The sequence below is a fragment of the Pollicipes pollicipes genome, unplaced genomic scaffold (genome assembly GCF_011947565.3).
Source record: "Pollicipes pollicipes isolate AB1234 unplaced genomic scaffold, Ppol_2.1 Scaffold_5890;HRSCAF=6987_pilon_pilon_pilon, whole genome shotgun sequence".
Lineage (NCBI taxonomy): Eukaryota > Metazoa > Arthropoda > Thecostraca > Pollicipedomorpha > Pollicipedidae > Pollicipes > Pollicipes pollicipes.
The window spans coordinates 48554-162945 of NW_023596772.1; the positions used below are offsets into that span (position 1 = coordinate 48554).

The 114392-nt window shown below is 54.4% G+C and overlaps 6 protein-coding genes across 8 annotated transcripts; 4 read left to right on the top strand and 2 right to left on the bottom strand.

Moving 5' to 3' along the window:
- The first annotated feature begins 26999 nt into the window (after positions 1-26999).
- LOC119104123 (transmembrane protein 181) lies at positions 27000-36477 on the top strand. The gene is made up of 12 exons (XM_037227810.1): positions 27000-27220; positions 28274-28377; positions 28928-29092; positions 29986-30088; positions 30405-30558; positions 31016-31096; positions 31368-31467; positions 31861-31988; positions 32504-32650; positions 32965-33067; positions 33409-33636; positions 35177-36477. The coding sequence occupies exons 1-12, from the start codon at positions 27078-27080 to the stop codon at positions 35308-35310; spliced, it is 1590 nt and encodes a 529-aa protein (XP_037083705.1). The 5' UTR covers positions 27000-27077; the 3' UTR covers positions 35311-36477.
- Positions 36478-37613: 1136 nt separating this feature from the next.
- On the bottom strand, positions 37614-53397 carry Su(var)3-3 (lysine-specific histone demethylase Su(var)3-3). Its single transcript, XM_037227809.1, has 17 exons — positions 53256-53397; positions 49270-49404; positions 48290-48443; positions 47513-47655; positions 46983-47144; positions 46547-46663; positions 45958-46134; positions 45559-45704; positions 45197-45287; positions 44608-44742; positions 43412-43485; positions 42549-42697; positions 41595-41744; positions 40509-40739; positions 39817-39977; positions 39260-39403; positions 37614-38891 (listed from the first exon to the last, which is right to left on the bottom strand). The coding sequence occupies exons 2-17, from the start codon at positions 49384-49386 to the stop codon at positions 38748-38750; spliced, it is 2295 nt and encodes a 764-aa protein (XP_037083704.1). The 5' UTR covers positions 49387-49404; positions 53256-53397; the 3' UTR covers positions 37614-38747.
- A 685-nt stretch (positions 53398-54082) lies between these two features.
- On the top strand, positions 54083-62055 carry Ak6 (adenylate kinase isoenzyme 6). 3 transcript variants are annotated; one of them, XM_037227803.1, is made up of 6 exons: positions 54104-54165; positions 58664-58810; positions 59055-59099; positions 60062-60213; positions 60543-60688; positions 61217-62055. In XM_037227803.1, exons 3-6 carry the CDS (start codon positions 59063-59065, stop codon positions 61422-61424), a joined length of 543 nt encoding a protein of 180 aa, XP_037083698.1. In that variant the 5' UTR covers positions 54104-54165; positions 58664-58810; positions 59055-59062; the 3' UTR covers positions 61425-62055. The 3 variants fall into 3 exon arrangements, with proteins under 3 accessions (XP_037083697.1, XP_037083698.1, XP_037083699.1); XM_037227802.1 differs by lacking the exon at positions 58664-58810 and having other exon boundaries at positions 54083-54165; XM_037227804.1 differs by lacking the exons at positions 54104-54165; positions 58664-58810 and adding an exon at positions 57009-57028.
- On the bottom strand, positions 61873-109417 carry LOC119104121 (integrin alpha-PS3). The gene is made up of 19 exons (XM_037227808.1): positions 109335-109417; positions 108545-108669; positions 105156-105265; positions 94074-94200; positions 93616-93704; positions 92716-92920; positions 92212-92300; positions 91198-91546; positions 90340-90525; positions 89796-89969; positions 87714-87856; positions 86464-86620; positions 68238-68506; positions 65524-65613; positions 65327-65457; positions 64502-64781; positions 63738-63981; positions 63188-63414; positions 61873-62729 (listed from the first exon to the last, which is right to left on the bottom strand). Exons 1-19 carry the CDS (start codon positions 109415-109417, stop codon positions 62688-62690), a joined length of 3120 nt encoding a protein of 1039 aa, XP_037083703.1. The 3' UTR covers positions 61873-62687.
- LOC119104119 (larval cuticle protein 65Ag1) lies at positions 81066-82353 on the top strand. The gene is made up of 2 exons (XM_037227805.1): positions 81066-81674; positions 81842-82353. The coding sequence occupies exons 1-2, from the start codon at positions 81666-81668 to the stop codon at positions 82247-82249; spliced, it is 417 nt and encodes a 138-aa protein (XP_037083700.1). The 5' UTR covers positions 81066-81665; the 3' UTR covers positions 82250-82353.
- On the top strand, positions 85589-86469 carry LOC119104120 (larval cuticle protein 65Ag1-like). The gene is made up of 2 exons (XM_037227806.1): positions 85589-85621; positions 85789-86469. Exons 1-2 carry the CDS (start codon positions 85613-85615, stop codon positions 86194-86196), a joined length of 417 nt encoding a protein of 138 aa, XP_037083701.1. The 5' UTR covers positions 85589-85612; the 3' UTR covers positions 86197-86469.
- Positions 109418-114392: the final 4975 nt, after the last annotated feature.

Below are 114392 nucleotides of genomic sequence, written 5' to 3' on the forward strand. Positions count from 1 at the left end.
ATGGCTAATAAAATGAACATCGATCCAACTGGGCATTTTACCTTCAAACTTCGTCACCAGGTTTGACACAAGGGACAAGGGGCACACAGTACTGCCCATACGTCCAATGGTCCTCCCGCTGGCTCACCGCACGAAAAAACAATATTCATTTAACGCATGAAATAGCTACACATGCGTGAAATGAAAAGCATGCGTACCACATCCAGACATCCTACCAGGATTTGCACTTAACGCATTGTACCCCAGGTACACGTAGTTGAACTGACTGGGAATAAATGTCCGCTAGGGCTTATACCACCGTTACGCCTGCGGCGTGTCTCTGCTATTCATGCGCCACTGACTGCGCTCTTCCGTTCCGCCAGCGCACATGACTGATCCTGAGGGTGGCCTGCCGCGGGGGCGGGTTTTCTTTGTACTTCCGCTGGACGAAGCCTGTTGCACCAGCAAACACATCATTGGGATGCACCACAATCGCTGGTATTAATTGCATCTTACAAGCCCAGAATATACATGCATGCCTATGCTATGCATGCTATCAAGTTAAGAACGAATGTTTAGGGTGCTCCGGGGTCAGATCGACTGTTTTAGTACTTGCGCCATCAGATAATGTGTTTTTTAAGCAGCATGTCTTGTGCTCAAGAACACACAGGGCATGCATATGTGCCCAAAGGTTTTCAGCTCATTCTGAAACGGTTGTCAATGGCAGTTAGGTTTGTTGGACGAGTGCTCCATTCTTGCGTCATGAAATCCTTTTAAGGGAGGCACCGCCCAAGGCGTGTGAGTTCATTCATTGAGAAAGTAAACTTTGGCGGAGGCTTGGCGGAAAGGTATCTTGCTTGTCAAGCTAGTGCATTCCTTCGTCCGCTTAAGAGGAGTCCTGACATTATATCACGTATGTCATGATGATACTCTAACGCTTCAATCAATCGAACATATTTGGTGTGCCTTATGGTATCAATGAAATTTACCACCAGCTTGAATAATTTTCATGGACCTTCTTCTCATTATCTTTGGAAGCAGATCGCTTCAGTACATTCATGTAAATTTTACAGTTGGTTGCATGTATATCTGTTTGGGTTTCCACGACCTGAAATGAATCCCGGTTTCATACCTTGTGACAATAAATACATAAATAAATTTCTTGAACAGACAGACACAAGGCTGCTTCTTGGCCATGCATGGCACAGACTGGTACTATGCAATTTTCGGTTTCTTTTTAGTGTAATTGTGCTGGATGTGTGTCGCTGCTTCGCCGGTTGGCAAATATCTATGCCCGTCTTTGTCCTGTCCTCGATGGAATTTTTTCAGTTGGCTCTGTTGGTTCATTGTCATTTTCATTCAATCGAGCGGAGCACAAATGCGAGTGCCACTTGCGCTACACCTGTCGCAGAGGTCGTATGCAACTTTAAACCACCGATAGATGCACCATTCCGAAACATTAACCGTATCTCAGTGCCGCCGTAGCCGGTCGAATCAATGGAATCACATCAGCCGTTACAAACGATTGCACCATCCGCGACTGCGGCGGCAACGTATTCTCTGTAATTCATGATATACATGGCAAGGTACATGCCATGACAAAGGTATATGCATATGAAAAAGGAGTACTAGATCCCTGGAGCAGTCTCCACCATGATACTTTCGCGCAATAGGCGCTGAATACAAATATGGCAACTCTTAACTGAGCGTTGAGCGCCGTTCTTCTCACGCGGCGCGGAGAGAGCGGGCGAGTGTCTCGTGCTCCATGCTCTGCTGGGTGTCAGATGGCAAGTCAAATGGGACTCCCAAGTGTGTTATATTGAATGGGGAATACGACGGTAAACGAAGAAAATGTGCCGCATAAACCTCAAGTGTTGTTCAGATGGCGGAAGTATGAATGAGAAGTTAAACTCTGCCCCGCATATGTCAAAGGAGTAGGATCAACTGTAGTGCTGGAAAAGTGTCCAACGTGACACCATCGGGCTGTGGATACAAATCACGCATAACTAAGCGTCAAGAACTACTCCTCGCGGACGGCGCAGTGTGACCTGTTCGTCTGAGACGATGCCGTCGATGAGCTTGTGGAGGGCGTCCTTGTCCAGCTCTCGGTCACGGCTCACCAGACCCAGCTCCGAGAGAACGCAGCGGATCCGGGCGTCCACCTGACAGATCTCAGGCCATGGGTCAGGGGGGAGGGGACACGAGCAGACGCAGGCACTGGTCACGGCTCACCAGACCCAGCTCCGACAGAACGCAGCGGATCCGGGCGTCCACCTGACAGATCTCAGGCCATGGGTCAGTGGGGAGGGGACACGAGCAGACGCAGACACTGGTCACGGCTCACCAGACCCAGCTCCGACAGAACGCAGCGGATCCGGGCGTCCACCTGACAGATCTCAGGCCATGGGTCAGGGGGGAGGGGACACGAGCAGACGCAGACACTGGTCACGGCTCACCAGACCCAGCTCCGACAGAACGCAGCGGATCCGGGCGTCCACCTGACAGATCTCAGGTCATGGGTCAGGGGGGAGGGGGGGGGGGCACGAGCAGACGCAGACACTCTGGCGTTCGATGCAAGACAGCGGTCGGGGACTACGGCCGCGCGCGCGGAAGACATGGTGTCTGGTGCCAGACAGTGAGAGATACAATGTGATGCGGTAACCTGCACGTTTACCAAGCCAGGCGTTTGACAGGTTAATGTCAGCATCGGGAAATTTGACTCCAAATGACAACGACAGATGCCAGGCATTATTGCTCCGTACGGATAAGGTCCGTTCATGTCCTCACCACCTCAGGGCAGTCAATATATGCCGCCGTTATCTGTTACGGTTCTATAAAACGGACTACACACAGGCGATTGTTGGTGTAGCTGTATGCATATGAACCAAGCGATCGGTCTCAGACCAGGCAGTCGGTGCTCTCTAAGGCACATGACAGACCCTATCATCCAGAAATCATACTGATCCCATCCATCCGTCCACTCACACCTGGACGCTTGTCGGCAGCCATCCTCCATCTGTCTCAGCGACTCGAGGCGGGCTCAGCACCCACCTGATTGCTCGTGAGGGTGCCCTGGACGGGCGTCGGGAAGTTGACCAAGCCCATGGTCAGGGCGCTGCTTGTCGGCAGCCCGGGGCGCAGGTACGCGCTCGCGAGCTGGCTGAGCGGGTATCCGCCGGGCGCCTGTCCTGAGGAGAGCGTGCTGCACAGGTTACCCACTGCTGCAGTCGGGGGTGCCGAAGCTCCGATGGTCCGTCCGGTGGTGACGGGGCCTGCACGCTGGTCTGCCCATGGAGAGGGACCGATCATGCGTGGGGACAAACGTCTTCGGCAGATCTGAGGCTTCCTGGTAACCCTTGAACTCTGGTACAGATGAAGCACGATAGCCTTCCTTTGGTCTCACCGCGTTTTTAACACGCGCTCAGGTGGGTGTCAAGTTGACTGCCCAAAGGTTTTTCCAAAATGATTTCCGAACGGTGCGGCGTAGCTGCGCCAAATTTTGCATGGCTGTAGGCAAATGAATAGCGGAACGTGTGGTATTAAAGATTTAGATGTGCTTTGTAAGATCGCTGACCTACGGCAGGTTAAATTAGTTCATGGGTTCAGCCAAGTCAATTTCGGGGAAATCATCTAACCTGATGTAACAACGGAGCGTTAGACAATGTCATACATCTCTAAAATACTTCCTTAGAGAACACAATACTTGAATGTACAAATCCCACGGAACTAGGGCTGGTATGAAGGTCAGGCCAAGCTCAAAACCAACCTGTTTTATTACCCTTAGACGTGTTGTATGTAATAGTCCCCAGTGTTTATTTAGAATTCATTGATAGCAGGGACCGCTTCATACATCTTCGACAGATTTCCTTAATGTCAGAATATGTCACTGACCTAAAATGACACAGATCAACAATTGGCTTTTAGGAACATGCTGCCTAGCGCAATTTTTAGCGCTTATTCAGATGCATAACTCAAATCAGTCTCATATGATTTTGGTCATCATGACCTTTAAGGGGTCAAAAAAGGTCATTGACTGTAAATGAGCATACCAACTCTTGCTTAGAACAGGTGTCTAGGTTCCAGGGGCCCTTTGGAAACCAATCTGTAGTTTGACATTATTTGACCTTGTTAGACCCTGAGGTCATAACCTAGGAGCTTCAAACTTTGACCAAGTGAGCTCACGTACAGGCCAATACATCCTATGAATTTGGTGTCACTAGCTCTCTTAGTTCCTGAGATCTCAGGGAGGGGTCAAATTGACCTCCACCCGAGCGAAGGCTATGCAACCGGCCACCTGGGGGCGTATTAAAGAAGTCCTGTTGTGCTTGCAATAATACGACTTGTTTGCCTCTATTTTTAGACAGCTGCACCACCCGGGCAAGATACCAATGGATGACATTATCTGCAAGAGTAACGCCGCATGTCATTAAACGCCAATGTGCTTGATCGACAGGCGCCATAAACGAACGGTGGCGTTAATGTTCGTTGCGACTCGCACGACAGCCTAATGAACTATAGGACGGGTGTAAGCTTGGCCACGGCGCCTTCCTGCAGGGTGGTTCAGACGCGTGGCTTTTACATACACTGGTATGCTGGTCTAGTCTTACTTTTCCTACGACCCTTGGCTGGCTTCTTGGTACCGCCGGTAGCGGGTGCGGCCGTGCTGGCCTTGGTGCCTGTCTTGGCACCCCCAGGTGCCGTCGGAGGTGCAGCCGTGGCCATGCTGGCCACCCGCGCCGCCTGGAAGGCCTGGAGCCACACGGGACTGATACCTGACGGAGGGAGATCGAGTTCAGGCCTGGAGTGATCACTCCCGAGATGGCTGAACAGATCAGAGCGATGGAGGCACCTGTGGTGTCAGAGACACGCCAATCTACGCATGTTGAGAGCCAGCGTTCTTCAAGATACTGCAGACTGTCTACTAGGTCTGTACTTGTGTAACATTGTACCAGGAGCTAACTGTTCGCCAACAGCCAACAAAACACAGCAGTCAAAGCTGTTTATGCTTCTTGTACTTAGCAGGACATATGCGCACACAAACACGACCGTATGACAGTGGAGGACTCCGACCGCCGACGCGGCACGGGACAGTCTTGCCCTGCACCGTGCCACTGGTCTGTGGTGGCAGCCGGGGTCAGCATGGCCGGTGGAGCGGCAGCACTCACCCGGGCGGAAGTAGCCGGGGTACGGCACGAAGGGCGGGTACAAGGTCCCCCATCCGGGAGGGAAGGGCGGCGTCGGCGCCACGTTCATACACTTGGTGATCGTCGCCGACAGCTGACCACAGTGGGCGACAAATGATAACAGTGAGCGACAAATGATAACAGTGAGCGACATATGATAACAGTGGGCGACAAATGATGACAGTGAGCGACAAATGATAACAGTGGGCGACAAATGATAACAGTGGGCGACAAATGACAACAGTGGGCGACAAATGATAACAGTGAGCGACGAATGATAACAGTGGGCGACAAATGACAACAGTGGGCGACGAATGATAACAGTGGGCAACAAATGCCGCGTGTGCGTAGGTGAGTGCGCACGCACAACTTCGACAACGACTTTGAGCATGCATGTGAACTCGGCATCACATCCTTTGATTGGCACAGTAACATGTTAAAGTTTGTCGCATAAAAAACAACGATATCATGTTATCATTCTGAGCCTTAATAATCATTCCTCCTGTGCTCTCTTTACAGCTGTAAACATCAGCGAGGCATCACCATGAAGCATGTGTGGCAAAACGCATTTCACTCCTTCTTGTGTCAGCCGTTACCTTTCGCACTCGTCCGTTGTTGACAACATTTAGAACTGAACACTTGAAACACTTCTGCACACCGACCAGCTTGCCTGAAACAATCGGCGCGCTTTTACCAGAGGAACGATGGACGCGACCAATTTATTCAAGTCACATCGCGTCTCAGTACGGACAGAACGCTCCATGCACTTGATGACCTCTTAAAGTCGAAATGATTATAGTTGAGTGCATGACAAAATGCTAGAAGCGTTGCAACCATTTCGTGGCACCTGAGCGTGCTTGAAAACAGAGGCCCACATACAGATGGGCTTGCTGCCATCATTGCACGTCTTCATGCTGGAGCAGTGGCGTAGCTCTTTGTGCTGATCGGAGACTGTTGTAGATCATTTACTTAAATAACGTTAAAAAAGTTTGCTCACGTCAGATAATGCTCCGGATGGCTGAAATCAAGTGTTTATTATAGAAAAGGTCTCGGGACAGCGAGACGGAAAGTGTCTGCTGCAGGATGCCATGTAGCCGGTCGTAGTATGATCCAGTTCTGTTCAGAGTAACGGAACACGCCATTACGTAGTGACGAGTTCGGCTACAGCGTCACTGCCCCTCGCTAGTTGTCTGCCTGAACCTTCCTATGAAGTCACCATCGTCCTCTTACACGGGGCACTCGCGCGCTGTGCCGCGACCCTGCGACCCTTCTCCCGATCACTCCTGCCGTCCCTTGAACGCGTCAATTTTTCCACCACTAACGTCTCCAACTTCCAGGTGATAGCTGCCCGGTGCCTGATTTGGTCGCCGGTTGCCGACATCAGCACCGCCCCGCCTCGCTGCTGTCCGCACGCGTCCGACCGAGGCCACGCACCTAGGATGGAGTTGATGCTGTCGGTGGCCAGCAGCTTGACGTTCAGCTTGTTGAGCGACGACTGCGGAAGGCCGTCACCCGCGGCTGCCGAGCAAACGCAGTGCTCCTGTTACCAGACTCAGTCGGGCCAGAGGAGGTCAATGGGACGGGTCTGCGGTTGACTAGCCAGCGCCGCTGCTCGCGCATAACGATAATGACGCGAATGCAGCCCGCTACCTGGCGGATATGATACAGATTGTAACTTGCACGCCTTCCAGGGGCGGAATGAATGCCTTATGCGTAAGACAGGAGCGCGCAACAATGGTCATGCTGCAGAAGTCGGGCTGGCTCGGTAAATGTATGGTGTCCCAGCCATTTGTTACACCTTAGGTATCAATGCAGTCGGTTGACTGAGGTTCTTAGGTATTAATGGCCATACCGACAAAAACGGGCTAGCTTGGCAAATTATGGCGCCCTTGTCTTTTGCTACACCCGAGTATGAAGGCAGTCGGCGTACCCTTTGAGGTTTTTGGTAAGCAACATGTCTATTTTGCATCGGGTAGCCGTCATAACAATGCCATAGTGTATAGTACGCGCAAGTCTGTAGTGTATAGTACGCGCAAGTCTGTAGTGTATAGTACGCGCAAGTCTGTAGTGTATAGTACGCGCAAGTCTGTAGTGTATAGTACGCGCAAGTCTGTTACAGAGTTAGGTCTATGGAGGCCGGTTGGAGATAACCCCTGTGGTTGAGCTTATAGTTTACTTTATTTCTTCAAGTGTTACTTCAAATTTGAAACGCCCCGATTCTGGTTCTGAACGTTTCAATAATTCCAAACCTGCAGCATATCACTCGAAAACAGGCAAGACTTTCCCAGAACCACGATCACCCGTCACAGCGCGCTTGCACGGCATCCAGAGACTAGAAGTGGTCGGATGGCTTACCCACGAGCAGCGCGATGGCGGCCAGTTGGACGGCCGCAGACGTCACCATGGTCGTGCCGGAGCGCGGGGCACCAGCCGCACCATCTCCCGCGCCGGCAGCGGCCGGCACCAGTGCGGCGCGCGCCTGCCGGCCGCCGCTATATCCGCTCAGCTGGCGGCAAGATCACTCGCCAGTCCGGCAGACTCGGACCGACGCCTGGCAGGCAGATTGCACGGTGGCAGGCGCGGCGTGGTTTTTGAGTGCGCGGGCTGTCAGGGGTAAGTGGGCCACCGTATGCCGCTGGATAGCACGCTCTTTAGTCAGGTCAGAGCGAGCTGGATTTAGAGACGGGGTCTGGCATTCGGCACGGGCTTTCCGTGGCGAACGCACTTTATTCATGCAGCCCTGACTCTGCGTGGGAGAAGACGCGGATGACAGACAGTTAAAAAAGGTCAGACGCTGACCACGACAGCCGCGATGTAACGCGTTCAGGCACCCGACGAATTTGCCGTGTCTATAACGCGTTGCAGTTGCCCTTATCCTTCTATCTCTGTTATGCTAAGGAAGACTTGTGCAAGTTTGCCTGCCATCGGCGTATACCAAATGGCGGCGAGTTTCTGCGCGAAATTTGCACACGACCCCGGATCCACCGGCGACGCTTGGCGCAGTCACGTGATGACTGCATTTCGCAACAGCAGCGCGTGGCTAGCAAAATAAATTCGTAATATTCCATAGGTTTAATATGGAACATGCAACTTTGTCATTAATCGGCAGATGACCGGGGGGCGTTAACTCCCGTTCTCGACATTATCGGGTCGAAACGATGCAAAGTTTGCGCAGCAAGACAGGGCATCAAATGGGAACATGGGCATTGGCAAATTTGAGGTGCCACGTGGCACGTGGCACGTGCATATGAGCTTGAAAGATGAAATTGGTCGTTCTTGACGTTTTTACGTTTTGACTCAGTTCTTGGCACGGGTTACAGGTAGAGGCGTAAACGTAGTTTCACAACATTCACGAATTTATCGGCTACAATTTCATTGCTCACCACAAGCTTGTGCAAGGAGCGATTGCTCCGCAAACTACCAGACAATTTGCGAATGTTAGAATCTCCAAAAACATTGTCTTATACAAGACACTGGTATCACAATTGTGAGCATTTCGACCTCAGAAACACACCAACGGTGCACGTGCGTCTGTGGTAGGCCGCCGGCGTCAAGTCCAGTTTCGCAGCCGACAGGCCACGGCGGCGGCCGGTTACATCGCACAGCCTCTTTGCTCACCAGCCCGGGCTGATATATCGGCAACCACGGGTTGGAGCGACTTGGGAGTGGCACGCCTCGGTAGAGAATCGTACGAAAAATCACAAAGTGCTTGGTTTCTAGTCGCACGTGCCACATGTCACGCGCCCAAGGATGACAAGATAGATTTGGCTGTGTTCATTTGTTGTTTTTTTCACATGTACCACATCTCGGCATCCAGCACTGGTAGAGGCATGCCTCCGGTTACGGTTAGCAGTTTTAGTGTACTGTACCACTTTGAACGGCATATGGTTGCGATGCCAATTCTCGGGAAAGTAAAGAGTGTCGGCATTTCGGAGGCCGGCGACGGCCATAGACATCAGACGGGTGAAAGAAATGTGCAACTGATCGGCGGCCAGCCGACGGGGAGCGCCATCACAGACGCATAAGTCGACAACGACGGGTCGGAGCGGCTCGAAAGTGGCACAATTCAACAGAGAATTGAACTGGCCGTCGCGTGGTGTGAAAGGCTGGGTCGCACCTGCCACGGTTAAGCGGCCGCTGGGCTTACGATACGGATTTTGCCTCTCTCAGCAGTTTTCACGTTTTGCGCCATGTCCCGGCACTCAGTGCAGGAAACGACTCGACATTGTCATGCTTCGCTGGGAAATTCAACAGCGAATCGCATCGTCTCATGTGCTTGATTGCACGGGCCTGGAGTCACGCCAACACGATCTGGAAAGACGGATTTTGTTATCTTCAACGGGTTTACACGTTTTGTACCACACCTTGCCACCCAGGACAACGAGCCACTCGGTGGTGGCATGTTCTGATAGGGAATCGAACTGGCATTCATGTGGTGAAAAGTTTGCGGTCGCATGTGTCATGTGCGTAAGAGCCAGCAGGATGGAGTTTACCATCTCAGACCGCTTTTCATGCTTTTTGCCATATCTTGACGCTCAGAGCACCAAAAGACGGGAATCCAACTGCAAAACGTAAATAAATCAAATGCCTATCTTTAAAGGGAATGCTAAGCCTTTGATGATATTGAGGTAAACATCACGTATCATGAAAAAGGCTCACTTATAACTATTGGTACGCTTCCATGTGGAAAAGACTGCTGTTAACAGCACAATTTGCCTCCTCAGTGAATACACTCCTCAATACGTTATTGTTTGATGACTTCCTCGTAATTTGCGCAACATTGATTTAAAGCCAATTGACGGCCATTATATCTGGAAATCATTCTGACGAACCCCAGATGCGAACGACTGACAATTATATTTGTCTTGGCCATGAAGGACGCATTGCCCATGGAAAGGCGGGATTTGAATGACGTTAATATGACGTCATGGATGTCTGGGTGACCTTGAAACAGTCCTCCCGAAATAGCCTGCACATCTTCGCGGGCATGCAGCTCAGAAACTAGAGGGGTTGGGTCTTAAGAACGGGGGACTGTGAACTGCACCGAATAATCTCCAAGATGGCTATTTCATTTCAAGACCTCACGCAAAGGTAGAATACTCCCTTTAATAAAAGTAAGCGTGCAAGGGTCGTGTTTATATTACTCGGTGAACGGGCGAGTGTGTCCGCCATTCTTCCGTCTCATGCTCAGGCTCAACATTCGGGAATTTTGACGTGAAATTTTCACACAACCCTGGGCTGCTGGCGACGGTTGGCGGCGTCACGTGACGACTCTATGCATTGCACCATTAGTGCATAACACGGGACAAATGCATCGCAAAAATACCTCAGGCTATCGACAACGCAAATTAAAATTCGTACAGCAAGATAGGGGATCAAATGGGCAATTAGGTGCCGGCAAGCTTTTGGTGTCACATGGGACGTGGCACGTACACACGAACTGGAGATGTGAAAGTGACCGTTTTTGACGGTTGTACGTTTTGTGTCACATTTCGGCAACCAGTGCAGGCAGAAGCGCGAATCAAGTTTCCCAACGTTCACAAATGTACCGGCTGTAATTCCACCGCTCGTCACGAGTTTGTGCCACGCACGACTGCGATGCCGGAAAGTTGCGGATGATGGCATTTAAAAAAAGAACGGTGATAAATACGCCAGCGAAGAAAAATACGCCAACTGTGATGCGAAATTGGGATGTCGCACGTGCCATGTGCCACGGGCACACTAGCTGTAAAAATGTATTTTGCCGATTCCGACGGTTTTTGCGTCTTACGCTGCATCTCTGCACCCAGGATACGGAGCGACGTGGAACTAGCAGGTTATTACAAGGGTAGTCGCGCCATCTCAAGTGTGCGGTTTTCCGTGCCGCGTGCAATGCATACACTAACTATTGAAATGGATTGTGCTGTTTTTGACTTGTTAACGTCTTGTGACATATTTTGGCAACCAAGGCGGCTAGAGGTGGGAATTTAACGCAAAAGATGATCAACGGAGTGTTTCTGTTTTAAATTAGGGGCGCAAGACAAGCGTGCAAACGCTTGTCTGAATAACTATTTAAAGAAGGTCCCTCTGTTTGTCTGCCTGTTTGCGCGTCGTCTTCTGCTCTTGAGCCATGGGCAGGCTAAACGGCGGGTCGCTAAAAGGGCAAATTTGACACGATGCACGTGCGCACGAAATAACGTGTAATAGTGAGTTTCGTGCTGGTGCTGTCAACGCGTAGCGCGAGACGCGTGATGCGAAGTGAATATTGTTTTTGCATGGGCAGACTGAAATAGTGACTCGTGCCGAAGACGGCGAGCGTCCGTTCGAAGCCGGTGCCGCAACTCGGTAACCGTGACCCGGAGCGACACGAAATAAGCACGCTTAGATATAGTAATAAACCCGCGCGCCCGTGCACAAGAACATTTTACAAGGATTTGTCCGTTTCCGAACGTTTCTCATATATTGTGCCACATCTCGGCAGAGCCGTTGGAGACCTGGATCCATCTCAAAGCGTCAACCAAGGAAGCGCCTGCGAGTCCTGCAATCAACACGAGTTAGTGGGACACGTCGTTTCGCCGGTAGTCATTGCACAATACGGAAATGTTAAGATTTCGAAAAGCGGTGCCGAATACAACTGGCTATTGGCAAAACCGTCGCCGTGGTCGTGTCGAAATTTACATAACGAAATGCGCGGATCTATCGGCCGTATTTTCCACCCAGTTATAAATCATTCTATACACTATTCCGTTCAAGCATCAACTTCACCTTAATGGCTATAAATCATCCTTTTCACAACATCGAAATGCCAACGATCAATTGTCAGCCGCCGCCGCCAAGTAATTAAAGTAAAACGAGGGAAAGCACGTTAGCTTGTGCATTAGCAGCATGCTGTGATCACAGATGACCACCGGTATATCACTCGTCTCTCGTTCACTTGTTCGTTGCGCGCAGAAGAGGTGAGCCACGTTTACAATTAAAACGCATTAATGTGCCATTGACGGTGTCAATTTCCCTCGATTTCATTCTTCGCTCATTTTGAAATCGTGATGTTGCAGCAAGGTAATGCAAAAACAAGAAATTCAGCAAACATCAAGCTGAAGAAAGCTTGTAGAGGTGTGTCCAAATGTGTCAAAAAATGTGACGTAGACCAAGAAGATGACCTAGAAGTCATCTGAGGTCAACTTAAATCAAATTGATAAATCATCCAAATGAAAAAGGTAAGTGCTATCCAGATCTATGTTACCAGCACAATGCCTTTCCACGGTCAGAAATAGTGTATTATACATCTACAGGTATTCAAAAGCGCATAGCTGTTGTCTATATTATACATAGTCCCCTTGATGCTTGGCAATGCATTTGTGAAAAACTGAGAACAGGTACGTTGATACATGAAATCATATATCACCAGCTTCACAAATACGACAAGGAGGTGGTCACACGCGTTGCACTCGTTTATCTACCCTCTCCAACACTGGCAATATAGGACATTGACTTTGGCTGACCTCATATGACCTTGCATACCCTGACGTGATCTATCGTGACCTCATTGTGCGCATATTTTCATTTCACGATATTTTTTTCTGTCAATTATTCAAACGCTGCGTCCAAAACTACACCCATAGACTAGACAGGTAGGTCATGATCCAGGCCAAGGTCATGTGCCCTGTGATCAAGAATGGTTGTGCATGTAAGTTAGTACACTTTCCCTTATAGACGGACGCCAAAAACTATACAAAAATGCGCATAAATATTCCTTATTTAGAAAAAAAATACCTGACCTCGGGCCACTGAACTTGCTTTTTTCGAGAAATCTGAAAAATACACACTGCATGCACTATCATGCTACATTACTAATTCAAATGTGATTAATGGCAAATGACTCAAAAAATGCTACATGTGGTCAATTTTTTAGAGCTTGGCCTCTTTGACCCGACCTTGCGTATATTGCAACTGATCTTGGTAGATCAAAACTTCATATTTGCTTCAATGATGCCAACTTGATACCTAAATAGGTGCTGAAACTTTCGTGTTCTTGCGAGCGTTCGTTTTTGACCCGTGCTGGAAAGACCGGGGGGGGGGGGAAGCCAACTCCCCCCCCCCCCGGCCGGGAGCGGGCTAGTAGCGCCATTTCCGAGTATGTAAATACAACTTAACAGTTTAAGCTCATGGTTGAATGTACAGTAACATCGCGACACAAGGCGGAAACACGAGCACATAGTGATATTTGGTTCAGCACCGCCACGACCAGCTCCAGCACCGCCACGGCTATCTCTCGGTGATTGAAGAACTAGAAGTGAGTGCTATGGACGGAATTTCGCACGGCCAGTTTGGCTGCACCTCGATGCTGCAGAAACGCTCCATGACGCAATCAAACAATGACGTAATTGGGAATGTGTTTACTAAATAAATAAATTGTACTGGCTATAGAAGCCATTTCCAGTTAAAAATAGGCCATTGATCGTAAGTATAGATTTAAAAGATTAGATAAGACAACAGCTGTCCGCCAGCACGTGAAAGCTGCTGCCATCTTGGGACAGCCATCGAACAGTCTGTGCGGGTTACCTGGCACATTTCAGGGATTTGCATCTGATGTTGGTGGCAAATACTTCGTTGTTTTGTGGCCTTCGTAGAATATATTGAGTGGTGGCATGGCCTCTGCAAACTACAGATGTATCCAATTGACCACGGATTTGTGTTTTCCGTGCTGTTCTCGTTTTTTATGGTGGTGATGGTGCCAGTCGGAGGCGCCCGTCAGACCGCATGTATCTCATTTAAGGGAACATTTGTGGTCTAGTTGGGGTCAGTGCTCCTCAGGTTTTTTTATTTTTGGATGACCCTCTTCAACTCTGACTTATTGTATTTAGTGTTGTCGGGTGAGCGCCTCTGCATGGTTGCACATTAAGTATACTGTAATTAGATATTGTAATAAGGTATGCCGTATTAGGTAAATTGCATTGTGTTTTGGTGCAATAGCTTTATGCTTGCTTCCAAGATAGTATATTTATCTTAGTGGCGAATCATTTGTGATTTTGCTATCCTTTTGCTTTATCTCTGCAACCAGTTCGTTCAAGTTTGTGTCAACATTCCGGCACTGTTTCGTTTTCTGCTCCTAATGTAGGCACAGTGCTTTTGTTACAGAACAAAACTTGCAGTGGTTGTGCAGTACCGCTGCAGTAATGGGGTTGTGCATTTTGCTAATAAATATGGCCAGTAAACTGAAACTCTGGCCAAATGTGTTTACCAGAAGCTTATGGCAGGGGCCTATTTGGGCAAACGTCTTGTTATGGTGTGTGTTTGATTCTTGGTATGAAACATATCTACATGCGGATAAGCTATAGTGTCTGAAAAGTGAGTATTTTTTGGGTTGTCTTTGTACTTTAAGAGCATGAATGAAGGAAGGAAACTGTCAGCACGGAGTGAAATCTCGTCCACTGAGTACTGATTATTCCCTGGAATCAGCAGCTGATCTAGATGGCACAAAGAAGGGTGTATTTAGTTTGAACCATCCGCTCACACTGCTGCCTGTCGCCACCAAGATAGGCTAGCATTATGCATATTACACGGCCCACTCTCTTATCACTTGTCAAAACAGGCCTGCCAGCTCCCAATAAAGAGTTGAAGATTATCTTAATATCATGCCTATTGATTTGACTTAGGCCCTGAGAACAGTTTGCCTATTTCGCTCATTTGTCATTTTGGCAGTGCCTGCTTATTTCTGCATTCCTTTCTGCTTTTATTGTAAATTTAACGTTGCAGCTAACTGCTTAATGTTTCAGATGCCTGTTCAATTATTTAAACATTTAGTCAACTTAAATCTTTTGCGCATGAATGTTTTAATTATAGGCCCATACTTGCAAATGTGTTTTTATGGTGGATCCTCAATTACAAATGAGGCTGCTGGTAGGTGTGAAACCCTTTTTATCAGTAATCTGAACATGGTTTTATCAGTCTTGAATTCCCGTCAAAATTACTTGTGAGATGATTTGGCCAACCGGGTTGTAGCTCATTTCGCTAGACATGATACACATGACATGGAATAGAAGTAATAAGTAGCAAGAGATGGTCCTGAGCGCTGAGGAGAAGCTTCACCGCTACATTGTGCAGCTGGACACGACTTACCATGCAGCGCCCTGGCGGATGCTAGGGAGTGCGGTGGCGTGCCGCAGCGGTATCGATGACGTGTGAGATCCCGGCCGGCAGCTCCTGGAAACTCAGTACAGTTTGGAAAACCACCACACCAAGATGATCAAGATACTGGTGGCCACTTACCGACGGGCGTGTCGTTATCACTAGGCGAGTCTCCACAACGCAAGCCTGCAGAGAGACAGGATCCGCAAAAAATCAACTAAAGCGGTGCTGTTTGGATGCATTAGGCCAGCTGTAGACGATGATATTCTGTCTTCATTTGTCCGGTGGCAAAATCGGCAGATTCCCTTTCCTGCAATGCTCTCACCCCTCCGATCGTCGGGTTCGTCTGACCTATTCTCTGCCCCGTGTTTACGCTTCTGTTATTTGTGATGGGGGATTCGCAGGAAGAAATGGCTGTTTTGATGTGCGACGTTAGAGTGTATAAATTCGTGCGCGACTTTTTATAGATGTTATCTACCAGTTAGCTTTAAAACGGTAAGTAACTTAGTTACAGTTTCACTGTCAGTTCGCAGAAAAAGTGCGTGCAAATCCTAGACATTTTTCTTGGATGACATTTCTGACGCCCCGCGACGGCCCGGTCGGCGGCTCGGGCGTACCTGGAAGCTAGTCAGGCGTTGTGATGGGCTCGTGAAGACTACCTGACAAAGGACGGTAGTCCGCTACAGCTATGTGATTGGGTGATGGATGAACATGTTGAATCAAAGAGTGCTGCGGCATTATGCAATAGATAAAACACGGATCTCATGGATCTGTCGGGGGATTTACATGTGCGTTACACAAGGTATCATGACATTGTCAGATGGTTGAAAGGGGAGTTTGCGTTACTGGATTATTATTCCTGTTCTTGTGGTACTTATTATTGCTGTGTAAGTAACTAGGTGGTGTTGAGTGCTCATAAGTAGTCATTACATTGTCTCTAGAAAAAAGGCTAACCAGTCTCTGACCTGGCCGGGTGCCTGCTCGTGTATCCAATAAATGTGGGCGCGACAAGTTCTCGTGCCCTTAATCTCTCTGTGAAGGTCGTGGAACTGGCGAAGGCAGCGAAGGGCGACGCATCACGCCCTGCACGATGCAGATTCGGCAGCGACTCGTACGTCGGTGTCACACATGCGACTGCCGACCCGTGGAAACCGGCAGGATCACCGCGGCACTGGGTGTGCCGACGTACATCCCACCGAAGTATCAGATATCGCGCCCCTGGACGCCCGCCACAGAGTCTGGCACAACAGCGGGTGAACTATACGGCACTCATCCCCACGAATGCTTGGTAGAACAGCAGTCCCGCCGATGCTGAGCGGGAGGGCCGCGTTGCCATTCTGGCCAGCGGTGGCGTCGCGTCTGTCATCAGCGGTGGGCCCACGCTCCGCAGGTTTTCCGAACGGATGTCGCCCGTGCCCGTCGGGTGCGCCTACAACCGAACCCATCGGGGTTCTAGAGCGTCAGGGGGACAGGAAGATAGCGGCCTCTCCATCGCTCGGTGTGAGCACGGCAGGCTGTTCGCGTAGGCAGCGGTCGTAGAGATCGGCGGCAGGAATCGCTCCATGTAGGTAACTCATCGAACCGTGAAATGTAAGAAATAGATGTTGCAGGATCATTGACATATGACCTTGTCTCGTACAAGCCTTTAAAACCGGTCCCAGCTTTCATTTTTACTTCCGCGATCATCCACAGCAACCCGGCCATGTGCGCTGCGATGGCTCTTTCAGAAAGTCACGTTTATTGGCTATCCCACCATGGTGGCCAGATTTACGTACCAGCAAGCGGACCCCTCCATTCAGCTGCCCTAGCTAGTCCCGCACATCTATGGTTAAAAGTGAGCTTATTTCATCAAATCTGATGCTTGCTTCAAGTTCTCCAAATGTGGAACATCCCCTTTTATGATATTGCTATGATTTTACGGTTGCCAAGGGTTCATGCAAATGCAGGATATTTGAAGCGGAACAATCACCTGTGGGAAAAACATATCATTTTCATGGGATGTGTTCCGAAATGGCTGCAGTGTGCAACAGATACACCACAGAGCGCTGGTAAGTGAAAACAGACACATAACGAATTTGCCGCTGGCAGTGACGGCCGGGAAGGCTTTCTTCAAGCGCCAGGAATACGTAACAGAGCCCCAACCACTTTGGGCAGGTGAAGAGCACCATTTGAATGCTGCACATTCGGCTCGGAAAACAGACATGTCGTAATTACCGTCGTGAACCTTGGAAAAGTTGATACTGTTCCGCCATCACGGTGTCTCATCGGCTTGGCCACCTGACCATGCGGCAATGCACCAGCATATGCTATGAAACGTTGACTCAGGTTTTGATTAGCACAATTCCCATCCGTTTATGATGTCGTTTTTCAAAAATAGATGGCGTGGCTTCCTTAGATTGAGTGCTCACGTGACCCCAACACCAGATGTGGGCGATGCGCAGGGGTGGCCAGCGTCACCGCCCTACGTTGAACAAAGTGGTAAGTGATTCGCAAATGGAGTCAGATGGCATTTGACGGCATGCCGGCTTGGCCAAAGGTCTGAGTGGTAATCCACTTCCGTCAGCTATTTCAGCGTCTTATTCAGATTTGAATTACAAACTTCCCCATTCCTTCGTGCTTTCTCAGTCAGTTCCCAGTCAGGTCAGTTTTTAAACGGACAACGACATTTTTAGTTGTGATCTGCTTTCATATTTTTGTTTTGCCAAAGCCTACATCAGCTGGTGTGCAAAGGCCAGTTTCCTTTTCCACTTCTCCTGACAGAAACTGTCTGTTTAAGAAGCGTCAATGTAACGGCAAACATGCCTCTAAAACATCTCACCAGTCACCCAGCGAAGTGGGCGGGCGTCGCTTGCCTAATCATCTGAAAAGGGCGCGTCTGTCTGTTTGTCGTCTTTTGCCTTTTGAGCCATGTACAGGTCGAGCGACAGGCTGCTTAAAAGCGCAAATTTGACACAGTGCACGTGCGCACGAAATGACATGTCATAGTGAGTTTCGTGCCGGTGCGATCAACGGGTGGCACGTGGCGCGTGTTGCAAATGTTTTAATCGCATACATTTTGCATCAGCGGTCCGAAAAAGGGACGTGCACTAAAGCCAGTGAGCGGTCGTTCGAAACCAGAGCCGCATCTTGGCAATTTAATTTCATGCAAACGCAATGCGAAATTAGCACGATCTGAGGGAAACCTAAACGGGGAATTGAATGGTGCCACGTAGAGGCTGCACGTGCCACGTTTACGTGCACAGCTGCAGTGAAGACAGATTTTTCCGCGGCAGCTCGAGGCCGTAGATGCACAACTTGAAACTGTTGATCGACATACCGACTACAATTCATGTGTTACCACGAAACTGTGCGACACACCGTTGCGTTAACAACCATCGTGTAAGCCGGGAATGCCAAGATTTGGAAAATGGTGCTAAAGTCAACACGGTTTCGTCGAAACCACCGCCAGGACCGTGACGAATTTTACAGCACTGCATGAGTGGGTTCGTTGACTGTATTTACCACCTATTTCATAAAAACTCTGTGCACTCTTCCACTCAAACTTTAAATTTACCCAGAGGGTTACAAGCTCGTTTTTCGCGATGTCAAAATGCCACCGATCAATCGCGCCGTCCCCGCCGCCGATAAATTAAAGCAAGACGTGGGAAAGCGCACGTGCTTTGATCGCCTAGGGTCATCGGTGTTTTACTCATCTTGCTTTTATTTATTTGATGCGGGCGAAAGGGTTGAGCCACGGTAGCAACAGCATGCACCATAGCGACCCTTTGCAGGAGATGCCACAGATTAGGTAATGAGACGATCAGATGACAATGTGACATTAGAAGACAATGCCATGCTTTTATTTACACAGATAAGTTTAAAAGAACCTTCGTGGATAGAGTGAAGAGTAACTGACAAGGTTTGGGGCTATGAGGCTGATTGCGTTTAACGTTTAAGGAAGTTTGCTGCCACGGTTAAACGGCAAGAAAAGTCTTTTTATGGCTTGCATTTTAGAAAATCTGCAGAGTACGAAAGTGCGAAAGGCCACAGCAGCGTTCATAAATGGGAACTGAATTATAGCGAGTATAACGCTGACATCGGTGGCCAGACCGTTTTATTAAAGCGTCTGGACTCAAAACTAGGCCCAAAACGCAACAGGCGTCTGAAGAGCAGTGATCGGAAACTGAACATTTATTGACTTTGACTTGGAAAGCAGGCGCATGGTGGTTACAACTTCGCGCCTTTGCATAACATGTCACGGCTGCCGTCGAAATGTAAAACCCCATATGTTTATGTCTGGCTGCTTTGCGCTGTTTTGCGCTTCATCTGATTCGTCTACTCACGCTGAATTCGGACATCACGGAATTCGGACATCGGACACCAGTAGTTAAATTTTCCAAACTGCTTTGCTAGAGGAAAAGGCTAGCTTATCAAAATTTCAACTGATTGTTTGAATTACCCAATTCAGTATGAATAGACGAATCAGGTGACATAACTAACGCGAAATGGCCAAAAATTAACATATGGGGTTTTGCTTTTGGACGGCAGCTTTGTTTGGCGTTGGAGTTGGGTGCCTCCTCAGCTTGGGCGCAATATTATAGATTACGGCACCCGCGCGCGCTGTGCGAGCATTCGGACCAGGTTTTAATCAACGCTACCCCTCGACATGCTGCTACTTTTTAAACCAAATGGCAAGGCTTCCGTGTTCTGTGTAATGACCTGTTCCCAGGACACGGGTAGGAACGACACGGAAGCGTGGTCAGCGATTATCACTTGTTTCCTGACACTTCAGCTTAAGTTGTAGTGTTTACCGACATGGGCGTGGCAGAATGTGGCGCTGCACAGGTTCGGTCGTAGGAACACGTGCGTGACACTTAACTTTTGCACACTATGTGGGAGGTTGATACCAATTTTATTTAAGAATGGTAATAGATGTTTATGGTATATGTAAGGAACAGCAGAATGACTTGTTTAAAGTTACTGTAAAGCATGTTATATTCCCCAACTTGTTTGTATTGAACGAAAGCTTTCGGAACAGTCTTTATCCTTTTTTAGCCTTGGTCAGACAATGACGTTCATTGAATAGCCAAGGCTCCAGAAGGATAGAGATCAACCTGAAAGCTCCCGTTAAACAGAAGCAAACTGACGGGAATATTTTCTGTTTTACATTTACATTCTCCCAGCTCAATAATGTTTTCAAAGATACCTTTTTAGGTTGGTGTAATAACCTGCCCACGGCAGTCGAGTAAGAAAAGCGCTGGAAAGGTTACCAGCGTGTACAACCCACTTCTCGTCGAAGCCGTAACGGATCTATTCCACGATGCCACACGGAAAAGTTAGCTCCGAAGTCGGGTAGTAGCGAGGGCCTTCTGTGTCGCTGCGGTTTGGTTTCCCACTCACTTGGTTGCATGATGCTGCTGCGATTTATGCTACGCGAACGTTTGTGGCGCCTTTGAATTAGCGCTAAATCCGTTTGTTCATGTTACCACTTTTTAAAGATAGACAGCGTGACCTGCCTAGCCAGTGTGCTAACTCCTCTCAAGCACAAAGGTACAAGCGTGGCGGGACGGGTAGCCGGCATCACTGTATTATCTCAGTCGAAGCGGCGAGTGTCTCATGCATGGTGACAGGCGGCTTTCCGTGGCGTACCGGCTTAGTCAAAATAATATGTGTAACTCGACTTTCTCATGCTATGGGGCGCTTGTTCCAGGCTGTAATTGATTTACGGTGTGAATTATTTTTAAGCCAAAAGCGACCGGGCATTGAAGCTAGATACGCTAAACATCAAAGCATAGAAAACTTAGTCTCGAAAGGAAACACATTTTCAGGGCTGTGATGATACCTCTTCACATTTGTTTTCGGTTAAGTCTCGAAGTAAGAACTAATGTGCAAAGACCGGTTTCATTTGCCATATTTCCTGGTTCAACAAGTGATTAGATCAACGATGTGCCAAAAAATAGCCGGTACACCTCAAATTCATGTTCACAGCTATCCAGCGAACTAGGCGGGACACACTTGTGACTCAAGTATTTATATATATATATATTTTTTTAAAATATTTTTTTTAAATATCAAGCAAGTACTTGAGTATATGTATATATATATACATATATATATATATATACATATATACATATATATATATATATATATATATATATATATATTTACTCAAGTATTTGCTTTCGGCACGTCTGTCCGCCTATCCGAATTTGCGTGGCGCCGCGAACCGAAAATTTGACGTCCGACGAAGCCGAAGAGCAGCCATTTGAAACTGTGACCAAATATCGGCAATCAGGGATCGAGATGTTCAACTTCGTCCGAGTTTATTTGACGCACGGTTACGGCAGTAATTGTTAGGCAATCCGGAAACGCTGACATTTCAAAAAACTGGTGCTGAATACAACACCCTACCGTCAAAACTTTAGCCAGGGCCAGGACGACATTTACAAAGCTGCATGCATCGACTCATAACCTGTATTTACCATCCATTGATTGTCATTGTGTGCTCTCTCTTATCCATACATCAGCTTTATCTAAAGGGGTGCAATTACGCATTTTCGTGTGAAGGAGTATTTCAAGTAAAACGATGAAACCTGCATGCGCCGTTTGTTTCCGGCACTCGGCAGTCGACATTCCGTCATTCATTCGTTGCGACGAAAAAGTTGAGTCATGGTGACAATTAAACGCGGTACTTGAATCCCTTGCGTTCCGAAATGTTAGAGAAACCAAACGTATGGAGCGAAGAAGAACTTGCAAAAGATGCGACGAATAGACTCATGAATTGCAGCTATTGTAAAACGGAGCACGCTGCTCCGGCAGAATAGCACCCCCAGCGTTTCGCGGGCGTGGGCTTTGGGGTCAGTGCAATGTGCCAGCACATAAACATCGCAGCTACGTTGAGCAGTAGCTGGCAGCTGGTAGTGACGAAACTAGGGAGATCTGGTAGTTGCATTGGCAATAACTTGCAAGCGCAGCATTTTTTAAGCTTTTCGACTGTACAATAACATTTAAACCGAAGTGAAAATCTGGAAAGCAGTATTGGAAAGCTGGACAACCGCTGGACCGTTTTAGTAAGAAAACCTTTAGAAAATGATGTGTCCGGCTGATTTATTTCTCGCCATTTCTCGCCGTTTCTCGCCAGGTACAACGATGCTGAACAAAACACGAAAGTATTGCAAACACAAAAAGCCCATAGAACACCACATGTATTTCCATTCGTTTTCAAAGGGTCAGCTCCGTCCCATCCCTTAGCGATGCTTAGCTTCCCTTAGCAAAGAAAGCTCGCAAGCACTTACACGGTGCCAATTACCAAGTATACCAATGAACCAGGCCTCACATCACATTTGTGGGACAACAGCGGATGAGTTCAGCCTAGTCAGACATGTGGAAAAGCCCTTTTACGAGACTCGTGCAAAGCAATGCACGGCGAGCAGACTGATTTCATCACGCAAACAGCCCAGAAAGTGTCGAGCTGTCCGCGTACCATGGGGCAGTTTCGAACGCCCAGGCGTTGTCCGAGGCTAATGGCCCCGAGTGGCTCTTCGACACAGTCGAATTATCGCGTCTAATGGAAGGCACCAGCACGGCTGCAGGGGCGGGCGGGGGGAGGGGGGGGGGGGTAAAGTCGATGGATGGAATCAGTCGAGTGCTCGGCTGACCAAAGCACCCGACCGTGCCCTCTCAGCACAAGCTGCCATGACACATCCTGAGCCCAATGCGATGGTGTGCGCTCTTTGACAAGGCCCACAGGGCAGGAGAGCACGCCGGTCGTATGCTTGATGGTGGGAAAGGGCTTGGTGCTGACGGCATGCATTCGAATTACTATTCAGGTACGTGTTTGAAGACGTGCAACATATATATATATATATATATATATATATATATATATATATATATATATATGAGTGTGTACGTGTGTGTGTTTGCGTGAGTGTGCGTGTGCGTGTGCGCGTGCGTGAGTATGCCTAAGAAACCCCGTACCCCGCCCCCCGCCTGCAAGCAAATATGAAATGTAAAACGACCATCATACATTTACACCTAGACTGCACCAGATTTCAGATGTAGCGGCTGGTATGGAATCGTAGTCGATCGAATCAAGTTGTCACTTCCGTTTTCAAACATTATGCTTCCCAGCCGTTTCACCTTCTGGCTCTGACTCAGAATTATAATGGCAAGATACAGACCACTGGGCGTTCGGCGCTATCCAACCCACTGCCACCTCGAGAAAAACAAATACACGCACATACATTAATAAATACGTAAAACCGAGGTCAGTTGGTTACGACCAACCATCACAAAGCCATGTCTGGTGCCTAAGTTCTGGCGACTTTCTATTTCGATCAACAATCGGTCATTAGCCAACCGGAACTGCGCAAAACCACGGACACAGTCGCGTCCTGCAGCCCAATCACACGAGTAAATTTCGCCTTCATGAAAGCACAGTCAGTGTAGACGAAGTTTTCCGACTGAAGCGTAATAACGCGTTGGAGGAATTTCCGGACGTTTAGTTATGACACCGTCAGTATTTCAGAATAGGCGAGACACTTTTATTGCCATGTTCTAGCAGACGCGATTCTTTTTGCACTCTATTTCCAGTTGTGACGTCCACGGTCAAGATTCTGTTGTTGATATCAGGCTCGTTAAGTTATAGTACGACTTGCTTGCCATTGCTCGCTGCATTTATAATTTTATGCTGCGCCTTCCACTCGACTAATGACTTCAAAAGCATGTTCAATGCCAATCCCTCGACAAACGTCCTCCAAACCAGGCGCACATCAAGAATGCTCATGAGGAAGGAGAGGAGATATTGTCGAACGGGTATCTGACCTTTTAACAGGCACTATTCAAAATAATAATTTGTTTTCATTTAGTCCAGGGAGGGGCGGCATTGTCGACGAGTCAGGTAACCTTGCACGATGAAATGCAGTGCTACTTGCCCGCGTCAATTCCTGATCGAAAAGCCTTGCTAACCGCAGCGAGGGAAGGGAATTTGCTGAAACCATGGCAAGATGAGGTCGCAGTGTGTAATGTTGCGTCATAAAACTATCTTAAAAATGCGATCGATCAACACCCCAATTGCACTGAACGCGTGAAACAACGCATGCCATGGGAAGGCTATACCAAGTGGTGTAAGTATTTGGCGTGGTCATGGGATTATCATCGTGAAAGTGCGCTCAAGACAGGGCCATCGCTCTCCATGGGGAGCTTTCCATGGAGAGAATATTGGTCCCGATGATTCGCAATGAGCAATGTTGTGATAACCAGCTAATGTTAAGAAGGCAGTGGGTGCAATTTCGACTGCTCGGCTGCGGTAGGAAGCCGAAACGACTCAGCCAACGCTAAATTGATCAGACGTGCAGCATCCAATATAACTTAGCACGTAATCGCAGCCACTTAAGCGCTTCGTCCGGTCTTCTTGCAGGGTTGTCACTGAACTACAGTGTCCGGCGGTGTGTTGGGAAAAAATATCAAGCTTCTTCGAAGTGTAATCTGTATCTATGCAACAGTGGTATCTGGCAAAACTGGCCTCCAAAAGTGTACAAAGTAACACGGCTGCCCAGACATTCAGCTGAGTATCGCTGGTTGCCCAGACATTCAGCTGAATATCGCTGTGTCGCTTTCGCATGAAGCATTTATAAAAAGGAAGCCATCGCCTGTTGCCCCCCCCCCCCTCTTCATGTAAAATGTTGATGTCCGGCCTCGGCAGAATGCGGCGGGATGGCCCACCTCCTCCCACGCGCCGGCACCGAACTTGATTGGCAAGACCATTGTCCATGCATGTCCAACAGGCTACCCCAGGCTAGAACAAGCCGGAAACGCACTTATTATATAACGCCCAGTGAGGCTGTCCTTTAATCATGATACTGAGACCTTTAGGTCGTAAACCTATACACCAACTAAACCTCTACCAAGTAAAACAACCAAAATAACGAACCATAGTGCCTAATTTGAGTAGGGGTTTTAATTGTTATCTCCCGTGTGTTTCGTAGTGCGCACATGCAATCTTGTGACTTATTGTACGCTGTGGTCTTAATTTGTTCTGCGTGATGCCGGACGAGCGTGCGTCTTTTTGCCTGCGCACGCCCCGTGCCGTTTTTATTCACACGACGCACGACCTAATGACAGACTAGCTGTGTGCAGTCTCCGTAGAAGTAGGTACAAGGAAGACAAATAGCTGCTGCTGCTGAGCCAACAGCCGACCAATCTACTTGTAACACGAGACTCCCCAGTTCATTGCTTGATTGCACCATGGGCAAGTGGCTCTGCGGGGACATTCTGGCCGCGGTAGTGGTTTCATGCTTTTTTCCATCTTCGAATCTTAACACACGCTCGGATGGGGGCTAATTTGAGCCCCGAATGTTTTTCCCGAGTGATATGTGAACACCACAGCGTAGTCACGATAAACTTTGCCTAGCTATAGACAACTGAATAACATATCATTTGGCATAACAAAATCAGATGTGCCTTGCAAAGTCGCTGACCTATGTCAGCTCAACGTCGAGTCGTGGCTGCCAGCCAAGGTAATTTCTATGGAATCGTTCAATGTGATGCGACAACGGGGTGATGGACGAAGCCATACATCTCCGAGATAGTTCCTTAGGCGATAAGACAATTGAGTTCAGAATTGCAGCACATTCCATCAACCTAGGGTCAGGTATGAAGGCCAGACTGAGGGCAAACCTAACCTGATCTGTTGCTCGGCAACTTGCTTTATGAGGTAATTTTTGGTGCTCACTTCGAATTTATTAACAGCAGGAATCGCAACAGACATGTTTCATGGACTTCCAAAATGTAAGAGTAGGTCATTGACCTACAATGACCCAGGTCAACATTTGGTTTTAGGAACATATCACTCATTGTAGTGCCTGACTGTCATTCAAGTTGCGGAACAAAAGCAATCTCGTGGGTTTTTGGTCATATTGACGTCATCAAGGTCAAAAAGGGCACTGATCTTAAATGAAAACTAGTGAGCCTTTGCTAAAACAGCTATCTGGTGCCATGTCTAGAAATATCAAATTTCGACATTTCACAGGCAGGCTGACCGACCTTGTCAATGCCGTGCATCCAGCTTCCTCAGTTTTTGGGAACTCAATGGGTCAAATCGATTCCCACCCGAGCAAAGGGTATTCAATCGGCCATCTGGGCGCGTGATAAGTCACGACTGAACTGACTTAAGTCATCTTCGACCATCAATTGAGTTTTGTATTCCTTTGGAGGGATTCTTCCTTAAACTCCCTACACCCGTTCCCTTCTCTTAAAATTGGCCAAAACACCTAAAATCGCCGAAAAATAGTTAAAGTACCCCAAAATGTGGCATATTTGAGCCCGACCTCCTCACCGACTAATCCATACCTACGTTGTTTTGGATGTGCATCCGCGTTAAAGCCAATCAATAGGTCGCCGTAAGCCGACAGCGCGGTCTCCTGTACGGCGCAAAACAACGGAGACGATGTGGCGCGGGCGCGGCACTGCGCACGCGCCTGGACGGGGCTCTCAGCGGGCGATCGATGGGACGGGAGCGGCGGACCGGGCGGCGGCGGCGGCGGCGGCGGCGGCGGCGGGAGCCGGCCAGCGCCAGCGCCAGCGCCACCGCAGCCGGCCAGCGCCAGCGTCAGCGGCGCCGCAGCCGGCCAGCGTCAGTGCCAGCGGCACCGCAGCCGGTCAGTGCCAGCGCCAGCGGCGCCGCAGCCGGCCAGCGTCAGCGCCAACGGCACCGCAGCCGGCCAGCGCCAGCGCCAGCGGCACCGCAGCCTGCCAGCGCCAGCGTCAGCGGCACCGCAGCCGGTCAGCGTCAGCGCCAGCGGCACCGCAGCCGGCCCCGTCGACATGCAGCACGGCTATTCGTTCCATCCCTCGTCCGAGGGAGCCGGCGGCCGCGGTGTGCGCGGCCTGTTCGCCCATTTCAGCGACTTGTTCAGCCAGTTCAGCCGCCACCTGGCGCCAGCCTACCACCATGACCGGTGTGAGAGGTGAGAAGCGTCCCTGGTGACCGGTGTGAGAGGTGAGAAGCGTCCCTGGTGACCGGTAGGGGAGATGAGAGACGTTCCTGGTGACCGGTAGGAAAGTTGAGAGGCGTTCCTGGTGACCGGCGTGAAAGTTGAGAGGCGTCCCTAATGACCGCTGTGAAAGGTGAGAGGCGTCCCTGCTGACCTGTGTGAGAGGTGAAGAGCGTCTCTAGTGACCAATGTGGAAGCTGAGAGGTGTCTCTGGTGACCGGTCTGAGAGGTGAGAGATATCCCTGGTGACCGGTATGGGAGATGAGAGATGTCTCAGGTGACCGGTGTGGGAGATGAGAGATGTTCTTGGTGATCGGCATGAAAGGTGAGAGGTGCTTCTGGTAACCGGTGTGGGAAATAAGAGGCGTCCCTGGTGACCGGTGTGAGATGGGTGGTGTTCCTGGTAACTGGTGTGAGATGAGAGGTGTCCCTGGTGGCCGGGGTGAGGTGAGAGGTGTCGCTGGTGACCGGGGTGAGATGAGAGGTGGCCCTGGTGACCAGTGTGAACGATGAGAGGTGTCCCTGGTGACCGGTGTGAGAGGTGACACGCGTCGTTTGTTTGCTGCCGCTGCCCGTATAATTAGTGAAAACTGGCAATGCTTAAAGTTTGTCAAAACTATGATTCCGATGACGCCAAATCTCATCTCCACGATTGATACGGGATGAATTTGTCACGTCGTCACCACCTCGACAGGTTCCATCTTTGTCACTTCTGCGGCTGTGATTGTGGTGATAAGCTACAACATAGGTCTGACGCCGTCACTGGCATTACTCCAGCTCATGCATATTACAACTGGGCGCTTCTGAAGGCGTACTGTGGCTCAAGTTATGCAGATCTGACAGGTGGCATCATCCTGACTACTTACAATGGACAGTGGTCACTAAACGTACTCGCAAAGGCCGTTAGCACCCACGGAAAGTAATGACAAAGTAATCGGAACGACACTCGTGCTAGCCTTTCGAGGAAGGCCATCTGTGCATCAGCTTTCTCACAACCACCTGATGCAGCCATTGATTCGTCCCCAGATCTCTGCAGATGCGCTTGTACTCCTTGCACAAGAGGGACTTCGTCCTCATTTTCGTCGGCTTCTTCCTTTCATTTTTCATCGTCATTCTGATCGGAATGGCAGGTGAGTCTCTACACGTCATTACAACATACGTGCCCATCGTTGATTTCATTATTTGGGCCACTACCTTGCCGCCTACATAGATAAACATTTCCTTTAAGCGCTTAGGCCTTCGCTGTTAGGCCCGTCACAAGGCCGTTATATAAAATGCTAAATGAATACCAAGCATTGCCTTATATTGGGCGACATCGTCCATCGAAGGCATTCCCTAATGATTCTGAGGCCGTGCAGAATCGGTGTTGGCATGGCTGGATTGTGAACGAGCCCTTGCCCGAAGACAGAACACCCTTGCTTTTGTCTGTGCATACCCATCTGGACTTGTGGCTGTTACCATGGTCTCTCTCTCCAAGTTTCCAGAAACTCTCAATGGGTTTGGCAACGCTGTTAGGCTCCCGTAGCACTGTCCTTTGTGCTAATGACGCCGTTCATGTCATGTCCACCGGTTCCCCTGCATCTTTTCAAAAGCACCCGTGCCGTGACGTATCGCCTGCTGCAAGCCGTCACAACAGCGCGCGACCTCAGCCGTGCTCTTGACGTGACGTCCTCGCCGCAGGGCCTGCCGGCATGGTCTCCAGCACGGTCAAGGCGTCTGAGCTGCAGACGCGCACCAAGGGCTTCAGCATGGCGTCCGGGCCGTACGTCATCAAGTCGCCGGGCGTGACCACGTACTCGCAGGAACTGTGGCTCAGCGCCGGGGTCGTGGTCGGCGGCGGCACAGGTGGGTCCCGTGCTCCGGCAGGGAGAGGGCATGCCCTCCGGGGCTGCCTCCAGCGGCGGCACAGGTGGGCCCCGTGCTCCGACAGGGAGAGGGCATGCCCTCCGGGGCTGCCTCCAGCGGCGGCACAGGTGGGCCCCGTGCTCCGGCAGGGAGAGGGCATGCCCTCCGGGGCTGCCTCCAGCGGCGGTACAGGTGGGTCCCGTGCTCCGGCAGGGAGAGGGCATGCCCTCCGGGGCTGCCTCCAGCGGCGGTACAGGTGGGTCTCGTGCTCCGACAGGGAGAGGGCATGCCCTCCGGGGCTGCCTCCAGCGGCGGTACAGGTGGGCCCCGTGCTCCGGCAAGGAGAGGGCATGCCCTCCGGGGCTGCCTCCAGCGGCGGTACAGGTGGGCCCCGTGCTCCGGCAGGGAGAGGGCATGCCCTCCGGGGCTGCCTCCAGCGGCGGTACAGGTGGGTCTCGTGCTCCGGCAGGGAGAGGGCATGCCCTCCGGGGCTGCCTCCAGCGGCGGTACAGGTGGGCCCCGTGCTCCGGCAGGGAGAGGGCATGCCCTCCGGGGCTGCCTCCAGCGGCGGCACAGGTGGGTCTCGTGCTCCGGCAGGGAGAGGGCATGCCCTCCGGGGCTGCCTCCAGCGGCGGCACAGGTGGGCCCCGTGCTCCGGCAGGGAGAGAGCATGCCCTCCGGTGACTGCTTCCAGCGGCGGCTTCACTGGGCTGCTCTGTACAGATACATCACCGCCTGGTAATTCGCTTCGTACCGTAAAGCCCTCTCCTCTGTAAATTCTTTTCCGACCAAGAACCATTTGTCAAAGAAGCGGAGGGATGCATCACAATGGCCCTGTTCGACAACCATTGCATAATGCTCTGTTCCGTTAACTTTACTTCGCGCACCTGCAGATGAAACGTTTGACAAGCGCTTCACGATCGCCGTGGACGTGGAGGGTCTCTCTGAGGGACACGAAAAGCTGCAAGTGTTCAAAGAGGACCAGCTCTTCAATAGGTTTGTCATGCTTCCATGTCACCTGTTCTTATTCGTTATCTGTCCACGACGCCTGCGTAGTTCAATACACCGCACGGGCTATTTGGATTGGTGGTTTCCCTAATTAGACTGGGGCGTGTTTTTACGTTTACTTTCTAGCACCAGTGCATGGAATACCAGCGCATTCTCGGCGGCCTATACGAGAATACAGTAGTAGACCTGACTGACCTCTCAGCAGTGACCGGTGGCCATGGATGCTGACTTCTCAGCGGTGACCGGTGGCTATGGATGCGAAAGCCGGTATGGGGAAATCTTCAGTGTCCGCTGCATGTTGCAGGACGAGACACTTGCAGTGCTCCAACAAACGGTGTGACCCAGTCTCCCTTCTGCACCTGACGTACCTCGGGTTCACCAACTACCTCATCGTGCTGCGGTTCCACGGCCTAGAAGACATCAACAGACGATACACGGTTAAAGACATCGTGTTCCAGGTGACAACCACATCATGCGATATCCATCACAGAGGCACGCTGGTCACAAAACATCCGCCATTATACACATCCTTCGCATGTCGGAACAAAAAGGTCATGTGCTGTGTAAGTTTGGTTGTTGGAAATCCTTCCCATCCCTATATCACACGGTGGGTGACAAGAATAGGCATTTGGATTGGACCGTGCTGTTGCTTGTCTTACAGGCTGCAGGCCTGACGGGCAAAACGCTGTTTAGATGAGAAACACAAGCAAAGCAAAACACCTTTGGTGGACTAATTAAGTGTGAGGCTTGAAGCACGCAGCGAAACCAAATGCACTACGAGCAGTTTGATGGTACAGGTCATTTATTTCAGCTAACTAAAAACACGCATATCACTGCCCTGGAGGGATGATTCGTCTTGTTGCATTTGATTATCTATGCACCATGTAGCGTGAACTAATCTCCAACGTTCAACAGTTTCAGAGTTTTGAACCAACTTTCACACAGCTGCAGCTCTGGTTTCGGTTCATCTTCCTGTTTGCATCCTTCTCCGTTGCGGTAAGTGGCCCTGCGATGTTTTTACTTTCCCATCATTTCACAGCGTACTTAACTATCACACAGAACCTGGATATTAACATTTCTCATCTTGTCAATGTGCGCGATTACAAACGCTACATATATTAGACCTACAGCCGCTTTTTAGAGCCATTCCCACATCACTAATCTGCCTCCAAACCTCCGTGAAATGAAGTGTTCAATGCGCGGCGGTGGGGCTTCGATGACTCGGCGGCGAACACACCACTGACACCCATCTCACCGCTGCCGCCAGTGCTGGTTCGGCTTCTCTCTGCGCCGCTTCTCCGTTCAGGACTGGTCGCTGGAGCAGCGGTGGACGGCGCTCCTGTTGCCACTCCTGGTGGCGCACAACAGTATGTGGCGCGTGGCGCTCCTGCTCCTGGGCGGCCGAAACTGACGCTGGGAACTCTGATTGCTTTAGAGATAACCTAATCCCAAAGCAATGCCGAGCTTTTCCAAGGCGGTTCCGACAACTCTCCCGGTGCCAAATGCTCATTCAACTTAACTGAGGAAGCAGAAAACCTTGCGTGCTTTCTCAGCAACACGGAGCGTCACTGGATTTTGCTGTTTACCGCCGCAATCTCTCAACTCACTGCGACAGCGTCATGAGCTCCGGCTCAGGCGGTCTCCGTTCACTGCAATCATGACGTCATCCCCGGTTGAGTCGGCAATAGGGTCACCGCCACCATGTGGTCAGCCACGGCAGGCCGCCGAAACTGGCCACCACAGCGCCGCTGTGCCGCCAGACCCGCTGTTCCCGCTGCTGTTCCTGTGCGACTCGATCACCCCGCGGCTTCTGGACGCCATGCTCCAAGCGTCGCTGGTCTGCGCCCTGCTCCTCAGCTGGCTCTGCGTCCTCCACGGCCTCAGACAGGTCAGCCAGCGAGCGGAAGGGCCCGCCGTAACGGGTTGACAGGCGCCAGCGGAGATAATATGTGGGTAGGGGCGATCTATCAATGGGATATGAGGGACGTCCAATCAATGGAAGTGTCATAATTGCACGGAGCGAAACAGTGGCCGGGGTATGAAGCTAAGGGTTGCAGTCAAAGTCATATAGCAAGCATCAACATAATTTGCTCGCATGGAGGTTTGTTTCTTTATCAGTTTAAGGAACTGATCACTCACATAGAGATGGATAGCTGGTGGTCGCTTCTCGACATTGCATACTTTACGTCCAATGTTTGAGGTTCCACGCGAAGATGGAGGATAAGTAAGTAGGCTGCCACAAATCTCCAACTGCATGTAAAAAATTGCCTTCGTACCCGTGATTGGTTCTGTCTCGGTTCTGGCACCCATCCCAAGAAAAATAAAAAAGGCCACAGGCTCTTTGCTTCACTATATTGTCGTTCTCCTTCACTCCCAGCAAACGAGCGCTGCGTTCGTCCACAGACCAGCCGCACATGGCTGACGTTCTACGTGCCGAAGCTGGCGCTGGTCGGCCTGCTGTGGCTGCTCTGTACGGTGCTGATCACATGGCGCGGCCACCGCAGTCTGCGCGACCCGACCTTCACCGGCACCGAGCTGGGCCCTCTGCAGGTCAGTGGTGCCCGCTGACCTATGTGAGACTGTCGTAGGTCCGGTGTTATAGGTACAGGGTGTCGGCGCGTGCAGCTGAGGTCTGCCGTGTGGCGTCATGGCGGGCCCTGCCGCAGTGAGACAGCGGTGCCGCTGACCAGTACGCAGCGGCTCAGGAGGCTTCCCAGGGTCGATACACCGTGTGTTATCAGGCTTTCACTCCAGCCTGGCGGTGAGAGCGGTTCTGACCCGCAGTCGAAATGATACATATGCAGCACTTGCATTTACATTGAGGCTCTGCTGGTTCGTTGCCTTACAGCTCTCGTCTTTCGTAGGGAGTCAATACATTCTTCTACGTCCTTGGAGGCGTTTACCTGCTGTACGTTTTGATACTCATCCTCCGCGCCTGCAGCGACCTGCGCTCAATGCCCTACTTAGGTAAGTTTACGGCTGGTATGTTCGTTGTTTACCTTACTGTTATAATTCAGCATTCGAGCTATCACTTAAAATACCCGAGATTAGATCTTCATCCCGTTATCCTGTAGACCAAAAACATTACGCGGACGCATGTGTAAGTGGATGGCCGCAAAACAGACACTTTCCCTGAATTTTGCGATGTCCAAATATCGTGTGTTGGCAAATGATTGAGCTGAAGTAGACCAATTCATCCCTTAATGATTCTGAACATGGTATTTTGCCCGCTTGCAGGCTTCGGCCTGTGCGTTTCCAGCAATGATCTGGTTAACCGTTTGAAGTTATCGCGCTGATTCTGTTTGCAGGGGTGCGACTCAAGGTTACCTGTCTCTCCATGCTTATCATGACCGTGGTCAGCCTTAGTCTGACGTCACATCGGCTCAGCCAATCACATGTGGCTATGAGCTTCTCGACGGTGTTGGGCACCTCCTACACCTCGTCCACGCAGTTTCTGGCCATCTATGGCCTGATGAACCTGTTCGTCTTCTGCATGGCCTACGTGTACTCTCCACCATCGGCCGACCGCCCGGGAGGTAGGTCGCTTGATTCGTTGGGTCAGAACTCACCGGGGGCGGAGACAAGTCTTTCTCAGGGGATGGGGAGGGGAGCGCAGGAGAAACGCATCATTCTGTTTTTTTAACTTCCTTTCAGAAGCCAAACATAGTGAAAATTGAAAAAAACGTGGGTCTACATGACTTACGGAAAAGGGTAACCCCCCTCCCGCCCCCCGAAGATGACACTGTGGAATTCACGAGTTTACATATCCGTGGCGTAATATGTACAGGAAGCCGTGCCTGACAGGCGCTTGCTGCAGATGCGGAGCTGAACGCTTTGCGTGAGCTTGACAGAAGACCCGGTGACTGGTATTTTTGGCAGTGTGAAGGCTGGTTCAGTGGAGAAAAAAATTCGCCCGTGGAGCATGACGCGCTGTCGGATTAACCGATGCGCAAAATAGCGGCTATTGCATTTCCGTGAGCGGAAAATCCTCAAAGGCCGGTGACATTAGCCTTTCGCGCATTGCGGGGACCGACGCTGCGACCCCCGTCGGTGCTGAGCCAAAGTCGCCACCGGCGTCCGTCTGACTCGCATTGCGGGACGGGCGAACGCTCAGGCGCCGCACAGAGAACGCACCAACCTTTTGGATGCGATCGCTTGTTGGCATGCGGACGCGCACACCTTCTGAAAGACCCTTGCTAAGATTGTGTTGAAAGTCTTTACGATGGCAGCGCAGTGAGTGCCCCCAGCTGCCTTTTTGAAGCTTTTCTAAGATATTTAAATTTGATTGTAGGTAATCCCAGCCATTTCAAAACACGATGCGTTCGTCCTTCGTAAGAGCCCTGAGGAAAAGATAACGTATTGTTAGAACATCGCATAAGGTTATGGCTGTCGTGCATTGCCTTCGTCTCACAAGTCGGCGTAGCACAAACACCACTCTGACCAATATGGCTCTCCTGAGGGATAAACTTCGGGGGGGGGGGGGTAAAACTCACGCCCCTGGAAGATTGGAAGCACATTGGGTAATTTTGGTTCTTTTTCTTTTTTTCCTTTTCGACCAGGCAGACTGGACTTCGGTAGCCTTGTTAGTCACTTTACTCGTGGGCCGGGGACCCTGGCGGTCTGCGCTCGTGGGCCGGGGACCCTGGCGGTCTGTGCTTGTGGGCCGGGGACCCTGGCGGTCTGTGCTCGTGGGCCGGGGACCCTGGCGGTCTGCGCTCGTGGGCCGGGGACCCTGGCGGTCTGTGCTCGTGGGCCGGGGACCCTGGCGGTCTGTGCTTGTGGGCCGGGGACCCTGGCGGTCTGTGCTCGTGGGCCGGGGACCCTGGCGGTCTGTGCTCGTGGGCCGGGGACGCTGGCGGTCGGCGCTCGTGGGCTGGGGACCCTGGCGGTCTGTGCTCGTGGGCCGGGGACCCTGGCGGTCTGTGCTCGTGGGCCGGGGACCCTGGCGGTCTGTGCTCGTGGGCCGGGGACCCTGGCGGTCTGTGCTCATGGGCCAGGGACCCTGGCGGTCTGTGCTCGTGGGCCGGGGACGCTGGCGATCTATGCTCGGCGGCTGACGCGGCGCGTGGTTCGCAGCCGAGCCCAGGGTGGTGAAGGACAACCCGGCCTTCTCCATGATCAACGACTCGGACGAGGATGTGATCTACGGCTCGGACGAGGAGAGCCGGCGCCCGCTGCACCGCAACAACGACGACGACGACAGCGACTGAGTCCGGCCGATGACGCCGCGACGGTGGGAACGGCAAGCACCCGCGCTGTGGCAGCAGGCCGTGTACGGAAATGGCGCGGCCGGCGCGGACGGCGCGTCGGAAGAAACGCCGGCAGGGAGGCGTGTCAGGACAAGGCCCGGCCCATGGCGGCAGCTGCCGGCCCTCGCACATGAGTGGCGTGTCAGGACAAGGCCCGGCCCATGGCGGCAGCTGCCGGCCCTCGCACATGAGTGGCGTGTCAGGACAAGGCCCGGACTGTGGCGGCAGCTGCCGGCCCTCGCACATGAGTGGCGTGTCAGGACAAGGCCCGGACTGTGGCGGCAGCTGCCGGCCCAGAGTGGCACATGAGTGGCGTGTCCCGCCTGCCAGAGCAGCCGCTGCTGTGGCGGCAGCTGCCGGCCCAGAGTGGCACATGAGTGGCGTGTCCCGCCTGCCAGAGCAGCCGCTGCTGTGGCGGCAGCAGGCGATGCGCGGCGGGCCGGCGATGGACGCCGCCCTGAGCTGAGCACGGGGCTCTCCTGGGGAACGGCGCCATGTGAGAAGATGACAGCGGAGGAGAGCTGCATGGTGTGAGGAGACGATGGCACGGAGGGACGGGCTTATGCGAGGGGAGGACGTGCTGTAAGCACAAAACGAAATGAATCGAGGAGAGAGCGGCAAGCGGGAACGAAAACTATTCGTAGAACTGTCAATGTTGCGAGGGACAGGACGATACCAGACGACGGCATGGTTGAAGGGGGGGGGGGGGCACGTGAGGACGGCGTGAGAACCGCATGTTGTCAGAGAGGGGTGGATGGAAAGACAGCCTGGTGTAACGGCCCCTCACGGATCGGGTTCGATCTCCCCTCGTCATGTTGTGCACGAGTATAATGAGCGGTAAGTGGCGAGCACCCAGCAGGAATGGGGTGCTGCGGAGTCACATAAGCAGCTATTTTACTACATTCATGTGCGACACGATGTAACTTCCTCAGTAACTTGAAGGCTCCAAAAATCGTAGCGGTTGTGCCCACATCCTAGGCAGGTTCGCTTCGCTGTATGTAAGCGACCAGGAGCAGCGTTCTTCTTAACACGCCATGTGCAACTTTGCCTTTCTGTGGCGAAGAAGAGCCACCGTTCTTTTTCCAAGTGTACCTGTGCTACCAAATACATGTGATGCATGCGATGTGAGCAGGACTTTATAAACCTGCCTTCAACATGCCTTTGCGAATCAGGGTGCGAGTGCTGCTTCACATGTGTGACTCAAGTGATGCAAGTTTCGCTGCCCATGTATACCCAGCTGGATCGCTCGTCGCTGACCGATCTAGCGTCATGTACGACCGGTACGACGCATCATGCGTCGTACCGGCATGATTCATCTAAAAGCCAGGTATAATGCAATTATATGTCCACCAATCATGAAGCCATATGGTCACTGCATGAAAACAGGTGGGATGATTGATTTTGGAGCGGGCGGGATGGTTTTAACAACGCGCCTCATCGCTGTCCCGTTAAGAATTTAGTCGACTTTCCGCTGTGGTTACTGCGGTACAAGTTACGACACGCGTACTACTGCGACAATGCTGGCCTGCACCTTAAATTTCACGACTCGACATCATTTAGTTGGCTTTGTGTTCTTTCGAAAAACGAAGAACTCGCAACAGCGATGCGTGTGTCCGTCTATCCAGGAAAACTAGCTCAATATGACGAGCATTCCTCACCACCACGCCGCATTCTTGCATTCCACGCAGGAAGTTCCCTTGTCGCAGAGACCTAACGTGTGTCCGCACCAGCGCCACCCCGTTTATCTCGCGGCGGGCCCGAGCCATTTGATCTCGGCTGACGTCACGCACGTGGCTCGGCCGGTCCGTGTACGTGCCGGACTGTGAGGCGCCACGAGACCACCTGCCGTCGCGTGCCACCGGGCACTTTTTACCCCCGGGCGCCGCGGCGACTGCGGCCGCGTCACCCGTGAGGGAGTAACGGGGTGTGGGGGGGGGGGGGGGGGAGGAAGGGGCGGGGGCGGTGGAAACTTGTCCGGGGCACGGTCGCTCCTTCGTGGAACGACGTTACAGCGGGCGGGACCTGGCAGCGGTGGCGTTATTCAAAGGGCACGCCCGAGTCCGTTCGGTAGCCAGTAGATGCCAGCTGCAGCCGCACGCCGCGGGCTGCAGTGCCCCGGTACCGATTCATGGGCGCAAGTACCGCGGGAGTCTTTGGTGACACAATTTGGGGGGAGGGGGCACATGGCAGCCCCCGTACTGTGGGCCAGCACATGTGAGCCACAGATCACGACACGGCGGCCATAAATCACGCCATACCCCGAGTTACAAGACACCATGTGTATTAAAAATGAAGGTTGGGTGCGTATGGCAATAGCCAGTATCTTGACACATTTAGCGACACAAAGGGCGGCGAAGTCCGACTTTTCATTTGACTGACGCAGGCAAGCGCCCTTCATGTCATCTAAGCGCTGGCAACTGCAGACACTGAGACACATTGCAGGTTCAGCGTCACTGAAAGTACAAAGAATGCGAGCCCATCCTCTGCCACCGTTGCGCTCAACCAGCAAGACATGTTGGCGTAAGCACCCAGGAACCTGTGACCGAGTCTGGCGCTCGTGTGAGATCTCGACCGCTCAAACAGAAAATCGTAAGGACTAATTGAGCCCGCGTACACATCCTAGTGGTTGGAAGTCATAACGCGCAAGCAGAACGCGCCTCTCAGCACGTGCACGCGTCGCTGGGGGAGCCGCCGTCCCCTGTCGGCTTTGGGCGGCCGCTTCAGCGCACCAGACCGCCAGCGGGGTCGGTGGCGTAGGCTGCTGGCTGGGCCGTCGGCGTGCGCAGAGTAGAAGTCGGCGCCGACACAGCAGCCGACTGCTGGGCACACGGCATCCGTTACACAGCGCTCCGTCCCACCGACGGTGCCGTGGGAGGACGCATCGGGCTCCCCTCGCGAGGACAGAGCTGGAGCCGCACACCCGACATGCGGCTGGATGCCGGTACAGAGTGACGCCGAGATGCAGTCCGTCTGGCCCGGTGCAGGCGTACAGGAGCCGAGCAGCCGAGCGGCGGCCACCTCAGGGGCTTCCTTGTCTTTTCCGACCAAGCCCTGCTCAGGTCGTGACTCGTGTGAGGCTCGTATGCGGCCCTGAGGAGCTCCGGAGCTCCTCAGGGCCGCGGTCCGTGCGAGGCTTCTGCTCAGGGCCGCGGTCTGTGCGAGGCTCCTCATGGCGGCAGCCCGTACGAGGCTTCTGCTCTGGGCCGCGGTCCGTGCGAGGCTCCTCATGGCGGCAGCCCGTACGAGGCTTCTGCTCTGGGCCGCGGTCCGTACGAGGCTTCTGCTCAGGGCCGTGGTCCGTGCGAGGCTCCTCATGGCGGCAGCCCGTACGAGGCTTCTGCTCAGGGCCGTGGTCCGTGCGAGGCTCCTCATGGCGGCAGCCCGTACGAGGCTCCTGCTCAGGGCCGTGGTCCGTACGAAGGCCCGAGGAAGTTGTCGGCGACGCGGCCGGCCTCTCGCAGTCCGCTGAACATGGCGCCGTGCACGGTGGCCGGGTAGTTGCGCACCGTGTGCTCGCCGGCAAAGTAGAGACGCGGCTTCACCTGATGGGCGGCGGGCAGCTGTCAGGAGGCGCCGGGACGGGGACACGAGCAGCCGCCGCCACCAGTACGGCACGAGCGATGGTCCACGGCAGCGCATGGAATAGAAGAGTGTAATGTTACTGAAGCATGTACCGCTCAACTGAGCGAAGTGATCCAGCTTTCGCTTGTTCGCCAGTAGCGTAAAATCACCTGTCAGAGCCTAGCATGCAGCTGTGTAGGAAGACAAGACATCACTCACCTGAGCTTGGTCCCCTCGAAAGGACAACAGCGTGACGTCATTCATCGGAGCCTGGTGCCCGACCGTGCAGGGCACATGACGTCACCCGCCTGGGTTTGGTGCCCGTGAATAGACAACAGACGTCACCCACCTGAGCCTGGTCGCCCTGCGTGGGCAGCGAGACGGGCGCCGACATGACGTCATAGTCGTTGCCGGAGCTGCCGGTGGCCACGAACGAGTAGGAGCCACGTGACCACGGGTCGGCCCGCCACCGGGTCACCACCGTCTCCTTGGGCTGGCGGTGAGCGGCGCGCGCTCCGGTTAGCGACCGGCAGGGGAGGGGGAGGGGGGGGGGGGGGCGAAGGGCGGGACCGCGCCAGGGTCGACGACCTGGTCGACGACCGCCGACACGAACCGGCACATCACAGAACTAGCCGGACACATGCGCACGACACACCGGCGGGCTCGGAACCAGTGGCGTGACTTCATGACCACATGGCACATTAATGCTCTACATCGAGACACAGCTGGCCTGCACAGCTGACCCCACGACAGCGGCCAACACCCAGTGCGGCGCTGGTAATCGATTATGCCATGCACGCTGCAGTAACTTCGAAACTATTCTCGCCAGTAACTGTGGACAGGTATGAGCTGCAGTGATGCACGGTGGCGTGCCTTCAGACACTCTCCCGGACCATGCGGCCGCACCTGCGGCACGCCGCTGCTGCCGAAGATGCCCTTGAGCACGGCGATGCAGCGGCCGACGATGACGGCGTCGGTGACGGTCTCCATGATGGCCGCCGCCTCGCCGGCCACCAGAGCCAGCAGCACGGGCGCCTTGTACAGGCTCCAGAACAGGAACAGCTCGCCTGAGGGCGGCCATGCACGGGTCAGACTGCTGCGTAGGCTCCGGGACACGGGGTGGCACGCCCGAGGTACACACACACACACACACACACACACATCTGGGCGTGGGGGGGGGGAGCATACTGACGCTGTACGTAACCGATCCGGAACAGGAGTGCCAATAGCCCGGTGCTCTACACACGCACGCGGGTATTTCGTTGCTGCAATAAACGCAGTACCAAAATCCACTGAGCCCGACACAGAAAATGCGACCATTAACATGGACTGATCCTTACCCATGACGGCGAAACAAAGCCAACCATCTGTACAATGCTTGCCACAATCGCAAGCGAACGTCAGTAGGCACTACGCTCTCTTCGACGCATGGAATTCCCACCGGCGGAGTCAGCCTGCAAGCTGACAGACGCCAGGCGCGGTACGAAAGGGCCAGCACACGCTGAGACGCGGATGGCCAGCGCCGCCGCACCCCGTCTGCGTCGACACCGGACAGCCGGGGTCCGGCCGGCGACGGCACCACACCCCCTCTGACTGACCTCTGCTGGTGGTGGTGCTTCCCACGTGGCCGAACAGGTTGGAGTTGGGGTCCCAGAACATGCGGTCGAAGCAGAGCACCACCTTGTTGAGGTTGCCGAAGCCGAGCCGGTCGATGGCGGCCGCCTTCCACTCGGGCAGCGGCGGCTCGAAGCGGGGTGCGTTGGTGACGCCGGCCGGCGCGAAACACTGCTTCAGCACGCCCAGCGGCAGCGTACAGAGCACCGCGTCACCTGCGACGGCGGCGGCCGTCAGCCACCGGCGCCAGTCTCCGGTGCCAGTCACCGGTGCCAGTCACCGGTGCCAGTCTCCGGCGCCAGTCACCGGTGCCAGTCTCCGGAGCCGGTCACCGGCGCCAGTCACCGGTGCCAGTCTCCGGATGCCAGGTCACCGGGCCAGGTCACCGGTGCCAGTCTCCGGAGCCGGTCACCGGTGCCAGTCACCGGCGCCAGTCACCGGTGCCAATCACCGGTGCCAGTCTCCGGCGCCAGTCACCGGTGCCAGTCTCCGGAGCCGGTCACCGGCGCCAGTCTCCGGCGCCAGTCACCGGTGCCAGTCTCCGGAGCCGGTCACCGGCGCCAGTCACCGGTGCCAGTCTCCGGAGCCGGTCACCGGCGCCAGTCACCGGTGCCAGTCACCGGCGCCAGTTACCGGTGCCAGTCACCGGCGCCAGTCACCGGTGCCAGTCTCCGGAGCCGGTCACCGGCGCCAGTTACCGGTGCCAGTCACCGGCGCCAGTCACCGGTGCCAGTCTCCGGAGCCGGTCACCGGTGCCAGTCACCGGCGCCAGTCACCTGCGCCAGTTAACGGCGCCAGTCTCCGACGCCCCGCGGTAGATCGAACGTGGTGGCGGCCACAAGAGGCGACGTGGGCTACAAAACCAAAACCACCCAAAACCAACCACTGAGCGCGTGTCGCAGCGCGAAGACCCTGCAGTGTGACATGTCAACACGCACATCTGACATCAACGCACCCAGCGATCCACCCAGTCGTCTCATGTCACCAGGCCATCCTATGCAGGTCTCGCCGCCAACGTCGCGGCCGCGCTCTCCAGCCGGGAGGGGCGTCGCCCGTCGGCCGGTCCGTACCCTGGAACGCGGCGGTGGCGCCGGTGCGCGGGTTGCTGGTCTCGACGGTGACGCCGGCGCGGTCGTGGGCGATCTTGGTGGCGGCCGTGCTCAGGCGGATATCCAGCCCCTCCGACATGGCCACCGGCACGCACGAGTAGCCGTTCCGCACTGATGACACCACCAGCCGGCGTCAGCGCACAGACACACGGCACGGTCGGTCCGTCAGGGCCGGCGCCAGCGCACGGACACGCGGCACAGTCACCGCACGGTCCATCAGGGCCGGCGTCAGCGGACGGACACGCGGCACAGTCACCGCACGGTCCGTCAGGGCCGGCGCCAGCGCACGGACACGTGGCACAGTCACCGCACGGTCCGTCAGGGCCGGCGCCAGCGCACGGACACGCGGCACGGTCACCGCACGGTCCGTCAGGGCCGGCGCCAGCGCACGGACACGCGGCACGGTCACCGCACGGTCCGTCAGGGCCGGCGCCACCAGGTGACCAGCTGAACCCCCGCCCCACGCCGCTCTGCTCGTACGAGTGCGATGGGGTAGAAGATTGGCCAGAATGTCTCAACATTCAAGGGCAGCTATAGTGTCTGGGCTGGAGGTGCTGTAAGCGGCTCGCTGAGGTCCGCAGGAAGGTCCTTAGGTGCCAACCCGGACCATCAGGGTCCTTTGAACTCAATTACTTCTTATACTACTAAACAGCGCAACAGGTAGGGGTGTCCATTTGCCCAGGCCAAGCGCACCTATTCTGGACGCCTAGGTGCCATCGCGACCGGGTCGGGTACCCCAACACATCGACCCCTCCACACCGACTTGCCTACCAGGTCAGGCCGGCATGCACCCGGTCAGCCCACACAACCCGACCAAAATAGAGCCGCCGGCCCATCTCGCCCCGCCTCACCCCCGTCAGCCCGCGGCAGCCGGCGGGGGTCGGTCGCGCCGGCCCGACTCCGGCCACCTCTCACCGGTCAGGTGGCTGCCAGTGAAGACGAAGTCGTCGTCCTGGTCCCAGTGCTTCAGCGAGAGATTCGACAGCGGCGTGGCGTTGGCGAACTCGAGGTTGGCGAAGTGCCAGTCCAGGATCTGGCGGTCCCGCGACGACAGGTACACGTCGCTGTCCCACAATACAGAAGCGATGAGACGGTGAGAATTGCGATGGTGAGACGGTCAGAATTGAGGTGCTAAGAACGGACATGGTGAGAACCGAGATGGTGACACCTGATGGTCGCCACGATGGTTCCGGGGGGGGGGGGGGGGGGACCGGACCGGAGGCGATAAAAAATGTCAGGTCTCAAAGGACAGCGGTATCAACTCACTGACTTCCGATGGTGGTGGGGGGACGGGACCCTTCAAAGCTTCGGACATGCTTTCCAAACCGCACCAGGAAGGCATGTCCATCAAATTTTAAGTGACCAGGGCGGGATAGTGACAACAGAGACCAATCAAACGCAACCGGACCGAACCAAATTCCATGTTAGGTCTGGTCACTGACTTAACATGGCGTCACAAATGCAAGTTTCACGTCTATTCTGGCCCCACATCACTTCTCAAACTAGAAACAAGAACGGAAACTGCGACTCAGTATCAATGAGTGCCGTCTTCTGATCCGGCGTTGCTTGGTACCGATATACCAGGTTACACTACCCCCACCCGCTCCCCCGGCGGTCCAGGGTGACGGAATGTCCCACACTGCCCTGTAAGGCGTGTAACGGATTGCCTGAGAATACCATTTAGAAAGACAATGTGCCAAATAGAGGCGCCACATTCCGGCTGGGATGCCTGCAGCACGGCATCCCGCCCCTCATGTCGCTCGCGTCTGGAGGCTCACCTGGGTGGGGAGGCCTCTAACTCGTGCAGTTTCTCTTCGATCTCTTTCTGTTGCTCGTGCAGCAGGTCCCACTCCTGCCAGAAAGCAGCCGGTCAAAGAGAGGGCGGCGCCCCGGCGAGGCCAGGGGCACTCGCCTATTTGATATGACCCGCCTATTTCACATCGTGACGAACACCTGACCACTTGGCTGGCAGACAGCGTGGGCTCGCGCCTCACGTCCGATCGCCGTCTCGTCACGAACGGTCCGCCGGCCACTGGTCACGACACGGTCAGACTGAGACGGGGTCATGTCGTGTCACGGTCAGACTGACACGGGGCAGTCGTGTCATGGTCAGACTGACACGGTGCAGTCGTGTCACGGTCAGACTGACATGGTGCAGTCGGTCACGGTCAGACTGACACGGGGCAGTCGTGTCACGGTCAGACTGACATGGTGCAGTCGGTCACGGTCAGACTGACACGGGGCAGTCGTGTCACGGTCAGACTGACACGGGGCAGTCGTGTCACGGTCAGACTGACAGGGTGCAGTCGGTCACGGTCAGACTGGCACGAGGGAACCGTGTTATGGTCAGACTGGCACGGGGCAGTCGTGTCATGAAGAAGCATGACAAGCCTATATTTTGAATAACACGGTGCGACCTGACAGCTACCGTCAAACCATAAGTCCTACTGCGGGAGCGGGGATGTCGTCCCAGTAACAAACAAGCCGCACTGTTAGCGAGCAAACGGGCCGTCGCTGCCGGCGCGGCGGCGGCGTCTCCGCGATGGTGTGGGCGGCCCCTCTGCTGATTGGTCCCCACCATCTGGAGCCCATATGTGGGCCACGTGGGTTTATGGGGACACGCGGGCGGGGACGCACGGTTCCCGCCGAGCAGTCTACGTTCAGGCTCCGACGGCGCGGCACGACGCGAGCCGCGTCAGCGTTTACGACGACGACCTCGGAGTGCGCGATGCCGCCCTTCCAATCCCTCTCTTACATTTGCCTTGCAACTTTTTGGCTAATAGAGACTCTTCCTTTTCAGCGTCTGTTTTCGAATCAAGTCGATGGTCCTCCGGAATACTAACGAACTCTTTCGCACAAACACGCACTTAGCACGAACGCTGCTACCATAAACGCCGTCCTTGCAGTACACTCGACCACGCGCCTTCTTAGACCGGTCGCACGCGACGCTGAGGCCGCCACGCCGTCGGCTGACCTTGAGCGCGCACGTCAGATCGTAGCGTTTGGTGCGGATGACAAACTCCTGGGTGATGTCCTTGCCGGTCTTCTCCTCGCTGAGCTTCTTGTGCTGTTGATGCAGCTGACGAATGCGGTCACCCAGCTCGGACAGCTGCCGGGAGCCGGGGTCAGGGCCGCGTCACGACCGAGGGCGCAGCGGGGCGGCCGGTGTCAGCGGGGCATCAGACAGGCGCTGGTGCTGACAGGCGAGGCTCGGACAAGGGCCAATGTCAGGTGAGGGGCAAAAGACGGCTCGTGCGGGCGTGGAGGCGCTCACAGGAGCAGCCAGAGGTAACAGTGACGGTTTGTAAGCACCCTGCGCTCCCAACACATTTCCTTGCAGTTCATAACCCCGCCGGTGAAGCGGCCAGCCACGTCCCAACGTCGAACGCATACACCGACGAGGTACATGAGAAAAATGGGCCAGTGCTGCAAACATTACTGTAGGCTGTGGAGAAAACAGCCTCGATCGCGGCCAGTGCCTTTCGGATGATGAGGCATGCAGACAGTGTCTGCCTTGTTGGCCTAAGCTCCACGAACGGTAGCCAGGCTGAGATGAAGCATACCCGGTGCAGGTTGGCCTTCAGCTTCTCCTGTAGCGAGATGATCAGCTTGAAGTGGGCAAGCTGTTTGTCTTTCACTGCCTTCTCCTGCAGCCTATGGAGGCAGTCACTGGTCAGAAAGATACAGGAGAGTACATATAGCATGTCCAACTATGAATATTGACTTACAGTGTGTCCACTTCTATCCGGCCACTTACTTATACTCTCAAATCCAACTGACTGTGAATTCTGTGAGCCACAGCATGCACACGCTACCATACACGCACACGCTGAATGTATGCATACCACGTCTCATAAAGCAAACCGAGAGTAATGCACGATGGCATTCAACGCTATGACCAGTAATAGTGAGGGCGGGTGCTCACTTGATGACCCAGTCGAGCGCCTGGCCCAGCGACAGCGCCCTGTTGCCCACATAGTTGAAGTCGAGCTGGTGGGAGATGTAGCTGGTGGCTTCTAGCAGGCGATTAAACTCGCGCTCTACCATCTCGTCTTTGTCCTTAGGCACCTCCTGTGAGAAGCGCAAGCATCATATAGACCACGGATGACGCTTAAGGATTCTCTCCAACCTGGTGACTGACTTATAGCTTATGAGCACCAAGCCAGCAGTTACCCTCGAATTGAGAATTCGCCCACAGTTTCGCAGGGCGCGATCCTAGACCAACCAGCTGCCCCTGAGCCATAGCGTTGGCATCAAACCCACGCCGAGCGCGATGAGTCGAGCCACGTCGCACAGCGGCGCGGATGTCCCGCGCCCCACTCACGTGGCTGCCGCTGCTCTCGTAGAGCGGACACTTCTGGCGGATCTTGTGAAGCTCCATGCTGATCTGCTTGGAGACGATGGCGATCGGGTTCCCGCCCAGCCCCGTCACCACCATGGCACCCAGGTCGGCGATGTAGTTGCCCTTGCGGAAGGTGGCGATCCTGCCGCCCACGCGCTCCTGGCGCGGCGAGTACAGGGTCAGGGTCAGGGTCAATCAGTCACGCACCACATATGCAGACTGGTCACCCTGAGGCTACAGCTGCACAACATTGAGGTCCTCACGCGTATGGGTGAAAAAAAAACAGCGAGATGGGTAAAACAGCGAAGAATATGCTATGGCCTTCATTGGAAGCACGGTCATCGTGTTCTACACCTTCACATCTAGACAGAGGGCGCGCATGAAGACGATAGGGGAGGGTGGGCTTCGTGAGCCCCACCAGACATGCGCCGACCACTGACTAACCCGGCCAACACGCCCGGCTCCCCAGGATACAGCGAACTGTGCTCTGCTGTACCGCGCAGTGAGCAACGCGGCAGCGCCGCCCGACCGACGGGGCAGCGGTGATCGCACGACACCGACCCCTGCCTACCCGGGCCTCCAGCACGGTGACGTCCATGCCGAACTGCTGCAGCTGCCTGGCGGCGGTCAGCCCGGCGATGCCGGCGCCGACCACCAGCACACGGCCCTTCTTCTCGGTCGGCACCGGCTGCGAACGGGACGCGGTCAGCGCCTGCGCCGCGGGCAGGGGGCAGACAATGCGCTCAGAGCAGCGGCACGGCCAAGGTAGTCACGGCAACGGCAAACATGCCCTGATGCGACAGCTGATGTTCGGCTGCTGCAAAGTCAGGTTGCAGCACCTTAAACTCTGCCAGGCAGGAAACGTGCAGACCTCGGAACACACGCCGCCGCGGGAGCCGGGGGCCTCACACTGAGCGCGGACATGCGAGCAAACACAAAGAGCCGGCCAGCACGGCACGCCCGATATTCGCAGCGACGCCGCCAGCCCGTGTCGTCGGCAGCCTCACCAGCAAGCGCTTGAAGATGCCAAAGTTGATGTAGCCCTGGCGCTGGAGGTAGGCGTGCGTGCGCTGGATGAGGTTGGTGTCGGTGTTGTAGGGCGGCTCGATCCTCGCCAGTGCTGAGGCCAGCGTCAGCTCCTCCTTCGGGCTCTCGATCCACAGCTGCAGCTGCTCGGGCAGCGGCCCACTCGGTCACCACCCGCTCAGCTATCTCCCGGCCCGCTGGAGGGGCCACGACCGCGCCTCGACCAGTCGCGGCACGCGGTCCCTACACCACCTCCGCCAAGACACCCTAGCCGTAGAAATGGAACCGGCGGCTGGTGGGCAAGCGCTGCGAGGAATTCTAACTTGCAATACAAGTCTACAAAGCCCACATAAATCCATCGAGTGCAGCAGTCACTCCAATCCATCCTTATGAACGTCCAGCAGGGCTGAGGTCCACGAGAGCGTCAAGCCAGTCTCGGCCACTAGGTGGCGCGGGCCGACCTGAGGTCTGTGACGCGGCCAGGCGGCGGCGGCGACGGCGGCGGCCTCACCAGTCGGTTGCGCAGGTAGAGGTACAGCTTCTGCGTCTGCGGCGCCCCTGACGCGATGTCCGGAAGGCAGGAGGCCTCCAGCGAGGTCAGCTTGTCAGAAGGCATGCGGCTTTGGAACGCAGCGCCCTCCAAGCCGTGGAAGCCTGCCGGCCGCGGACAGAGGCATCAGGAGACCGTGCCCACAGCGATCCACCTCCGGCACGGCGGCCGGGGTGGGAACAACCGCAGTGAACCACCTCCGGTGCGGCAGTCGGGGTTGGAGCAACCGCAGTGAACCACCTCCGGTACGGCGGCCGGGGTGGGAACAACCGCAGTGAACCACTTCCGGTACGGCGGTCGGGGTGGGAACAACCGCAGCGAACCACTCCCGGTACGGCGGCCGGGGTGGGAACAACCGCAGCGAACCACCTCCGGTACGGCGGTCGGGGTGGGAACAACCGCAGCGAACCACTCCCGGTACGGCGGCCGGGGTGGGAACAACCGCAGGGAACCACCTCCGGTACGGCGGTCGGGGTGGGAACAACCGCAGTGAACCACCTTCGGTACGGCGGCCGGGGTGGGAACAACCGCACCCTTCATCGTACGAAACCCGGCAACAGCGTTACACAGACACCCACTTCACGGGAGATCCGAAAAGTAAGGGGATCCACCCTCAGAGCTTCCGACAGCTACGCATCGGTAGCGGCGTGTGCTCGCCCTCTCTCGGTCTGCGTCCCACGACCGCCCACCAACGAGCGGCCAGCGTCGCGGCACGGGCGGCCGTGCCGGGCGGCTGACCTGTGGCGGCGGCGAGGTCATCCTGCTCCGAGTCGGGCTCGTCCTCGCGCTCCGACTTGGCCGAGGGCGTGTCCTGGCCGCGGCCCTCGGCGCCCCGGCCGCCGCTGTCCCGGCTCTCCGAGCCCGAGTCCGTCTCCGGCGGCTCGTCCGCCTCCTGCGCACACGCACACGCCGGCCAGGGTCAGGCCGGGTCAGGGCAGGGCAGTCAGTTCGTCCGCCTGCGCACACGCACACGCCGGCCAGGGTCAGGCCGGGTCAGGGCAGGGCAGTCAGTTCGTCCGCCTGCGCACACGCACACGCCGGCCAGGGTCAGGCCGGGTCAGGGCAGGGCAAACAGCTCGTCCGCCTCCTACGCACACGCACACGCCGGCCAGCGTCAGATCAGGTCAGGGCAGTCATGAGTGGGACACGCGGGCAACGCTACACCCGCCGAGGCGGAAAAGCCAGCACTGGCACGAAACTATTACAGAAACACGAAGCTTTTGTCAAAGGATGCGTGATATAAGAAATAGCATAGACCCTTTTTGCAAGCTTATGCATGACACATAGGCATCCCTGCCACCAGAAGCTAGCTATCAAAGAAAGACTACAGTATAGGTTGCTCACACCATGCCAAACAGGCACATGTACGAGTATCACATCCAATTCACTCCAGATTTTGGGATGCATCATCGAGTTCTTCGGGTGTGAGGAAGTGGGTTTTAGACTGCATGCTTACGCCACACACATCACGGATGGTTTCAGCTGTAGTCCTCCTCTGAGCATCTGAGTGCTGAATCCACGGTTAATCACAGCAGCAACGTCTGTAAACGCTCGGCGGGCATTGTCGCGCAGGTGATACAGCCCCAGCCACCACCCGCCTTAGTTTTGCCCAGTTTGTTGGGCTTGTGTCCGTCCGGCTCGGCGGCCTCTCCACCCACCTTAGTTTTGCGCAGTTTGTTGGGCTTGTGTCCGTCCGGCTCGGCGGCCTCTCCACCCACCTTTGTTTTGCGCAGTTTGTTGGGCTTGTGTCCGTCCGGCTCGGCAGCCTCTCGTTTCCTGGCGGAGGTCTGGCGCTCCGACAGGGCCGGCTCCGCAGCCGACTTCCCTTTGTCCATTGCAGCGACCCTGGCAGCCTGGCGAAGCAGTGGGGGAAGACATGAAGTGGTCATCTGCCAGGCAGTGATCAAGCAAATAGACTTGGTTGCAGGATCCAGAGTGGGCTGTTACCAGACATTATTTCAGACTCAAGTATGCGGACCTGTAACTGTGCCTCAATGCATCCAAAAAAGTGGTTGAGCATGTTGCCTGCTATTATGCTGCATCTTGCTGCTGAATTCCATCAGACAGCCTCAAGCCATTTACCCCCAACAGTCAACAATGCTAACCAGCATGGTGTGCTACTCATCCATGACAAGGTTAAGGCAAGTCTGTGGTGGTTTGCAAAGTGCAGCTTTGTCAGCAAAATCTTGTTGAACACAAGATTATCACAGAACTCTTGGGTGGGGAACAGTTTACATCCAGGCACACAATGAGCCTCTAGGAGCAAACAGCTGTGGGCACATTTGCCACTTTTCACCCATGACTGATTGTTTATTTTTTCTATTTGTATTCATATCCAGATACAAAATAATTGTCAACTAACATGCTGCAATGCCAGTGGAGGCCAATGCCATTATCCAAGAAATGGCACTGACACCATACTGGCACAGGCCTAACCATGAGGTGTGCTCAGCACTGGCATAGAGTCACACAAACTAATTATCATTGTAAATCCATTATTGCATTATCATTATTATATTCAGACTATCAAAGTACCATGCACATGAAGTCATTAATGTTGCTCCAACAATAGCTGCATTACAAACATATGTTTTTGTTGTTCTCTGGCTGTAGTACTTTTTAAAATGTACATTTTTAATGCTTGCATCTGCTGACTAGCACCCAGCAACACTAATGGGATGCATGGGTGGCAGGGACAGAGCATAGCCAGACAGAGCAGAAGATGAGTGTAGATTAGGAAAAGTGTGGGTTTGTTTATGCCTGCAAAACATGTCATATATTGATAGGATCTCGATAGAGCACAGTTTGGACAATAATTTTTATTCTAGCAGATTTAAAAATACCTCAAATTCCCAGAAATTCCTAACTGGGTACCTCACATTGTTTGGGAGTGGCTCATAGTACCTTGGAAAAGGATATTGAGCTGGGGCTGAGACTGAGCAGAACAAGAAAACACACTGCAGTAAATGTAAACAAAAACAAACAAAAAAACAAACAAAAAACAAAACAAAGGAGACACTGTTCACAAAGATAGGGTAGCCCAAAAGATTGAATGCACCACATTAATCTTAACTGTGTCACTGCTGTCCTTATCACATCCTTGCTATCATGGCTCGCACTGACCATGGCCGTTTGTGCAACAACCATGCACCTTAAGAGACATCATTCAATTGAAGGCAACAACAAATATTTTGCAAGAGCGAGCACCAGTTTCCACCACTTGCTTTGAAGAAGTAATTCACCACTTGCTTTGAGGACCACCAGGAAACAAGTGGATGCTGGATAGGCCAATAATCTTGTGGTACTTCAGGAAATGATACTTTTACTGACATGGTTGATGCAGTTTGTAATCATGTTAACTTGGTATCATAAAGACAAAGTACAAAATTTGGGTTGTGAATTCAGTGTGGCCCTGGCCCATCTCTAGCAGATCAGCAGGTTAGCATTGGTAGCACTGGTGAATCAGCAGATCAGCATTAGTAAACAGAAGATGCCAATTAGTCAAGAAAATATTTGAGACCACCCCCAGTGGTCAAATCATCTGCCCATGACATAAACAGAGAAGTTGGCCATCCCCCTTGAGGCCGGATGGGACTTGTCCCAAATATCTCATTGAGCAGTCTGCCACCTTTTGAAGATTGGGGCATGGGCATGGGTCTCAGTTTCAAGCTTAAATTTGGGTTTAGGATAGATGGTGTAGGTATACATTGGTACGTAATGTTAGAAAAAATAATCGCACATCATTCGTCATATTTTAAGGCAGAACATATCATAAACAATTATTAAACAGGTAGATTCATGCTCCTACCTTCGAATCTTAATAACTACAATAGCGAGCTCACGAGCGCTGCACGCACCCCACCACCTCGACTACCCAGCGCCGTTTCTGTGTAATCCTTGCGTAATTACAACATTTCTGCTTATCAAGAACCATAACAAATGTACAGGGCCGAGGTAACAATAATAATGCAATGAAAAATGTTTCTTATTGCGTCTAGGTACGCTTATGAAACAGACAGGCCAGAATAGTCCAGAACATAGCCTAAACTAGCCTAACCTAACCTAACCTAACCTAACCTAGCCTAATCCAGTCCAGCCTAGCCTAGCCTAGCCTAGCCTAACCTAACCTGACCTGGCCCCAAAAACATCATATTTCCCCACCACGTCGACCAGTCTACAAACAATACAGAAGACTGCTTGGATATGCCAGAAACACGTTTCATTAGATTCTTGTTACCTTGGCCTCATACAACTTTATGGTTCTTGATGCACAGTAAGGTGATCACGCAGTAATGTTGTGATCACGATCACATGTAGCAATGGCACCGGGGTCGCGGTTGCTGCGTGTTTGCGCTTGGATGTTCTCCATTGGAGGTATTTAAGTTCCAAGGTGAGGGCTTAGATGACCTGTTTTACAATTAATTACAATATGTTCTGCCTTCAAAACAACAACTGACGTACAATGCTTGTTTTTAACATGAGGTAGCAATGTGTACCCTGACCATGAATAATTTTAATGTGGTCAGATTTGTCAGTGTTTCTTTCATCTGTGTATTAATAAGTACTTGGTTTGGCCAGTTAAACAGCCTTCACTCCAGTAGGACATCAATTTCAAAAGTTGCCATCAAATTCTAAAAACCTATGAGAATCACATATGCCACATTAACAGGGTGGGTCAACCTGTATGTGAACACACTTGTGCCAAGTTTACCTGATTCTAGGTCTGTTTTTTATTATTACTATTTTTTATTATTTCAAATTAGTATTTGTTTTTATCCTAAATCAAATTGTTGTATCATGACATAGCTGTATTACTCAATTTACACTTTGTTGTAGCATATGATTGGACAATTCTATACACATTGCTTTCACCAATGTGGATACAACCTGACTTTGACCTGCCATAGGTCAATCCTGTTATACAAATCAGCCATTCCATGCCTACAGCTAGGTAAAGCTTGGCATGGCCCTGTCACTTAATTTGGACATTATTTGATAACAACCTTTAGGGATCACATTGACCCCTATCACTATACCTCATCCATGGTGCATAATGATGTGCTCGACAACTTAATTTCTTTGAAAAATAATTAGTTCTTAATGTTGCTGCTTGTAAAATATCCATGTAACAGCCCAAGTGGAGCCATTCAAATGAGGGCACATCCACAATTCCTTAGGTTTGTATCTACTATATGTCTTACATGCTTTAGTTTTAATTGCTTTCACATGACACTAACATGATTCCATTCCTTAAAGTTGAGAGCACATACCAGTTATCCATGATGTCCCAGGGATGACTAAGTGCCATTCTTGTATACTTATGGGCATAATAGGGTATGGGTATGGCTATAACAGGTATACCCATACCTATACCAAATCTCCACAAGTCCTCAAATTTGTGCTAACTTTCCCCTAGAGCTGAATACCAAAATTCAGATGCTTGGGACTTGACTGACTGAATATTGGAATGTGTATGTTCCTAGTGTAGAATTGTGTGGCTTTAGGCGCTACGGATGGTTGCCACATCATCACAATCAAAGCAATTCGCCAAACTCCCTCGTTTGTGACCCAGGACTCTCCAGCACGGACCGTACCATTCTCAGCAACAACTCGAAAAAGATGGAATTATCTTGCGTAACACATACAGCGAAATTTCCTTGACTTCACCGTTGTTATCCTGAGTTTCATAACGTTAGGTCTGTACCTTTGAGTTCAATCGATCACTGAAAATGGTAGTACCCTCGGCGAACTATCATCGGCGCCCAACCCAAAGCAACCCTCCCCACTGTTCCCGCGTGGCTTTCTCCCAGGTGCTTATTCGGCTGTTTACAAAAAAGGGTAAATCAATATATGGCGCAGCACTCTGCGCCTAAATAGAAAAAAGTGCCGCTGATAAAAAGTGCTGCTAGGAATATCATTGACCAAAAGACAGTATAGGGTAAACAAATCACAAAGTGTGCGTAGTAGCAAACATGTATGGCTTTTCTGAACGTCAAAAAAATCAAAATGATAACCTAATACAGCATACAATATTGGCAATACTTCAAATGTTGCCAATACCTGCAGAAATGGCCATGGGGGACCTACGCCGCCGCCTCGAAATGGCGGGAGGTCGCTTGGGGCGGACCAATTCCAATTTGAAGTCCTGGTTTTCAAAAATACAACTGGGCTCGTTTGATTTGACCTCCGTGCCTGCTTCAAAGTAATTTTTGCTCGGAAAATAAGTAGACTCAGCCCAAAACGTGTCAGCTCATTTGTCTGCGGGTTATGCAGAACGGTACCCAATAGGTGCACGAGGGTAATCAGACATGGTAAAACTTCGTTCGTTACCAACAGCACTATTGATCATGTATCTGCCGCTGATAACAAACATTTCGAAACACTTTTGCAACTGACTTTTTAGGACAATACGATTTTGTTCAGTTGTATTCCGGTAGATTACTCTGTTTTTAGTTAGTCTAAAACCTTTAAGCACAGACGCCTCACTCAAGTTTAAATGCTCAACCTTGGCCCCGGTAGTCCAAATGTGTGCACGTGGTGAGCCATTGGCGTGGTGAGAGTGCATTGCCGAGTGTTGTGCAACGGCGGGTCCGAGCAGCGTGGGCCGCTTATAGGTAATTCCTCACATCTGTGAACAATGTTGACTTTTGATCTGACCTTTAATTAATAACAGAAAACAAACATCATTGTTGTTGTCTCCGTTGATGCTTTATAGGTGTTAGTTCACGTCTTGGGCTCATTTACCTTACCAGGCTGCAAAAATATGTGCTGTTCTAAGCATGAGGTGAAAGAGCAAATGCCTTACTTCATTACTTTACAAACAATGTCTGGTAAAAATGCTGTGAAATACCCCTCAAGACTGCAAAAAGTGCAATCTGCCAAACATGTCTGATGCAGGTGTGGCATCACAGCAACCTATTTGATCTCTCTGTTGAATCCAAGTGCTCAGAATTTGGTGTATTGCCACCACCAATTCTAGAGTTAAGAGAGACAATGTTTTTATTAATTATGTTTCAAATAATTTGTGACAAAAATGCCCTGAAAGATTTTCATGCTAGGGCATCTTGAGAATTCATTGCTAAGTGATACCACTTTCTAAACTTGGTTTGAGGAACAAGTCAAAATTGTTGACATTTGTTCACCAATACCTAATCTCTCCCCAGAAATTGGCCACTTAAATTTGTCTCCATGATGCTAGAATGATCAGGATGTAAATATTTGGGGAAGTCATTCTTTTCCTGAGGAGGGAAAGCATAAATATTTTATAGACTTTATACTTCCCTGTGGAGGGGTGGCCTCTTATTTCAAATTAATGTCCATTGCCTTTTTGTATCAAGATTAAAATGACATCCAATTCACAGGAAAAAATGTTACAGTAATCTTAGTAAGTGATGGGTGATGACTACCTCTGTTGCTTATCATGTTTAATGATCACCACATCCAAAATTATGTGACAAATGCACTGGCCACTGTTGCAAAAACACATGCTAATTTTTGCCTGGGCCACCCTGTACTTTTAAAAGCTACCATATTTTACAATAAATTATTTGCTACCATAATCCAGGTGCTACCATTTCAAAAAACATCTCAAACATTGCAGAGATTTGTGGACATTTGAAAGATACAAAGGAGTTAGCATAACAAAATCATAAGGCACTTACAAGGCACTATTTGGTAAGAAAGTGGCATGATCATATTAGTGAGGTGTTTGGGTACCTATTACCTGGTATACTAATAGTTAAGATAGTTGTTCTGTATGTTGAGGGTTGGCATTCTCTACTCATATACATTGAGGAGGATTAGAGAAGTAGGGTGTAGGTGTACTTTCCTACCTAATGTTAGAAAAAATCATTGCACACCATTCATCGTGTTTAAGGCGGCACAAATCGTAAATAATCTCAAAACAGGTAGAATCATGCTCCTACCTTAGAATTTCAATAACATCGATGGCGGGCTCCCGAGCGCCGCGCGCACCGCACCGCCTGGACTCCCCAGCGCCATTTATGCGTTGCCGTTGCATAAATACAATATTTCTGCTTACCAAGACCTGTACAAAATGTACGGGACCAAGGTAAACCATTCGTCGTGTTTAAGGCGGAACATATCGTAAATAATTGCAAAACAGATAGAATCATGCTCCTACCCTCGAATTTTAATAAATACGATAGCGAGTTCCCGAGCGCCGCAGGCACTGCACCGCACCGCCTCGACTCCCAAGCGCCGTTTCTGCGTTGTTGCGAAAGCACAATATTTCTGCTTATCAAGAACCATAAAACATGTATGGGACCAAGGTAGCAATAATAAAGCAACCAAAATCGTTTCTTATCGAGTTTAGGTACATTTATGAAACACAGGTCAGAATAGTCCAGAACATATCCTAAACTATCCCAACCTAACCAAACCTAACCTAACCTAACCTAACCTAACCTAACCTAACCTAACCTAACCTAACCTACCCTACCCTAACCTAGCCTAGCCTAAACTAAACTAACCTAACCTAACCTAACCTAACCTAACCTAACCTAACCTAACCTAACCTAACCTAACCTAACCTAACCTAACCTAACCTAACCTAACCTAACCTAACCTCCCCACCCTATATCCCCTTCAACCCAGCATCCCATAGCTAAGCTAAGCTAAGCTAGCCTGACCTGACCTGACTTGACCTGACCTGACCTGACCTGACCTAACCTAACCTAACCTATCCTAACCTAACCTATCCTATCCTAACCTAACCTAACCTAAACTAACCTAACCTAACCTAACCTAACCTAACCTAACCTAACCTAACTTGACCTAACCTAACCTAACCTAACCTGAGCTTAGATATAAGCTCATAGACCTTATGAGCTTAGATATAAGCTAATAGACCAGAACCTAGGCTTAGCTAAGCTAAGCTAACCTAACCTAACCTAACCTAACCTAACCTAACCTCCCCACCCTATATCCCCTTCAACCCAGCATCCCATTGGCGTCCATGTTCCATGCCATATATAGGTGCCATATAGTGAGCTTTTATTTAGCTGTCATGTTCTCATTTTGCTTTACATTCCCCACCCAATCCCCCTGCAACCCATGGTCCCGTTGGCGTCGAGGATCAAATTTCATGGATTCTTGTTACCTTGGCCCGGTACATTTTTATGGTTCTTGATGCTGCTTGATGCACAGTAATGTTGTGACCCGCGCAGTAATGGCGCCGGTGTCGCGGGTGCTGTGTGTGCGGCGCTCGGGAGTTCGCCATCGTAATTATAAAAAATTGAAGGTAAGATGAATCTACCTGTTTTGTGATCATTTCCGATATGTCCTGCCTTAAACACGACGAATGGTTTACTTTGGTCCCGTACATTTTGTAGAGTTCTTGGTAAGCAGAAATATTGTATTTACGCAACGGCAACGCAGAAACGGCGCTAGGGAGTCCAGGCGGCGCGGTGCGCGCGGCGCTCGGGGCCCCGCCATCGAAGTTATTGAAATTCGAAGGTAGGAGCATGATTCTACCTGTTTTGAGATTATTTACGATATGTCCTGCCTTAAACACGACGAATGGTGTACAATGATTTTTTCTAACGTTAGGTAGGAAAGTACACCCTGACCGAGAAGTAGTGAGGGCTCAAATCAACATTGTGGCACGTAGCCGCAGACCCCTGAAAGTATGTAAAATGATGCTGCTGCCCATGCATACATTTATCATTTGGCTGCTAGGTTGCCCAATCAATGGTCAACACCCTGACCCAAATGATAGCTGCCCTTCTTACATGGGCATTCACATTCACGTATCACATGGGTTACCAGCAGTTTGGGCACTGGTGTAGCATATTTGATTGAATTCCCAGTGATGTCACAAATGATTTGCAGATGAAACCTTAACATGCACCCAGGTGGCTGGCTTGATACCCTTTGCTCAGTTACGGGTCAATTTGACCCCCTGAGATCTTGGAAACTAAGGGAGATAGAGACACCAAGTTCACAGGGATCTTGACCTGCATGTGAACTCACTTGAGTCAAAGTTTGATGTTCTTAGGTTATGATCTTCAGGTCAAAAAAGGTAAAATAAGGTGAAATTCCAGGTTGGTCTCCATAGTGTCCCTGGAACCTAGATAACCATTTCTAAGCAGAAGGTCACAAGCTCATTCAAGGTCAGTGACCTTGTTTGACCTTTTGAAGGTTATGGTGACCAAAATCATATAATACTGCTGAGTTTTGTATTTGAATAAGCAAAAAAGGTTATGCTAGGCAATATGTTTCTAAAAACAAAATGTGGACCTGGGTCATTTCAGGTTAATAACCTGTTTTGATCTCTAAGAAGTCCATGGAAGATGTATAATGTGGTTCCTACTATTGATAAATTCGAAAAGAGCACCAGAAACTATCCCATACAGCCAGCCCTAGAGTAATAAAGGAGGTTGGTTTTGACCCTGGGCTGATCTTCATACCATGCCAAGGTCAGCGTAATTTGCTCGCTCAATATGCTCGCTCAGTATTTGTGTTGCCTAAGAAAGCACTCAGATATGTATGGTTTAGCCTAATACTCTGTTGTTGTATCAAATTGAATGATTCCCTAGTAATTGCTTTAGCTGAAACCATGACTTGACTTTGACTTGCCATAGATCAGCAACCTTACAAGGTACATCTAAATTTCTTTCGTACATCTATTTCTTTCATTGGGAAATCATTCTGGAAAAAAACTTTCAGGAGGGTCAATTTGACCTCCCACCCGAGCTCATGTTAACCATGCATCGCTGTACCCTCACTGTCATAAAATAATACTGATGATTATAAAGGTTGTAGTACCAATTCCCCTGACATGGTACTGCAGCGTCACTAGTGTTGTTAAGCCTGACATGGTACTGCAGCATCACTAGTGTTGTTAAGTTGTAAATCCGCCCTCCTTCACTTCTGTCACATGATCAGACTTCTTTGTTTAGAAGATAAGGTGATAAAAGTAGCTATGGTCCTGTTTTCTAGTTATGGATGATGTTTTCTCCTGTAAAAAGGTGATTTATGCAGAATGAGCTTTTGTGAAGTGGGGTATGTTATTATGCTATGGCCATGCTATCAGTCTCTCATTTCTTCAAATAGATTGGTATGAATGATTCCAACCCTTGTTCTGTACAGAGAAAATAAAGCTGAATCATGATTTAAAATGAATGTGAGTTTGAGATTGGATGAAGTGATGGGAAGACAGATGAGTATCTTCAATACAAGACCATATAGCATCACTGCTGGATTCCAGAAACTGGTTATATGAACTGGCTGACAGGTGTAAGTCTTTTTCTAAGTGCTCACATGGCTGGTTGCATAGGAAAGCTTACTGTGGCCCTGATCATGTGTGCAAAGAAATTCTACATAGCAATGAAGTACAAATTGTCTGTCTGCATCTTGCCCCTATGTGGGTTGAATAAGTTACAGTATGGTGTAAATGTCTGAAAGCTCTGGGTACTCTCCTGTCAGAAATGCTGGTCTATTGCTGGAATGGCTCGAGGCTCATCTTGGGGCTCATCCACAGGTCCCGAGATGGCCGGCCGCAGTCTGCCAAACATCCTCGTCACAGGTCAGTGTTCAGGAACTAGTGTTATGAGAATAAATTGCAAATGTACTCAGTGTGCATTGTGCTGTGTCAGTTGACTACTGGGAGGTGCATCATATTTGCTTTGGCTTTAATTTTAAGGTTGGTCATGAAGTGCCATGTTAATTAAAGTCAGTCATGCACGAAGCTCAAGGTGAAACGTGGCGATTTATAAGTGCACACTTTCGTGATTTGGTTTGTGAGTGGGGCTTGGTCAACAGCCTGGCGTTATGTCTTAGAGTCAAGAAGTCGCGGTTTTTAAGCCTCATTGTGTCACATTCAATGGCGAAGATGGGTGCTGTCTTGGGGAGAAGGGAGTATCATAGGTGAGAGGTCGTCGGTATGTTTTTCAAGCATGCAGCCCTGGCTGCTGGTAAGCATCGGTGTTGGTGCATCGGCTGATAAGCATCGGTGTAATCGAGGCCAGGCTGAGCTTAAGGGATGTAGCATGGTTCATAGGTGTTTCCTTTCAGAGTGAATATGAAACCATGTACTGATAAGACACTTGGACTCTTTTTCAGGGCATTTTGCGGCAGGTTGTAATCATTATGCTCAATTTGTGTAATTGAATGGCTACTATGTTTGTTATCACCATTGGTTGTGAGAATTGAATAAGTTGAAACCAAGGGTGGCCAAAAGATGCCCCTAAAATAGACCTTGCTCTCAACTTTAAAGTGAAATCGTTTTGCGTAGTTTAAAGCGGAATAACGTGCTAGCCATGCCCGGAGTGGGATATCAGGACTCTTCGGCATATGGCTCACCATAAACCAAGCGCGTTTATAGACATCAAATCATAACATTTTCAAACATAACAGGACAAATACGCGCAGGGTTCGCCACCCACCCACCCTCCTGTTTGTCAGACGTGTCGTCATCGGCCGCCCCTCCGTGTGTGTACCTGCGCCCCGCCGTGCCCTCTGACCGGACGCCGGGCTTCACAACCTCAGGAACGCCGGGCGTGGGCAAGTCGACCACGTGCCAGCAGCTGGCGGACGCCTCAGGGCTTAACTGGCTCAACGTCGGCGACATCGCTGAGCAGAACGACTGTCTGGACGAGTTCGACGAGCGGTACGGGTGCCGCATCCTCAACGAAGACAAGGTACGCCCCCCCCCCCCCCCCCATGTGTTGCTGGAGGGAGCGTTGCAGCAGCACACCGTCAGTCGATCAGCGGTGAACGCCACCGACCGTGCTGCGGGACCGGGCTGCATGCGGTGTTCGTCACCGACTGTTCTGGCTCGATGCCTGCTGGGATGACGGATTGACCGCCGTCCATGGACCCTCGCGCCAGTCTGTCGGTCGTGACCTCCGGCCTCTGCGATCGCCGTGTGCTGTCCTGCGCCGGCACCTGTCGCGAGTCAGGCCAGTCAGCCGGTCCCCGCGCTGTCGGTCGGCACGTGCAGTGACGCGCGCCGCCCCGCGTCGGCCAGGTGCTGGACGAGCTAGAGCCGCGCGTGGCCGGTGGCGGCGCCATTGTCGAGTACCACGGCTGCGACTTCTTCCCGGAGCGCTGGTTCGACATCGTGTTCGTCCTGCGCACCGACAACAAGCTCCTGTACGACCGGCTGGCTAAACGGTACGGGGTGGCGCGCGGACCCAACGGCTCGTGGTGTGTCGGGCCATGCGTCACAGGGTGGCAGTGACCCGACAGCACCTGATGCGGGTGGCGAGAGGGCACGCTGCCCGAGACACCGAGCGGTACGCGGTGTAGCGGACCTAACGGCACGTAGTCCGTCTCATCACACGACGCGTGACGTGCCTGACCGACCGCTGCGAGATGTGCGGGGCCGAAGGGTACGTGATGCGGCGGCGGGGAGGCGTTTCGCTCGCCCCGTCGTCCTACCAACAGATGCATCGCGCATGCAGAACGGTTGACTGGTGGTCTGCCGGACCTGGTCGCACCTTGGGACCAGCCATTTTGGTTCTTGCATCTTGCCCGATGGGTTCCTGACTGGGTCATTCCGAGATGTTGCCAACTGCAAAGGGGTTTGTGTCCGGAGTGTCTGTGGCCAGGCGCGGACGGCGCACGGATTCGCTCGATGTCCATCCTCTGCTGGACTAAGTGGCGTCGCTGACCCGCTGACCTAGCCTCACCCTCCGGCAGCGGCTACTCGGGCAAGAAACTGGAAGACAACGTGCAGTGCGAAATCTTCCAGACGCTGCTGGACGAGGCGCGCGACTCCTACCCGGCTGACATCGTGCATGAGCTGAGCAGCAACACCCCTGACCAGGTGGAGGAGAACGTGGAGCGCATCTGCCAGTGGATTGCCGCGTGGAAGGCGGACCGCGGCCTGGCGCCGGCGCCAGCGTAGCGCCGCCGACGGCGCGGGCGACCCGACCGGCCACCGTGCGACCGCCGCTGTTGTGCTCCTGTGTGGGTCCGGACGAGGGCAGTGGAGACTGTTGTGTGGGTTCGGACGGGGACAGCGGAAACCGCTGTACTGCTGTGTGGGTCTGGACGAGGGCAGGTGAGGCGCCGATCCGTCCGGTAGCACGCGGGGTGTCGCGAGAGGCTTCACGGGACACCGTGGAACACTTCACGGGACCGCCTGTGTGCACGGGTGACGGTCGTTTGTCTTTCGGCAACTGAGGTGTGAGGGAGGAAGATGTGTGCGTCGCAACCAGAGGCTGGCTTTGTTGACTTGCCTGCGCAGTGTTGAAGGGGTCTTAAGTATCCGACTTCACACAATGTTGCGATTGTTGTGACTTTGGAAGACCACACCGTGGTGGTGTACTTTTGTTTATCGTGTGCTGGTTTCATTTTTTTTTTTTGATCGGTCTGGTGTTGCGCAATCAACTTTGCCATGACCTTGGTTTTTCTGTCGTCGGGCGCATTGTTAGCTTTATTTTTTACAAAAGGCAAGGTATAAAGCTGACGGTTGATATTGTAAGAGCGCAATTTCCCCCGGCTGGGTGGGATGAAAATATACCTATTTTTGCGCTGCTTCTCTTCCGTTCTTGGGACGCTTGCATCAACATCGTCAAATTACCACATATCGCGCAACTGGTTATAAGCATCTCTGTCTCTCCACGGTATCAACACGTCCGGGACCGCGCCCACGCACATCGCACAGAACACTCGTTGGATCGACACTGCTCCCTCACTCACCAGCGTTTATCACATACATCATCATACAGGTGCTCCGGTGCTCGGGCGTGCCTGGCACGGCGAGGAGCACCGCTGTGGCCCTCGCTGGGTCACCGTTGAGCCGTGGAATGGGTGGCGCGTCGGGCGGGGCCGGCGGAGGCGGCGCCACCGAGGGAGCGGCGCGGCTGCTCTCTGTCCGCGCTGCCGGGTGCCGCTCGGTCGGGCGGCCACCACCCGCCGTGTCGGCGGGTTACTGCTCACGGGAGGCACGCGCCGCCGCGCGCTGGCAGCACTGTCCTGTCGGCTTCCGCGCTGGACGGCGGCGCGCGGGCCGGCGGCCGGCTCGGCCGCTCGCCCGTGACTAGAGCGGGACGAACCGCCGTCCCGGTGCCGCTCGCACGGCGGGCTTTGTCGCGGGGCTGACGTCATCCGGACGTCGTCCGCGGAGATCGGAGGGCGCGATTGGCTACGGTTCGGGCGGGTGACGTCACTCGGCGCCTTCGGGCCGCCGTCGCTTGAAGAAGCCGAGCTGAAAGCGGTGGGCCGCGACGTCACACCACGGATTCCTCAGGCACGAACATGACGCAGACATGAGCGGGAAGAGCCTTTCTGACCAACGGTCACGGCGCCGTGACGGTGGTCCTCGAGGCTTCTCACCGGCAGCGAGTGAGTGGTAAGTTACTGCTAGATGGGGGTGGGACGTGCCGTTCTGCCACGTCCACGGCGGGGACGTGGCAATCCACGGCTTGCAGCCTGATGCAGGATGCAGCGCAGGTAAGCGAATCGCAGTATTGTTCTGACTGGTGTAACACGGCGTCGGCCGGTCTGTCCACACGATAGATAATCGGGGGGCTACAGTACATTCCAGGTGAGACCACAGACCACATCAGCAAGCCCGACGGATCACACCTGACCACAAGCCCCGCCGGCGGCTGGCATCTGGTGACCGAGCGCCGCCGCCAGCAGCGCGCCGCACGCCCCGCTCACCTTATAGAGGCCATAGGTGATGGCGGCGAGCAGCATCAGCGCCCCGAGCACGGCCACCACGATCACCCAGACGGGGAACGGCTGCAGCGAGGAGGGCAGCAGCACCGTGTGCACCTGGTGCACGTCGGGCCGGCCATCGGCCGGCTGCAGCTGGTACGGCACGGCGCCCACGTCCGCCAGACCCACCGTCGAGATTACCAGGCTATCCCGCGCGCCCACGTGCGGCTCTGCCGGCGGTCACAACAGGTCAACGAGCGTGTCAGACCGCATTGCTCCGGGGACGACACATCGCGGGGGTCCCAACGCAGAGCGCGAGCACCAGGTATCTCACGTGGATACGCTGACCCAGCCAGATGGAATTCAGCCAGGAGCCATGACCTTTCACTGTGCAGCGATAGGTCACGTGTTCGTCGGAGACGCAGCCGGCATTTCGTACCGCCCATTCGCACACTAGCGAGGCCGCGTGGCCGTCCCGTCGCTCCCTGTACCCTGACACGCCACCCGAGCGTACCCCGCCCGCCGCCACTGTCGCTGCACGTCGGCCGCTCACCGAGTTCGTGCAGTTTGACGCGCATGGAGAGCGTGACCACAAGGCTGCTCTCCCTGCGCGGAAAGGCCACCGTCGGACACTGGAGCAGCACGCAGGCGACCGCCGTCTGTGTGCAGTTGAGCACCGTGGTGGCGTTTTCGCTGCTGGCCGGCCTCTCGACCGCCGCCAGCTGGCGCCGCTGCTCCGGCGATAGTTCGTAGCGTCGCCGCCAGGTGCGCGGCGCCTCCACATAGCTGTCGCCGTCCTGCCGGTGCCAAAGAGACGTCAGTAGATGACAACGAGCGAGGTACCACACTGGACACTCGCTGGCACTTCAGTTAACAGCACTTCCCCGGAGTGGATTCGAGTCGTCTGGAGCAATACAATCTCGAAAACAAGTAGCAGCTGAGGCGTGGCGCATTGGTCCGCGCGTCGGCCGATGGGCTCCGCCGTACCCAATTACTCCTGCTGAGTCGCCCGACACCAGCCATGCTATCCAGAACCCTCTCCTCATGTCGGAAGCGGGCTCAGCGGCTCCCATCACTCCGCCTCCCCGCCACAGTCAGTCCCTGCCACCACCAGGTGGTGACCGGTGTGTTCTGTCAGCTCCCTGCGCCTGAGCCAGTCACACCGGCCCCCAGTCACGAAGTCAGTCCCTGCCACCACCAGGTGGTGACCGGTGTGTTCTGTCAGCTCCCTGCGCCTGAGCCAGTCACACCGGCAATCCCTCGGCAACACGCGGCGCGGGCACCCCCCCTCATCGTAGCGTCAGGGGCACCTCGTACCGACGCCAGGTAGTAGCCGGTCTGGATGCTGCAGGCGATGGCGCGGCCGTCCATGGCCGCCTTGGGCCGGTACAGGTCCAGGAATCGGACCGACCTGCCGTCCGTGTCCGTCACGTTCACCGGCACCAGGAAGCTGACGTTGACGGCGTCCACCGGCGACGGCAGGTAGCGCAGCACCTGGTACCGGTGGCTGATGATGACGTAGTTGGGGTCATTGCGCTCCGACTCGTCGCGGTCCTCCTGCTTGTCGTAGTAGAGCTCGCCTTGCTCCAGCGCTTGGCTGCGGGCACGGGGCGCTGTCAGTAAGGTTGCAGGGTCGAATGGAAGGCCGCCTACCACCGCCGTCGAATCGGCGATTTCCCTGCCAGATATCGTGTATTCTCTGGCCCACTGGTCACGCTCCATCCAGCAGTGTGCATTTGAATATGACCAGACACCAGGACTTTGCTGTCTTGGTGGACCCAGGATCCCGCGTGCCCCGGCTCCCTGGCCTCGCGTGGCCCGTTGCCTTCAGTCGTCCCCGCAAATACACTGCCTCCTGACCCCACCGATCCAATGACCCTCTCCACCAACTCATTGATCCCTTCCCTCGAGCCGACAACCCCGCCAGCCCCTGCCCACGTCCGCACTGCGCCGCCGCCTGGCGCGGCACCACGCCCGGCGTGCGGCGGCGGTCCCGCCCAGCGTCCTGCCGCTCATCCGACAGGTCCACCACCACGCCCGGCGTGCGGCGGCGGTCCCGCCCAGCGTCCTGCCACTCATCCGACAGGTCCACCACCACGCCCGGCGTGCGGCGGCGGTCCCGCCCAGCGTCCTGCCGCTCACCCGGTGACGGCGATGTCAGCCTCGGTGCTCAGCCGCAGCGTGACGTCGGCCGTGTTGTCGGCGGGCGCCACCTCGGCGCCGGCGGAGCTGACGTTCAGCGCCACTGTCAGCCGCTCGGTGCCCGGCGCCAGCTGGTCCACGGCCAGCGTCAGCCGCAGCCGGCCCTCGGCGCCCGCCGGGAACGGGTGCGGCCGCACGTGGCACGTCAGCAGCACGTGGTCGGCCGTCTCGCGCTCCGAGCAGAGCTGCGGCACGCGCACCAGCCGCACCGGCTGCGGCAGCCGCACCTGGGGAGAGGCGACGTCAGTGGCAGCGCTCATCGATACACCTGACTGACGGGCGGCGGTGCTGCTAACAGCAGCAGCATGGCGCGCCGACAGCGTCACCGTCAGGGTCATCTGTCATCCGCCACCTGTCTCGGGCGGCGCTGGGAGGCAGCCCGCCACGCCGCACCTAGGTCAGCGCAACATTTGCCCACGGTCCTCTTCACTCGCCAGGATGGGTGCGCTGACAGATCTACGCCAGGACGATGTCGGCTTCACGTGCTTTTCAATAGCATGCGTAATGGGCTGCAAAGCTGAGGGTAAGCTTTTGCAATGCCATATTTCCAGCGCGGTTTCGTAAGATGTCGAGCGCAATGGCTGTGCAGATGGCCCGAAAGACATGTCATATGGCAACAGATCACTACGTTTTGTCAAGGGAGAGACACTTGCTTCACCCAAAATTGAGCGGATTATGCAACGAGAAACGTACTTCAATTCGTATCTAGCAAATCTCAAACATCCAAACACAGTTCAGTTTTTTACTTATCGATGTGCAACACTCACTCCCACAAAAAATGTACAAGTTCATAAGTGATCTGAAGATTAGCACAACTGGGATCATTTAATTACGGTAATCTGCTCTTACGTACCCGCCTTGTCGCCTTAGAAGTGCTCACTTTCAGATCAGCGTCAATGCAATACGAAAGAGATGTGCCGTTACGAAATCACTTTGGGGATGGGTGGCTGTGAGCGGCACCAACGACACGACCACCCTGCGAGCTCGAAACGGCGCCAATGACCCGACCGCTCTGCGAGCTCGAAACGACTCAACCTGATTAGCCCCTCTCTCTCTCTCTCTCTCTCTCCTCTCCCTCTCCTCTCTCTCTCTCTCTCTCTCTCTCTCTCTTTATCCATATATGTACACACACACACACACACACACACACACACATATATATATATATATATATATATATATATATATATATATACGTGTAGAATAGAGCAAAGAGTTGTACAAATTTATCCATCGCAACGTCCTCACGTTTATCGAAAAAGTTCGCATGCGTTGCACAGCCCGTCAGTGACTTGGCGAAATACACCAATCAGGAAAACCATAGCCTTCCACATGGAAGACGCGAGATCTATTCTGGCAGACAATATATTCTCTGAGTGTTTTATGCACACGGCCGAGTGCTCAACGGTCCAAACAGAGGTGCTGGAAGACAGACGCCGCTCAATACTTTATGAACAAGGTTTCGGCAGACAAACGGCTCTGACTGAAACATATGGTGAGGTTCGAGAGCTTCCCTGTGAAGGCTGTCACAAAACCATCTGCGGTGAGCGCGCACGCCTAGAAATGCTGCATGCGGCACATCATGACGACTTCGACCGTCGTCATTAGCGCACCCGGTTGCCAACCAGCATGGATTTTTGAAATGCCGAACCGATCAGACTAACCGCGCTGCTGCAAAGTCTTGACGTCTGGCCTCCAACAGATCCATCGAATGGCAATGTTGTGATTGGGGCACTGATAAAAATGGACTGTTCAGCTATACGCCATGAAATAAATTTAACCGTAAAGCTTGCTGTGCAGGCCGCCGTTGTTTCGACCGCCGACTGACAAAATAAAGACAAGTCAGTACAAATATGATTTCGCGCAAATTGTTATTTCAAAAGGACAACCTTGATAACGCTCTAGTTGTGTGAACTGAACGCGTCTCATCCAATTAAATACCGGCTTGAATTACATTTCGTCAACGAAAAGTATGACAGTTGTGTTCTTTTACCAGAAACAAGCTACACAAAAAGACAAACACGTGCCTACAACCTGGCGTAAGTGCCTCCTGACTTTAAGCAGCTCCCTGGCCCTCCAGCTTTAAGCAGCTCAATTTCCAACCGAGTACAAATGTGTTCTATATAGCCGAATACTGTGCACAACTATCCACCCTGAGACGAAAATTTTCACCTGACTTGTTTCACAGCTACTGGACCGCTGCTCCAGGCAGCGACCGGCAATCGGATCAGCTGATTACCGCACCGAAGGCCGCTGTTCCGCAAGTCACGTCGGCATTCTGCAGGCGCTGACCACATTCCAGGCGTTCGTGCCACGGTCGGGACGAGTCGGCGGCCGGGGCGCCGCGTCCGGCGGCTAATCCCGGTGCGCACGCCCCACAGCTCGTCATTGCGTCACAGGCCCATCCGCCATTGTCAGCCGCCGATGGACCAGACGTTAAGTCGCCCCCCCCCCCTCCCACACCCACCAGCACCGAGCGGCGGTCTGCCCCCGACCACTGGTCAGTTGCCCAACGTCATCCATTGCGCTCCGTGGCTGCAAAACGACGGACGGGTTTTGCCGCAGTTTTGCCTCACCGTGAGTGTTGTACTCATCGCCAGTTTCAAAATGACGCCCATACACCTGGCGATCCTGCAATTGCGCCGGGGCGCAAGGCCAACCAGCTCTCTCCGTCATCTCCTGAGCCCGGGACAGCCCAACGCCAACCGAATGTATGACAGTTCTCTACCTCGCCCGTGACGCCGGTGACCCTTCTCTCTTTCTCATCCCACGCTGGTCGCCCCCACGCGCCCTCCTCAGCAGGCGGTGTCGGGGCCCGCCGGGTGCGGCCACGGTCGCGTCAGCTGCCCACCTGCACACGCGGCAGCGAGGCCGGCTCGCCGACGTTGGTGACGTTGACCTCCAGATCGATGGTGGGCGAGGCGCCGATGATGAAGCGGTCGCCGTCGAGGCCGGTGACGGCGGCCGTGACACGCAGGTCCGACTGGCAGACGGCGTCGGCGCCGCAGCCGATGGAGAACGGCACGCTGGCGGTCACCTGAGTCTGGCCGGCCGCGCCGCGGTGCACCACTGGGCAGGTGGCGCAGAACTCTGCCAGGTCGCCGGTCACCAGCGGCGAGGCTGCGGCAGACAATGCTGTCAAACGGTGCACCAGACACCGCCGGCCGGAACTGCTGCAAGGGACCCCAACATTGAGCCGTGCGTCAGAACCGGCGTCAACCACTGTACGAGGCACCAGTGCCAACCACTGTATGAGACACCAGTGCCAACCACTGTATGAGACACCAGTGCCAACCGCTGCATGAGGCACCAGTGCCAACCACTGTATGAGGCACCAGTGCCAATCACTACGACGGACAACAATGCCAACCAATGCAACCAACAACAGTGCCACCACTGCGTCAGACACCAGTGCCAACCACTGCATCAGATATTAGTGCCGAACTCTGCGTCAGACACCAGTGCCACCCAATGCACCAGACACAAGCGCAAACCACTGCATCAATCACTGGAGCAGACACTGACGCCAACCGACACTGGCGCCATCGCCTCTCACTCGACCCCCCTACCTCGAGACGCGAAGCACGCCGGTAATACGCATGTGAAGCTGTAGGGTAGCTTACGCCACCGATCCAGGAACCCATGTCAGATCTATAAGGTGCCATCTTCCCGGAGCGTCATGACCACTATAAGTGCTGGTAATGTGGACACCCAAGCCGAACACAATCACTGGACATCCCTCCAGCACGACGGCAGCACAACCTGGGCACGCTGCCGATCACTGACAACCAAGCCGCCGACACAGCACGCAGCTGGAATCCACGGCAGTCCGGCACCGCGGTCAATAACCCGTACTCAGCGCAAACTACCCACCACCCAGCTTTTACAGCCAAACGGACACTCGGCGATGATCAGCGTGCGTGCTTAACCATGGCTAGACTGATCATGGCGGAGATCACCGAGCAGCAGGCCCTTCCAATGCCGTCAGGTCTGGCCGGCGCAGCATCCCTGCGGCGGTGGCTGCGCTACGGCCGGCCGCTGGAAGCATGTCCTCAGCGTGTCTCGCTGCCGTGCCCGGCGCCAAAATCAAGCGGGTATTCCCACGACTAATTCAGATTTGATGGTCCAGACAAGTGACCGCCCAAAATGTTGTGTTGGTTTCAACACACAAGACAAGGAAGATAGTCGCACCCAAGTGACATACGTGCCACTAAGGTCTCGTCTCCATCCATCCGCTGAAGCCTGGTGATATTTCGTGATCCCACACAGTTTTTGTGCATGCAAAAAGGTCTTGGTATCGTAAAAAGGTACAGTCGAAAGTACATCATATGCACTGTTCAACACGCCCATACATTCCGTATACACTTTCAACACTGAGGTTACAACGTAAAATTACGCAATCGTGAAAGTCAAATTTTCCACGCGGTCCCGTACGCTGGCTACCCGTAATTCTAACTCCTCAATCCCTCCGCAAAAGTCTAGTGCTGTTTTGAGATCCCACACAGTTTTAGCACGCGCAAAAACTGTCTTAGTACCGCAAAAAGTATGGTGGAAAGCATGTCGTGTATAATGTTCGACACATTCGATATATTTCGTATATATTTTCAAGACGGAAGGTAAAAGTAAAATTTTCGTCACCGTAAGCTTGAAAATGTTCAACGGACGAATGGACACTCGCGATGTAAGGTTCTTGTGTGTTGAACGTAGTTTCCAAGTTACACATGCACTTTTACACAAAATGGCAACGTGTTACAAGCCACGCTTGCCCATCAGAGCCACGCCTACCACGACACTGGTAAATGCCCGTCATACGCTGAACAGGCACCTGGTTGTCGGTTGGACACCCTTCGCTCGGGTGGGGGATCAGTTTGAATCCCTGAGATCTCAGGAACTAAGAGAGCTCGACACACCACATTCACAGGGTGTGTTAACCTGCATTTAAACTCACTTAGGTCAACGTTTGAGGCTCCTAGGTCATGATACTCTTGTCAAATAAGGTTAAACAAGGTAAAATCCAGGTTGGTCTCCAAAGAGCCCATAGAATCTAGATAACTGTTCTAAACGAACGTTCACAGACTCATTTAAAGTCAGTGACCTTGTTTGACCTTTAAAATGTCATGGTGACCGGGATCATACAACGCTGCTTTGAGATTTGCATTTAAATAAGCAACAAAGATTACGCTAGGCAGCATGTTCTCAAAAACGAAATGTTGACCTGTGTCATTTTAGGACAGTGACCTATTCTGACCTTTAATAAGTCCATGGAAATTATATAATGTGGTTCCTGTCATCAATATATCCGAAATGAGCGCCAAAATCTACCCAGTACAGCAAGCCCAAGAGTAATAAAGCAGGTTGGTTTTCACCTTTGCCTGACCTTCATAACTGACCCTAAGTCAATGTAATTTGTTTATTCAGCTGCTGCGTTGCCTAAAAATGTAACTCAGAATAGTTTAGATTCGTCTACAACTCCGTTGTTGGGTCAGATTGAACGATTCCCGAGAAATTGCCTTCGCTGAAACCATAGCCCAAATTTGGCCTGCCATAGGTCAGTGACCTTACAACATATATTTCAATCTTTGAAACCAGACGATCCGCTATTCAATTGCCTACAGCTATGAAACATTTCGCGCCGCTACGCCGCGCCGTTCGGAAACCATTTGGGAAAAAACCTTCGGGAGGGTCAAGTTAACCCCCACCCGAGCACGTGTTGAAGAGCCACTGTCACGCTAACTGGGTTGTTGGTTGTGTTGGGATTCACGGTCTAGATCAATATTGCTTCAAGCGTTACTAGAAGTCGGATATCGCGCTAGCGGCAATTTCTAGCAGGGTCAAGTGAAATCATTTGAGAGAAAGCTAACGAATGCCATTTATCATATCATACCGTAACATTACTGTAACGTTCGATAATTAATGCATGAACAATATTCCTATCTTCTTATACAACTATAATATATATATATATATATATATATATATACACATATATGTGTGTATCTATCTTTATATGCATGTATATATGTATATACTTACATGTTAATATATATATATATATATATATATATATATATATATATATATGTGCGTATCTATCTTTATGTGCATGTATATATGTATGTACTTACATGTTTATATTATATATATATATATATATATATATATATATATATATATATATATACTTATATACATATGACATGTTTTAAGACAGCACTGATGGTAACGAATGAACAGGGCTAAGCTTAAGGTAATGTTGAGAACCTTGCAACTCCTGTAAACGGGAAATGTCCTAAAATGGTGCAATTTTTGTCAAAAAAATGAATAACACAAATCTAAAGCATTCAGCATCCAAAAACCAGATGAACGGTTCTATGGTAAGGCATACTTGAAACACAGTTGGGCCCATATGTCTTAATGACCCACGAAAATCAAATTGCTGCTCGTGACAAAATTTTGACAGCTTGCAAAGCCTGAACATTGACTTAAAGCGCCAAAAATTCGAATAACGTATCACAATGGCTGCTTGATATCGCCGTTTGGCCGGTATCCTAGAATGTTCAATGTCGGCTATCTCTTGCCAGAGAGCTTAGAACGCCGACAAACCAAAGTTAGCCAACAGTTGTATACTATAACACGATGTCTTGCTGGCTACTCGACTTTGAACTAAAACCTTAAAGACAAGATGCATGGGAAACAAACGGCCAGCAACAGTAAAATGCCTTACATATCGAGAGATCTTTCCACCTTGCACCCACACATCACAAGTACTTAGTTCAAAAATAGCGTTCGACGGTGGCACATCCCTTTACAACAGCGCAAACATCAGTGTTCTAATCCATTGCATTGCTCAAAATTTGATAGCTTTTAATAACAGGCTCACTAAGAAAAGCAAGAAAACGGCACACATCCCAGCGCCAAATCCTCATTCCCGATTGCGATAGAACTTGTCCGTCCAGCCGGACACTCCGGCCCGTATAAAGCGTCAGCCGGCCGCCAGTTCGTCACTCCACCGGTGTTAGCCTGAGCGAGTTCCACAGAACGCTGACATGAACCAGGTGAGCTGGCGCACCGCTAACACATGCGCCAATGCCAGGCAGAGGCCGGCAGCTTGCGAACCAGTGTCACATTTACCTTGTTATCAGATAGCACGGCACATTCAGCAGCATCGACGATGACCGACACCACAATGAAAGCAAAGTTGACCCTGTTCCCCTGTGTGTGTTTCAGATTGTGTTTGCCGCCGTGCTGGCTGTGGCCGCCGCCGCCCCCCAGGGGTTCCAGCAGAACTTCCCAGGAAGCCAGCCTCAGGTGCGCATCGTGAGCCAACGGTTCGAGCAGGACCCGCAGGGCAACTACGAGTACGGCTACGACCAGGACAACGGCCAGATCGTCAGCGAGACGGGCCGCGTGTTCCCCGGCCCGGAGCCGGGCACCGGCAGTCTCAGCCAGCAGGGCAGCTTCCAGTTCGTCAGTGATGACGGCCAGACGTACCAAGTGTCGTACGTGGCCGACGAGGGTGGCTTCAAGCCGGAGGCGGCGCACCTGCCCGTGGCGCCGACGCAGCTCCCCGAGTACGCCCAGTTGAGGATCGACCACCCGGAGCTGTTCTGGGCCGAGGCACAGCAGCTCCTCTAGGACGTGCGTGCAATAGTTGCCTTTATTAAAACTTTCGTGAGAAACTAGTCTTGCCATGTGAGACACCGTTTGTATATGTCCTGTTGCTCTTGCTCAATACATTTTTCGTGCACTACAGGCGCATCTGCTTCAGACACAGGGTACACTGTTCCGCCTCATACAGGCAAACTTCCCACTGCCACCACCTACAATGAACGGATGGCCTCATAAGGTATTTGCCCTGGAATCGACTACCTGCTCTGTGCGGCCGCCCTCTTCCTGCCTGCTCCCTAGGGTCTGAGCCCATACCTACCTCCTTGACCTCCGCAGATGGAGAACTGACACCGTGACCAATTTGACCTCATCATTGGTTGCAAGTCTCCGTGTGCCTCATCGTGCTCTCGAGATTCACACATTTTCTGCATTAATCAACATTTCACATTCGTCATTTGACGGAGACTACTGTACCACGTGAGCCTTGACGCAGGAGGAATTTTTCTTTTTACGGTAACATCGGGCATGCCAGCAAAATACAAATGCCAAATAGGCCGCCACATCGCACATTACACACATAAAGGGGAAAGGAAAAATCTAAGGACTCTGTTCAGTGGAATGTGAACGAAAGAGTTGAACGTCTTTTTAGATAGTGAAGGGACCATGGCGTTGTTAGCATAATTGCAAAAAATAGCTTACGTTCACTAAAGAATAAGCAGGCCAAAAATGTGAAGAAATTATGACCTCTGCTATCATCACGCTCATTTTGGCCTCGTCATTTTTGATTGCCAAATGCAGCGTTAGCATGCTTAAGACAATTGCTTCACTTTATGATAGGGTTGGACATCCGGCCGAAGATCATTTAATTACTCTCCTTTGCGGCTCTCCACCAACATTAAAGACGTTGTTTATGCTGGCAGGTTCACCATAACTCGCGGTGTAAGTCGCACGACGATGAATTTTATGCTTCAATATTTTAAGATTTCGCGTAATTTACTACTGATATTCGTTTCGACAAAGAGATGTAGCCGAAACATCATTATATTTATCTTTCCATTCTTGTGGTTATTATACGAGAAAAAGCCTGATTAGTGCTGTCTTATCACAAGATTTTACGTCATCATATGCATCTCCTCTCCCAAAAATCTGCTCCACACCAGTCCAACGAGTCAATCCTATTCCGAAGAAATAGTTCTAATGCATTGAACTTCTTAGCCAGAAAACCTGCATGACGAGGGTTCAACCTGCTGCAGGACGATGAGGCATAATAACAATATCCAACGAAGCAAACTTGTCCATTATACGCGGTGATAACCTCGTTCTATCTTGTGTTTTTGTTTTATGTTACTTTGCTTCGCGTATTTAATTGATTTGTGTGTTTGACTTTACCATCCATAACACGCACCTTGTTGGGCCCGCCTTCCAAAACTGACTGCACGTGGCACTGCACGTGACCCATGCTGCTTCATTCACAACGTAATCTCAAGCACAACTCTTCATCCCATATATTGTTGTGTACGTGATAAGTTGCCTTCTAACCTACCAACTTTATCATCGTCCTGATGGCACAGTGGCTTCGAGCGCCTGCGTTGTGAGCGTGTATACATTTCGTGTTGGGTTCAAATCCCAACAGCGGCTGCCTTTCTTTTGTAAGGAGATCTTTTATTTTCGCGTCTGTTCCCGAAGCTACGTGGTCACGTGACCCGGCCAATCACAGGCCGGGGAATAGGTCACGCCTGGGGTCGGGGTCGGGGTCGGCGGTGGGTCAGTGGTGGTCCGGGCGGCGCCGGGGAAGGTAAGCCAGCTCTCGTTGATGTCCACGACGTAGCTGGCTCCTTTCTCTCCGCTCCCTTTGACTGCCACTCCGGTCCTTCTACCCTCAGCTCTCGTTGATATCCACGACGTAGCTGGCTCCTCTCCCTCCGTTCTCTTTGACTCCGACTCCGGCTCTTCTACCCTCCGCTGTCGTTTATATGCACGACGTCAGCGTGTCCTTGTCAACATTGTGAATAACAATGTTGACACATCTTTAGTGGCCGTTGCTGTTACCGAAGACTGCTACCTCTCCCGGGGATTATAGCCGCCGTGCACTCGTATCAAATATGGTCTAAGCGATGTAGGAGGTCAGGATGACTTCACGCCTATATGCTTCTGTAATTAATATACCCCATTTTGGTTACACGCTTTTGATCTACTAGAGATTAAACGAGCCCGCCCAACATAACAATATATATATATATATATATATATATATATATATAAAGTGTTCTAAGACAGCGATGATGGTAGCGAATGAACAGGGTTAAGGTCAAGGTGCTGAGAGATGTTAATGTGTGATGCCTGATGTTGGGAGCCTTACAACTCATGTAAACGGGAAATGCCCTAAAATAGTGCAATTTTTGTCAAAAAAGTAACATAGAACTAAAGCATTCAACATCCAAAAACCAGATGAATGGTGCTATGGTAAGGCATACTTGAAACACGGTTGGTTGGTCCAATGTATCTTAATGACGCAAGCAAATCAAATTTTTGCTCGTGACCAAATTTTGACAGCTTGCAAGGCCTTAAAATTGACATAAAGCGCTGAAAATTATAACAACATATCACAATGGCTGTATGATAATGCAATTTGGTCGGTATCATAGAATGTTCAATGTCGGCTACCTCTAGCCAGAGAGCTTAGAACGTCGAAAAACCAAAGTTCGGAAATAGTTGTATACTATTTCACGATGTCTTGCTGGCTACTAGACTTTAAACTAACACCCTAAAGACGAAACGCAGGGAAAACAAGCGACCAGCAACGGTGAAATACCTTACATATCTAGAGATCTTTCCACCTTGCACCCACGCATCACAAGTACTTAGTTCAAAAATAGCGTTCGACAGTCGCGCATCCCTTTACATCAGTGCAAACATGAATGCTCCAGTCCGTTGCAATGCACAAAATTGGATAGCTTTTAATAACAGGCTCACTAAAAAAAGTAAGAAAACGGCGCACATCCGAGCGCCAAATCCTCATTCCCGATTGCGATAGAACTTGTCCGTCCAGCCGGACACTCCGGCCCGTATGAAGCGTCAGCCGGCCGCCAGTTCGTCACTCCACCGGTGTTAGCCTGAGCGAGTTCCACAGAACGCTGACATGAACCAGGTGAGCTGGCGCACCGCTAACACATGCGCCAATGCCAGGCAGAGGCCGGCGGCTTGCGAACCAGTGTCACATTTACCTTGCTATCAGATAGCACGGCACATTCAGCAGCATCGACGATGACCGACACCACAATGAAAGCAAAGTTGACCCTGTTCCCCTGTGTGTGTTTCAGATTGTGTTTGCCGCCGTGCTGGCTGTGGCCGCCGCCGCCCCCCAGGGGTTCCAGCAGAACTTCCCAGGAAGCCAGCCTCAGGTGCGCATCGTGAGCCAACGGTTCGAGCAGGACCCGCAGGGCAACTACGAGTACGGCTACGACCAGGACAACGGCCAGATCGTCAGCGAGACGGGCCGCGTGTTCCCCGGCCCGGAGCCGGGCACCGGCAGTCTCAGCCAGCAGGGCAGCTTCCAGTTCGTCAGTGATGACGGCCAGACGTACCAAGTGTCGTACGTGGCCGACGAGGGTGGCTTCAAGCCGGAGGCGGCGCACCTGCCCGTGGCGCCGACGCAGATCCCCGAGTACGCCCAGCTGAGGATCGACTACCCGGAGTTGTTCTGGGTGGAGGGACAGCAGCTTCTGTAGGACTGGCATGCAACAGTTTTCTATCTATGCTCTATGTATCTATAAGAAACTATCTTTCTCAATGTCTTTCACGCAATGTGATGAGGTTTGCGAAGGTTGTGTGGTGTTTGTTAAATAAACGTTTTGTCATCAAGACTTTATCTGCATCTTATATGCATAGATCACTTTACTCTCATTGAGTTGCTGTCAAGGTATATATGCATGCTTCTACGTCACACAGTACTCAACAGAATATAGCCGCTTCCTCACTTTCAAGCGACAGATAAGCCGCTGTTCCTCTACCAAGAAATACCACGATTTTGAGATTTACGCAAAGGAAAAGCAGCTTTTTTAAGTACGAGCACACTGAAATGTAGCAGCGCCCTGACAACATTAAACATGCGACGGCAATTAAACGTCACTTTCTTGTTTGCCCCTTGAGTCGTTATAATGCGGACCACGTGTCGGGCCATCATAATTCCTATGTGAATGAATTGACAAGGGTGACTCAAATCCACTAAATGCATCGTGATACTGATAAAACGCGTCCTGCGCAATGAATCAAGTCTGAGCAGTGTAACAAAATGGGTCAGGAAGCAGTTTATTTGCGTTACGTTTACTGTTTACGTGTTACTTGCATTCTATTATATCACTTTCACGAAAAAAGAGTTTGGAGGATTACGAGTGATGTTAATTACATCGAGTTCCTCCATGCTGTTCACTGAAGGGCACACAAAGCGGGTGTCAATAATGGACGGAATGTCTGTCATTAATCGACGGAACGACTGTGACTTATCCACGGAACAGCTGCTACTGGTCAACGGAATGACAGCCATTAATCGACGGAATGACTGTCGCCAATCAAAGGAATGACTATCACTAATCAACGGAATGACTGTCACTAATCAACGGAATGACTGTCACTGATCGACGGAACGGCAGTCACTAATCGACGGAACGATTGTCCCTTATCTACAGAACGGCTGTCACCAATCGACAGAATGACTGTCATTAATCGACGGAATGACTGCCACCAATTGACGGAATTATTGTCACCAATCGACGGAATGTTCGCCTTTTAAATGGGGACAGGCGTCAGCAGTAAACGATAAACCGTATGGCGGTGGACCCTGCTCTTTGGTGCTACTTTCCAAGACACCAGCCAGAGCAAAATGTGGTGAAATTAACACCTCTGCGCTTATTCGTAAGCTTGCTGATATTATCCCATTAACCAATGAGCATTTAAGAGCTCCTCCATCTTCTATCATCGCCCTGTTTCGTCTTTTTTTGTAATGCGTCTGATAAAGGGTGGGGGCATCGATACGACCCGTGCCGTTTTAAGACTAAAAAGATAAAACCCTCGCGGAAAAGGTGTTGGATTGCTTTCAACAAGGTCACACGACTATTTAAAAGCGGCCAGATCAAAGGACAAATTTTCCTGAAAATCGAATTTTTCAGGTTAACATGCTCATATGTACGAGCCCATGCCACGTACTAACATTGACTTAAACAGGCCTGTTCCTGCTTTCACCTGAGCACAATGGTACGTCGTTGCATGTGTTTTGAGCATACATTTATGATGGAGAGCTCCATTAATGCAACAGTGCCGGTCCGTCAGGTACGGACCGCGGTGTCGACGCTTGGCGCCCGCCGCCCGCTCCAGCCATAGATCGCTGTTCAGTGTTCCTAAAACGACATCACTTTTCAGAGACTAGAAAAGCTAGGGCCACTTTTTATGTCAAAACACGCATAATGAATACCCCAGAAAATGTCTAAAATTCGGTGAGATTACACACCATGCCGAAGAGGTATCCTCAGGAAACCTGGGCGCGAGGGTGGTGCAGCGACTACCAGGGTGAGGGTTAAGCTATACAGCTTGAAGCTCCGGCGCAGCGACTACCACGGTGAGGGTTAAGCTATACAGCTTAAAGCTCCGGCGCAGCGACTACCACGGTGAGGGTTAAGCTATACAGCTTAAAGCTCCGGCGCAGCGACTACCACGGTGAGGGTTAAGCTATACAGCTTAAAGCCCCGGCGCAGCGACTACCACGATGAGGGTTAAAAGCTATACAGCTTAAAGTCCCGGCGCAGCGACTACCACGATGAGGGTTAAGCTATACAGCTTAAAGCTCCGGCGCAGCGACTACCACGATGAGGGTTAAGCTATACAGCTTAAAGCTCCGGCGCAGCGACTACCACGATGAGGGTTAAGCTATACAGCTTAAAGCCCCGGCGCAGCGACTACCATGATAAGGGTTAAGCTATACAGCTTAAAGCTCCGCATGCCGCAACGACCGGGTAGCACTCCCGAGGCTATAACTCGGTCCTTGTTGTTTTAGACCACGTAAAAATGGTACAATTAGGTTAAAAGAATAAGACAACCTGTTAACTACACTCATGCATTTTCATCGTAAGATTGTTCAAGAACATTTTTCTTTTTTGGTCTCATTGCAGCACTTCGCTTGCGGTGGAATGTCCCAAAAGTACATCAAAATCAGGCCTTCAGTTCGTTATAGTTAGAAAAACTACAATGATCCGCGCTGCGCACTTTTGCCGTCACGTCGTGGCAGTCCACACCAAACATGGTTACGGGGTTACGCGATCGAAATGAAGCTCATGAGAAGTTATATGCACAGACCTTTGACTCGTTGATTTAACGCCAGTTTATCACGGGCCCACCGCAAGGACAGCGGAGTACAACTCCGACCGAGTTTTCGGCATTTAATACTAAACCCATGAACATTACAGGGAAATATACGCGCTGAAAGGAATGATGTCGCGCACCGCCTTCCGCGCAGCACAGCGGACAGATCATTGACAATGATTTGCTAATGCTCTGGTTGTTTCCGTAAGAAATATGCACAGACTAACACGGATGGTCATGCAGTGCCTTGTCCCACATCCCAAGTGGTATAGCTCACTCAGTGTTGCTGTGATCGAGGTGCGAATTGCGAAACCTGTTTCAGAGCGCCTGATAACCCAAACGCGCGGACCAGACCTCCTAATCCATCGTCAGATAACCTAAAGAACAACTTTCCATAAGAATCTGAGCGATGATGACAGCTGCTGTCAGGGCTGAGTCTGCCTCTTCATGAAGGCTTAAGTGATTATCTCAGCGCAATGAAGCTGACGACTCAGACAACGTAGAAATCGCTTCCTTGAGAGATGAATTCACGGAGTCTCACACCTCACGTTGCAGAAATGGCCCGCTCGGCACGAACACGTGGCCCGCATAGAGGCCGGCCGGGCCCGGTCGCTGACTCCGCACCTCGGCAGTGCCAGCGTGCCATAATCATACACAACCGAATCAATGAACCTTGATAAGGTTCGTTCGCATCTTAGGTTAAGGGAATTGCCATTACATATTGGCAAGGCATCGGCTCATGATAAGGCCCGTTTACATTTTAGGTCTTAGGTATTTTTGTGCTATCTCTCGACAAGAAGCGTCCCAATTGGGGCGGTGCTGCAGAGACGGAGGCAGCACCATCTATGGTTACACATGTCTTAATAAGCCATGAATAACACCGCTGTTTAAGCGGCTTGCTACCTAGGTTTCCGGCTGCCGCGAGAAATAAAGTCCTGATGACACGTGATGCTCTTCGCCATGTACTTCGGCGACACAATAAACATTTCAGGGAGAGAACGCAGATGGTGTCATTTGAGGTGCTGGGGAGGGCAATGGGCAAAATGGTATATCTTTTTTGTTTTATGAGGATATCTTTTTAAATTGATGTTCACGAACTGATGGCTGACTGCTCCATTTCACACTAGTTCTCTCGTTGGTTGTCAGGGGGCGTAATGGTCGAGCAGTCAGTGCCATGGCCTCCCACGTAACGACCCAGGGTCGAACCTTTGTTGTGCCATGGCTCCCGAGTGCTAATGCGTTCAATGCAGCGGCTGGCGCCCCATGTAAGGGGCGTGACGACGCGCGTCGCGCTCCTTTGCCGTCACATCGATCTCCTCCAAGTGCATTAATTTCGCGACTAACATTGAAAGAACAGTAATGCTTTAAGTGTTTATAATGTCACCTTCCTCGTCTACGAGAATTAAATGCCTGACTTTGCTCAGACTTGTATTTATCATCGAATAAAATGCAACATTTTATTTTGAGCAGAGTTTGGAATCGTTGAAATACGTTAAGCCCAAAGCGCATAGCAAGAAGCCAGAAGCCGGCCAGAAGCCGGAGAAGCTGACAATCGCCTCAGACGACTGGCACGCACCGGCGTCTGGTCATGCCAGTCGTTGCCGATCCGACCCTATGCCTGGTCGCAAGTCTCCGCGAGTTTTATTGCGCGCTCGAGAATCACAATTATTCTGCAATAACCAATATTCACCTTCGAGACTGGTGACACGCGCTGCACCGAGTGAGTTCTCGCGAAGATGGCATTTCGCTCTTTACGGTAATGTTGGAACTGCTAGCATACAACCAATGCAAAATATTCAGCCAAATCCCGCAATGGAGCGGGGAAGCATAAAAATATTTAGGAACGCTGCTTAGTGCAAGATGACACAGGGCGATGATACTGATCTTATTGTAAGCAAGGAAAGATCCTTAAAAAAGTCGATGATCGCATCGCCCTGAAACTATGTACAAATCAAACATGGAACAAAATATTTCGGCTATAATCAATTCCATTTTCAGTTCGTTCATTTTTTCAGTGCCACATGCACTATTGACATGCCAAAGACAATTCCTTTACTTTCGGGTCGCCATGTGCCTACGATGCGACATAGCTGCGATTTCGGTGTCATCACCTCAAAAGCCTGTCATTTTACGTCACCCACTCTGACCAACCACAAGTCGCGAACCGTTGCAACACCGTCTGCTCCGAGGCAGTCGACTGCAGACCACCGGCCGTTCCTGTGACAGCCCGTATAAAGTCCGGCACGGCCATCGATTCGTCACTTCATCAGCAGAGGCCTGCCGGTGTCAACTCACACACCCAGTACCACAGCATACTGTCATGACTCTCGTGAGTGGGCTTCTGGTAGTAGACGTGTACAATCTTAATGGTAGAAAGAAAGAATAAAGCCTTCTGACGGACGACTATTAATTATAAGAAACAAATCGAAGGTCAACCCATGCAAACGTCATCACAGCAATCGTAAGGCTGACCGTGTTCCCCTGTGTGTGTTTCAGATTGTGTTTGCCGCCGTGCTGGCTGTGGCCGCCGCCGCCCCCCAGGGGTTCCAGCAGAACTTCCCAGGAAGCCAGCCTCAGGTGCGCATCTTGAGCCAGCGGTTCGAGCAGGACCCGCAGGGCAACTACGAGTACGGGTACGACCAGGACAACGGCCAGATCGTCAGCGAGACGGGCCGCGTGTTCCCCGGCCCGGAGCCGGGCACCGGCAGTCTCAGCCAGCAGGGCAGCTTCCAGTTCGTCAGTGATGACGGCCAGACGTACCAAGTGTCGTACGTGGCCGACGAGGGTGGCTTCAAGCCGGAGGCGGCGCACCTGCCCGTGGCGCCGACGCAGATCCCCGAGTACGCCCAGCTGAGGATCGACCACCCGGAGCTGTTCTGGGCCGAGGCACAGCAGCTCCTCTAGGACGTGCGTGCAATAGTTGCCTTTATTAAAACTTTCGTGAGAAACTAGTCTTGCCATGTGAGACACCGTTTGTATATGTCCTGTTGCTCTTGCTCAATACATTTTTCGTGCACTACAGGCGCATCAGCTTCAGACGCAGGGTACACTGTTCCGCCTCATACAGGCAAACCTCTCACTGCCACCACACACAATGAACGGATGGCCTCATAAGGTATTTGCCCTGGAATCGACTACCTGCTCTGTGCGGCCGCCCTCTTCCTGCCTGCTCCCTAGGGTCTGAGCCCATACCTACCTACTTGACCTCCGCAGATGGAGAACTGACACCGTGACCAATTTGACCTCATCATTGGTTGCAAGTCTCCGTGTGCCTCATCGTGCTCTCGAGATTCACACATTTTCTGCATTAATCAACATTTCACATTCGTCATTTGACGGAGACTACTGTACCACGTGAGCCTTGACGCAGGAGGAATTTTTCTTTTTACGGTAACATCGGGCATGCCAGCAAAATACAAATGTCAAATAGGCCGCCACATCGCACATTACGCACATAAAGGGGAAAGGAAAAATCTAAGGACTCTGTTCAGTGGAATGTGAACGAAAGAGCTGAACGTCTTTTTAGATAGTGAAGGGACCATGGCGTTGTTAGCATAATTGCAAAAAATAGCTTACATTCACTAAAGAATAAGCAGGCCAAAAATGTGAAGAAATTATGACCTCTGCTATCATCACGCTCATTTTGGCCTCGTCATTTTTGATTGCCAAATGAGGCATTAGCATGCTTAAGACAATTGCTTCACTTCATGATAGGATTGAACATCCGGCCGAAGATCATTTAATTACTCTCCTTTGCGGCTCTCCACCAACATTAAAGACGTTTATGCTGGCAGGTTCACCAGAACTCGCGGTGTAAGTCGCACGACGCTGAATTTTATGCTTCAATATTTTAAGATTTCACGTAATTTACTACTGATATTCGTTTTGACAAAGAGATGTAGCCGAAACATCATTATATCTATCTTTCCATTCTTGTGGTTATTATACGAGAAAGAGCCTGATTAGTGCTGTCTTATCACAAGATTTTACGTCATCATATGCATCTCCTCTCCCAAAAATCTGCTCCACACCAGTCCAACGAGTCAATCCTATTCCGAAGAAATAGTTCTAATGCATTGAACTTCTTAGCCAGAAAACCTGCATGACGAGGGTTCAACCTGTTGCAAGACGATGAGGCATAATATCAATATCCAACGAAGCAAACTTGTCCGTAAAACGCGGTGATAACCTCGTTCTATCTTGTGTTTTTGTTTTATGTTACCTTGCTTCGCGTATTTAATTGATTTGTGTGTTTGACTTTACCATCCATAACACGCACCTTGTTGGGCCCGCCTTCCAAAACTGACTGCACGTGGCACTGCACGTGACCCATGCTGCTTCATTCACAACGTAATCTCAAGCACAACTCTTTATCCCATATGATACAGGATTGAGTTTGGGATAGGGTATACATAACACCCTTACAACGTACTCCATGCTGGCTATATGCTTGTCACATAATTCATAGCGTAATTCATCATGCAAAATGATCGGCACGAGCATATGTACAGTTACCTGTTTTCAAAACACAATAAAACAGTGTTTTCGGAAATAAACACATCTGAACGTCAAACTGGCGGCGACACTGGTTGCTCTTTAAAACAACCACGTCACGATGAGCCCATTGTTCTAAATCTGATAGGGACAGTTTGCGACGATTATTTCAGTTGCTATGGCTTGTCATGAAGGCGACGTTTACCGCAGAGATTGGTGAGTTTTTTTTTTGCACAACTGTGTGCAGCAATAGCAAGGGTATGTAGATTTGAGATGAGACGACAGCAGAATTTTTGCGATTGGAACCACACGTGTGTACAACTACATCAATGATTGCTTGTAAGTTGGCTGACGATCAGCTTGATTATTTCGACGGACAAAATCGTGGCGTTAAATTAACTTAAGACTGCAACAATAATGCACTAAGGCCTCATCAAATACTTACTTCTTGCGTACAGCTTGGCAACAGTGCCCAGTTGCACCAGTTTGGAATAAATGCCCGCGGGGATTTCATGAAACTGATTCGCTCTGTTTACACCCCAGGTGCTTTGTATTCGAGCCCGGTCTTTGAACTGCTCTTAAACCGCGGCCGGCCAACGCCCTGCGCATTGCCAGTGGTTTGAACAGGATATCAATTCTTGACGCGCCCTTGATTCTTGACGCACCTCATTCGCGTCTTATTATTATGCATATATAAATAATTCGAGTATATCAATTCTTGACGCGTCTTGTCGCCGGACTGTTATTTAAATCTTAGAAATGCCAAGGGCGGGCGGATACGTGGTCTATGCACAGGTACACGTGACCTACTGCCCCCAGGTGACGGTGACTAGTGCCGATCCGAAGACGTGCTGGTTGTGTAGAGCTGCTACCCTGACTGCTCCAGGTCTGGGCATGGTTTCAACCAGTCGAGGCGTGGATTCAGACAAATGCGCTGAATGCACCGAAAATGATGTCAGTAGCACCGCCTGCTTTGCGGAAAATACATCGAACTGCTAAACAAGTTCCTAACGAATCGCCGTCTCACGAGAGTCGGCCAACTCTCATGGAAAACACTATTACCAAAATTGGCGTCTATGCACTAAAATCGGGAGCGCAAAGCCTTTCTTAATTGCAAAGAGCTAACCGGATTGCGTGTAGCTATTTAGGTAACGTCGATCTGAGGTGAAATATCCCGACTGTACGTGATCTTTGACTGCTAAGAACTGTGGTCATCTTAATCCTCACACCAGAGACCACAATGCTGTTGGCAATTGGCTTTGGTAACAACCCGTGGTCCACCATACGGAAATAAATCCATCAGCTTGCATGTAGGTGACCTGAAGCGGCCGGTGAGATCAGAGAGATTTCTAGTGACAGTTCGGAGACGAACAGCTGATGCCTAGGGGTGTGATGGACGCTAACAATTCTGAGCCGCCTTGCATTACGAGCGGCGCGGACCGTCACGTAAACCACGCCCAGCCCTACGTGCACGGAATCCGATGCCGCGTGGTAAGGACACGGACTGATTCGGATCGTCATGTACGTACGATGCGACATAGCTGCGAATTCGATGTCATCACCCCAAAGGCTTGTCATTTTACGTCACCGCGCCCTGACCAGCCACAAGTCGCGAACCGTTGCAACACCGTCTGCTCCGAGGCAGTCGACTACAGACCTACCGGCCGTTCCTGTGACAGCCCGTATAAAGTCCGGCACGGCCATCGATTCGTCACTTCATCAGCAGAGGCCTGCCGGTGTCAACTCACACACCCAGTACCACAGCATACTGTCATGACTCTCGTGAGTGGGCTTCTGGTAGTAGACGTGTACAATCTTAATGGTAGAAAGAAAGAATAAAGCCTTCTGACGGACGACTATTAATTATAAGAAACAAATCGAAGGTTAACCCATGCAAACGTCATCACAGCAATCGTAAGGCTGACCGTGTTCCCCTGTGTGTGTTTCAGATTGTGTTTGCCGCCGTGCTGGCTGTGGCCGCCGCCGCCCCCCAGGGGTTCCAGCAGAACTTCCCAGGAAGCCAGCCTCAGGTGCGCATCGTGAGCCAACGGTTCGAGCAGGACCCGCAGGGCAACTACGAGTACGGGTACGACCAGGACAACGGCCAGATCGTCAGCGAGACGGGCCGCGTGTTCCCCGGCCCGGAGCCGGGCACCGGCAGTCTCAGCCAGCAGGGCAGCTTCCAGTTCGTCAGTGATGACGGCCAGACGTACCAAGTGTCGTACGTGGCCGACGAGGGTGGCTTCAAGCCGGAGGCGGCGCACCTGCCCGTGGCGCCGACGCAGATCCCCGAGTACGCCCAGCTGAGGATCGACTACCCGGAGCTGTTCTGGGCCGAGGCACAGCAGCTCCTCTAGGACGTGCGTGCAATAGTTGCCTTTATTAAAACTTTCGTGAGAAACTAGTCTTGCCATGTGAGACACCGTTTGTATATGTCCTGTTCTTCCTGTCAATATATGTTTCGTGCACTACAGGCGCATCAGCTTCAGATACAGGGTACACTTTCCACGGACGGAGAGCTGATCGCGAGACCGCCCACGATGGGCTTCGGATGCATGCGAACGCCGAGTCGAAGCCGTTACCTCTACGGACGGAAGGCTAGCATTGTGACCCCCGCGACTGACCTTGCCGGCGACCTCTGCGGACGGCGCGCTTGGAGACGTCGGTGGCGATGAGGACGGGCGCCGCCGGGTGGGTGTGACCGGCCACGGCCGGGTCGCTGGGCGAGACGCCGTAGCTCATGCTCAGCTGTATCGGCTGGCTGAAGTCATAGCTCTCCGACTGCGGGCAGTGCGGGGCGGCGCTCAACCGTCTGCCGCCCGGCCGATGGACCGACGGCCGCCTCGAAAACCAGCGCACACATGATGAAGAGGCAGGCCCGGCGACATGGCGCGGCCTCAGAGCGCAGTGGCGTGATGTGTTGAGCGCAGCGCAGTGGCGTGATGTGTTGAGCGCAGCGCAGTGGCGTGTTGCGGCCGTGGGTGCGGGCTCGAGGCGCGCACGCCTCGAGCAATGCCGCTCAAGGCATCGCCCGAAGAAATCGATGAGCGAAGAGCGAAACACCGACCATCGATGGCGCCTGTGGTCGGTGTCGCCCGCTGCAGTCAGCCTCAGGCGGCGACACTGATGACCACAGCGGCCAGACAGCGCCGTCGGCCATGGGGTGAGGGCTCAAGGCACGCTCGCGCCTGTGGTCGGTGCCGCCTGCTGGAGTCAGCCTCAGGCGGCGACACTGATAACCGCAGCAGCCGGCCAGCGCCGCCATAACACGGACACGGCTTGACCGCCTAGATCACAAGATATTCCGCATAGAGGGACTGCAAGGAACATATAGCAGAAAATCATACGAGTTACTTCAGGCTGGGTAAGATTATTTGTTAAGGATATGTGATAGCGTGGTGATGGATTTGACCAAGCCTTGCCCTTCCTTCGATAATTGGTGCATCGAGCTTTTTCTTGACGAAGTACGGACTGGGGCATCCCAGTTTAAAAGCACAAAAAAATGTTCAAATTGTTTGATGAAAATGGATTTCTGGGATCAGCGCCCACGCTAAGCAATGTTGGCTGCGTGGGTACCAACCGCATCATCCGGTCGTGATATTCGGATTCCTGCAGACGTTTGCGGCGAAGTCCAAAAGTGTCGCAACGCTAAGTCCTCTGACGTCACCTGACCTTAAAGTGCGGTCGCTGTCAGCGGCCGCCGACCATCCCAGTGAGAGGTGAAACGCGGGCACCTACATTGGCTCAACCCCACAGTGCCACGCGTGGGCCAGTCGGGAGACAGGCGCTCTTAGCGACTGATTTATCAGGGCGGACTTGGGAGTCGCTTCGGAGGTAGCCTTTAGAGCTAACAGAAACATAGCTCCGTCTTTACCTTGATCAGAACGGTGAAGTCATCGCAGGTATAGCTCTCAAACGACAGCTGACGGACGTAGGTGAAGTTGTCACGTGCCCCTCCTGGTACATCAAAGGCACAAACCACGTGACGTGACTCAACCTTCATAAGGATGCTGGCCGCTGTAGAGCATAAGCAAAACACAGTAGGTCAGTTCAGACAGTAGGTTAGTTCAGACGGTACGCCAGTTTCGACGGTAGGGCAGTTCAGACAGTAGGTCAGTTCAGGTAAAATTTGACTCAAACGTCTCCGTTGCACGATTCAGCTAGACAATGCGGTGGTCGCGTTGATTTAAAAAACACTACGTCCGTATTTTTTTATGTGGAATGGTCAGGTAATGGGATATCCCTCGATTCAGAGCTGAGGATTAACACCCGCACACTATGTGTCTAATTCTGCGAGCAGCATGAGCGAGCAGCGGTTGTGCGAAGCCAGGACTATATATTTATAACTGGCCAAGGTCTAATCGGGCATATGACATACATGGTCTTACATTTGCACAGTATTCAAAACCAATACGGGCAATGTCGTCACAAGGCGTAACTAGGTTATAGGAAAATGGACCCGAGCTGCACAAAGCCCAGAAAATATGCACATCATGCAGACATATTTTTTTGACATAATGGGTGGAAGAATACCGCAGGGATGTTTGGGCAAAGATTACACTGAACACTGAACTACACAACACACTGAACTATACAATTTAGCATATGGCATGAACTGAAACAATCGAGGTCGAACAAAGAGTATTTAGTATACGTGTGCGGCATCCGCCCCATCCCTTGACGCTAAATCCTGCGCGTGATCGCACCTCTGCTGCATGAATCCCTGCAGCCAACCAGCGGCCGCGAGGCTTCTCCCGCTGTCACCATCCAACCCCCCAACCCCCAACCCCCCTCCCCGAAGCGGGGCGCCGCCTGGCACACGGCCGGGTGCACCTCGACTAAGACAAACGGCTCGGCCTGTGGCTGACGGGCGGTGCATTGCCAAACTGCAAAGCCCTCTCCAGTTCTGTTGCACCAAGCTGGTCCGACGAGTTAGAGGGGCTCCAAGCAAACCCAATGCGATACGCTGGAGAAGGTTACAAGACCAAAACCACTCAGAGACTGATGCAACGCAAATTCAGTTAATGCCTGCATCGCCGATCGAAAAGCGTCTTAGGCGTCAATATTTGGAAAGTTGGCATGCTTAAACACTACAGCCATCTGTACGTTCACAATACTGATACTTTCTTAAACATGCATCGTTAATCGGTGGTTTCTCAGTACTACTAAGAACGATGCGGCCGCTCGAGGAAAGTTTCTGTCGTGCGTGCTATACGGAAAACACGTATACATCACCGCGACCTCTTACTCTCCATGGAATGAAAGGCTTATCCACTTGTGAAATGATTCAAAGGTTTTTGGTACAAAAACTTACATTAGGCGTCATATGCACAGGCAAACGGGAGGGAGGGGGCCAAAGCTACACGCCTCACATGACCATGATACCTACGTCTATTCTTTTACGCCCTCGCGCGCGTTTAATACGTAACACATGCTTAAAGAAGTTTGTTGACATGTACATGTAGGCGCGCCCTACGTAACGAAGTCGAAACGTCTTGACATGTGTTCCACGCGTCTTTCAGTACACCACGTCAGAGTACTGTCCGTTGATTCAATGAGTGGGGCTAGATTTGTCATCCACAAACATCATCTTGTCCTGTCGCGCAGAAGCAAACAGCGGAGTCCCACGACATTAAGCCGGGCGTCGCTGCGTGCACGACGTCAGAGCAATGAGCTGTGCATATGCAATGAGCTGTGAATATATATAGCTCCCATGGGTTCCAGCGCTTCCCAGGCTGTGAGTAATGGGTTCCCGGCTGTGGGTCGCACTGAGCCCGCCGGCACCGCCCAGACAGATATAGATGGCGCCACGCTCATCCCCAAGGCCCCGGCACGGGCTGTATGCCCAGCGCTCTGGGCCTGATGCGCCGCTCCGGTCATACTCCATAATCCCACCCCGGTCAAACCGCCCCGCCCGGACAGGCGCGCTTGTCTGGCGCGAGGGCAGCCGACTCACGGACGGTGTCGGGCAGGTGGCGGCCGAAGTACTTGAGGCAGGCGCGGACCTGGAACTGTTTGTCGGCCGGCTGCAGCTTGTCCGTGCTGGGCCGGAGGTGGGCGTGAAAGCGCAGCACAGGGTGGGCGCGCAGCAGCACCGCCTCACCGCTCAGGTAAGAGCCGACCGCCACGTCTGACCGAAGATAGGGCGCGGTCAGAGCCACAGCCGGACGCGGCCAGAGCCACAGCCGGACGCGGTCAGAGCCACAGCCGGACGCGGTCAGTCACATCCGAACGCGGTCAGAGTCACAGCCGGGTGCAGTCAGAGCCACAGCCGGACGCGGTCAGAGTCACATCCGGGCGTGGTCAGGGCCACAGAACAAGGGGCTTACATCAGAAAAAGTGGGCCACAAAGCGTTGGCTGGGCCTTCATCTGATATAGACCAGTCGCTCAGAACGCTGCGGCCGTCGCGCTACTGGTCCTCGACGTGGCATAGCGCAGGGTTTGGCACGCACCGATGCTGTCGATTGCCAGCCGTCCCGGGTCGCACGCCTCATTCTACCTGAGTACTGGTTGCCATCCATATCGGCTCCGTGCGAGATGCTGACGCCGAAGCCCCGAAGAGCGCCGCTCAGCTCCGAGGCCAGGATCTTCTGGCTGTGGGTCGGGCTGAGCCCGCTGGCGCCGCCCAGGTAGATGTAGATGGCGCCACGCTGATCCTCCTCGTAGGGGGCGCCCACCGCAATGTCTGCAGGGAACGACATGACCGGTAAGCGGGGACAAGGCAGTGCGTATCGGACAAGCGTCGTCGACGAACTGGGGAAGACCGATCACGACCGGTGTCAGGAAGGACAGCCATAGGTCAGAACATAACCGCGACGAGGCACGCCGCCGTCGCTAACCACATGGGAGGACCCGCCAGGCGGGAGAATAATCAGCTCGTAAGGGGCTTCCAGCAGCAGCGGCGCATACCGGGCAGCCCAGCGATAAAACGCCTTCAGGAGGCTGTCCGGCATCACGTAGAGCGACGGTAAAGTTAAAATGCAGCACGTTCCAGAGGGTGCATACCGCACGCTTCATGACGGGGGTTACTGCTCTGCGCGGAAGTGTGAGTTGGCCCTCGCCGGTTTTCCTAGCAGATGTTCACGTCAAAAGTGACTGTTGATGTCATGCGTTCGGTGTGGCAGTAAAGAAGTTTCCAAATTTTTGACGATCAATTGCACCAATTTAAGACAGCGGTGTTATGACCCACACGCAACTCTTCAAATTTACCGGGGCCTATTCCAGGAGTGATTTGTGACGGTTCCACATTGCACGGCAACACGAATAAGACTGTGCCTGTTTTGGACGTATACAGACCTCAACAGCACTTGCCCCTTAACCTTGTCCTCCCACAGCCCCTCCCTCGCCTCTTACTGACCGTTGTAGCCGTCCAGGTCGAGGTCACCGACGCTGGACAGCGCCGAGCCGAACCGGCCGCGGTGGACGCGGTCTCCGGTCAGCACGAGCGGCTGCTCGCCGACCCGGCCGCGGCCCAGGTTCGGGTACACGCAGACGCGGCCGTGCTCGTGGCCGGCGGACGCGGCGCCGCCGGGCCCGCCGCTCGCCGCGTGCAGTGGTGCGCCCACGATCAGCTCCGGCCGCCCGTCACCGGTAACGTCGGCGGCGAGCACAGCACCGCCGAAGTACTCGCCCACCTGGTCGCCGCGCCGCTCCAACACCACAGCCAAGCCGGCCAGCTCGTTCGGCGGGAAGTCGAAGACGAACACCTGCGGCGGAGCGCCCGGGTCGCGTGGGTCAGCCAGAGGGCTGCTGCCAGCGGCGACGCGTGGTCATGTCGGCGAGTCCAGATCGGTGGCGAAGCCCCGATCCGACCCGATCACAATACTCGCCGCGCCACCCAACATTTGGGGCTCATCTCGTGATGAGCAGCAGTAGAGGCGCGTGGATTTGACGCGAAGGTCCATGATGTCAAAACATGGCATTAGGTTTGACTTAGGTCAATCGTAGTGATAATTATAACCGAGAGACGCAAATACCAGACGTTAATGGCCTTAGGTTAATGAAAAGGCTGGGCGAGATAGGTATTGCGGGCTATTACCCCCCCCCCCCCCCCCCACACGCGCAAGCACATGTGCACACACGCACGCACGCTCGCCCACGCCCACACGCACGCACGCACGCACGCACGCACGCACGCACGCACGCACACACACACACACACACACACACACACACACACACACGCACGCACGCACGCACGCACGCATGCACGCAGGCATGCATGCATGCACGCACACACACGCACACACGTATATATATATATATATATATATATATATATATATATATATATATATATATATATATATCTGCCTTACGTGCCAGCTCAGTGAACGCTAAAGAGCCCCGGACCCAAGGATGTCTTTGTCACCTTTCCATATCCGAAGGCAGCACGTGGAGCACCTGCCACGTAGTACGTGCGGCCGTCGCCTAGAAACTCCCCGGAACTAACGGCGTAGCCTGCAATCAAGTGCCACGCCCTTATCCACCGATCGAATAACAATCGTCCTGCCACGCCACATCACACGGGCCCGACAGCTCAATCAAAGCACGGCGCCCCGACACACAGCGGGCTAAATCACACGTCCGTCGGCCGGGCATAAGACTATACCCCGCCGATGCTGCAGCTCATAGCAGTGCACCGTGCCATTGCGCCCTGCAATGAGCGCAATGCTGAGTCTGTCGCCTGAGCACACACCGGTGTTGATTCAGGGGACAGAAGAGACGTTGTCAGGAAGTAGGCATGTGCCAGACTCCGCATTAGCGATTCAGCAATGGGAAGCCTGCCACAGAAGCCAGACCATGGCGGTCTCAAGTGTGTAGAGTTGCTCTTCTACCAGGGGACATGAGGAGCGGCGCGGCGCCGAACACTGACCGAAGTAGTCGTACTCGTTGACGGCGTCGGTCAGGTACGGGTTGGGGATGCGTGACACGCTCAGTGGCTGCGAGTCGAGAGCCTGCCGCCGCCGCCGCCGCCGCTGGTTCGAGTCGACGCTGATGTAGGTGTCGCCAGAGAGTCGCACCACGGTGCCTTTCCAGTTGTACACACCCGGCGCCCCCATCAGCAGCTCCGAGCCGTTCTGCCGGAGGCGCCGTCTCATGTCAGGCGCCTGCAGCTGCACGGGCTGCGTGCGCACATACAGTGTGTGTGTGTGGGGGGGGGGGGGGACGCGTCAGCCTTGTTTTCATGTGACAGCAAGTCGCAGCGTATTAAACCGTAATGCATATGAGACGCGCCTTTGGTTTTGATTGCCCGCGTTTTCGACCAGCAACAACGCAACGACGGTGATACATTACCAAATCAAACGGTCCACGGGAGAAGCGGGGCTAGTTCACGCACGTGCCGAGAAACGCTCTGATATGAGGCAACCCTGCCGCACAAAAACGCAAACACCACGTGGGTGGTCTGGCTGGCAGCCGCAGTCGTCAGTGACCTTCCGGTGGGTGTTCGTGGAGCTCAGTGACTTTCCGGTGGGCGCTAGTGGAGCGCAAACGCTATCCGGGTAAACAATGGCTTACTGGCACTACTTTCGCCTGCAGAGTGAGCCTATACGCTACGACAACTGAATATCAAGGCTCCTGTAGCATACCGCCGCTGGTGCAGGGCAGAAAAGGCACGTTGCGCGCAATGCCATGCAGTATATTTTCTATGTCTCACGGCACAAGAAGTGTGGGCAAGACGTAAAATCATTAATTTATCGCCGACAGGGCAATTAAAACTAAACGACGTATACCGCCCCTGAACTGACAAAGTAGCATGCATCACCGGCCCCACCTTGGCAAAGTGGACCGAGATGCCTGCCTCTCCATACGCGTACAGGAAGCGTTCGTCCTGGCCTCCCCTCGTACGCAGCATCTGTTTGCCTGGGGGTCAGGGTCAAAGGTCATCCCGACTGGCAGCTGCGGCCTCTGGCGGCGGCGGCCCGCGTCTTCCCGGCACGCTCGTCACAGGGCCACACTGCTCGTCACAGACCAGACTGCCAATGACGCACTGCTGCCGCCAGAAACGCCGCCATTAGCGGTAAACACCTTCGCAGGCGCTGAGTCAGCGCCGTCCAGGCATGGTGACATCAGTTTTATTGGTACGACTTTGAAATGAGCATGTCCGTCAACTCGTCAATACCGTAATCCTCGCAAAATTGATGTAGCTCGTGTGTTAAACAACATTCCAACAGCAACACTGCGATAAGCACGCTGCCCTGTTAGAAACAGCTAGCGCGCGCGCTCACTCACTGCTCTCGACGAGAGGCACCACCTTGCTGGCATTATAATCGTTGGCGCCCGCCTCCATCCAGTAGCAGACGCCGTTGCCATAATGATTGCTCTTGGACAGCTGATTCATCCAGCGGTGGCCGCACACCTGGGGGCAAGTGACGACTCTGAGCACCGCGGTCTGCCGCGGCCGGCCGGCGGCCCGGGGCGGGCAGCCGACAGGCCGCAGCCAGCCGGCGGCTCGGGGCGGGCAGCCGACAGGCCGCGGCCGGCCGGCAGCTTGGGCGGACAGCCGACAGGCCGCGGCCGGCCGGCAGCTCGGGCGGGCAGCCGACAGGCCGCGGCCGGCCGGCAGCTCGGGCGGACAGCCGACAGGCCGCAGCCAGCCGGCAGCTCGGGCGGACAGCCGACAGGCCGCGGTCCGGCCAGCGCTCGGCGGACAGGCCGACAGGCCGCGGCCGGCCGGCGGCTCGGGCGGACAGCCGACAGGCCGCGGCCGGCCGGCGGCCCGGGGCGGGCCACCGACAGGCCGCAGCCAGCCGGCAGGCTCGGGCGGACAGCCGACAGGCCGCGGCCGCCGGCAGCTTGGGGGCCACCGCAGGCCGCAGCAGCCTCCGGGGCGGGCCAGCCGACAGGCCGCGGCCGGCCGGCCGCTTCGGGCGGACAGCCGACAGACAGGCCGCAGCCAGCCGACGGCCCGGGGCGGGCACCGACAGGCGCGGCCGGCCGGCAGCTTGGGCGGACAGACGACAGGCCGCAGCCGGCCGGCGGCTCGGGGGCGGGCAGCGAACAGGCCGGGCCGGCCGGCAGCTTGGGCGGACAGCGACAGGCCGCGGTCGGCCGGCAGCTCGGGGCAGGCAGTCGACAGGCCGCAGCCGGGCCGGCGGCTCGGGCAGGCAGCCGACAGGCCGCGGTCGGCCGGCAGCTTGGGCGGACAGCCGACAGGCCGCAGCCGGCCGGCGGCTCGGGCGGACAGCCGACAGGCCGCGGCCGGCCGGCAGCTCGGGCGGACAGCCGACAGCCGCGGCCGGCCGGCGGCCCGGGTCGGACAGCCGACAGGCCGCGGCCGGCCAGTCAGGTCATGCGTAATGCGGGCTCCCTCTGGCCACTTTCTGATGCGGCGCAGCCTCTAATCATCAGCCGGCAGCTGGTGGCACCTCTCGCGATAGCAATCTTAACGTCACCCCCTGGGGAACGTTTAGGCGTGCTCGTGCGGGCGTCGTTCCACAGAACGGGCATGCAGAGGCGCTGGGGTCTGGCGACGGCCGCAGCTGAACCCGACACCCACGGTCGCCGCCTGTTCGGACAACGGCGGAGGGGAGGAGAGCGCGATGAAGGGCAACCGTGCCGCTCGGCAGGAGCAATGCCAGACGCCGGGGGGGGGGGGGGAGCGCACAGGGGAGAGGAGGCCTCATCCGACACCCACCGCACCGCGCTCCCTGTTAAGACACGCTGACCGAGCCCCGCGCTCCCTGCCAAGGCACACCGACCGAGCCCCGCGCTCCCTGCTGAGGCACGCTGACCGAACCCCGCGCTCCCTGCTGAGGCACGCTGACCGAGCCCCGCGCTTCCTGTTAAGGCACGCTGACCGTGGCCCAGCACTGTCCGACAGTCGGAGAGTCTGACAACGTGAGTCAGTGGACAACGTGAGCTGCCCTTGCGAGCAGCGCCGGACCTCGGCTGGCGGACCGCGGTGGGCGCACGGCGACGGCTGCAGACCCAGCCGCGCTGACCGCGCCTCAAACAAAGCGACGAGCCCTCATGTACGCGCATCACGCGCCGCATTGTCGCACGCACACGCATCACACGCTCACGCCGTCACAGGTATGGAGCTCGAGCGGACGTGACGGCCGGTGTTGCCTCGTCCTGTCACGCTCCTCTGGGCTCTCCGGGTTCGGAAAACAGCCGCATACGTTCAGACAGACCTGCTACCCATGCCGTGCATGCATTCATGTGCGGTCCAGTTCAAATCATCCTAAATTGAAGGTGACGTAACGTAGAGAGCGGATGGCCGGCAGTCACGAAAGACAACGGAAGGGCGTTACATTAAAAAAACGGTTTGTATGTCCTTCTTTTGGATTGTAGTAGCATCTTGGTCAACTGTCCTTGCTATGCATGTTTCTGTCTCGAAATATGAGTGATCTACGCGCGACTCTCTTTACGCTGTCTTGCAGTGTTAACCGCCCTCCACTCTTCTGCACTTAACCCCCCCCCCCATACCCCACTGAGGAAAGGCCCACTGTTTACCTCTGCACTCCGCTCCGAGTCAACTGTTTGCATCCAACAAACTTTATGGGACGGCGGCTGCGTTGCGTAACGCGCAGTGCGCAGCGGGTGAATCCCGACACCTCCGACAGACACTGCGCGGTCAACACCAGACCAGCCTCGACAGATCGGCTCGGCCTGACGGCGCCTGTCGTGGTCCGGACACCGCGCCGGCGGACAGTGAGTAACGCCCGGCCCTGTCCACAGAGCCCGCGCCGCCACGTCGCGCTCTATCGCCGCGGATCGGCCGCCGCCTGCCAGCACCTGTCGCGGCTCCCGCGCGCCATCCTGCGCCTCCCCGCCGGCTGTCGGCGGCGGCGTCTCCGCGCCGGGTCTCCGGCACGCTGAGATCGGTCTCCGCCAGCTCGACACGGCTTGGATCCATTCCGCCGGCCGGGAGAAAGCTGCACAGACGCCCGCCTCCTCCTCCCGTGCGGATATCATGCCATTGGTGTGCCGTGTTTACACAAGGCGACGGCGTTTGAAAGACGCTGCTCGGCGCCGGCGGACGGCGCTCAGAGAGCGGAGAGATCCGACCCGGCTGGACCAGGCGGCGGGACCGTAAAGAGCGACGGCTGATTGTGACTGCCGGCGGGGTCAAGCGGGGTCAGGTTCGCCGCCGCTCGTTACCCGGACAGCAGGAGAAGCGTGCAGCGGAGGGGGGCGCGCCAGCTAATGACGACGTCGTTCGACATCCGAGGAGGCTGCGATACCATCGGCTCGGCTGGGATCACCGCCGGCCGGGCAGGCCGGACGGCGGGGCACTGCCGCCGCAGCGTGGGCCCGCCCACCTGCCTTACGGCGGGCAGGGACTGCGGACGTGCCGCAGAGGGCCACAAAGAAGACCAGCGCCCAACGGTCAGCGGCACACAGACGCCACTCCACTGTCCAACGGCCACGAGTGGCCGACGTGCCGCGCCCGCAAAAACGGCCACACCTGTCTGGCCGCGCCGGCCGCCGCCAGCGGGCCCCTCCCCGGCGCGTGCCGGCAGCGGCCCCTAGATGAACTCTCGCCCCTCGCGATCGTGGACGGTCGTGTCTCGGACTGGGCCCGACTTGTGCAACACGGCAGGTGCGTCGGCCTGGGGCGTTCCGTCAATTGGCACCTTATCGGCCAGCATGGTCCACGGGCAGCGGCTGAAATGAAGAGATTGCCGGCAGTCGTTAGCAGCGGACAGATGACGCCAGATGGCGCTCCCAGCTGGCAGCACCGGCTGCACAGGGCCATACTTGGCCAGCCAGACCAGCCGTATCGTACTGCCATCACCCACCTCCTTCACGTGGGATTTCCGGACAAGAGCCATACACTGCCGGCATGCCATCTCCCGGCGTGGTCACAAGGTTCACCATTTGCCTCAGCGGGTAGCGGCTACATCACAGCCGATGGTAATTGAGAGAGCACCGCGTCGCTGGGGCTGGGACGGCGTCGGCCGGCCGCTCAGAGTAAGCCACACACCGCTCGGCGGGGGTCGTCACGCACTCGACAGGCTTTCGCCATCGGGAGGCACACGACGGCAGTCCGCGCCGCCCACTAACTGCAGAGCTCGTTTCACGCCACGCTTCACGCGGAGATTTGTGACGTCGGCATGGGGCATTTCGTTTAAACGCCGACACCTTTCTTCCTCCGGACCGTAAGGTGCCGTTTTGGAGCCATTCCTTTGCACCAGTCATACAGCACAAAAAAGGCCAACGACCCTTCATGAGCACTCCGACGGTCGATAAAGCCTGACCCCTATCATTTCTTCTGATTCGGTGTTGATTTCTGATCGCGCCCGGCTATTCAGCGGCCGCCTAGGTGCGGACGAATGCCTGGTCTCGCCGGCATTCAGTGCAACAGCCGTTTCCTGTCGGGCGCATAGTATATCAATCAGCACTGTTTTTGCCCGCTCCTGCACACAAAGAGCGGGGCGATGGCATTAACCTGGTTGCGAGCGCAGCCGAGCCGAGCCCAACTTCCGGCCTCTCTGCCTGTCCAGGGTGACCTCGCGCTGTGGCTGGGGTTACCGGGACCCCTGCCCCCACCCCGGCGGCAAAAACAGCCGCTGCCGACTCAAGGCGACCGGCGGCGGTAAGAAGCGACCTCGGCACGAGCGAGGTCCGGTCAGATCTCTGCCGCGGCCCCGACCCCTCCCAGCTGAGCTGCGTCCAAGGACTCAGGAACCGACGTCGGCCAAGTCCCAGTCGAGCCCGCTTAGGAACCGACGGCGGTCCAGTCCTTCTCCAGCCGAACTTCGCCCGAGGGCTGATGCCGACCCAAACCCCTTAAGCGAAGCTCGATCCCAGCACTGGCAACACTCCGGACTCTCTGAAGCTGAGCTTGAGGAAGTAACGGCCGCTTGCGGAACTACAGTGACGAGGTAATACCGTCCGAGGATGATATGTAAGGACCCAGGCATCCCTGGACTCAGCAATTGACTTCAAACACCGACACTTATACCTCTCCCTCTTCAGTCGAAATTTAGCCTGACCCGAGAACCGAGGGGAGCTCGGTCTTCTCAGCAACTACGTTGAGCCGGTGACCCACTGCGGCCCCGACCCGCTGGCGTGGAGGCCAGTGAGACGGCCTGCGCCGGCCGTCAGGTGTTCGCGGACCGCCTGGAGCTGCACGGACACGTCGGCTCGTTAAAACACTTCGCGCACGCGAAAGTGGTCCGCGCAGCATGCAGTAAAAAGGGAGCGTGGAATTAGTCGGTAATTATCGACACGACCTGGCGGCGGTGACCAATCTGCGCCGATTGGCCCCGGTGGCTGCACACCGGCCGTGACCCTCGCCCCTGCACAGCCCCGGTCCCAAACCCGCCGACGACTGGTCGGCCCCTGGCCGCCCGTCTCTTCCTGATTTGTGGAACGACGACTTCTCTCCAGCCGTGCCCCTGAACAACGATGGTCTGACGAGCACTCTACGACCGAATCGTGCCACCACGATCAGGCCGACTGTCTTCGAAAGGCTCACGCTCTGCCACCGCGCCGAGCGCCCGAGCTGGCTTTGTCTTCAGAATGCTGACAGCCCCCTGTCGGCCGATTCCGACCTGTGCTCTCCGACCCCTGCCTCCCCGAACGCTGAGCGGTGCCCCCCCCCCCCTCCCCCGCCCACTGGTTCAATCTCCACCCCAGTCTGTCGACGCCCCAACACTGCCGCTGCGTCGCGAAGCGCGCAGGCTGGTTTTCCCCGCCGTTGGTGTGGGCTGCGCCGCCGTCCGGGCGTCGGAGGAGGAGACTTAGCGGGCGGGACAGGCAGACAGAACAGCCAGCCTCCGCCGGCGGTCCGACACGCAGCGCATGACTCACCGGCACAGGACATACCAGATCCGTCATCCAGGCGGTAAAAGAGGGCGGAGGCGACGTCGGCTCCTCCACCGTCTGCGCGGGGTGCGTCAGCGACGCCCTTCTCCCCCCCCCCCGGTGTGACCCCCAGCCGCGTGTCAGGGTCGGACCTCACGCAGTCCACCCCACCCACCCGTGCTCCGGCCGCGCCGCCAAACAGGCGACGCATCTCATTAACGGAGCGAACGTCCCGGCGCGTCGCCTCACAAATCGGGACACCGCAAATGTCACCGGCTGTCTCGTTAATTAATTATCGCTCGTTGGGATGGCGACACACGCAGGATGGCCAGCGCAGGCCGCACGTACGTCAGATGGAGAGGCCCGGCATGATTTCATCAGGCGGATGACAAACAAAAAAGACGCCAGCTCGCTCGAAAGCCTAGTCATTCCGTTTCGCATCAATCAGTTCTCTCCCTCCCAAATCTCCGGAATGTCACGTCTCACAAGCTGACACAGGCGCGTCACACGCGAGTCTGTGTGGCCCCTTCGAGGCGGCTCAAATCCCCAGCGCGAGTCACATTGCCGCTCGGCTGACGGAGTCCAGCAGCAGTCGCCCGAGTCACACTGCCGCTCGGCTGACGGCGGCCAGCAGCAGTCGCCCGAGTCACGTTGCCGCTCGGCTGACGGCGGCCAGCTGCAGTCACCCGAGTCACACTACCGCTCGGCTGACGGCGGCCAGCAGCAGTCGCCCGAGTCACACTGCCGCTCGGCTGACGGCGGCCAGCAGCAGTCGCCCGAGTCACACTGCCGCTCGGCTGACGGCAGCCCGAGTCGACCGAGTCACACTGCACGTGAAATGACGCATCACTCTAATTTTTGAACGGTATGAGCTGATTTCGAAAAAATCCGGCTTTCATGACGGTCGTTCTCGCGCGCCCGCCGCCCGCCGCCTGTTATTTGCCTCTGCAGCAGTTCACGCAGCCCCGTTTGATGGAAACTGCAACCCCGGCCACCTGTGTTCTTGCTCCTAACATCGCGAGTGAACAGACTCAAAACATGTTTGTGCAATTTGCTTCACTAGTCGATTCTGAAAAAGGACGGACGTTCTTAGACTAACATGGGTTCACTCTCTTCATGTTTTGGCATCATTCTGATTCACTATATTCAACATTAAGGAGACGTTTTGCGAACAAGGACCCCGTGGGTGGATTGCTAGGAGGCATATTATATTTTCCGGTCCGGGGCTGAAGGGCCTGTGCCGGCTGCAGTTCCAGTACAGGGTGCCTACCGGCTGCACTGCTGACGACACGGACCTGGTCAATCAGGAGACTTTCAGAGGCATCAATAATGCTTTGGTCCCCTCCCTGACATGGGAGGCCCTCTGACCCGGGCAGATGTCCCCGTAAGGACGCAGGGCCCTCAGCGACACAAAAAGATCTCTTCCAATAGTCCAAATCCAAGGTCCAATAATTGGCACAGGGACTCCAGGTCAGCATAACGGGCCCCTGCCTCAAATGGGACTGAGGGCTCTGCGTTTCGGTAATGGACCCCTGACTAGCCTCACATTTGGATCCCGTCCCTGCTCCTGTGCACCAAATGTTTTCCTGGCCGACTCGAGGCCCCTTGCCGCCACTGGCCCCATGTTGGGACTGTGGGCCTCTGACCGACAGAGAGGCCTCAACTCAGAGGCCCTGACCGATGTAAATCACGGGTCTCGGCGTTTTGACTGGTTAGAGGACGCCACCGCAGCTGCTGACATTGCGGTGCTCGCAATCCAGCCTTCTATAAATATCCGGCCACGGCTCAGTCAAATCTGCATTGGAATTCACAGTCAGTCGGGCTGAAAGGCCCGCCCGAGCTCGAGCGCCGCGTGACGTCAGGCTCGCTGGCGTGACGTCATATCACCTTGGCCGCCAGCGGCGTATCGTCGCATCGACGGTCCCTGCGCATTCGTGGCTGATCTGCACCAGGACGCAAGAGGAAACTGAAAACATGCCATTTGTCTCGCGCGGACAGCACCCAATGTCACCGGCCGGGCACGCGGGCCTGAGGACCTCTCGACAGCAGCCAAGGACGGCTCAGATCACGTGATCGGCCGAGCAGGACGGAAAGGTTACGCCGCAGCGTACGATGTACGCACATCGAACCAATGCAAACGTGATATTGCATTAGGACGGCGACATCATAATGCTATGGCTAATGAAAAAGTGTTGCCCCTACTTTAGGAAAGCCGGTTGGTCAAAACCCCATTGCAGGTAGCTGCCAAAGGGTACGTTAAAAGCAGGAAAGAAATCGCACATACCGCGGGCGATTTCCGCTGGTCCGAGCCTCGGATGGACCGTGGGCGTCGTCCCGTTCACGGTCGTCACGACCGCCGAGATTAGGCGTGCGTTCTTCGGCGGCCGCGGCGGCGGAGTCGGGCCGCGGCCGCGGCCGCCGCCGCCGGCCGGCATCCGTTCCGCGCAGCCGGCGGCGGCGGCGGGCCGTTTGGGCGCCGCTGCGGTCTGCCGCGGCCACGCCGGGCGCACCTCCGCACGACTCGCCGCCGCCACTACCCCGCCCCGCCCTGCACCGCCTGCACGGCCCGATACCGGCCCGGTATGCCACCGCTCAGCGATCTGCTGTCCTGCGGGCGGCCGGGAGAGAGGAGCGAGCGAGAGAGCGCCGCCGCGACGTCAGGGCCAATTGGGCTGAGGACGTGCCGCCCGCGCCGGCCGGCGGACGGCGACGGTGGCGGCGACGGTGGCGGCGACCGGGGCGGCCGGTCAAGTGGGGTAACCCGTCATCACGGGCTGAACGGCCAGAGGTTACCGAGGCCAGACAGCGAAGGGACGACGAGGTCTGGACGGCGGGAATCGACAGAGACTGAGAGCCGATTGGTCACAGAGGGTTAAAAAACTGGGGTCATCGCAGGCTACGAAAATGGGATTTCGCCATTCACATGACACTTCTACCTGTACCTAACAGCTTTACTTCTATCATCACTATTTTTGGACACTATTGGCTGACGGCCTTTTGGCACCTGGGGCCATAGCAAATGGAGCGGAATGCCTGATATAATAACTGAAGAATCGTGTTCATTTTGACGGCGTCGCTGGTTGTGTTGCGCCACGGTGCCTTGAGCGTTCCACCGGAGCCGGCTGCACATACCCAGCAGAGCAGTCCCCGATCGATGCATACGTGCCCCCAGAGGTCAGGCCATCCCGAACGGCTGCTGTCGCGGCGCGGCGCCCAGCCGGGTTCGCCCCAGTTGCCGCCCGCGGCCGGGGCGGGGTCACAGTCGACACTTGACAGGCCCCAGCCCAGCCCCGCCTGCGCCACGCTCTGCGTGAGCGCCGCACTGTCCGATGCTGCCATTAGTAAATGGACGTCCAGCTTCACCACTTGTGTCTAATTGTAGCACTTTCGTGCGCAGCGCCCATGGCGCGTTGTTGCCATTTGCAGAAACGCTTCCCGGAGCCGACATGGGGATCTCGTCCGCGGAAAATCGCCGACATGGCTGGCGTGCCATGCACGATTCGGCTTCTGGCAGCCGCGATACTTAACGGTCGCACGCAACACGACGTGGTTTAAGAGCATTCCAAGGGCTGGGAGAACCGGTACCGCGCCTGCTTGAACCGGGAATGGCCGCCTCCGGCGATGGCCTGTTTCCCGCTTCTTTCGGAAAAAATAGTTTCGTTCTTGTCCAGCTCACTTGCCCCGGTCGACAAAGATGATAGCGCACTATGCTTTTGGTTATCCAGGCATGGGACTGACGTCCAAACAAAAGCAGACATTATCATAATTTGCGTTGGTTTGCATTGCCGTTGGTACCGTGTGATGTCATTCAGCCACTAGACACTTTCATCGAACAAAATGATCGCAACAGGGTGCACACATCGTGTGAGGAGAGTTGGGACATGACCCCAATTGTATCATCCTTTCAGGGATCATTGGATGACTGCAATTAAAAAAGCAATCATTCGCGACTGCATTGGAAGATCAGCTGTTTGCATCTCTCACATGCCTGGACGTCCGGCAGTACCCAGTAGCTCATGACTTGATCGCAAAGCATCTGCCCGTTCACTCCACGCAGGTCAAATCCCAGGTCTGTCTGAATCTCAGCCTTATTCTTCAGATGAAGCCTGGGTCTTAAGCTTTAAAAGTGAGTACGCTCGGAGATATTTAAATTCAGAAAAGTGGGTGCGACATTGGCTGTGCCACTGCGCAGCCACCTAAATAAACCATTTCTCCGTCTCCAATTTTAGTTACTAGCCTCGCATTTTGGACACCGTGTACGTGCCGACTTTATTCCTAAGGCACGTGTACGAGAGAACCATTGTTGTCAACGTCGGACCAACACGGGGAAGCCATTTCCAAGACCTCATATAAATGGGATCCTATAACAGCAGGAGCAGTGCAAATACGCCGTTACTCTGGCACCCTTGGCCAGAGCAGGGAGCTCTGACCGAGAGCCGGTGACCTGACCCTGGGACCGCCTCAGCGGAGCCGGGCACCTGACCCCTGCGGCCGGAAGCCAGGTCGGTCGGCGGGGCCAGGCCCAGGCGCGACGCTCTGTTTGTTTTGAGAGCCGCAGGTGCCGCGTCGGCCTGTCCTCGGCTGACAGCCCGCTCCTTGGATGGGACGCCGGCGTCGCTTCCGCATATCACCGTCAGCCAGGCTGCTGGACCCTCGGTCCCAGCCACGGCGGCCGCACGGCGTTATTCTCATTACTTTGGCATACAAAGCTTTGCGCTGTGGACTGTACAGCATCGCAGACCATACACTTAGCTATCTCTTACCCTCAGCTGTGTTTCCGTGGACTTCAGACGTCAATCATAATCATTACATGGAGCTAATGAGCTAACGGCGAGATATAGCGGTAAATATTTAAATGATTATCGATGAGGTTCATCCCCACGGGGACCGAGGAAAGTTGAATATTTATGAATTCGGGCCAACACTTCCCATGACTGCGGAGTGAAGCAATGGTCTCGCAATGGTCTTCTCGATCACTCAATAACTTCAATTCCACTCCAAGCTCGCGAATTAGGCACGGCTGATTATCAATCACAGCTCACTAATTGCAGTGTTATCCCGTGAGTTCCATGAATTCGACGGGTGGCGAGGGTGTTCGGTGGATGTGGTGACCTCCATCGCCAGTGTCCATGCTGATTACTATTGTAGGTTCTGCCGGAGCCGGCCCGTCGGGTTGGGGCTGGGGTTGCGGGTTGGGATCAAGCCACGGCTTCAAAACCGCCCGTCGCAGATATGAGTCAGCTCGGCAAACAGCACCGTTCGGTCTGCAGGCATATTGATGGGTGGCTTAACAGTTTGACGGCGGCACAGGGAGCAACCCAAACAATGAGACGCGCAAAACGGGCCTGCAGGAAAACTGACCCTCATTCACATCGCCCTGCTTAGCCACTGGAATGACGGTGGATCTAGGTCAATTTCAGCTCGTTCAACGCAAGCTCACTGTCCGTTCGCATAAAACACGACCGGGATGGCTACCAGCGGCAGCAGCATGGCTCTGCTGGGCACAGCCGCGCAGGCCGAGGGGAGCGCACGGATCACACGCCGCAAGGTACTCACCGACACCTTGCCCTGGGGTGAAGGGTCGGTGTCGAGCGCGCCGCCGATCCAGGCGCCGTCCCGCCGGTCCCGGTAGTAGAACGGCGGCTGGCCCTGACGACGCGAGTCGTCTGCCGGCACAGGTCACCTCAGGTCAGCTCAGGTCAGCTCAGCACAGGTCAGCACAGCGCAGGTCAGGTCTGCTCGGCACAGGTCAGCGCAGGTCAGGTCTGCTTGGCACAAGTCAGCTCAGGTCAGCTCAAGTCAGCTCAGCACAGGTCAGCTCAGCACAGGTCAGCTCAGGTCAGATCAGATCAGGTCAGGTCAGGTCAGGTCAGGTCAGATCAGATCAGATCAGCGGTACGCCACACCACAACACCGGGGCCGTGATTCAGCCCCGCCGTCCAGCGCGACCGAACGCATGGCCTCGTCGAGCACGCCCGGTGCGCGGAGGGGGCGCGCCGGCCGCCCCGGCACCAGCCGTGATTACAGGCGGCACCAAATGCCAACAGGGCAGGGTCACGCCGAGGCTGTTCGGATGCTGATGAAGTACCGGCGTGGGATTTTCAAAAGTCGTGACCGACCAGGCAATCTCAGAGAAGGAAAATGCACTGCATGGGCCATACGACTTGCATGCCTCGGCAAACCTAAAGTCCGCGGTCATGGGCTATTGCACTTGGACAGCGAGTAACCAAAAGGGAAGTATGAAACGACTTCTACGTGCATAAGCCTTCATTTAAGCTCACGAATTGCGACATTCCGAACAAACCTGGCATCAGCCAAAAATTGTGCGCACCTCAGGGAGGAAAAACGCAGGAAAAGCTTTAGACATATAATGATGCCGCGGTCATTCTGTGGACTGGATGTGGCAATTCAGTTCACCCAGTTGTCTGCTTTAACCGATTCAGTTGGGATGAAGTGTGACGACTCATTCGTCTGGTCGCAACGTCTGGCGTCTGCAACACACTACTCTACAGAGCATTGGTTTTTGCCCACTAAGGCGAAAAATAACCATTCAGCACCGTTGCCTTTCAGGTGCAAATGGCATCTGTCGTCTGTGCTGCACGGCAGGCTAAGCCACGCCCACCTCAATTGCCGCCTTCATACCCGCCAGCATCCGCAAGCTCTTCGCTGACCACGCGCTGGAGCTGAACAGTATACCTAAAAAGGCAGCCTTGGTGTGGGGCTAATCGCCGGTTTTCTGGCCCCGAACATGCCCAACGGCCGAAGCGCTGTTCGCTGTTTGGACATCTGGACACGCCCAGCGGGATGACTGTATGTCCGTTTTTACGGCTTAGTGGCCTGGCTGTGCCGCGAGCGAAGGGTGATCAGTTTTTACCGGATCGATAGCAGGCTCGGTGTCTCCTTTTTGCATTGCCTGCACGAGGCTCATAATGAGTAGGCCTGATATTCGCATGATCGCCTAACCACAAATACACACCGCGAAACCAACGGGTCACCGAGGGAAACGTTTTGAAAATGCGATTCCGGAAGCAATGCCAGTCATAAAGGCGATTGCAGCAGGAGTTATTCACCCACACGGTGAAGGACACAGAAAATATCGCCTTTAAAAGCACTGGGTGACGCTAGTGATTTTGCAACAATGGTGCTTTTTGCCACCTGCCGCTGACATTCGGTGAAATATCTGCACAAAACACATCTGCACCGGCAATCAAATACCAGCGCGCCTCCTAGTTTCGGTCCGTCGGTCCCATAGTTCATAATGCGGCGGGGGCTGCAGCGTTGACTGCGTCCACGCACGTCAGCTCCGCCAGTCCGTCTGTCTGGGCGAGGGGCAGCCGTTCAGCGGCGGCCGCGTTCAGTGAAGGTCAACAGTTCTGCGGGCGCCAGCGTCTGGCAGTTTTTCGCCGGGGAGAGTCAGCGACGCGTCGCTGGTGAACGAGGCAAGCGCAGCTGGGATGGATGCTAGGCACCAGCCGCGGCCAGATCACACCGAACACGACGGCCGCCATTACAGAGCGGAACACACGCGGCAGGATCGGCGGTGCGGACACCTGCGGCCGAGTCGTCTGCAAGGGCGCCGCTGCAGCAGGGCTCGGACTTCGCCCGGACTCCAGCCGGCCCTGGCGCTGGCGCTGGGGTTCAGCGACCGGCGCCGTGTCGGCATCCTTTCTCACGCCAAGCAGCGTTGCCGTCTCACAAAGCACGGGGCGCCGGGGCCGGCAGGCCAGTCTCGCACATCACCCTCACAAAAACAGGACCGATAAAAACCGCAGTCCAGAACGAGGCGACATCGAACGGTGCTGAACAGGCTCGGCTGGCAGCCGGAGCCGCCTCGGCCCGAGTCGTGCTGCACTGAGCTGAACACCGCTGACGGCGGGACGGTGAGATCCTGACGGCGGGACGATGAGGTCCTGACGGCGGGACGATGAGGTCCCGTCGGCGGGCAGGTGAGGTCCTGTCGGCGGGAAGGCGAGGTCCTGAAGGCGGGAAGGTGAGGTCCTGAAGGCGGGAAGGTGAGGTCATGAAGGCGGAAAGGTGAGCTCCTGTCGGCGGGAAGGAGAGGTCCTGCCGGCGGGAAGGTGAGGTCCTGATGGCGGGACGGTGAGGTCCTGACGGCGGGAAGGTGTGGTCCTGACAGTGGGAAGGTAAGGTCCTGTCGACGGAAAGCTGAGGTCCTGTCGACGGGAAGGTGAGGTCCTGTCAGCGGAAAGGTGATGTCCTGTCAGCGGGTCGAGTGAGGCAATCTTCCGACGGAGGTGAAGTCAGGTGGCTATGCCGATAGCGAGGTGAAGGGCATCGGACCGTGGTGAAGAGCGCGCTTAACAGCGAGTGCGACGCAGCGAGGACGATCCCGACAGGGGTGGTGTGAAACGCCCAGTGAAGTCCTGACAGGGGTGGTGTGAAACGCCCAGTGAAGTCCTGACAGGGGTGGTGTGAACGCCCAGTTAAGTCCTGACAGGGGTGGTGTGAACGCCGAGTGAAATAAAGCGGACACGTCATCTAAATGAAATAACAACCGTCCCTGATTACAGTGAGGTAAGCCAGACGACAATAGCCAGCTAACCTCGGCTGGGATCGGCCGGCAACGCGCGGCAACTGCCGGCTGGTGGACGAGCGCAGCCAAAACACACCCTCGTGCGCGTGTCGCGCGGCCCGCGCCGAGCGTGCGCGTGTGCTGGCGCACCGGGCGGCATCCCGCCTCACCTGACGTGTTCAGCACCACCTCTCAGACTTCACCTGACGTGTCCAGCACCACCTCTCGGACCTCACCTGACGTGTCCAGCACCACCTCTCAGAGCTGTGCCCAGGCTCCCCTGACGTATCCAGTACCACCTCTCAGAGCTGTGCCCAGTCTCACCTGATGCATCCAACACCACCTCTCAGAGCTGCGCCCAGCCTCACCTGACGCATCCAGCACCACCTTTCAGAGCTGTGCCCAGCCTCACCTGACGTGTCCATCACCACCTCCCGACAGCCGAGACTCCCCACGCTACACTTGAACATGGCGCCCGTCTCCGGTATGCTGTGCAGACCGAGCGTCGAGTTGGCTTTAGGCGCGCCCACCAGCACCCTGGAATGGAGCGGGGACGGTCAGCCATCACCGGATTCATCCCGCCGGCGCGGCATCCACGGCGGCACGGCGGCAGCGGCACGGCCGTCCCACGGCGCCGGACCAGCGCTGCAGCGTATCCCCGGCCCGGCCCGGCCCGGCCGCCCACAACCCGGACACGGCCGCGCCGGCTGCTGCAGGCGGAACATGTCAGCGGGAGCGAGACGCAAAAACACTGCAGCGGTGGAATGTGGCTGATGTTTTGTCGTGCGCACTCGTGCCATTTATCTGGCATGCAGGCACTTCTGCAAAGCATGCGGCGCCATTAATTCAGTCATCATTTACTCTTAACATCACTCGATCTCTCACAGATAATATCCTATTAATTCAGTTGTCATTCTTCAGCTGGCGGCTTACTCAACCGCATACTTGCCAATGTAATCAGCCAATTAATAGACCATTCAATCACCTTCTCACGCACCAACTTATTTGGGCAATTGGCACCGCTGTGGTACCTTATTAAAAAGCGTGAACAATGAAACAGTCCCCGTTGTTCAGCAACAAGGGATCGTGGGAAAACCGAAGTGGACCACGTCACCGGAGAGGCGGAGAACTCCGACGCAAGTAAAAGCTTCGGGCCGGTTACCCGAAGCTACTGACAGCAAACGTATATCACACAGTCAGGCTGAAGCGCCTTGCTATCCAGACAGCCTAGCTCGTGCGCGTCTTGCTGCTTTCCCAGTGGGCTCTTCTTCCGGAAGTGGGGCATGCCGGGTTCACGCTGGCACGTGGCGTGCTTCGCCTATGCCCGAAGGCCGCACGCCGGCGAGAGGCAGCAGCTCTGCACGCCCTCGGGCCGGCGGCGGCACGGGCAGTCTCCACTTCAGAGCGGAGAGTGTCCGAGCGCCGCCGGACCGGCCGGCCAGCGGAGCGGTCAGCAGCCTGGCGTGTCCGGCGCGGGGCCCCGGCGTCTCGACGCGTGCCGAACACGCCGGCCGTCACTGTGACGGCACCGGCGAGCGCACCACCGCGGCCGGCGTGTCCCGCACAGGGCCGGACAATGGGCGGCGATCTCGCCCTGACGGCGCGGGACGAGAGAGGTCCGGGCGTCGGTGACCAACACACACCCGGCCCGAGGTCACCGCCGAAGGTCCCGGCCGCGCGGGCAAGTGTCGAGTCGCGGCGGCCTCGCGGACGGCGGGGGACAGCCGAGGGTCATCCAACCGGGTCAGCGGCATCCCGGCGGCGCAGACGGCGCTTCGCCGTAATCAAGCAGCTCCGATAAACAACCGGCCGAGAGCGGCGCCGGTGGCCGGCGCTCCGCGGCCCGCTCGGCCCACCGCGAGACACCTGCTGATCCCGGCCATCTCGGGCGCTAAACGGTCCCCGTGCACGATTTCTCCGCGGTTAACCGCAGCTGATCGAATTGGCGGGGCCGAGCGAGCGCCGTTCAAACAGTGGGACGGCGTGACGGGCGCGGCTTTTTGTGGGCGCCGCACCGGCCTCGAGCGGCGCCGCCCGCCCGCCGGGCCGAGACGGTTGTCGTCACCGGCCGGCGATGGATAGCGACGCCAGCCTAGGCCGTTTTTTTAGCGCCGGCCCTTTTTCCGCGCCGGTGACGAGCTCAGGGAAGGCGGCGGTCGGAGCGCGCCTGGCTCGTGTTAGCAGCCCGATCAGGCTGATTAGTGCCGCACTGGGGCGGGCCGGGCCGGACCGGGGCGGGGATGGACTACAGAAGAGGGTGGAGCCGGCCACGGGCGAGGAGTGAGCGTGCACGCTGGAGATGACACACCGCGGCCTGACAGCCGCTTGCCTCGATCTCTCAGCACGGTCTGACGGCCGTGCGGGTGGCCGTTATCGAGCGTTGGGCGACGACTCGCCGCTGCACGTGAGCCGGCCCGGCGGGCCCGGCCGCCCACCAGGCCGCTCCCACGGTCCCGGTCACGTAGTCCCGGCGACGGAAGACGCAAGCTCGGACGATGGACCGTCACCGCGAGCGGCGGGGAGACACCGGAGCTCACCGGGCGCAGGAGAGGGAAGGGAGGGGGCAGTCTGGACACCGGAGTCACCGGGCGCGGGAGAGGGGAAGGGAGGGGGCAGTCTGGACACCGGAGCTCACCGGGCGCAGGAGAGGGGAAGGGAGGGGGCAGTCTGGACACCGGAGATCACCGGGCGCAGGAGAGGAGAGGGGAGGTGGGCAGCCTGGACACCGGAGATCACCGGGCGCAGGGGAGGGGAGGGGAGGGGGGCAGCCTGGACAGCGTATCCGGCGTGTCGTCTGGATCCAAGCTGGACACTCTTCTCGCCACCGTCGCTGAAATTCTGGACGCCACACAAAGGCGGCGTTCACGCGAACCAGACAAAGACGAGCTGGCTCGGGCCCGATCCCTCAGCTGTCAAACGGAGCCCCATCATTCGGCCATGCAGAGAGAAGGCGCGGCAAACATGTCAGCGCGGAGGACTAACACGCCCGCGGAGGAGCGGCCGACCGAGCTCGTTCGCGGGGTCTGTGACCCGCGAACGGGTCTGCTGGACCGAGGCGGCTGTTACGGCACTCGGTACCGGCAGGTCACGGTAGACTGGGACAGTGGTGACATGGTCACCACGCCGGGGACATACCAGTGGCGTCTACCGTAAACGGGTTCTGATCTTGCGACCTAAAACGTGAGCATGACTGTTCTCGCAGCCCAGCGTTCCATAACAGGGAACGGATCGGGCTGCAGCGCTTAAACGCAACATCTGGAATTACTCGACTGCTCTGCGACAGCATAATGACGCTATCATAGCTGCGCTGGGCCTGCGACTTGTCTCGCTTCCTTTGCTACCACTTTGCAAATCACTTTTTGCTCAGAATCCAATTTAATCAACACTCACCCCCAGAAATAAACTTGTCGCAGAACCAATGCCCCGGCAAAGGGTGCTCTGGCCGACGGGGCGTGCCATCCCACCGGCTGCACGGCGGTCTCGGGGATACATGCCGTGCACCGCGGTCACTTCACGGACGGTGGCCAGGTGGCACGGCCCGCGGTAGCAGCTGGCATGGCCGGCTTGGTGCGGGCATGCCTCCATGCAGGTGGCCGGCGCGAGGCAGGCATTTTGTTCGGCTACCCTGTTAACTGCTATATTTCATCGTGTAATAAAGCGGACGGAAGGACGGCTTGAATGTCACAAAGGAGGCATCTGTTGCGCGCCAAAAATAGATTCCACCGCTGCTATCGCAACAACCATGACGTCTAAAAGCGGCGACAATACCCCATACTCACGAAGTCAGACTTCCCTGGAACCAATATTAAAATGTAACATAAATAAAGACCAAACCAAAATGCTGTCGCCTTTGCGTGCATCCGACCAAAGCCGGAGAGTGTCCGAGTGCGGGACTCTGCAGATTCACCGGCGATGGGAGCGACACTCCAAAGGACGCAGGAGCGCCAGCGCGCGTCCGCGAGTGTCCGAGTGCGGCTGCGAGTGCCGGAGTGTCCGAGTGCGGCTGCGAGTGCCGGAGTGTCGGCCCCAGCACTCCGCGCTGCCTCCATCGCCGACGCCCGACGTGACCGCCCAGGTCCACTTCCTCTGCCGGCCGGGCGTCGCCCTGACAGGCTGCGCGGGCCGACCGTTGCGCCCGTTATTGCAGGGGCGCGGCGCAGACAGGGAGAACGTGGCGCCGGCCGTTGGACGCCCGCATCCGTCTGGCGGGTCGGGGGGGGGGGGGGGGCGCCGCTCAGGGCGGGACTGAACTAAGGCGCGCGCGTCCGCTGCAGGGGGGGGGGGGGGCGGCCGCTCTGTCGGAGTTCAAGGTGGCGGCCGGCGGGGTCACCGGCACACGCCGCAGCACGTGTGGCGCAGGGGCAGCTCCGGCGTGGTCCACGCGAGGGGGACCTCCCGCAGCGCGTGAAAGGAGAACTCGTCTCGTTGTCGGCGCGGGGATGAAAGACCCAATGATGCTGGTCCGTGCGCTGGGACCGCTCTGCGGTCAGCTGGGGAGCGAGAAATCCCACCCCTTTGGTCTTCACGGATGTGGAGCGTCTCCAGTCACCCGTGTGTGGAGCGGCCATCCTGTGACCATCCGCGTGGGAGACAACAGTGCATTTACGCGGCTGTGGACGCCTCTGCACGCCTCCGGAGTCCTAGTCGGCAGCCATAGATGGCTGGTGTGGCGGTGGCGGCGGCGGTGACGGCGCGCGCCACACACAGGTAATTATGCTAATGGCTCGGCACCGCCCAGTGCTCTGGTCTGTCTGACCCGCGGGACACAATGGACAGAGGGGCGGAATCGGCCACAGTTCCCTGCCATCCTAATCAGAGCCGACATTGACCACGGCTGCGCCCAAAGAGGTCCGGGAACCCTGCAGGATGTGGTGCGGCCACCAACGGTGCCGGGGACTATGGCATCCCGCCCCGCCCGTCTGGGAGGCGTTTTCGGCATCCGCCCGCGCGCTGAGAGCATGTGTTCTTCGGCATAGCGGCCCCGGCAACAGCTGCAGTGTTTGGTCCGATTCGAGCGGGGTAAAAACGCGTAACTAGGATATGAACAGATTGACTGGGCAAAAACCGCACCGCGAGCGGCGATCGTGGAGGTGGACATCATCCGCCGCCTGGTGACCATTTGTCATCGCCCTCAAACGCCGTTACGTGTCCCTCGTCCAATTAATGGACCCATATAACCAGCGCACAAAACATGCACTGGTTCAGATATCCTGCCGCTTAGTACCGCGCAAAATGACAGCTTGTTTATCTTGCAATGCTACGCGCCGAGCGAAAGACAGACGACCTCAGCTGTACACACCTTGTGTGTGCTCGTGAAGCCGCGAAGGCCGTGCGAAAGCTGGAAGCCCGCCGGAAACAGCCCATTGACTGCAGCCAAGTATTAGAAATCGCAGCGCTATCGATCCATCGCCTTCACATTATCGCTGAGAAAAGTCGATCCGAATGAATTACGCGCAGGTCTTCCAGGGAAGCGAGCTGTGAAATCGCACTGGAGCATGTTCGCCAAGTACAAGATTGCCCCGTCTAACAGACTATCCCGCCGCAAACTTCCGGTAGCCTCTGGTGAAACAAACGGTTTCGTTACTGCGAACTTGTCCAGTTCCACGAGCACCGCGGGCGCGGCACACATTCCATCCGCCGAACGGAGCCTCATGTCACGCACACCGAGCCGCCGCCAGCGTACCGATGTGGCCACAGGGCCGTTCCCGCTTCGATAGCGAGCGCCTGTGACCACAGGCTCGGTCCCCGTCATGATAGCGGGCCAACTGAGCCAACAAAGTTGACCTGGCCTGCCATCGAATCCCGATTTGTCCCCAGAGTTCGGTTACTTTGATGCGTGTCGCTGATTTCAATTTAACAAAAATATTTGACCCTTTCCAAATTGTTCTGATATTTGGAAATAACCTCCCAACTGAAGCCGATGTGCTAGTGACAGTGATGCCATATGATCATGATGATGCCTATAAATAGCGATGCGCTTAGGATCTAGTATACCAGCACTTGTTACATGCTTTAAGTCCAGTACCAGTCTTTTTGCTCGCATGCATTCGGATGAGGGGGAAGGCTCAGAAGAGCACTGGGAGGGCACCGTCGGCCGGTCAAGGCCGCTGACGTCGGCACTGCTGCTGTCACGGCGGCCAAAGCCGGGAACGGATGTGGCCGCGGGAGCGTGATGGGCGGTACACTTAACAATACATCAACACCTGAGCGACGGCGTAATTATCCAACAGAGGAAGCAGACACGGGAGCCGTGAAGAACG

Coding starts and splice junctions, on each gene's coding strand:
- LOC119104123 (XM_037227810.1), top strand. CDS start 27,078: ATGCAGCACGGCTATTCGTTCCATCCCTCGTCCGAGGGAGCCGGCGGC. Junction 29,093..29,985: donor CGTGGTCGGCGGCGGCACAG/GTGGGTCCCGTG, acceptor GCGCACCTGCAG/ATGAAACGTTTGACAAGCGC. Junction 31,989..32,503: donor TCCTCCACGGCCTCAGACAG/GTCAGCCAGCGA, acceptor GTTCGTCCACAG/ACCAGCCGCACATGGCTGAC.
- LOC119104121 (XM_037227808.1), bottom strand. CDS start 109,417: ATGCCCCACTTCCGGAAGAAGAGCCCACTGGGAAAGCAGCAAGACGCG. Junction 93,705..94,073: donor GGTGCCTCTCGTCGAGAGCA/GTGAGTGAGCGC, acceptor CCTGACCCCCAG/GCAAACAGATGCTGCGTACG. Junction 65,458..65,523: donor ACGTGCTGCTGACGTGCCAC/GTGCGGCCGCAC, acceptor GCCGTGGACCAG/CTGGCGCCGGGCACCGAGCG.
- Ak6 (XM_037227802.1), top strand. CDS start 59,063: ATGGCCGGCCGCAGTCTGCCAAACATCCTCGTCACAG. Junction 59,100..60,061: donor GCCAAACATCCTCGTCACAG/GTCAGTGTTCAG, acceptor TCACAACCTCAG/GAACGCCGGGCGTGGGCAAG. Junction 60,689..61,216: donor TACGACCGGCTGGCTAAACG/GTACGGGGTGGC, acceptor ACCCTCCGGCAG/CGGCTACTCGGGCAAGAAAC.